The sequence below is a fragment of the Taurulus bubalis genome (assembly GCF_910589615.1).
Source record: "Taurulus bubalis genome assembly, chromosome: 2".
Taxonomy (NCBI): domain Eukaryota; kingdom Metazoa; phylum Chordata; class Actinopteri; order Perciformes; family Cottidae; genus Taurulus; species Taurulus bubalis.
The window spans coordinates 16931564-17075742 of NC_136590.1; the positions used below are offsets into that span (position 1 = coordinate 16931564).

The 144179-nt window shown below is 42.2% G+C and overlaps 5 protein-coding genes and 1 long non-coding RNA gene across 6 annotated transcripts; 1 reads left to right on the top strand and 5 right to left on the bottom strand.

Annotated features, from left to right (window-relative positions):
- Positions 1-21716: 21716 nt before the first annotated feature.
- Positions 21717-23005, bottom strand: LOC306733257. Its single transcript, XR_013770941.1, has 3 exons — positions 22900-23005; positions 22458-22543; positions 21717-21855 (listed from the first exon to the last, which is right to left on the bottom strand). It is a non-coding gene; the product is annotated as an uncharacterized lncRNA (long non-coding RNA).
- A 1-nt stretch (position 23006) lies between these two features.
- Positions 23007-36261, bottom strand: frmpd2 (FERM and PDZ domain containing 2; the record flags this gene model as incomplete). The annotated part of the gene is made up of 27 exons (XM_079237767.1): positions 23007-23108; positions 23571-23637; positions 24261-24475; positions 26009-26198; positions 26873-26958; positions 27633-27726; positions 28070-28168; positions 29107-29288; positions 30041-30157; positions 30552-30659; positions 30897-30977; positions 31097-31197; positions 31341-31533; positions 31670-31829; positions 31933-32118; positions 32228-32380; positions 32578-32716; positions 32836-32968; positions 33220-33394; positions 33558-33629; positions 33726-33882; positions 34188-34263; positions 34750-34825; positions 34982-35161; positions 35267-35332; positions 35823-35986; positions 36141-36261. 27 exons carry the CDS (start codon positions 36259-36261, stop codon positions 23071-23073), a joined length of 3429 nt encoding a protein of 1142 aa, XP_079093893.1. The 3' UTR covers positions 23007-23070.
- Positions 36262-46687: 10426 nt separating this feature from the next.
- mapk8b (mitogen-activated protein kinase 8b) lies at positions 46688-62583 on the top strand (the record flags this gene model as incomplete). The annotated part of the gene is made up of 11 exons (XM_079214003.1): positions 46688-46809; positions 48584-48713; positions 49103-49161; positions 51667-51805; positions 53855-54020; positions 55254-55325; positions 58359-58541; positions 60100-60224; positions 61121-61184; positions 62127-62204; positions 62411-62583. 11 exons carry the CDS (start codon positions 46688-46690, stop codon positions 62425-62427), a joined length of 1155 nt encoding a protein of 384 aa, XP_079070129.1. The 3' UTR covers positions 62428-62583.
- Positions 62584-71009: 8426 nt separating this feature from the next.
- Positions 71010-96793, bottom strand: arhgap22b (Rho GTPase activating protein 22b; the record flags this gene model as incomplete). The annotated part of the gene is made up of 10 exons (XM_079238034.1): positions 71010-71232; positions 71811-72825; positions 72912-73033; positions 73118-73191; positions 73328-73460; positions 73561-73768; positions 77919-78047; positions 85470-85557; positions 89004-89203; positions 96751-96793. 10 exons carry the CDS (start codon positions 96791-96793, stop codon positions 71010-71012), a joined length of 2235 nt encoding a protein of 744 aa, XP_079094160.1.
- A 10817-nt stretch (positions 96794-107610) lies between these two features.
- On the bottom strand, positions 107611-109087 carry lrrc18b (leucine rich repeat containing 18b; the record flags this gene model as incomplete). Its single annotated transcript, XM_079237768.1, has 2 exons — positions 107611-108042; positions 108830-109087. The coding sequence occupies 2 exons, from the start codon at positions 109085-109087 to the stop codon at positions 107611-107613; spliced, it is 690 nt and encodes a 229-aa protein (XP_079093894.1).
- Positions 109088-123951: 14864 nt separating this feature from the next.
- Positions 123952-137269, bottom strand: vstm4b (V-set and transmembrane domain containing 4b; the record flags this gene model as incomplete). The annotated part of the gene is made up of 8 exons (XM_079237982.1): positions 137162-137269; positions 135366-135773; positions 126962-127015; positions 126568-126675; positions 126320-126353; positions 126107-126231; positions 124800-124864; positions 123952-124077 (listed from the first exon to the last, which is right to left on the bottom strand). Exons 1-8 carry the CDS (start codon positions 137226-137228, stop codon positions 123952-123954), a joined length of 987 nt encoding a protein of 328 aa, XP_079094108.1. The 5' UTR covers positions 137229-137269.
- Positions 137270-144179: the final 6910 nt, after the last annotated feature.

The window sequence follows — 144179 nt, forward strand, 5'->3', positions numbered from 1 at the left end:
TATTCATGAACCAAAATAATTGGACAAATAAAAAATGTTAGCTGATAATGATGCCAGAGGAAAAGTCAACGGATCGCTAACGTTATTACGTAATCAACTTCTGATGCAATATAGTTTAAAACAGTTCAGTTTTCTAAAAAAACAAGAAAAGCATTAAAAGCTGCTCTTCCTTCTCGGGAGACCCAAAGAGCTGTTTTTGTCACAAAAATACATAAAAGGGGGGAAATGTGGAGGACGGCATCTGCTCATTTTTCTTTTTATTTGATTGCAACCTTTTAACACCCTTGCATGGTCTTGATTGGTGTTTGGCTGCTTTTTAAACACTGCAGTGACTTGTGACGTTTTCGTATTTCAACTATAATCAACTGTTAATTGGAATCTAAATACCGCAACAAGGTTGTTAAAGCTTGTCAGTGTCGAGAAACCTCAACTCTGCTGTTCCCCCGGAGCAAATGGTGGAACGTGCAGGGATCATAAAACAAGCGCTTGCGCAACAGAACATGTGCACACAAATTCATAAATATATACATATAATCTAATAATCCACTACCTGAATGACCATCACCCTCCACACAGTTGCAGCTCCGCAGAGTTTTGTGGTCAGCTCTTCACAACACATAATTCTACCCCTGTCACAGTTATTTTGATGCGTATCTCCCTCTCCCCCCGGGCCTGAGCTGTCTCTGCGGCACTCAGGACGTGTTTGTTGTTTCTTGCACTTGCACAGGCCAATTAAGGTTAATGTGATAGACGGGACTTGAGCACATGAAAGCATCTGAAGTTCGGTGGAGAGGTACTCCAAACAGGTATGTGTGCGCATGCATGCGTGTGTCATGAGATTTACAGGACCCGAAACTAGCCCCAAGGATCTGAGTTGTTGACGATGTCTGGAGAAAAGCCTCCCTTTGAAATAAAGACACAAGACTCAGTATTTGTGGAATGCACTGTAAAACTCACACATTTTAATCTCTTCACTTTCCATGTTTTTCTTGGTGCCTCACCACAAACCAATCAGGAGCCATAAAGTTCAGAACCTGAACTATAAAGCCAACTGGATATGAGTGTGTGTTTTTTTCTTATTATTTTGCTGCTGTTGAAAACAGCAGATCTTTGTTCAGCTGCATTGCCACAAACATGGCTTTCACTTTCAGCAGAAACATTTTCATCAAACCTTTTTCGCTGGGCAATTATGGGATGGTGGTACGTTACGGTATAATTAATAATGGTAAATCATAAAGCACAACAGGATCACAGAAATAGAAGAGTCATGTCAATTTCACAGTAATATCTATGTTTAGAAAATATAACAACGTAGCCCTGAAAGGCTACTGGTCATAGCAGACGAAGTAAGACTTGTTTATTGAATTGATTGTTGTAAAAGAAAATGTACTGCCTATAAATGTAACTTTTCATTTCTAGGAGGAAGGATATTCCTTCTGTTAAAACCAGCACTTTAGAGCGGTATTCATTGTTAGATTGCCTCTCGGGGTGCAACGTATCAAACGCTTTCGACTGTGAGTCCATGTTCAAGTTCTTTGTAGTGCCATTTTGGTCTGCACCAACTCCTGACTCTGATAAACTCTTTTCCATCAACAGGACAGTTGCATGTAACTCGTTGGTCACTGTGCTGTCTGCGTTCCCATTGTGATCTCATCTAGTAGGTTCTTCAAAAAGCACTCACTTAGATCCACCTCACATCCATGGAAATGGTGGTCTGCTGCATGATGACCTGCAAGGCCCTGTGGGAAGTGAGTCCTATAGTGTGTGGAGGAGATTCAGATCTAATCCAAGTTCTCACCTATTTAAACGAAACAGATCACAACCTCAAAGGGAGGGCAAAATCCCCACTAATAGCGGTTTAGGCCTATGGCAGACCTCCACACTCACACACACAGAGAAGACAGACAGAGATGAATTGTAGTGGGAAAATCCCTGCTGTACGGATCCTTCAAAGGCAAAAAAAACCTGCAAAGCTCTTCAAGGCATATCCTCAGAGCACTCAGAGAGGGCTTGCTTTCACCCAGTAAAGAGAATAAAAACGAATGAGAGCACTGGAAAGTCATTCAGACACTTTATTAAGATCTCAAGTCATAAAGCTGCTGGAAAGCCATCGGATCCACGGCCATTTGGGTGCTGTCCTATGGACAGCAATCAAAATGCGTGATACATAGCACACATCTGGGCGAGTGCTTCAGGGCTGAGTCGCTCGTATTGGTGTCCAGTTGAGAAAACACTCGCGGAGGCAAGTTGCACCCAGTGTTTTCTTCCAACTACCTGCAGAAACCTACAATTTTGCTCCATAGAGCTGAACTGAACACAAGGGAATATTGGACACAGTAGAATGTAGGTCAACAAAATATATATTGGCTCCTCAAAGTGTCACCATACAGTTACCAGATAGTAAAGCGTCAACATACTGTATGATGTGCTGGTTCAGAGACGCCAAGGTATATTGAAGGGGCTGGAGAGTTAGAGGTTCAGCAGTAAGACCAAAAATTCAGGAAGAGTATTTGTAATTATAAAATAATTTTGTCTCAAGGTGGGCAGATGCTGTATGTTTTTATTCATCTTGTACGTTGTGTCCACTCACACTACACATTTTGATTGCCAAGCCTGCGACTTTATGCTCAAATTGCACGACAAACAACAAACGATCTGACAGACTTCCCAAATCTAATTTTTCCGGGACGGCAAAGTTGGAGCCAGGGCTGGCCAATATGGAGAAAATCATATATCACAATTGTTTAAACAAATACCTAAATACCGATATTGCGATATTGGGGTTGACCCATGTGGCATTGTCTGGCTTCAAAAAGAAGTCAGATTATTTGGAGGTCTATGACTAAATTACTCAATTTCTCACTTTAGTTATTACCTCAGTAAACATTGTAAACATGAGTGTATGGTGGTTTCAAGTCTTCTCCAGCATGATGTTCATTTAGTAAATGATGGTCCATTTAGAGTAAAAGATACCATAAAGCGAATCTTTTGAAGAACAACAATTATACCATATTACCATTTACAACTTCTAAGACCGATATGGATATAATATCGGTATATTTTCAGCCCTCGTCGGGACCATTATTCACAAAATTGACATCATGCTGTATTGAAGAAGACTTGAAGCCAGCAATTAGATTTTTATATTATAATTAGAAATAAACTTGTGTTTACATTGTTTACATGTAAGAAGGCAAGAAGTTGCGTAGGTTTCTCATTGACTTATACAACAGTGGACAGGCCCCCTGCTGACCATTAGAAAGATTGGCGGTTTAAAGCACACACGTTGTCCCTTGGTATGTTAGCTATGTTTAGCTTACAAGCTAGCAGTCATCTTCTTCCTATCCTTGTTGGCACATTGCTACATTACTTGCATCATTACTGTAAATCAGTGGAATAGCAAGAAGCTGCAGTGTTTAGTAAGTTGCTTGTTTAGTAAGTTGTTTGTGTAGTAAGTTGTGTGTATGCCTTCACCCATGGATTTAGGTAACAATGAACCACTTGTATCTTATCATTGTCAAAGTTACATTTTGCTGTACATTCAAGCTATTTTAGTAAACTTTTCTGAAAAGTCTGGACTGCAGTTTCCCAATACATAATATCAAGTGGAAGCAACTTGATTTTCTCTGTGTACATGTAAATGTACATGTAAATGTACGTGTAAACGTTCTAAAATGCATAACACTACGGTATTCTTTGGCTCTACCAATAATGTAAAATACAGATTTAAAACGTGCAAAACAGGGCTATGGTCTTTTGAATACAACCCAAACACAAGTAAGAATGCTTCAGTTGAAGACAGATGTGTGAAATATGTTTTTATCTTTCAGAAGATGTGGGGCAGTTAAAACTTATTTTTTATGTTTTCACCTCATCAGAACGCTCATGCGTAATTACAGTAATTAGAAAACTTCAAATTAGTGAGTTTCCCTCCTCGAGGATGAGAAACCCTTTTTTTATGGTTTCAATTATGTCTGCTAGGCAAATAGGTATCCTGTTAATGTGTGGTATTTTGAGGTGAAGATTTCATGCAGGCAGGCAGCAACCCATGCTGGCTTCAACATAAGTACATTGACACACACACACGCACACACACACACACACACACACACACACACACACACACACACACACACACACACACACACACACACACACACACACACTGAGACAGACACACACAGCTTTTTACAGCCGTTAAACTCTACAGTCGCAAAGCAGCTGCGATATTTTTACAAGCTGCACACACAGGGAGAAATGCTTGCTTCAGATCATTTACTTATTGAGCAATGATGACAAATAGCCCAGCTATAGTAGCAGTTAGATTCAGAACGATCCCTTCGTCGGTTTGGATGTGTACTAAGGCAATCTGAGCATTGTTTTGCATGTGACACGGCTTTGTCAAAAGGGGGTGGGGGTCAAGATTGTTATTTAATTGGTTTCTTTTTTCTTTCTTTTTTAAAGCTGCCTTCTCCTTTTAGATCACCTGAAGACCCACAGCTGCACCTGAAGCACTCCAGCACATATTGCTTGTCAAACTAGAAGTCATTTCTGTTCCCTTAAGTCCCCTTTAGCAATCTATACCTGTAGCATGCCTGTTAAATTAACAATTAAATGGGCTATGAATAAATTCTGTGCGATATTTACAGCAGAGGTCCAACCAAGTCTTGATAATGAAATATCTGGTCGTACTATCTGTCTCAAAATGTCAACATCCATGTCAACAGGCCTCAGTAGCATCCTTTAACACTTCCTCCTGCTCTCTTGGGTAACACAGCTGTCCCATAAAGACATCCTCTTCCTATTGCTGTATAATGCGTCTTTTTCACTGTGCACCTCTCTCTGTGTGTCTGGGGCTTGTAAAGATTTACTTTTACCAGATGCTCTCTGCCTTGTCAACTGCAGCCCATTTGTCCCATTGTAGCTCAGCTCATTTAATACGACTCGCATGGCTGAACATGAAGTCAACAATTCAAGAAGCTACCCACAACTATGTGTGGAGGAAGTTCGATTCGTTGGAGAGTTTGACCCACCGCATCTCATTACACACGTGTCTTCCTCTTCTGTGTGGACCGTCAATTTTCCAGTCCGGTTTTAACAAAATTACTTTTCCACATTTCGTAATGAAGCATGGACAACTTGAGGTGATATACTGATATACAGTAGCTACTGGCTCTTGGTGGCTTTTAGAATTTGAATTAACTTGTATTTATGGTAAGGAAAAATGTCTCTCGTGATTGTTTTGAGTTGTGTCCTTTTTTGGCAAAACTCCCAACAACCACATATTTAGGTTTCACTAAGGACACAAACAGCTGTCTCCTGGTACTGACTTCCTGCTTTGCTCTTGTCATAATGACTATGGCCACTAGAGTTTGCCACCTAACATCAAAAATAAATATTGTTCGTAATAAGTCCTTGCAAACCTGTTTTTTTTGGGCTTGCTAATTGCAGTGACAGTTTTGATTGACAATGTTGGTGCTAACATTCGCACGCTAGACTAACTAGCTTCCTTTTTACGAATGGATGGTAGCCTAGCTGACTAGCTTCCATTACAGTGCATATTTCCATACATAAAAAGTGAGAATTCAAAGTTTGACTTGCAACACTGCCTGACATTCAACTCAAGGGGTTCAAATTGTTATACCTCAAGGAGAATACATGTGGTTCTTGCATGTTTTATGAAGCCATTTATTTTGTAGGTGTCATGTTACAGTATGTAGAAGGCCTTTAACACTACAAAGTGATCTTATTTCAAATTAATGCACAAAGCAGCAGACTGTCTCGGAATTTAGCCAGAAGTTCCCCTTTCTGTTTTCTTTCTTCACCCTCCGTCTCAGACATCGTTGAGAGGGAGCCGCCACACAACTGTAAAGGCCTCCTGCCTGCATCATCTGATAGACTAAATGTGTCACTCAGGGATATTAAACGTTTTAGTCAGACAGTGGAGTCTCCGCACAGTAATAGCTTTGTTGGACGTCTCTCAGAGCACACAATGCTGTAAATGTAAATCCAATTCACTCAGAATCTTTTCAGATCCCCCCCTCTTATCAGGTTTGTTGCCAATGTGTTGATCATCTTTTAGATGTTTCTACGCCTTGATCGGAGTCCACCTGTGGTGAATTTAACTGACTGGACAGGATGTGAGAAAGCACACACCTTTCTACGACTAGCACTGCGCAATATACCAAAAACAAATAAGCCATGCAGTTGCAGGAACTGGCAGAGCCCAGAGACAGGGTTGTGTCAAGACACAGATCAGGGGAAGGCAACGAGATAAGAGCACAAAGCCAGGTCTCCGTGGTTCTTACAGATGGAAGACGTTTGGAACTACCAGGTCTATTACTAGGGGTCTGCCCAGCCAAAACTGAGTAATTAGGGGGAGAAGTGCCTTGGTTAGAGGGGTAACCGCAAACCTCACTCTGGCTGACCTCCAGACAAACCTCAACACTGGAACATTGCAACATCATTTCTGCTTTTTGGGAGGTTGGCCACACGGAAGCCTCTCTTTAGTGAAAGGCACACGAAAGTCAGCTTGGAGATTGTAAAAAAAGCACCTTAGATTGAGACACAAGGTTCTGTTTGGCCTAAAGTCTAAGTGTCATGTCAGAAAATGTCACAGCTAAGAAAATGGAGGGACAACTTCAATTTACTTGAGTGGCAGGCACAGACAAGAGTACGGACTTGAACTTCTCCAGAGGGACCTGAAACTAGCTGGCCAACGACGGCCCCCATCCACCCAGACTGATCTTGAGAGGTTCTGCCAAAAACACGGGCAGAACAATCTCCAAATCCAGGAGTGCAGCATGAGGTTGCAACATAAAAAGTGATGAAAATAGAAGTTCTGAGCACTTTTTGAATGCACATATGAAATTATTCTACATTTTGTATATGACCATGTATGGCATTCCAATATACAGTATGCCATATGTGTTTCCAGCATTGGTACATGTATTACCTTTCCGTCTGTTCAGTTATTGGTGCGTTGTCTGTTGATTTTGTAAGTTTCGTATGGCTCCAGTCAAAGATAATTTAGAGATTAATGAGACAATAAAATATAATACCGTATTTTACAACACCACATTGCATACGTTTCCGTGTGCCGGGACACTTTTCCTTCATACAAACAACCATGAAACGATACGTAAAGGATCACATTTAACGTCGTTGTACTTTCTGGTCGGATCTCAAACGACTTTTACCTTCACTGTTCAGCTCTTCATGGCTTCACTGGCTTTGCTATTGGCTTACAGTAACTCATCCGCCGCTTTTCAGTCACGGAAGTTTAGTGTATGGGATTCAAATTTTATATTCAGTAATTTGCAGTACAGTCATTAATCCCACTACATTGCTTTGACGATATAAAGGTTGGCTCGTTCGCTATCGTGTCGGGAGTCTGATGGCGGGTCGTGTAGTTTGAGAGAGATTAATTACAGCCCCATCACTGTCTTTTTTTTGGGGGTTGAAAGCTATCTTGACCTCAAATATTTTGACTATTCCATCCAATACGCATAGCTGCAGCAACTAAGCATGCGAGAGCCAATCGTCATTCCAGTTTAACAATTTCCAGACAGATGGCTTTGGATCTAACTAAAAACCTTATCACAATTACAGGCCAATAACCTTTTTTGGGGTGGTGGGGGGAGGATCTTTGAACTCTCTAACATTCCTTCATGGCCCCTGTAGCTGTTGTCTCTGTCTTTCCTGACTCCCGGGGGCCGGCTGGCTGGTATGAAGGGTGGGAGGGTGCCGTCGCTCTCGTTAGCATTGGGGCCATTTAAAGCTGATTATATGGAGCTGGCTGTGCCATAAAGCTTCCCTTCATGAGAGATCGCCGGGACAAACGGCACGTCCGACCGTCAATATGACGGCTGTTGCCTGGCAAGCCGAACACAGTTCGCTGGAATGTGAGTGTTTAATCAGAAGACAGTTGCCATATTTTGAGCCGTTTGTTTTTACGGCCCGGCCACATTGTGTGTGTGTGTCCCTTTGAATTTGTGCTTATATGAACATGCATTGAGCATAAGCACATTTTTTTCTTATTTCTGTGAATTCACTGCATACATTTTGTGTTGTTGAGCAGTTTGTTCTTGCAGAGTAACATTGGTGTCTATATTCCAGTACTTAAAGAAACGTGAGAATGTTAGTGTGTGTGTGTGTGTGTGTGTGTGTGTGTGTGTGTGTGTGTGTGTGTGTGTGTGTGTATGAACATGCGATAGAGCGATTATAAGTACACTTTTTTCCTCCTGCGAGAGAGACAGAGAGAGATAGAGAGAGAGAGAGAGAGAGAGAGAGAGAGAGAGAGAGAGAGAGAGGTTGTGCTGTATACTACAGGGCAAGTTAGCATTTATGTGTGCTGTGTGGCCACCCATGACGGTTGTGGCGCCTCAGAGAAACACAGCTTGAATCAACAGCAAGACAAAACACATTTGAACCACGCTGAGTTTCTCTGCGAGGGGCCAGTTAATGGTCCTGTCCTGAAAATACAAACAGCACACAAACGCGCGGCTCAACACACAGTAGCAACCATTGTGTCTGCCTTGCAGCTCTACTGCTTTGATTCTGTCTTCAATTCAGAAGATTGTTATTGATAATGAGAACTTATGCATAAAGGACCTGAGAGTAAATGTTCACTGTGGGAAATGTGGCCCTGATTTGACTAACGTCTGACCTGGAGTCCTGACGTCTAATTGTGTCTTCATATATCTTCCCTCCAGCACTATGTTTACTGGAGGTAAACGGCTCTCATGCTGCAGGAATGTCATACTGTATATGCTCCCGTTCTTTTATTGCTCATGTTATTTGTTATTTGTGATGGGGGGCCTTAGATGCCTCTTATAGTTAAAGGCACAGAGAATATTTGTTGGTTGGTATATATATATATATATATATATATATATATATATATATATATATATATATATATATATATATATATATATATATATAAAAAGTTTGTATCTTTTAAAATGAAAACGCATCGTTGTGGAAAAGTTAATATAACTTAGATTGTATTGCATCCCATGAAATAATTTTGCACAGGATGATCAAATTGACCAAAATCACTCATTATAAAACGTGCAATGAAGCATTCTAAACCTGTCTCTGCATCTAGTTTTCAGACGAGAGAAATATAAACTCTTTGCTTCAAGAGAACTTAAAAAGGAAATCATGTTGTCTTTATTTATATGGGATTACTTTTAACAATCAAAATCAGAATCAGAAACCGTTTATTGCCAGGAATGTTTACACAAACGAGGAATTTAGTTAGGTGGAAGGTGCATACATTAGACATTAGACGAGACAAGACAAACAACAATCACAGACAACGACAGCAACAGGGACATCTGTCTCTAACAAAATGTGGAGGGCCATTTACGCTCAATTTTTTAACGCACATATAATAAATAAGGCAGATTTGCACCAGATTAAAATCATACTCGACCGCTGCAATTACGACATAAGAGCAGGGCTTTTAGCTGAGCCATTTGGAGGAGACTGTATCATTTGTTCCAGCGCTTATGGAAGATGTAGGATAAATAAATGTATGAAGGTTTTCATTGCAGTTTTTCCTTAAACAGATTTAAAGGTTTGAAGGGTGGTGGTGCCAGCCGGCCTGGGCTGGCTTCTCTAGATTAGAAGGCCTTGTTATGTCTAACATGTGTTTCTTTTTTGTTTTCAAGCAGTATAGCTGCATTTTGTTCTGTAATTGATTGTTGATTAGTTTGATTTGAGGCAGGCTTGTGATGACAGACCCTAGAAATAAATAAACTTGAATGTGAAGGAGGATTTAAACAACAGCTTCCATTATTGCAGCCAGGGGCTTAGAGAAAATATGCATCTGAATCAGTTCCACACAAAGCCTATAAACAGTATTTAGCTTGATTAGACACAACAAACCCAGGAATGGATGTGGATAATGATTGGCTTCGTCCACTGTGGTTGTTCTGTGTCATCAAGACCATAAACTGTGCAGTTCATGTATTGTTACATCCTGATAAGGCCCGATGCTGACCGAGAAATTACTTCTTCAAGAACATCCTCTTTGGAAGTGAACCGAGTCAGTCCGGCACTTTCACTAACCACCACTCTTTGTCTGGTACGGAAATCAGAAGTCAGTCAATAAGTCAATTTAAACCTCTTGCAAGAACGCTCTTCCCTTCCCACCAGACTTGAGTAATTTTCAAATGTGTATTTTCTCTACGTGTGTGTGTGTGTGTGTGTGCATACTTATGTGTGTTTGTGGTATTGGATGTGCCCAAACCTATGGCCCGAGGTCAAGCTCGCTCCAAGCCACAAAAACCATGAATCAAAAACCACGTGTCAGCCAGATGCACAACAATGCTGACTGTAAATATAAAGAGGACGACACACCCCAAAAACACTTGGAATGCCCTGTTTTTGTGGGCGTACCTATTTAAGAAGAATAATACATTGATATACATAATTCTAATGGTATTTCTGTATTTTCCCCGCCACATAGTTGGATATAGTTTGTTTTCCTCCTTCAGAATAAGCCATTTGTTGCAATTCAGTCTTGTCCTTCTTCAAAACGAACTGGACATAATCCATCACAATAACCATAAAGAGAGCTTGTTTATCCTCTCTTCACTTCGCTGAGTTGTGTTTTCATATCAGTTCTGCATGACGCTAAGCTCTGCTTCCTGCCAGTAACGCCGTACCCACAGGAAGAAACGGAAGCTCTGCAGGAAATTATCCCTCACATTTTTTGTATGTCTTTATGGTTGTTGGCAATCCAAATGTGTGATTATTTTTTTAATTTTTTCTTCTTAAAAAGCCAGCCTGCAAATGTTATCAAGTCATTACCAAATGGGTATTGGCCCGGATGCTGTGGAGATGCAATAGTCCATGGGAGAGGTTCTTCCCGGACAGAGAGACTAAAGCTGGTTTTATACTAGACACTCAGCAGCAGACCCGGCGTGATTTCACCCACTGATCGTGACAGTACCTCTGCATCCTGTTTCAACATGCTTATATTATAATCTAGATCTAATCTAATCTAATATTTAATCTAATATATGAATCTAACGGTGGTCCTGCTGCAGTAAAATAAGAGGTTTTCTCAGGGGACTCTGGTGCTCGGAAACACTGGATCGACCCGTATCAAGAGAAAAATTAATATCCTCGTAGTAGCTCTAACATAATTTTTTTTAGTAGTACTGAAAGGTAAAGCATTAATGAAGCATACACCGATTAAGCTATTATTATTATTATTTTTATTATTATTATTTACCCATTTAATCAGACATTGTGACGTTTTATTCACAGTTCTATTTTCTCATTCATGCATTCCTTTATTTCATTTTGCTTTTATGCATTTTTTCCTTCGCCAGGACAGCAATAAAACACAAGGTCTGTTTAGTTTAGTTTACAAAATGGTGCATGAACAAAAATCTGTGTGTATTGCAAAATAACTTAGAAAAGCAGAGGTTCAGTAAATGGACTGTATCCCTCCTTGACACTGATATCCTTCAGCAATGTAAAATAAATGGCTCCAGTAATGTCTATTCAACATTTCTCTTCCTCTCCCTTTCTGCATTTCTTTTTTTATTACCAAGCCAGGAAAACCACATGCACAGTCTATATACGATCTAGTCCATATCTAAAGACAATATAGGCTAGCCTTCCGACCGGAGCGCCAATAGGGCTTTTGAATGGCAGTCAAAGGGGATCATGTTTTGTATCCCACTTAGCGGTTTGGGAGAGGAAAGACGCTGGCGGAATTCAAAGAAGTGTCTTTGTGGAAACAAAGATCATCTGTCTCTCGTCTTTTCTCTTCTGACAGGAAAAAGAATGTCTGAGGCTTGTGATTAATGAAAGTATGGCGAGGGTATACTAAGTCAGGAAGCATGCATACACACACACACACACACACACACACACACACACACACACACACACACACACACACACACACACACACACACACACACACACACACACACACAAAGCCTGGGCACCTGGAGGAAGCGTGGATAAAATATCCATCACAGTGAGAAAAGATGACAATTTTTTTGCAGTGAAACGTTAGCCCCAACCAGCCGGTTCAGCTGTGTGTCCTGGGGCATTTGTCTTTGGCAGGGAAACACACACACACACACACACACACACACACACACACACACACACACACACACACACACACACACACACACACACTGAAGCTGGATGAGCTTCAACTGTCATCAAAAGTTGAGGATGGAATCTTAGTTAGTAAGAATAATGGTGTTATTATTACAGTGAGGTAATGGCTGGATGGAAGAGCCAATGTCACACACACACACAGACACACAAAGACACACACCATGCACACTCTAAGCCACTAGACACCTGTTCACGTAGACACACACATACACACACACACACACGAATACTTAAACTAAACAGGCGTACACAATCCCTGTTATACCTATATATGCACATGTCAACGCACAAATACATAGAAACATGCACAGAGGCCGTTTTTAATGTTTTTTGAAAGAGTGTAACAAGTGTAGCATGTGACAGACGCTGAGTTCCTCTCACCACTCTTTCATTACTCAAGTCTTTATTGGGTTTAAAAGCTCCGTTTAAAGAGCTGCTGCCTGCTCTGCAGCTGATGTGCAACACAGAGGTGAGTGTGTGGAAAACTCACGAAAGGTGGGTATGATTTATAGCAAACCTTTAGTCCCCTGACACGTGTTTGTATCAAACTCCAATCTAAAACACTTTTGTTTTAACTAGGTGAATTTGATGTAAAGACTTTGGAGAAAACGAATGCATGTCATCTTTTATTACAATAATGACTACGAAAAAAATCTACCAACAAAAGTTTGATTGGTTTGGATATAACTTTAGGCAGCGTTCTTACACAACATGCATATTTTCCTGTGAAGTGACGTTGTGTTGGCGCTCGCCAGTGAACTACATTCAACTGTCTGGTTCAGTCTGTGGACACAGTTGTGGCAGCGGACACAGTCCTAACAATGATGCACATGTGCAACTACAGTCCAACATCCATAAGACCGCACGCAGATTTACGCACAGAAACACACACACACACACACACACACACGCACAGGGTACATTTTAGCAATCTGATGGTCTGTCTGCTCCGGTAATAGCCAAGCAGACACAGACAGAAGCAGACTGATTCATCTTTAATGATGGACACACACACTTGCGCACACACACACACACACACACACACACACACGCACACACACACACACACACACACACACACACACACACACACACGATAAGATGAATCAAGCGTGCTGAACTCAGAGATAACACATTGAAGAAAGCTCTCACTGAGCAGGTAACAACAGATTCACTTAAAGACACTGTCAGGTGATCAAGTGCAGTGAGCACAGAGGCTACGATGAAATTAGTCTCACGTCCTGAAGGGGGAGTATCTTTTGACTTACAGTTGGCTCAGAGCCCTGTAGGCCGAGAAGTACTGTTCCACACTTGCAGCTGTGGCACATGTAGCACAAAGTCCTTTTGACACCAAATAACTGAAGCTCTGCACTGCCCTCTTCTGGCTCTGCACACACTGTGATTAGCCAACGAGCGGTCCAATAACACAGAGTAACATCGTAACATTCACATTTTTGCATCACGGAGAAGCTGGGACTCAAGCATGCAGATACGCTGTACATTGAGCTGCGTTCCAGCCTGTGTATTTAAAAGCTGTATTTAAAAGCATGATTCCTCCCATCATATACACACTCAACGCAGTCAAAGCAACTCATGTGCACAAAAGTACCAATTTGTCATTTCTGTTAAACGTAGGGAAAAACAGTCAAAGAGGTGGACAGAGAGGCTGCAACGCATGTGTGAAACTTTAGAGGCAAAAACTTTCCCCTCAATTGCTTGTACAAACATGTGCAGCTCATACTGTAGCAACCCTATCTCCCACAAATTACACTACTTGGCAAACATGTTTGATAGACGCTCACTTCAAATTACATTTAGTTTTTCAACCTAAAGAGGAAACAAGATTGAAAGTATTTGATGATTGTTCAGACAGAACATATCAGACCAAAAGCAAAAATCTACATCGACTTCCTATTTTTTTAAATGTTTTTCATTCCATCATTCGCTCTTGCATTACAACTAAAGTATTGTTTTTTTTGTTGTTTGTTTGGTTTAGGCTCGCACAGAACTTGATTAAGCTTAGGGAAAGATTGTTGTTCTGCATAATCAAAAAAAATCAAAAGTGACTTGAAACATGAGTACATTCATATATTTTTGGGCCACTTGGGGGAAGCGGGGAAAAGTTATAAACATTGATAGATTATCACCTCAGTTGATGTGACAAACTTAGCAAGCAGTTCCTTATTTGCACATACAAAGGGTGTATTTGTTCTGTGTTTCCAATATAAAAGTCCAATATATTCCTACTTCTTGTAGCTCTGTTTTTGGTCACTATCCACTACTGATGGAAATGTCAAACACTCACCATAGAGCTCAGTAAGATGATGGGAGATGATAATTTCCTGTGGGTTCATCATTGACTGTACTGGAGGAAGTGGATAACCTTTGCAAAACCAACAACTGGCTGTTCGGTATGTCCTTTGAGTGACTCAGCCAATATGCAGTACATACACAATGCTTTGCTGATCTTTCAGCTGGTTTTCATACAACAAATGTCCTCCAGGTTCCGTCCATGGTCCTATAAATAGGGTCCGAGGTCAAGATTCATAAATGGTTCGCAGCATGCTGGAAAGATTCGTTGTAGCCTCAAATTTGGAAGAGCAACAGGACTGAGAGACAAGTTGACCTCCAGGTCAACATGCATTATGCACATACAGTCTGCTTACATACGTGCATCCATCCTTGATTCAAGCGTCAGTCCACCTTGCAACAATCTGTCTGTGCATCAAATCATCCGCTCCAAGCGCTGATTGAAACAAGATGGACCAGGCACTCGCAGGATGGTTTGTAAAATACATGGCAACAAATTATTTACAGGGATCCTTGCCCACAGGGAATGGAACTTGAGTTTTTACTGGGACAAATAAGACTTTTATGAGAAGTGATGGACAGATACAGAGCTGAGATTTATGGCTCTGGAAGGATACATTAGAGGGTGAGGGGGGGGGGCAAGGGGACATATATGAGTCTGTATGTTTCTGAATGTGTATCTCACATGAGTATGCTTGCAAGTTGTACTGTTGTTTTTGTCCCGACCAAATAAACAAGTTTATCTAAAGAAGTGTTAGTATCGTCAACCCTCATTTGCAAAAAATCCAATGGAAAAATCCCTTTGGCTTTTTGTGGAGGGAACCAGTGTGATGCTGGCTTCCTGGGTTGGCCTACAAAAATACATCATCCCTGCAGTACTCTATTAATGTCTGAAACAACACCACTGTGTTTAGGGACTAAGGCAGCAGCATTAAATTACAGGAAAAAGTATAGTGGGAGGGTTAATAACCAATTAATTCTGTTTTCTGTGCACCTGAATGAGGCTAAGTGATAGGAGCAGCCGTCTTACAAGTGATAGGTTCCCCTCACTCCCACACCACAGCCCCATATATGTGTGTACATGCTTATTTTGCACTTTTTTCACAATTTGCATCGCTTCTTTTTTGTTGCAGTGCATGTCTATGTGTGTGTGTATACTTTCCCCTCCTCTTCCCTGCCTGTTATCTACTATATGTTTGACCAGTATAGGAAAAAGAGACACAAATGAAAAGTTTTTCAGTAGCTTCAACGGTTTAGAAGACATAAATCAGAGAACGAAGCCTCAAATTTTGATGCAACCTCTGTTGGTTAAGATTTCAAGCTCGCTAACTTCAAAATATGGCTGATCTTAAAGCTACCGCCCGTCGAAATGGTTTCTTGTCTCTGGAGCAGCTGTGCGTACAAGAACATTTTCTTTAAGTAAAACCTCAGCCAGAGAGTGCTAATGGGGCCTGGGGGAGTGGTCTGGGATGGGGGAACAGGGCCTTTGGGGGGAAAGAAGGGGCGGGCTGATGGAGGGCAGGACAGAGAGCGCAGGGCTTGTAAAACTTGTCTGGGGCTGATGCGGTCTCGCTGCGTTTCACGGAGGCCAACGTTAACTGCTGCAGCGAGGTGGAGGGTCCGAGGCCGGTCTGTTTATCCTGGACAGGAAGGTAGCTGGGTGCAGAGAGAGAGAGAGAGAGAGAGAGAGAGAGAGAGAGAGAGAGAGAGAGAGAGATGGCTCTGGATGATCCAGGCTCTGACTGCAGATGTGTGGGCTTTACAGTACGTGTGAGAGTTGTACTGACCGCATTCGTTCATGTGCCGGATGCTCGTGCCACCCAACTGACAGAACGATTATTGCCTTCACAATGTACTCGCACATCCATGAGGGACTTTCACATAGGATTTAACTCCACCCCATGCACTGTAAAATCCATCATTTACACTGCCGTTTGCATTGCACAGAAACACATTGTCTTCATCCAGATGATGAAGACAGCTGGATGAAGACAATGTGCACACCTGAAGGTCAATGCCGTTTTTCCAGATACAACGCTGGTAGAAGAGTCATAACTTTGTGTCATCTTTGTATGTTGTTTTTACTATTTTTATTTCTATATATTGCATTTGCCTCCTGTACTGTACAACAGCAATCACATCGTGATTTATTTCCCTCATTCATGTTTCTGTCACATATCAGAATACATCAGGATTTTTTTCGTAACTCTTTATGGAATTATGGAGGCTGCATTGAGTATAAATGAATTGATTTGTCAGCATTTTTGATGCAAATTCAGAAGGCTTTTCTCGTCACATGGTATGGAGGAATTTGCACCGGAGGAAGAAGTCTTTGGGAGTATTGTATAAACATGCGTAGGCCCATATAAAATAATAATGACATTTAAGATAAAGACGCAGTTGTTCTGTAAAAATGCACCTCATGAAACACAGACGTGGGGGGGGGATCATTTCTAAATCACATGAGGTCCCCTGGTAACACTAGTCCTGTACAAATAGGGTTTTTGGCAAAATAGCCTCATTAAGGCTTTTGGAAAAATTACTTAATTTAACGCATCGTACCTCATCCTTCTGGTCTTATCATCACAGTAAAGGGATTCAGGGAAATGGAAGTCCCATCTCTCCTTTGTCTGTTACAAGCAACATTCTCCCCTCACTGTAAGTTCATAACCAAAATTCTTGGCCTTGAACTATGCAGAACATCGGGCCCTGGCCTAACCGCCACTGCAGGGAGAATGAGCCTCTTTCCTTTTGGCCGTTTGATCCTTTGCACAGATGGTTTTTCTCAGAAAAAGGTGCAGAGTGAGAGCTGAAAAAACAGTTTTTTTGGCATCAAAAGAACATGAGAATACTGACCACTCTCTCTTTCTGTCCTGCCAAGAACGGCTCGGGCTAGCGGGGAATGAGCAAACCAAAGGGCTCTGACTGAAGGTAAGGATAATTGTGCAGCCATCATCACATATTGGATCATTTTTGTTCAATTCACAAGCATGACATTTTCAGAATGCAACAAGGACAAGTTGTAGTTTGGTTGTAGCAAACGGTAATGTGACAACATGTAACGTAATGCCCCTCAAAGCCATTGTAGTAAAGTCATGTAGTAATAGTTACAAATTTCAAGCTAGTACTTTAAATCTTATACAGTTTTACTTTTTCAATCATTTATATTTGGATATATTAACAGAATTAATGACCTCTTACTATGATTTAGATTAGTTATAGCTAAAGTTTAATTAAGTCTTTTAGCTATACTTTGCTTTGAAGCCGAAATAATCTCATTGGTTGAACAAAGATCAGTAAAGGGAGTCAAATCCCATCGTTTGTTGGACTGAAAATGTTAAAAATGTCATAATATTTCATCCCTGAAGTTGAGATTTGTGATACTGGCCAGTCCATAGGCAAGCTACCAGTTTAAGTACACAGGCTTACCAATTCGAAACCACACTTATGGCAGGACACTGACAGGATGGGTCTTTAAGCCGCGATGCACTTTTGTAGGAAGTGAAACATCTTGATGTCTTTGCTGTATTTGACATATTGAAGCATTGGGTCTGCTACCCACCCTGGATGAACATCCAGTTTTATGTGGGAATTGTTTCAATCCAAACCCTAAGCAGTAAGTAATGTGGAAAGAAGCCATAATACTCATATCCTGACGACACTCAACTATTCCTTCTTCTAAAACTCACATCTATGGTTTGGTGCTGACGGTACGTTTTTTTTATTTTTTTTTACATCCAATTAAATTAGTAATAATAATAATAAGTCTCCACTTAGTAAAGAAGTCATGACTATGCTAAATTTGAACATGCAAACACGCTAGCTGGTGTAACCGGCTCCAATGCCTTTTCAACAGTCCCACATACCGCTTTCCTTTGAACCGACACTCCTTTAACTTCACTGTGAAATTTAGCAAAGCTTGCTAGCTTAAAACATGAGCAAAAGAGGTCAACAAAAATAATAAATACCACAGGAATACATTATGATGAATAAATGACGAGTGAAAATTTATATTTGCAACAGAGATTCATAATTCATGAATGTGTCCCCTGCCAGAACTTGTACCAAGACAAAGATTTGTTGGCAGATTGGCAGAACAACGTGCCCAATCAGTCACGTTAGCTAAGATGCTAGGTGCTCGGTGCATTGCTATGAGACTGTTGTCGTGGTGTTTGACTCCCAGATGTAAAAGGGTGTAACCAAATGTGATGAAGGGTGTTTTCTGAGAAAACACACCAGCATGAGACATATTACTGTCATCTTTCCCAGGATAAGTTGATCTGACAATACCTTAAAGTTCCTCCGGGTCGAAATTAGTATTTATTTCAAAGAGAACGGGAAAGCTGTAAATCTCATCTAATGAAGTAATCACTGAACCTCTGGCATCAGTCAGTAGCCTTATCAGCCCCAGGCAGACGTATTATGGGGATGTAAAAACATGCCAAATTAACTTTAAACACTGTATCCCGTTCTGCTGAGTTTTGACACATGAAGTATCGGATTCAAAGTGAGTAAATCTTTCACGTTCCTTTTCACCTCACAAACTGAGACAACCGTGGGCTAGGCTTCACGGTCATCTCGTCAGGTTGTGTTTTGCTTTCTCCGAAGCGGCGGAGATGTATGATGAGGATTTCCGTTGAAAGAGCCCTTGTGTGTTAGGCAGCTTTCCCCTGGGGCGACCTCCCACACTGAACAGTGTTGACACATCAGGGGCTAGCTGTAGACCTCTGCCATTTTCTTTGATTTTTCTCCCTTCCCCTAAGAGTGTGAGCGTGCGCACACCCACTTACCCCTTCAGTCTATTTATCTATTCGATGCATTGAGCTCGCTTTTGACTCCTTTTCACTGACGTCCCCTCAATTACCTTTTCAGTCTACTTTGCTGTTTTGTCTCCCCCAGAAAAGTGGAATTCTTTGGCTGACTGCGCCATTAAAATGCGCAATTATCATTGTTTTCATTTTTAAATATTGATCCTTCTCGGTCAGGATATAATTATAACTAGGATATCCTTTCCCACTCGCCAGTAATAAGTCACATTTGACGATTTCCCCTTCACGTTTAAAACTTATTCCAAGCCCAGAGTATGTGCTGCTGGATGCTTGGCATCGCTGTCATGGTGATGGATTTGAGGCCCTTCTCAAAAACAACACTGCTTACCTTTAATCGTGGCAGTCCACTTTACACATTAGCACAATCAATTTAATTGGGGAAATTGCTGAGCGAGAGGTGACATCAAAAGACGTAGGCGAAACAGTCCGACGCATGCAATCACCCAGCAGCCACTGCTGACCCTGGACAGGGCCGCGCGTCACGGTGGCTGCAGTGGAAAATGTGAATCGTTCACTATGCCTTGTAATGCAGACAGAGGCCTTTGAGGCCTGCCAAACTGCATCACGGTGCCCATTTGTCTCGGTGGTGTTTTTACTTTGGGGGTGATGGAGCCATGTGACTCAAGAGCAGAGACGTGTATCTGTATCCGTGTGTTGGAGACGCAGTATGAAACAATGGGCAACGTTTGCGGTTTGAAGACCCAGATTCTCACATGCCACTTTCTCCTTGCTGACATCAAGGTAAGGACGAGGTCAGACCAGACCTCTCGTTCGAGTTCCAGTTACTGTATAATGCTGTTCTTTGTATCTGCATACAATGCACAGTACCATGTACCACAGCATGTGGGTGGGAAATTGTCACACCCAGAATGTGCGCTCAAAGTTCCGTACTGAATTCAAACAGTAAAGTTGCTGGCTGTAAAACCAAAACAATGAGCAGAAAGGTTCCCCGATGAGTTGAGTGGAACTGCTGAGTTTGGCTGTATGGCAGTACAGAACAGGCAATAAAAGGTGTTTTGAGAAACCGCGAGTCACCACAAATTGTTTCATATCACGACAGTTTGCAGCAGCACAATGCGAGATTAGCTGTGGACAGACACAGAGGTGCATGGACACTCACGCGGCTGATCGCCTGATCCTCCTGGCTGAGCTAACAACAAAAGTCAACCAGCAAATGGGTGGTGCTCTCTCTTTCAAAAAACAACAACATACTTTTCGTTACAATATAACACAACACTTGGCATAGTTAACGATGGCTCAGTTCCAGCATATTAATCTATGGTGAAGTACCAGAGAAAAAGTTAATAATACTGTGTTAGCACTTAGAGAAAGGTTCCCTGGTGTGTGCAGTCACGCACCGATGAGGTTATAATAACAAAATGCGAGAGCGAACAATCCCATTTGCACGGCTTGTATGCTAAATGCACGGTGAAAAGGTTCATCCACACCCCGAGACTCAAACAAGGAGCACGTATTAAACATGATGCAGGTCTTGCATACTGAATGCTTACAAGACGTCAGCTGCACGGATACAAACGTTAGGAAGGTATTTTTCACTGTGGATTACACCAATAACTTTCTCTCACTGTAGATACTCAACATATGGTTGCGTGATATCTTTTTTTTTTCTTCGAACAACTCATTCTCAGACACCCTTGAGCCAGCGATGTCAGCAGACGAGACCGGTGGAGAAAATCCATCTCCGCCCCATCTTTCACTCATCAGTCGTCACCACGTGCAGTGACCTCAGCAGAGGCTGCAGAGGTCAAGACTGCGCTGTCCGTCTCCGTTACCCTGTTCATGAATAAACAGAGGCCAGCGTATGGGTGTGCGTGTCCGTCAGGGCGATTATACACACACACACACACACACACACACACACACACACACACACACACACACACACACACACACACAGCGCTCACACAGCCTCGTGCCGACTCCACTGGCATAATTAGAAACATTTGGGATCATTTGCAAAGGGAACACGAGCTCTGATGGGATCCAGATGCACTACTGGGTTTCACCGAAATATAGGAACCCTTATTTACGAGGGGCCATTACTGGCTCCTCACCCAGGGAGACGAGTGTGTGTGTGTGTGTGTGTGTGTGTGTGTGTGTGTGTGTGTGTGTGTGTGTGTGTGTGTGTGTATGTGTGTGTAACTGTGTAGCTGTGTGTGTGTGTGCAGCCCGGTTCGTCCACATACTAAATTATTGTTTGTTGGTGGATCATCCATATTCAGGTCAGACTCAGTTTAATGGCTTTTGTTTTTGTGGGAAAACGAGGGTTTGTATTCATGGTGTATCTGAACATGTAGTCATGTGAGCCTAAAATAACTCTAAAGTAACTCTACTAAAAGCAGAAGAAGTTTGCCAACACACAGAAAAGTTCATTCATTTTAATGGTAGAGAAATGGCATTGTCAATTTTGTCATTTTAAAGATGCAACATACTTTTTGTGTCCTCAACAACATTTATACCCAAACATGTTTTACAGTTGGTTTTAGTTGTCTTCTTCTTCTTTAGTGTCAACAAAATTCCTCCTCTGGATTTCCTATGAAGGAGAAACAAAATCACACTATTACCTTTGTTTCCAAGGAATACTGTTAATTGCGCTTATTATTTTGGCGTTAGAGGCTTTTTTTTGTGTCTCTACTAACTTTTTTTATCTCAAGCATTAATGTTGAAGCATTCTAATAAAACATTGCAGACATGTACACAATGGTGTACGCTGTTCTTCTTTAAAGAGTAAATAAGTTTACAATTAATTCAATGTTATATAATGCACTGATGATTGCCGTTTGCCACACAAACAGGCCAAATGTTGTCCCTTTTAGCACTCTGCTGCTACCTTCTGGTTTAGAGATGAACTAGTAATAAAATATTATGGTTGCTTTATGGCAGCAGTTTAGATAAAAGTATGGATCTGAAATGTTCCATGCTATAAGAAAAAAAATGCTTATGTTTGAATATAACTCACAAGTCAAATTTAGCAGCTGGCAAAGTACTCAAAATCCCCTCTATGGTAGGTCCCACTACTGTAGGTTGGACACATTTTGCCATTATCACAAAATACCAACTTCGCTGGCAATAAACATGCACGTATTAAACATGTTTAATAATGCAATTAGGCTCCCTAATTATCCAGTTACTCACATTTTTATTTCACTATTGCCTCCACAAATCCATTCACACTTAGCGCCAATCTCTCCGCTCTCCTGCTCCACTGTTTCTTCGACGTGCTTGAAAAACAGAAAAAAAAACGAAATCTCACAGTTAGTTAGCAGCTCAAGACAAAGCAAACAGATCCAACATGTTGCGGTGAAGCACCATGTCATGTTCCGTCATGCCACATGGAGTGGCCTAATGTCATGTCACAGCATGTTGTGTCAGATGTCACGGTGTGCCCGCTGCTTCATGATTTCTTTAGTTGGTATTCGTGTCGGGCTCCAATTGAAAACTTCCTTTTCTCCATCGGGACTAATGAGTCTTTGTGACAATCACAATAAATAAAACTCCACTCTCTGGTCATCAAGAGGGTTACAACACGTTGCGTCAAATCACATCACATCGTGTCACACTGCAGATCGTCACTGACCTTTCAGCAGAGTCGGAGTCCATCGATAGGATCGGTTTGATGCACCGTTTCAAACACACATGGCATTCAGTCTCTCCTCCGTCTCCATCACCACTTCCTTTCTGGACAGGAAGCACAGTGTTGCTTCTGAACATCCCTTGATACTGGTGCTGTACGCCACTGTGACATCACTCATGTGCCAGTAAACTGATCAATGGAAGGAAGGATCCCTACAGAAAACAGACAAATGGGTTTGGAAATTATGTCGGTGTTAGCCAGTGGTTAAGTTACTGTACAGGCCTACCAGGCACAGTAGAATAAAGCGTAAAGAGAAACAAAAAAATCACAAAGAGACTAAAAGGAGACCAACAAATACAAGTAAAACAATCACACGACGAAAATAACAACCAAGAGACACAATGCAACTACAAAGAGACACAAAATGAGCACAAAGAGTAAAAAAACAACAACAAAGAGACACAAAATGAGCACAGAGAGACACAAAACCACTACGAAGGGACACAAAAAGACCACAAAGAGAGACAAAGCAACTAAAGAGATTCACAAGAATGAAGAAAATGAGCAAAAGCAACCACAAAGAGACACAAAGCAACTAAAAAGAGACACAAAACAACAACAAAAAAGAGGCTGAACAACTGTGTGTGTGTGTGTGTGTGTGTGTGTGTGTGTACCTGGAGCAGGTCGACTGAGAGTCAGCCGAACCTCAAGCGAGGAAGTCTTGAACAGCTTTAGCACCCTCTACAGACAGAAGAGAGACATTTTAACAGCAATACCACTCTTTGAAAATGCTCCATAACACGGGCATATATATATATATATATATATATATATATATATATATATATATATATATATATATATATATATATATATATATGTATAAAATACCTCTGAATGAATATAACTTCTGCATTAAAAGTTACATTTTATTGTTGTAGATGTTTAAGGTTGTGTTACTATTCACTACTTTAATACTGCTGGGTAGTTTAAGCTGCAGCAATGCATCATGGTCTATCAGATCATCATCACATTGCTGTCTTGTCAACCACATTTCAACTTTTTAACTGCCCTGTTTTCAGCTTTGTGACGATGCATTTTACAAATTATGGTTTTCACTGGAAAGGAGAGGAATCAAAACTGCCAATCTGAAAAGAAAAAAATATAGTAGTATTTGCCGTTGAGATGTAGAAGTATACAGTTGAATAAAATGGAAATACTCAATGTGTCAAACTGATAAACCATCGTGCAAATAAAACCAAGTAAATGAAAGAAAAGTCCATCTATTCGTAAAACCAAATCAAGGATTACTAATGAGATTAATAAAGACACATGAATAGACTTCATTTCAAATATGCACATACTGAATAGGACAGCTCCTTGAGCGGCTGGCCATCGATTGCCAACAGGACGTCTCCCTCCTGGATTCTGCCACTCTGCTGAGCTGGCTGGCCGGGGTAAAGCTGCTTTATCCGGACCATGCTGCCAAAGTCCCGAGTGGGCGGATCCAGCTCACACATTAGGAAGCTGAAGCCTAAGCTGTTGGCACTCTTAGTCAGCGTCACTTCTTGGGTGTTGTCTGGGGGTTCGGGAGGACACAGGCAGTAATAGGATAATGAGGAGGGCAAACACAGTACAGGCATATGGATCAGGTCAGGAATCAAAGGGAATAGGAAAGAGGAGGGGGAAGGGATGAAAAGGTAGGAAGCTGAGATGTTTAATTGAATCAATTCTGCTGCGATTTAAACTGAAATGCAAAAAAAACCCAGCAGAATTGATATTCAGTGTCAAGTCTCGGACCTCGTCACTCCCCACAAAGATGCACCGAAGCTTGGTTATGTTAACGATATTAACTTTACCACGTAGCCTCCAGGTGCCATGTAGTCATGGAGAAGTACATTTCAGCAGACCCCATGTTGTCTGCCTAAAAGCAGGACCTTATGCCATTTATTTATAAAAAATAAATAAATAGAAAAGGTATAAATATAAGGCATAGCCAGCAGCATAAAGATCGGAGACAGCGAAGCTCTGTCCTGAGTAAAGAATATCAGCCAACCGGTAAAACCCGCAAAAACTGCAACCTTTTGGTTTTTGTATGGATTAAACAAATGAGATGAAGCATGTTATTATGTGAGTTTTAGAGCTAAGCTAACTAGCTGCTGGTCGTGTAGCCGTATATTTACCAGAGAAATATACAAGTATTGATCGTTTCAGGTAACTCTCAACAAGAACACAAATAAACATATTTCCCAAAATGTCGTTTTATTCCTTTAAATATATATTTATTTATTTTTGCAGTAGCTGGCCTTGTTTAAAAAATATAGTCCAAAAAGTGGGTTAACTTAAGATAGAGCCAGAACAGATTCTCTTCATCACAGAATAATTATTTTGTCAAAACAGGAAAGGCATGGTATATCAAGAAATAAAAAAATGTAAACACATTCAAGATAAATATATCTTTACTTGCATGTGCTCTTTATCTTTCTGTAGATACGATGCAAGGCAACAGTACATTAAATTATCACATCATTTTTGATAAATAAAATGTTTTAATTCTGTAACAGATACATACTGTACATAAAAGAGCAGAATAACTGAAGGTTGGATTGATATTGTGACGGTTTAGGTGTCATCAGACATTGGCCTTTTTGGCCTCACTTGTATGTGTTGCGTGCCAAGATAATACAATGACTCTGCGTTACGTTAAAGCGCGCGACCTGTCTGCCTGTGTGAGAGGAGGCATGTAGAATGACGGATATAGGAGCACGGGCCGAAGGATAAGGGACCAGGGGGATAAGGAGGAGAAGGTCAAAGTCAGTAAGGAAGATCAGGATGAAGAGAAGGAAGTATGTGAAGGTTCACATTGAAGCCGCCATGGTCGGCTCTTAAAGCACAAAACAGCTTAGAGTCAACAGGCTCTCTGGCACAGGTTCGTCCTCAGTAACTGAGGCACATGCAGATTGATCTACAGGCAAAATTGTATTCATAATGGGAAGTTGGCATTTCTGTGCACCTCCCAGAAAGGGATCCTGGCCTTTCTTAGTTTGTTAGGGCACTTATTGTGCACATACATTAAGGGTCCATTGGTCTACATCTAAACTGAGTTCCCTACCTTCAGTGACGAAGCTGTAGGGCCGGTCAGAGATCACGTTTGGAGTAGTACTGACGGGCGAGCAGCTGTTGATCCTCAGCGGGCTGGTAGCTGGGCTGATGCTCTGATTGGATACACTGCTGAGGGTTTCTCCGCCAAGAGAACCCCTGGGTAGGTTTACCAACACCCTCTCCACAACCAATGTTACCAGCTAGAGAGGAGAAGAGAGAAAGCTAAGAATCACTAGCAACAGCTTTCTGCCCCGGTCTCAGGATCCGATTATAAAAATAAGTTGTAGCTTATGTTATGGCAGCGCAAACACATCTATAAAGTTTTGCAGTTTGTATCCATGTGGCAAAGTACACAATGGACTTAATGCCAATATGACGATTGTCAGGGGTGAGAGTCAGCTGAGCCAGAGGTCTTGTCAGGAGGGTTAAGCCCAGGCTCACAATGGCAATGCTATCATTATCAGGTGTAATGCTAGCACGTGAACGCTAGCACAACACACAGCTGAAATCAAAGTTTTGGACAATTTCCAATTTTGACCTGATGAAAAGACGAAACTTAAGGGGTCGCCAATTTGATTACAATTCATCTTGTTGGGACACAAATGCACGTACAAAGTTTTGTGGCAATGCATCCGGGAGTCGTTGAGTCATTTCACTCAAAACCATAAATATGGAGGCGCTAGAGGGAAAAGTCAGGTCGTCATCAAAGTCATAAGTGTTCATCCTCTCGGAGCCATAAATGTGCGTCTAAACTTCCGTGCCAATCCATCTTGTAGATAGTGATCATCATCATCAGCGTATACAGATAATCATTGGTCTCTAATAGGATTCTCACACTGACGTCATACAACATCAGTCACATGGCGTCCGTTACCTCCCCAGTTTGACTCAGACGCTCCACAGCCTGCCGGTAGGTGAAGCGCTGGAAGCTAATCCCATCCACCTCCAACAGTCTGTCACCTGTAACGGAGAAAGTTTGAGACAAATAAAGAAACAGATTCATTATTTTTCTCCTCTTTCTCCTAATTATTTATGATTTTTAATCATCACCTAAAGTCCAAAATGTACACATTTAATTTCCCAATCTTAATGACTGATGAATTTCCGTGACACAGTGTTGTTTGCACTCAGGGAGCTGTTATGGCTGCGGGGAAGACACTTAAAAATAAATCTAATGTGTTACATTGAATTATTTACTGCATGTAAAAAGTAATTAAAAATACATTAACATAATTTGTACCCTCCCTGGTTTTTCTCCCTGTTTTACTATTTACAATGTTATCTGAATGTGTTGTGTAATATGTTACGCATTATTGTTTGCTGGAAGAATAACGGATGCTTTATCCAAACAACACATGTTACCCTTCCAATAATCCTGTGTTCAAGATGCTCAGGGCTTTCAGATTTTGATGTCACGGTATAGAAATGCACTGGTCCACCGCTACGACCAGTAGGCAATTTGTTCATTACTAACAGGGGGACTGCCCCCTGTTAGTAAATTCATAAAGTGTCAAAGGAATCAATAAATGGCCTCGCTGGGTAAGCTTCACATGACTATAAACAGATTAAACATACCATTAATAAAGCAATTTGATAAGATTTCTCTCCATCGTGTTGATATTTAGCTGCTATACCTGAACGGACTCGCCCGTCTCTCTCTGCAGCCCCTCCCGGAACAAGGCTTCTTATGTAGATTCCTCCATTAGGAAGGATCGTGTCGACACCGCCCTGAAGGATTCACAATGAAACTTTGATTCAGAACATATCTGTGCCATACTGTTGTATAGCGCTGTGGTGATCAGTGTGAGTGAGGTAATCTAGACCAACCTGGGCCAACCTCTCTCCCTCCATAATCTTGTCAGATCTTAATGTGATTGAGTAGAGCAGATTTGTGTCCCACTGCTGGAGATGAGTTGCTGTACCTATTACACTGCCTGACTGCTCCTGTTTTCTGCTCATGTATTCTTTTACAGAGAACAGAAAGTTGTGTTTTTCTGCCTTCTGGCTAGCACTATTTTACATGTTGTCGATGTCAGTGATATAACATGTCAGAGATGTTTCATAAACTTACAGAGATGCTGATGCCCAGACTTCCTGATATCTTTCTGAGCTCCACAGTGATCTCCTCCGGTCTCATACAGTTCAGAGGGACGGACAAAGAGCAGCTGTCCTGAAACCAACACATATGGAAACGACACTCACTTCAGTCCTGTATCTCTGTATGTCCGAATGGATACACACCCACTGACCCATGCGACTATGTAGATTATTGCCATATATACAGTCACAAGTACACAATCTCCAGCACTAAATAAAGAAAAAGACGGAGTCGGAGGTACAGTAAGTTATATTGCTGACATTAATTATATATGGGGTCTAATAGGTTATAGACAATGGTGGGCCGTCAGGGCCTGCTAAGCCTTCTCTGCTGAAACATAAGAGAAGTTACAACATATTTAGTTTTTTACTTGGTGTAGTTGTTTTAACACTCAATGGCTGAAGGAGAAGGAGAAACGGACTTGGTGGCGGATTGACTGACGACGCCTTTCTCACGGAGGGTTATAGGCATGTTTGGCGGTGACGATCCTCCTTCTCGATGGCCATGGACGCCAGTGTCCATGGCCATCGAGAAGGACCTGTTACTAGAACTGAAGCGCACCGGTAAATTTCACAACTGCGTCATTGAACAGTTTGTTAACAAAGAGAGGCAGATGGACTCTTTAAGTGAACAGCTTTTTGTGTTTTTACATCTGCAGTAGCGTTGTGTTAATGTGTCTATGTTGTTGTTTATATTCTATAGTTAATATCGTTCCTTCTGATTGTGGCTCGTGCTCTTGAGTGTGCAGTGTTTTAGTGCCGAGGTTTTGTTAGATTGTTTTGTCATATTTTGTTATAACTAAATGTTCTTGTAAATTTGTTCTTGTTGATGTGGACTACATGCATTGTCCGTTAATGACGCAGCGTCCCGTCATGTACGTATTTATGTATACGATATCAGACGGCACAGAAGGCCCAGGTAGGAACTGCACGGCCCGCCACTGGTTATAGATTACTAAATGACCCTTTTAAGGATAAATAAATAAAGACACACTGCCACCATGATTCTACCTGTGCACCGAGGACTCGTGCTTCTCGGGGGACGTGAAGCCTGTTGCCAGTTTTCGGCGTCATCATGACCGAAACAATCTCATTTAAGCTGTCGTCCTGCGATCGGACGTCCGTCATTATTGTGGTTTGAGACTCACAATGCCGCAGCACAGGAGAGCGCACGTTGTTGGGGCTGAGGAGCACTGTGGATAGCAACAACAGAGCCAGTTAATGTTACCTCAAAATACTCACGTTTCTGAAATATGGTAAGAGATGCTATCTATTCTTCTCATTTATTTTGTCTGAAGGTGTAAATACGGATACAGGTAGTTTTTGTGCAGCTTTAATATATTAATATAACATATAATATACAGATTGTGTAATTACTCTCATCTAACTCTCGGCAAGAATGCAAATAAGCGTATTTGAAATTTATTTTAGCCACTATATTGTTTGTGTTATAAGCGAAAACATTGTGATATGTGTTGTTTTAGCATTTCAAATGCAAAGAGATGGAGAGAACACTTTCCTAACACTTGGAACATAATGTGTTTAACAACAGAAGGGTCTGAAGCTTTAACTGTCTAGTATGATGAAAGGTGGAGGATGGAATTAGTTTACACCCGTGCGAGCAAGATGAGTCAACAAAGACTGACATTTTGCACCAAGACAAACAAGTGTGATGATGACAAAAAAAAACTAAAATGTTGTCCATATTATCGCATATAACAATAGAGGGCAACACATTACACCCAGGGAGGCAGGCTAAAACCAATGAAAAAAGGCACTATGCTGCACAAAGAAGAGAAGAGACTTTCACATATTATTAATTCAGAACATGCATTAGTAGAACAGGCTAATTATTAAATCGCCAACATCACACGCAACAAAGTAGGGCAAGGGTCACAGCCACAGTATCATTACACACCAAACAATAACCACACACATGGAGCACCTTTTGGCTGTGAGATTATGAGCTGCACCTCCTCTGGGCTGCTCTGCATGACCTCTGCTGCCTTGCTGAATGTGACACCCTCCAGGCTGATGTGGTTCAGAGAGATCAGACGACCACCTGCGGGCAGAGGTCACAGTGAAATGGTGCCGGTGTCCAGTATCAGTGGAGTCTGAAGACCTCCCCACCACCTCTGAACCCACGTGTGACCCCCAAGGTGACCTTATCAAACAGTCACCTCCCAATCCCTCTCCGTCCTCCTTTGCACTTTCCCGCTACACATTCCTCTGCATCCATTTCCTTAAAAACAGAGGACGATGCTGGATGAATTCAAAAGAAAAAAAACTAATAATTGAACACACGTGAGGAGTACTGCATCAAAATGATACGGGCAAATCAGGAGGATAAGTTTCATTTCTAAATTGGAAAAAAAGAGCTCTGCCAAAATGGAATCTCCGTAATACATCGAAGACAGTGTTGCTGAGGAAGTAGAAATGTTCACATGATCCTTTACCTGATCGGATGCGTCCATCCTTATCAGCGGGTCCACCAGGCACAATGGAAGCGACAAAGATGCCCAAGTCATAGTGGCCCACGGTGTCCTCTCCCACTATCACTACACCTGTGTGAGCACAAACCACAGATGTGTTGAGAGAAGACCAACATGCATGCCTTGTAATGCGCCTCTCCATCCCCTCGTAGAAGAGAGAGTGCATGGGCACTCCCCCTATTAGTAATGAACATTTTGCCTACTGGTCGTAACGGTGGACCAGTGCATTTCTATACCGTGACATCAAAATCTGAACAAACTCCCCAAGGGGCTCACATCAATCTTCTCTGTTGTTTGCGATCAGCTTACCCAGGCCAAGCTTCGGGTCTTTCTTTAAGTTAACACATATGACTTCTCTCTCTGGCAATGACCCCAGTTTTGTTGGGCTTTCTGTAAGACACAAAAAAGAACGCCACGTAAAAAAGAAGAAGCTGCAGAGACGTTGTTGATTGTGCGGCTCGTTTGTGGGCCCGGTCAGGCAGAGACAACCAGCATGTGCTCGGCCGTACCTTTGGCAGCTGGGGAGTCAGAGGGGGCTTCGGATCCGCTTCTCTGAGAACAGGCTGGGGAACGCATACCGGTGCTGCTGCGCTGACTGCTGGAGCCGGTACTGCAGACGAAACGCGGAAAACCAATGTGATGATACAGATAATGAGTCATTACGCAATAATGCTGAGAACAAGTGCTTTTTTATGTTTGGAATAAGCAGAAGAAGAACTGAAATCAGCATGAGCTGCTCGACGACTAAGCTACCTCTGCTCATTAAGGAGCTGCTGTTTAATGCGCGCCTCGATCCTGGCTGTGACGTCATCACACAGCTTGTTCAGGGACCCATCCTGAGGCGTGGTTAGTCCGCTGTCATCCTGTGGCGTCTCCGAACAGGAGGAGGACTTGAGCCGGCTGCTCTGAGCGCGGCACGCTGCAGCGTACTGCACGATGTTCTCCTCTGGAGGTAACGAAAAAGAAACATGGAAGAGTTAGTCAGTCCTTCCAATGATGTCTCCTGAGGTCTGCAGAAAATGGCACTCGGCTGGATATACAACTCCAAAAGCTTTGGCAATGGCCATGGTGCAGCAACTGACCTGAGATCAGGTTGTGGCTAAGCTGGCGGGAGCTCATCTCATTGTTGAACTTGTGTTGGGCGGAACAGAGGTTACACAGATATTTGGCTATCTTCGATCTCTCTGCGATAAAGATGTGCTTCTTTTTGCTGACACGGCTCTCTATCACAAATTTACGCCTCTGCAGGAACACGGAGGAAAGGTTGTTAGGGAACCATATTTGGCAGCTATTCTATTCAGAATTCACATTGCGAGAAGAATTAAATCGCCATCCCTCCACTCACATTAGAGGAGATGGTTGCTGCCTCCCTCCAATAGAAAGTCTGACTGGTGGATCGGCAGCCATCTTTAACCTCGAAGACGATGACTCCTTTGGCACAAACGCCGAGCATGATCTCTCCTTCTAAAGGCTTTTTCTCACGAATCACGCGGTGGAACAAAACGCCGTATTCAGGCAACTGTTGACACACCTAAAAGGGCCAAACAGAGAGTGGTGACTGTGCTTCATGAGTTATTATTGGCCGTCATAGTTGTAACATAGATGTGAATTTCCATTATCAAATTGGACTATTTTGCCACCTTGAGGAACTCGAGTTCTGATTCGGCGGTGAGCATCTGAGCGTTGTTGGTGTGAAGTCGTAGCAGCTCCCCCTGGATGTAAGGCAAGGCGCGCTTCTCCATCACGCTCTTGGAGACATACTGATCAGGGCGGTAGTAGTTTTTGCCGTACACCTAAACACAACAAATCAAAACCTGTCATTTAGAGAAACTTGAACGTTGCCTTTCCAGTAATTATGCTATGCCATTGCGGCGACATTTACATTATATGGCAATGTTTAAAAATGTTGTTCAGTTCGGGGCACCTTTTAAAAATATTTATTTTTATTGGATTCATTTGATATGTTCTGTTCAAATTTGTGACACACAACCTCCGGCATGCAGTCTCCACACTCTGTCTGCAGGGCCAGGGCTCCCAGGTACAGGGCCGTCTCCTCATGGCAGGACAGCCGGTCCTCCAAGAGGTCTCTCCTGAGCTGGAGGTAATGCTGGTGGCGGGTCTGCTGGTGCCTGATAGAGAAGGCCGCACATGTTTAAAGGATTCGACTTTGCAAGACACATTTTGTCGGTTTCTCTCTCTCTCTACTAGAGAGAGAGAGAGAGAGAGAGAGAGAATGAGAAATACTCACAATAGAGAAATGTCATTGACAAAAAATTTGACCCTGAAAAAAAGGACAAAGGTGGTTGTAGGCACTTTCTTCCAGCTATCTGGGGCAACTTTGGAAATCTTGGTGTCATTGTCCACAAAAAAAAACTCATTATCTGACCAGAGAATAGAGAAAAGAACACACACACAAATGATGAGTTGGCAGAAATAATGTATGACTTCTAATCTACCCACACCACAGACAACAGGCTTTTTGGTATGTGCATGTCTTCCCACTAGGATGTAACGTATCAACAAATGACACCACTTACATAACCTCAAAATGCTCAGTGTGTTCAGATACATTTCTATTAAAAATGCAACAATCAGACAGAAATAGAGCCCTTCAGAAAGACTCCCTCTTTACCGTCAATAAACGCAAGGCCAAAGTAGAAATGTTCCACCAGGTTGAAGTGAGCCACAATCATGTCAAAGACGTCCCCTCCTCTGGACTTCACCTCACACTTGACCAGGATGCTCTGGCTGTTTGGCATCAACACACTCAGCTCTCTCTGAGTGGTTGGAGATTTTCCTTTCTTTGTCTACAAAAGGGAGAACATTATTTTTTTTAGGACAGAATTTGAAAAAATCAGATGGTTGCTGAATATGTTCAGGGTGAGAAATGATCCATGCATAACCACTGTCAATTGCTCCAACATCTCACAGCAACTCTTTATAATTTAATTTCTATTTTCCTGAACTCACCACGATGGAGCCGGGCAGCTCCAAGACGACCAGCGGCTCATCTAACATTCTAATAAACTCCGGACCCATGTCCTGTAACAGCGGACGGATCATAAAAGATAAGGTTTTGACAACAAATGTGATGAGCTATATACGTTATTAATATTACATAATAATAACCCGGCTTACCTTCACTTTCCTGTCACTGAGACTCATCGTGGATTCGAACTGTGCGAGAGATCTCGAGACGGCTTTGCGGCTACCGTCCATGTACGGACTGCAGGGGCCGCGGTTCAGCTGCTGCCAGCTGCCGTATCGCTCCCTGTGATGACATCCCGAGGGAATCCTGGGAAAAACGAGTTTTACATCCTCAGTCTGATGAGAGTCGAGATCTATCAATCAAACATTACACATTTCTTTTCATTCTCCTCTGGGGAGTTTTGCCTTCCCAGCACTGTCTTTTTACTTTCTGTTATAGCTTTTTGTCTTTTCAGCAACATGTAAAGCTCAACTTGAATTTGGTTGATTGCAATGTTGTTTATACTGTGTCTTCTTTTTGTGCCTTAAACCTGTAAATGGGTCAAGAACAATGTGCTAAAAATATATATATATTTATGATAATGATGTTAGAAGATGTGTAATGCTTCATACCCAGATGGCTCGCATGGATAAGATGCTCCGGAGAATGTTCTAGAAATCTTCCTGTTCAGCGCCCATGATGAGCCCCCTGAAAAACAAATTGGTATGCAATATTTATATAGTACTTATATTATGGCTTTCACAGTTGGGTTGGTAAATGTCTAAAAACTTTATGTTTTTTGAGTGAGATGAGAAGATTGTTACAACCTTCATGTCTGAGATGGTGCCCCTCTTCTCATCTAACTCTGCAATAAAAGTGAATAAGCATATTTCGTAAAATGCTGAACTATTGCTTCAAAGTGACATCACATTTAGTCGTCCCTTTTTGTCGTTCAACAAGCAAAGGTGCAGGACAAAAGTCGTGTTTATGTTTTCTAAGTTATATAAGAAGGAGACTTTAGTAGGAAAGTTAACGTGGGTTGTACTCCCCCCCCACCCTTTGGTTTCAGATTTCTTTTTTCCCTCAAGGAAGAACAAAGGACAAGTGGTTTTACAGAGCAGATATATGAACGCTCTCGCAGACAGTTTAATTCCAGTTGGACTTTACATCTGACAGATGGGATCAGTTTCTTACTGTGTAATCGGTCCCTGATCATTTGACTGCGGTCTATTAGCCGAGATCCATTTTCAGCCATGGACACATGATCAACCTGCAAAGACATCACTGTCCAGGTCAAGGAAATAAGCAGAGTGCAATCAGTAGACTCAAAAAGAAAAGAAAAAACCCAAACCTCAAAACCAAACATGACCTCCTCCCCTGAGCAGCTGAAACCAAGCCAACACCACCCACTCATCCACCCACTCACTGAGTTTCTGTAGACATCTTCTACCAGCTGCCGGATGAGCCGATCGGCCGGAGGCAGCATCAAGGCCCTGTGGTGGAGCTCGCAGGTCTCCAGCACCGTCAGCAGGTCGGTCCGCCGGATCACCATGTCCTCGCACATGCTCAGCAGCAAACCCTCCAGCGCTGCACTCAGCTGGACCGGCTGGGAGGAAAACAAGTGACGGTAAAATGTCTGATAACGCAAAAGTACTACGAATATGCAAGAATGAGGTGGAGCAAGAGGTAAAAGAAAAAGGGAGGATGGTACCTGGTTTTGAGGTAGATGATAATCAACACACCAATAAAGAGTCATCCCCAGTGAGTACACAACCATCTGAGGAGAGCATTAATAAGGAAGTGATTAAGACGTTAATACGCTCTACTATAAGGATGCTCCTTTATGTGCGGAGCTCATGCTATTAATTGACATTCGCTGGCTGATTAAAGTTAACTTCACACACAATCTTTGGACAGTTAAAATCAGGAGACATGGGATATTACTCCTCTCCAAGCAAAGCGCTATCCAAGGATACTGTGGACTATTTAAAAATAGCAAGTTACATGGACCTGATTTCTTCTTATGTCAAGATGTCTTGGTGGTCAAACCTTTTAACTTGTGTCCTCCTAAAAGAAAGTATTTTCTGTCTCATTTTCAGCAGTGACATTTACAAAATTGGATCCTTCCCTAATCCCATTAATCCCCTAATGACCCCTCAGATTTATTTTTTCCCGGGGTCCCAACCCCCCCAGGATTGGAACCCGCTTGCCCACGTCATGACATTTTGCAGCAGATGTCCTCACAACAAGTGCAAGTTTTTCCCAACCTTTTCGGCTGCAGTCCTGGTGGAAGCAGCCTGACCCTGCTGGATCTCAGGAGCTGTGAAGGAGGCCCCGTCTTCGTATCGGGCACAGCTCTTGAAGGCCAGGCTCCCATTGGCGGACAGCAGCACCGAGCCTGGGCTCAGCACACTGCACATGTTGCCCGAACCTGAGCGGAAAGCGCAACACAAACTGGTGACATTTACTCCAGTCTGTTTGCTGTGCTATTTCGCAGTGTTTCAACGTCTTTGGATGCTGCCTGAGAAAAGAGCCCTGTGCAGACAGGTGGAATCTGGAGGAAATGGGAACTGATGAGCGGTTACCTTTTTTGGAAATGGCCAGTAAGGCCTCAGTGGTGGCGAGCAGCAGACACCAGACCTCATCCTCATCCAGTTTCGAACCCCGGCCGTCCAACACTTCTGCCAGGGTCACAAAAGTACCCATCCTGCTGACACACACACACACAGACACACACACACGCGCGCGCGCGCGCACACACACACACACACACACACACACACACACACACACACACACACACACACACACACACACACACACACACACACACACACAAACTCAGGTTGAAAGACTGTCCTGCTGTATTACGTGTGGAGTTTCTGTACTGCAATTGAATTATTTATCTACATTAAAAAGCAATATCTTTTAAATATGTATGCGTTACCTGGATTACCACCGTTGCGTACGGTAACATACATACATTGCACGGTGTCATTTCTTAGCCTGAATGTCCTCACGGGCTGGAATCCCACCACTAAGTACGTCTGACACAATTAACATTCAGAGGTCAGAGGTCGGAGATTGAGATAGACAAGCTTAAGGTTGAGTGGATTTAGATTTTTAAAAATCTAACAGTTTTTGATTTGCTTTCATGTTTAGAATACAGCCATCTCTACTGACCACATCTAGTTTCTTTTTCTATTTTCTATATATAAAAAGAAAACTAGCAAACATGCAGAATGGACAGCAACAGCTACCTTTTTGTTTGACCAGATTAATGACGATAGGACAACCGAAAACACATTATATTTGTGCTTTATGTGCTTTTTTGTTTTTTAATTTTGCTTGTACCAGTTCTGTCTGTTCCGTCGAGCCTGCGAGGATCGCTTATGGCACAAAACAGGAAGAAGGGCGAACAGATGAACAAATCCCTCTGAAATATTAGCTTGTTTCTCGGTAACCACAGCAACCTGCAAGTGTTCATTAATTGTTTCACAATCAGATTAACATGGATGTCGCCTCCAGAAGGAGTCTCATTATAACATTCTCATTCCTTATATTAGAGGATACCAGAAAACGGAAGAATCTTTATTGTTTTCCTGTTTAACTCTGCTCTGATAACCAGGTGCACTTTTGATTCACCTAGACAACCTCGTTGGCAGCAATCAGTAAAGGCAATGCAGACATTTTGACTCGTCATAGGTGGAAAAGCACACGTGTTACGAGTAACCTTCACGCTGTGTCTGTTCTCTTCAAGCGTCCTAGTGGAACAGCAGAACATGCACGTTGTGACACTGTAACGTGAGGCAGCGATGCCGCACTGTACCTGGAAACCGAAGCAGCTAAATGGAAATTAAGCCACCATTCATTTTGTGATATTACCCAGTAACCCCAGTGCTTTTGCTCCTGTGATATGTCAAAATGTCCTGTGTGAACAATTACCACAATTTGAATTTAATCACACGTAATCAATAGGGATTATACCTGTGTGTGTGTGTGTGTGTGTGTGTGTGTGTGTGTGTGTGTGTGTGTGTGTGTGTGTGTGTGTGTGTGTGTGTGTGTGTGTGTGTGTGTGTGTGTGTGTGTGTGTTATTGACCAGGTTTGAGTGTGGCTTTGTGCTGTTTGTTGCCTTGATTTATCCTCTCCCTCTGTGCGAGTAGCGCCCTTAGTCTCATTCAGTTCCGTACTATACATCCCAGATGGAAAGTGTGTTGTGACAGCGGGATCTGTAAGGAATGCTGCTCCTCTCAGCACTGTGCAATCACACATTCTCAGGCCTACAGGTGGTTAGACGACTAAACGCTCAGACTAAAAAACATTACAGCTCGACACGTAACGCAGTGTACCTTATTTCATCCGGTATCTGGCAAGACTCGTCTTATTAAATTCCTTCAGACATCCGCCACTCTGGTCCTAATCCTTCTTCCTCTCATGCATCCCCTGCTGCCATTCCGCCCAGCGCTCCCTCGTCCCGGTGCTACTGTCCGTCATGGCAGCTTGTCACACACGGTCATTTCCTCATGGACAGATCAATGGTCTCCACGCAAAGGACACATCAGCTCCGTAACATCATTTGCTCACAACTAATGACGTGTTGTTTCTGCGTTTTGCTTAATTTGAACTATTTTTAGGCCGGGGGACGTAAGAACATAATTGGATTTGCAGGGCGAGGGAACGGCAGATGGGGCAGCAAAGGACCAATCCATTGTGTTAATCTGATGTTTCACCCACAAGTGACACAGTAATTGTCCGACTTTCTATTACCACCTTACATAGATTAACTAACAGTAGATATTTCATGCCTGATGTAACCTTTCTTCGGTGCTTAAAAACATTTGAAATGCTACTAAATAAAAGAGAAAAAAAAACAAATATATAAAGAATGTATGCAATATTAAAAAGTAACGTATTGAATATCACATATAATAAAGTAGTAATAGTAAAAGTACTATTCTGAAGGATATATCTGGACTTGATGAACAGGTGACATATTTGGATTCATATAGGTAGCTTAACTAGGTAGAGTGGTCTAAGAGTATAACGTCTTATGACTCGACATACAAAAGTCGCAGCACCGAGAGCCTCTAAGAGGTGCTGTTCCTGCTTTTCTGCGGTTTGGTGTGCAAACTATGCCTCAATTGTTCAATTGCAGTTTAACAGTATTTTCTTATCCACTTACCTGTAGGCTGCATAGGATATGCTGACCCACCACTTCATCCTTAGCCACATCATGAAGAAAGTAAATTAACTTTGAGCCCAAGGAACAATTAACACATTGACCTGTGGCAGAAGGTCAGAGTGACGCATGTGATGTTTCAGGCAGACACCATACGCCGTTACAAGTCTTTCTCTCGAAGATAATACAATTTAAATGTTCTGAAAAATAACTATAGCAACAGTCTATGGCCTAGATAGTGTAGTATGCAGTATAAAAAACTAGGCCTACATCTAAATTGTATTTAGGCTAAGTACAGTACTTAACATAATAATGTAATAAAGTTGTACATGTTAAACCTTCATAAATAATTACTCAATTTCCAGTTGTAGGCTACCTGATAAACTGGCATCTGAATCTACCAAATATAATTGGGCCCTCCAATTTGCAGGCTATATCAGCCAACCTATAACTTGTTCAAATGAATGCATTTAAAATGAGTGTACCCAACTTTATTTTTTTCGTGTATACAACGTTTGCTTACATGTATTTATGTATGTAGTTTATATACATATGTCTTTAAATCATCAGCAATACATATGTGTACAATAGCAAAAATCCTAACGCTGTGCGCCGTGCTATTACGAAACGTTGCGAAACCGTCGCTTCCGCTTTCCAGCGGCGGCTGCCGGGAACGCGCAGGCAGTCTTGAACGTGCCCCGGTGCTCATTGTGCAGCCGAGGAAACATCGCAGGCTTTCAGACGACGCTGGTATGAAATGGCAGAAACTGCTTGTGTAGCGGAAGCTAAGAGATTAGGTTACGCCGGAGCCACACGTGTGTTTTGCGATGACACTGATCTGCTAGTGTGAAGGGAAACGGGAGAGTATCCGGAGGAAAAGGGGATTAAATAGCTGTTTTTCTCCTGCACCACCACCACCCCCCACCCCAAAAAACGTCCGGGTTGTGTCTCCAGCAGGCAGCAAACGGCGACTGCGGGTCGACACTATTGGAATTAACCGGAGAGGGGTGAGCTCGACATATGTTTTTCTTCTTCCCATGAAACATGTTGTAGTGAACAGTTGGCGGGGGGGACGGACACATTTGTCTCACGCACGCTACTGCGACTAGGTGTTACTACAGTATACACGGTGACTGCCACGGCGGGCAGGACAGGTCTGGCCTAACTGGTAGAAGGCAGCCAGACCGAGTGGCTACACCGGGGCAGCGCTCCGCAGCACTGTTCCGCTAACCTACCCATGCCGGTGCTACACGCACGCACGCACACACACGCACGTTAGCACAACGTATGTTGTAAACTGTGATGTTTAGTGACGTTGCCAGTCGCGAAAATTAACCAAAAAGCCTCCAACTGCAACGCCGTGACCTCCAGTCTGTGGTCATCCTCGGAGAAGAGAACCGAAATCCCGCATCGACGCCTTTTGAATACCCCCCACCCCGTTTTCAGCTAACGTATCGGCTCGCGGATATTTCCTGCTAAAGACGTGTTCTCGCACATGTTCCCGTTCGTTCTCTCGGAAGGGAGGAAGGAAAGAAGGGAGGATAGGAGGAAGGAAGGTGGACAAACCCGACGCGCCGTAACGCGAGCATCGGCGGGTTCAGCCGGTTGTTGTGTACTGGCAGCGGGATCTCCGTTAATGCGTTGACTGCTGTGGGCAGATGGGGTGTCGATATTTGGCTATATACGTGATGCTGCGTTGTGTACGTGGTTTTGTGTGCGTGTGTGGTTTTTTGTGTGTGTGTGTGAGTGACGGGAATGGCCTCACATGCCTGCGAAAGGTGAATATGTCGAGCAGGTTGATTTAATGTAAAGGGGTTTTGCAATCCATCAGATTAACAGTGATATTTCAAGACGTGATCTGGGGCTCTTTATTGCAACTGTCCTATTTATTATTATTTTTTAAAAGAGAAGAAAATCAGGTTTGACGGAGATTGTCACAGGTTGCAGCTTGTGTGTGCGTGTCTGCATCTTGGTTTGTGCTCTCTGTCCAACATGTTTCCTCTAGTCAGTTGGTTGATGCAGCTCCAACACTGCACTGCACATTGCTAGCAAGGGTTTTTACCTGCCAAGAGAACAGCAGTGGTCAGCCAAAAGCACCAAGAAATCTGTTTCCTGCACCAAAAGTAAAAAGTAGCCTTCAGTGATGACATAACGAGTCTGACCGTTCATATCTGGAGGTCTTATGGGTTGATACTGAGATTTTGGAGCCTGGAACTTGTTGATATTAGGTCATTTTTAAGTTTCCCAATTGTTGAATGCATTGTGCCTCTGTGGTAAGTTGTTTTACTTAACTAAATGTGGTCAATATTTTAATAAACCTGGTGGCCGGGAGCGGCCCTGATGGCATGTCACGTTCATGGGTGAGTGAAAAGACGGTTTCCTTCAAGAAAGAATCGTCTGCTGTCGTGTGTCTTTCCTTTTGGGTCGCGCTCCAATCCTAATTCATTAGTCGTTTTTCTGTCCTTGTGCAAATATGTGTTTTGTGCTTGCACCTGACATGGCTGTTCAAACAATGCTCGCTGTGAAGATTTGCCAGCACAAATCGATTCATGTATATTATGCATGGTGACATTAATGATGATGACTTGGCGATGTGGAACAAACATTGTCTTCCTCTTCTACGTCGCTGTCCATATTGCTATCACTTGCAGTCGCAACTGTTCAATTCCTTTAAGCTTAATATTATTTCGTGGTTGAAAAAATGACCAAGACATTTGCTTGTCGGCAGCCGCCTTGTTTGAGACACGCGGAAGCTTCAGAATTCACGAGAGGGTGGTCTATTGACATGTTTCAAACCCATAACAAATAAAAACATTGACTTCGAGGCCCTCATAGAGCCTACACGTTCAGTTGTTGTTTACGAGTAGCACATTAGCTAAAATTGGGCTCCGATTGTTGGAAGCAAAAGCTTAAATACAGCCCCAGAGTCCTCCAAACTATCAGAATAGAAGTGTTGTTCACTGTCTTCATTGGCACCAATGTGCGGCACAGAATGTGCCCCTCATGTGCTCTTATCAGCAGCCATTACTTTGGCTGAATGTGAGCAATTCAAAGATAAAATACAACCCTCCCAAATTGCTAGTGGGCTGGATCTCGGTCAAACCTCGTTATATACGAGTCTGGACAGTGAAGCGGCTGTATTGGCAGTGAGCGAGAGCAGACCTGTGATATCTAGATGAGGGACAGATTGACTCCCAGCAGAGCCTGTGTGATGGACGGATGCCAGGGTGATATCGGTGTAAATCCGGACATGATTGCAGAGACAAATGTGTGTTCACCTCTATAAATGTTTTGTCGCGGTTCTTTTCTGTCTGGTTGTCCGAGACATTATTTACTCACGGACGGCGATGTCAGCTGTGGTTGGTGGGGAATCTTTGCCAAAGCTGCAACTTTTGATGCCAATACATCGAGGTACGATTATCAGTAGATCTAGTTGACCTTTGACCCCCTGAAGGAGGAGGGTTACGTGGTCGTACAGATAAAGTGTAGTTGTGGGCCCGTCTTTTGTCCAGTTATATCAAAACTTGACAAACCCCACTCGATCACTCGGCGAACAGATTTCACTCATTCCGTCTGCGTTTGCCCTGGTTGTGTAACGGGCCTTCTCACGGTCTACTCGGGTTGACAGTCTGACATGCAGTCGGCCCCACTTCCATACGCAGCAACAGATCCTCCAGACTCGCAGTCCCCCTGATTTGTGCTGTTCTGTCTCCAAATGGAGGGAAATCATGTCACACAAGCCTAACATCAGTTTAGACATATTCTGCAGTGCTTAAATACGCCTGGTAGAACACAACGGGAGTACTCTATCTCTCTCTGTCTCTGTCTCACTCACTAGGGCTTACTTTTGATTTACCGAATGACATTTTCCAAAAAAGAATTCTAGAAGTTCCTTTCATTTTATTTCTGCGTTCCATGGCCGCTGGCAAAGAAAGGTTGACATTTTTTCGCTGCTGGGTGGATAAGTCTAGAGATTTAATGATATCAGACTGAATCGCATGGAAATAAAGGAACGTGAGGACATAATGTATGAGGATTAATTTAGCCATCATAATCGTGCAAATTTTTTTTTCCAGATTTGCCACAGCGGGGATGTAAACGCACTCGGAACAGATTTAGCTTTGTTTGGTCCATACTGTGCTGATAAAGATCTATTGTTGCACTCATTCATTCACTCATTTATTGAGCCCTTTGAAAAAAATGTCCTTACTTTGTTGTCTCCCTAGTGCAGGGGTCAGCAACCTTTCTTATCCAAAGAGCCATTTTGCCCTTTTTTCCACACAAAAATGTGTCTGGAGCCGCAAAAGCTATTTGATATCGCAGCTTCTATATATATATATATATATATATATATATATATATATATATATATACGAAAAACTATAGTTTGTTGTATTTATGAAATTATAGAACAAGAATAAAGACAATGTTTGACATTGTATTGCTATTTTACCTGTTTATAACTATCAAACTCTTATGAAGAGGAGACAAAAAATAGTGCCGGCTACATTGAGATCAATTAAAACCACAACTATGCAAATCTTGAATACTGTCTATAAATGTGGCTCATGTGGTAGAGTGTTCGCCCTGTAATCACAAGGTAGCAGGTTCGATCCCTGTCTTCACGTGAGTTTTACATTTTAAACGCATATCTTTTGCTACGTGAGCTCCGCAAACAGAGGAGGACGGATCCGTCTTTACTAGCGGACGCCTCAGTGTCTCATGAGCTGCCACAGAACCAGCAGCAGTAGTTGAGTCTGGAGACTTGATCAGCTTCCTGAAAGTATATTTACTTTGCTCAGTTTACTGCAGCAGTTGAGGAATCGCTCTTCTGCAGCTTGACACCTTTCAGCAGATGCTTGTTCTGGAAGAGTCTTTCAACATTACATTTTTAGTTTTTTGCTAATTTCTCGCCACATATCAAGCAGACATGTCAGCAGCATTGTTGGCAGTGAAAGCAAATGAATACGTCAACGCAGAATTAAACGCTCCACTTTCCTTCCGTGACTTTTCTTTTTTATTTATTTATCCGTTGATAATTTATCGAGGGCGGGGCTCTGAATCACGAGTAGCCACTTGCAGGGAAAGAGGCTTGACAGCTACGTGACAGGATGTGACGCGCATTTTAGTTAAAGAAATATTGAAACATTTATTTTGATTTTTAGTGACCCAATATTACCTAAAACTCCAAGATAAGAGGAATTCCCTTTTGAAAGTTTTTCCAGGGAGCCGCAACAGACGGGCTAAAGAGCCGCATGCATCTCCGGAGCCGCGGGTTACCGACCCCTGCCCTAGTGGCAGTATCGCGAAACATACCGGGGCTGACTGACGTTCATTACTTTGGAGCTACAAAAACTGAACCTAGTGAAACTCTTTTTTTGTGGGTGCGTTTGTAATTGACCCTTGAACGTAGACTACCCATTCGTAGCATTGGCCTGGCTTAAAAACTATCCGGCTGTGTGCTCGATAGACCCTCATGTGATCAATGCAGAGCTCTTTCAGTTCACAGGCTGGTTATGAGGAGTCAGCGCTAGTCCTGGGTAAACGTTGTGTCAAAGTGATACATACTCCTGTGGAGCTAACATCAGCAGAGTACGTTAGCACATGCTAGTAGGTTTCAGTTTTCCGTACGGTATGAATTTTTCATATACCGTCATACCGATCGCCGCTGTTTGGCAGGCAACAACAGTTAATGTTCACAGCTTGAAGCTGAAGGAGCAGCGGACCGAGCTACTTATGTCTCAAGTTAACTCACTTGACTCATGGTGTGCAAGAAATGACATCGCCAAAATGCATGCTGGGTAAATGACACCGCCCACACAGGAAGACTTTTCTTGTGCAGGAAGAAGTCTTTTCCTGTGCAGCAAAGTGGGCGGACTTTACCCATCATGCATTTTGGCGATATCATTTCTTACACACCATGAGTCAACTTCTATCCGTAAGAAGTAAGTAGCTCAGACCTGTACATGTATCTGACTGTAAACATTACATGTTGCTGCCTGCCGAAGAATGACAATAGTCGTTACGGCCGCGCATGCGCCACTAGTATCAAGGGATTCACCTGGGTCCTAAATCCCTCCAAGTTTAATTCCCTATGTACAAATCAAAACAGCTGCTGGCCAGTTGCGAGCAAGTGGTGAATAACGATGGCGGTCCTTTTCGGCGTCAATAAATTAATGTGTTTATTTGGAAAAGAAATACCGTGATATACCGTGAAACCGCCAGAAACTTGATATGAATTTTTGGCCATACCGCCCAGCCCTACATGCTAGGTACTGAAGGTTTATTTACTGTACATGCAAATGCTGCTTTTGCTATACTGATTCACAGCGAATAAAGACCGACCCAGCTTTCCAGGGAGAGAGGTGTTTCCTAATTTAATTGTCTTCTGTCTCACTCCCCAGATGATTGTTCACTTTTACACTATTACCTGTAGACATTAGCCTCTATCTTTTTGGTTTCCCTCAGAAAATGTAATCATATTCATCAGGGAGTGCAGTTAGGGACAGCGTGGGCTCCATGGCGCTTAGCGAACGGTCGACTTCTCTCCAGTTCGTCCGCGTGCATGGCCACACGTGCCTTCCTCGGTTGGCGTTCGGACTCGGTAGGGTTCTGGTTTGGTGGAGTGTGTATATAACTGGTTGGTTTAGTGTCCAGTGAAGCATCTCAGAAGACGTCTTCTTGGTTCAGGGTGCGTTTGCTTGAGTGCATTTGTTTAGTAAGCTCTCGATTCTGTGGAAGTGCACCTGCAAGGGTATTCGTTCAAGTATGTCTTTTTTTCTTTTTTTTTTCTTCCTCCCCAAATCTGGCAGTATGTCTCTTTCTGTTAGATAACATAACTGAGTTATGGCTCCTCTGTGAACCTTTCATCCATCCCCTGTCAGCTGCAGACTGTTGTTGCGGTTCTCCGGCGGGTGACGGGAGTGATTGAAGGCGGGAGAGGAGACAAAGATTAGAAGGAGCAGAAAAAGATAAAGCGCCAGAGAGGAGGTGGCACAGGGTGGATGCGAGCATTATTTGAGTTTAATGTCGAGACCGCTTTTCTGGCGTACAGAGAGGAAAAATTAACGAGTTTAGCAGCGAGGAGAAGGAAACCCTAGTAAGCTAATGGATACTGAAAGGAAGGGGAGGGGGGGCAGCGGTAGTCAGTGAGATACAGAGGTCAGTTGGGGTCATGGTCCAAGGAACGTACAGCTATCAGCACAGACCCGACCGCTGACCTCTTCAGCGCAATGTTCCAAATCCCACTAATGATTCGTCATCTTCAGACGCGGCATGAAACCCAGCTTTCCTGCTTCCTCTGTGCGTCTCTCTCTCGGCCTGGATCATCACTGCGTCGGCCAGACCTTTGGGGGGGTAATACAGTAGTCATTATAACCGATGAGGCAGAAGTAAGATTACATTTATACTGTACCATTGCGCATGCATGCACACACACGCGCACATATCTGCACTTCAGCGGAGTTGATCGCTACTAGGGACCTGGCAGTTCTTCAAGAAATACATGCAAATTAGGGTGTTAAGCAATAATTACACGAGGTCCCCACATAATTCCAACCCTAGTAGTGCTTAATAGAATTAAGAGTGATTTAGTGAGGTACTAAGCTTTCCGAGCCTGTACTGTGGGACTGTTTGACGGATATACAGGACATCAGCAAGTCCTCGAAGTTTCATTGGCTGTTGTCCTGAACACTGGCTTTGATGCTGGTACCTGCAGGCAACTCAGCTTTTTATTTTGCCAATCTGGAAGCATACAGTAGAATGTCTTTAAAATAAAAGCTGTATTTCTCGTTCAGCGTGAATGTGTTAGCTGCTGGAAGGCGAGTGTGAAATCAAAGGTTGATTGGCGGTGGGGATGAAATGACAACGTCTACTTCTCTTTACGCACTGCAGGTCTTGAGAGGACAGCCCCACGTGAATGCCCAGTCATAGCGTTCGTCCAAGGCTTCACCATGAACCGGAACAAGCGCGAGAAGGAGTACTACAGCATAGATGTGGGTGATTCAACTTTTATGGTTTTGAAGCGCTACCAGAACCTCAGACCCATCGGATCCGGAGCACAGGGAATCGTCTGGTAAGTCGAAGGACAAAGAAATATAAATCCTCGTGATTTTTGTAATAATGCCTTGAACTTGGAAAGAATTGTTTAACAAAATAAATTGAGCTCGAAATCAACTTAGCATTTTCTGTTTTCAACTGCATTTCATGGTCTTTTCATGGTGTCTGTGTGTTTGCTTCGTTGATGGTGCCTTATTTAGGTTACATGATAACTAACTAACTTGCTAAGTAGGCATACTCTGAGATATGTGGTTTTAAGCCCCGTCTATTTTGTTAGTTAAAAAAAAAAATGTATACTTGAATTTAGGGACTTGGCCCAACCTGTACAAAAAGACCTTGTAAGACACGTCAAAGTCCCTAATATTTTTCAAAATATCACAAATACTTCTTAATGGGTTTAATCTAAAACCAATGTATTGCTCTTTTCACATCTTATTTCCTGACTCCCCTTTAACCTCCAGGGACCTTTTGATGAAAGTTAAAAAACATAATCAGAAATGAATCGACGAGTGAATAATTCTACCGTCTCCTGTATGGCTGTGTCTGGTCAGCCATGCAGAGAAGGTGTCTGCAGTTTCTAAAAATCCATTCATCTGTCAGAAATAAGGTGGGGTGGGGGGGGGAAACTAAAACACAACAACTGTCAGGTGAGCGAACATTTGATGGAAGTTATTGAGTTAGCGTCTCTGAAAGTTGATGGGAATCCAATTTCTTTTGCACAAATTCCATACAACAGAATGAAGTATTTGTTGACCGTGCAGCGTGGAGTTGTGTCCCCTGTGGATCTCTGTAGACTTGAGAAGATTAAAGGAAAGGCTGGGTGTTGAAAGACATTAGAATCTGAACTTGAGGATGATTGATAGATTGGACCAACATACATTTGTTTTAAATAAATGAGTTGTCAAAAGCGAAAAAGAAAATAATCCTGCTCCAGATCTTGTAACCTAATCTAAGCATGAACTCCTTTGGAGTTCTCTGCTGTCATTAAGCGTCTGGTCATTAAGCCTCTGGTCCTCATACCAGGTAAGAAAGTCTCTACATTTTCCGTCGCAAACTAAAAACACATCTTTTTCGACTACACCTTGAATAAGGAAGGTAGCGCCGTAGTAGCACTTAAATGGCACTTACTGATGGCACTTTGTGGCTTAACTTTGTTGAAGAAATTGTATTTTCGTGATTCCTGTTGTTCTGATTCTGTATTCATGGTTGAATTGCACTTATTGTAAGCGTCAGCTAAATGTAATGTAAAACCAAGAATCGGCCAAGACTTAATTTTGATACGTGAGAAATTGATGGCTATCAAAAATAGGTACATACGCAGAGTGACTATAAAAATAGAAACCCGTGTGCAGTTAAATGCAGTTCAATAAAGCGACGATAAAGTCATTTTTTAAATACTTTTGTTCCTCCTAAGACTTAATGAAGTGGATAACACTGTAGAAAAAGCTGCTTTCTCACGTTATTGATATTGCATTTTAGTTTGTTGTCTATATTCATTTTAAAAGCTCATCTCGTGAATTAAACAGTCGTGTGAAATGCCATAAATCAGTCCAGTTTCTATCTACTCGCGGTATTCATTGTCATACTGTCCAACTAGTTCCTCCATAATGCACATGAGGTGGACAAAATATTAAAACACTTTTCAGTATAATTCTGTCCCATACAGCGACACCTTAAAGTACAAGTCTAATAAAAAGCCTTTATAGACTACAGCTACCAAACAAATGAAGTATTGGTGTGTGTGAAGAGTACCTCCTGAGGTAGTTTTTGCTTTAATTTCTTCACCCCAGCTCAGCGTACGACCACAACTTTGAGAGGAACGTCGCCATCAAGAAGCTGAGCCGGCCGTTTCAGAATCAAACCCACGCCAAGCGGGCCTACAGGGAGCTGGTGCTCATGAAATGTGTCAACCACAAGAACGTAAGAGATCCACTTCTATGAACCGTTCTGTTCGTTTTTGCATGTTTTTGTTCTTTTTAAATGTTCCTGGATATCCGTTTCTCCATCAAGGATGAGCTGTGACACCTGAACTGTTTTGTGTTTTAGTCTGGTTCCTATGGATACAGGCTCACATCTGGGTTTAAATGCACAGGGTTTTTGCCTCGAGGAGAGCTCTCCTGCAGATCAATTTTGAACGTCATCCTTGTCCTCATGCGTCCATTAAAATTTGTGCTGCATCAGGCTGCGTTTCCAACTACCTCACTCACCTTGGCTGCTGCAGTCCCAGACTGTCAGTTGTTCCTCCTTGCCCTTCGTTACCCCGCCACACTTGCAGATTAATAACTGTTTGTTGTTGTTTTTTTCGGCAGATAATCGGCCTATTAAATGTATTTACGCCACAGAAGACACTGGAAGAATTCCAAGACGTGTGAGTACTACTGTGCCCGGGTAACATCTGCTCTCTGAGTGTTTTGTAAAATCAATACAGGATGTGGTGTGCTGGGGGCTTAGATTACCTTTTTTTTTATTTTTTACTTTTATTAGGGGCTTGTGCAGTTTATCAGGATCTCTGGTTTGTGGTTTATCCTGCGTTACTAGAAGCAGGGGGATGTATTTCACAAAAGACATACAAATTATAAGTGGACATGTTTTAATATTTAATCCTCTTCCCACAGACTGGATTAACAGGTGTTCTATCTTGAAATATAATGAAATAACTGTAACTTGCGTCACAAACAAAGGAATATGTTCATAATTGATATCACAGATTTAGTCAAATAAAAAAAATCTGCTATCACGATACACAATCTAACAAACAAAATACGAAATATGTGTGCATGACTACTTACTCTCGTCCTTGCACACTTTGACAGTGCATTATACCCATTTTCGGGTTTACGGAGGATGCAGAAGTCCTGCTTTGTTCCGTCACTAAGATGTTTTTTTGGCGAATAACAATCTGTCGGAAGGTCCTTATTCCGAGTAGGAGGACTGGAGGGACTGATGATGTAACAGCTGCCAGATAGCATAGCATCATCACAGTTTTTAGGAGTAGAGCCATTACTGTCACTTCCCAAATGTCATGGGAAACGAGTGCTTCGTGGGGAAGGAAATAAGAGTTAAAAATGTAGCTTTTGGCTTTGCATGTATTCTTTCTTCCACAGCTATCTGGAGACTGAATGAAACATGTCCAGAAAAGTCTTACGAAAATAATGAATTAATTTAGTAAAATGTCCCAAATTCTTTCTGAGGAAGAAGAGTTTTTTTTTGGGGCGGGGGGGTCAACTGTACGGCCAGCATTTCTGAGATTGGCGTGAGACACGGAAAAAAGCTGATGTTGTGATCTTCGCAACGTGACTTATCGAGTCTTGACCAATCAGCGTTAAGATGTCTACAGCGGCTTCATTTCCCTCCCACCAGTTTTTAAATCACGTTAGCTAACGTTGTTGGGAGAGACGGCAAGTGCGATTACTGGCAGTGGCGAGTCAGCGGCACTGGCAGTTCACACCTACCGACACCTGACTACATATAAGGAGAGGACAAGTGGAGATTTTATCCAACTTTTATTTTAATAAAAAAAAAAAAATGAGTTTCCTCCGTCGGGTGGCCGGGCTACTGTTTATATTTAAGGGTTTAAGAACTACGTGTAGAAAAAAGTGTATCCTCCAGTTAATTATAATCTATATAGTTATGTGGTTATAATCACTGTCACACTGGAGAGAGGTGCGTGTTCAGGTTTACCTGGTGGAAACATTATTCCAGTGTTCTAGACTAACAGTGTTGTCTCCTCAAAGTAAAGTGGTATAACAGTATGACATAATATGGTCAAATAAAAATAAAATAAAAAGGCTGGTACATTATACATATTATGGCATATAAGTGTAATATTATGAAGTGAAATGTAGTAGTAGCAAAACAATATTCAGAGACAGCCCACAATATGCAATACTGCTGTACTATAGTACAGCAGTATTGCATATTGTAAGTATTTTGTAGACTTAATACTTACAATATGCAATACTGTGTGTGTGTGTATATATATATATATATATATATATATATATATATATATATATATATATATATATATATATATATATATATATATATATATATATATAATTAGGGCTGCACACTAATGATTATTTTAATAATCAGTTGATTAAAAAAAAAAAAAAGTGCACAAACAGGTTGCTCCTTGAACATCCCTGAGCTGTTAATTAAAACAATAAAATGGACTAACACTAAAAACATACACATGTATACTTTACATCTGCCAAATGTGAGCCCTTTTTACTGTAATTGATCCCTCCAGAGGCTGCATTTACATACCCTGCTTTATCAATATGTATGAAATACTGGGACAGATGGAAGCTGTACTGCTCCATATAGAGCCTTCTTCTTGCTTAAACTCTTTCATTCTGGGTCTCTGATGACCACGACGTCACGTTGTTGGCTAAGCCCAACGACGTGATTTGCTTCATTCTACTTTGAGTTAAAAAAAAAAAAAAAACCTGCGGCCAGATTCACCGGTGTGCCGGTTTAACGTTAACGAGTGACAGCGTGAACTGAACCAGACCGGGGGGTGACGGCATGTTTCATCACGTTACGTTTTCTTACAAGCAAGACTGAACTGTAAGCACAGCTTAAAACAGTTATGCTGGTGAGAGAAGCTATAAAACTGGCCTTCCTTTGAGCTAGTTGAGTATCTGGAGCATCACATTTGTTGGTTCGATTATACTCTCAAAATGGCCAGAAAAAATGTGAAACTCGGCAGTCTGTACTTGTTCTTAGACATGAAGGCTATTCCAGGCAGGAAATTGTGAAGAAACTGAAAATGTATATAGTATCACATAAGTCATAGAAATGCATATGTAGGATTCTGCCTGTGTTTGTCTGCAGGGTTGCTTCACTCTCTGCGGTTCCCTTGCAGGTATCTAGTGATGGAGCTGATGGATGCCAACCTCTGCCAGGTGATTCAGATGGAGCTGGACCACGAGAGGCTCTCCTACCTGCTCTACCAGATGCTGTGCGGAATCAAACACCTGCACGCTGCCGGCATCATACACCGGGTGAGGCACACGGGCGCAAACCCCCGCTGGTTGTCTGGCAACCACCACGGTGGCGACAGGACTCCAAGAAGTGACTGTCGTCAGCCAAGAAATAGTCAGACGCGTATTTTGGTAAACGAAGGTTACAGCAGCGCAAAGTACATTGGATAGCGTGGCGATTTGAAATAAATACACTATTATCAGTCGGTCTCATCGCTCCGACACAGCTGATCCAACAAACGCAGGCGTCTGCTTCTCCGGGGAGTCGTACTGCTGTAACAACACCATATACGTGTTTCAGTGGTATTACAGTGTCACAGAAGTCCTAAAATAAATAAAAAAACTCACTTCCTTTCCATTTATTGGGAACATAACACAAGTTGTTAGGCAGCTGTGGAGAGATAATGTACAGGTTGCAGTGAAACAAGCACGCACACACTGATACATGCTGATGCTTGTTCACTTTGAAACAACAGAAAAGGTCGACATAGACAACACACACTCGCACACCCTGAAACCCCAGCGGCCACACACAGAGACCCACTCTTGCGGCGCTCTGTCAATCACCCTCAGTGAAAGACGCAGTAGAGTAGCAGAGCTCCTCCTGCTCTGCCAGCCAGAACTAATGGAGCCGCAGGCGGAGCTAACCAGAGCCGCTCGCATCAGCACGCAAAGCTCTCGTATGGTGAACGAAAGCAGTACGAGACATGTATCGCCAAAGATTCAGATCTCTGGTTCTCGTGGGCTTTGTCTCTGCAATGCTCAGCGCCCCCTCTTAGAATCCATTTTTCTACCTGTCAAGGCAGCTGAGCACAATCCACCGGCTTTCTCACTACAGCTACAATGATGTCTCATTGTCAAGAAGTTTTTTTTATTATTACTTGCGATGCTTTCCAGATTTCCTGCCATGAGGGTTGTATTGTTTGCCAGTGAGCTCCGAGTGATCACGATAAAGACAAGAGTAATTGTTCCAAAACTATAGATAAAGTATCCAGTCTGCCAACTAGTCAGCCTTAAACTGTCATGGCTGGAAAATGAATTGTTGTACTAAATCAACTGGCAGATGGCTATCATTGGGAAATTATAGCCGCAGGTGCCAAGTCTTATTTATGACGTGACAACCATGTCGTTTTAGTTTGTCAGGAAAACACTTGAAAGGAGGCTGCCAAAGACAATTAAGTCCCTTTTCACTTATGAAGTCCATCTCTAAAATGTTCAGAAACATTTCCCGTATGGGGTCATGTGCGACTGGGATCAGGGGATCCAATACTACACCTCAAGACCTCGTAGTGCCCCGGGGGGGGAAAACAACAACATATCTGTGTTGCAAATATAAGCGTCAACATTGCGTCTCACTGACAAAAGCTGCGCTCAGGTGGAGCAAACAAACCAATCCCAGGGCGCCGCTGACGACGGCGTTGAGACGGCAACTCTTATTTACGGTTTAACATTCACGCCATATATTACAAGAACATTGACACGAGGCAAAAACAGCTCCTCGTCCACCATGCTCCTGAACATGACAAGAGGTGTAGGCAGAAGAACAACATCTGGCTTTGCCTTCTCTGCGTCTTCTGCTGCTGAGTTTTATTTCGGTCGCCATCCATAAGTGTTGCATTATAAGTGTTTGCCGGACCATTCCTTGCCCCCTCTATTCCGGCGTTGGCACGGTACGTGTGAAAACGTAAGAGACGGAAATGTCCCTGAATGTAGAGCATGTGTGAGTGGCGACTTATCTGGCTTTTTGGCTCAATGCTTTTTGGTAGCGTTTCTTCCTGCATGTGTCAGGTGACTGACCTGGAGCAGTGCAGACCATGATGCTGATATGAAAGCACCCAGGGAACAGTTAGATGAGGATCAAATAATAATAATAAAAAATGATAAAGATAAATGAAAAGAACCGTTTACTATTCTTTGAACCGTTTTTCTGAAGGACAATTCTTGTTACGAGTTAATTCTTCCTTTCACCTTTCAGAGCGGAATGCCATCATATTGTACAACTGTGCCACCGCCAGTCTAAATCGGGCTTCTGACTGTCTGTCTCTCTCTTTCTCCGTGTTGTCTCTACAGGACCTGAAACCCAGCAACATCGTAGTGAAGTCTGACTGCACACTGAAGATCCTGGACTTTGGCCTGGCCCGGACAGCCGCCACTGGCCTCCTCATGACGCCCTACGTGGTCACCCGCTACTACCGCGCCCCCGAGGTCATCCTGGGCATGGGCTACCAGGCCAATGGTGAGTGAGTGGCGGAAAGCGGCTTCTTTGACAGCAACCAATGGCGGCAAATGAGGAGCTGCCTATACTGCTGCCTGGCCTGCTGCATGGCTTTTCACCCCATGAGATGTTTTTCAACACCTCCCAAAAACACACACACACACACACACTGTAAAGGTCACACTCAGTTGGGAGGGGGAGTTGGCATGTTGGGCATTGGTGCTTTGTGGGGAACTTCCTGTCTGGGGACTCCAGTTTCCAGCAGTGCTTTTAAGCATGCTTTTGATGTTTTATTAAGAGGTTGTCTGTCTTGAGCTCCATAAAGCCTGGCAACAACGCCAGTATGAATACAGGCTCCTGTGCATGCGTCAGCAATTTCACTGGGTGCTCCTGCTTGGGACGTATCACAGTTTCTACAGGACGGTCATTTAACATTTTGAGAAATAGGCTTATTGGCCACACGCTTGTTTGGAAGACTGGCACCACTCATGTATCTTTTTGTTAGATATGAAGCTGAAGCCAGGAGACCGTTATTTAAGACTGGGTGGGGAGGAGCAAGCCCAGTCCAAAGATAACACCCCCCCCTCTCTAAAGCTCATTGATTAACACGGTCTTGTTTCTTTAATCCATACAAAAAGCAGGGTTGTGGTCTTTCTGGGGGGTTATGTGCTGGACTGTGCCTTGGCAGATGACTCCAGGAAATTTGACGTGCATTTGTGAGCTCTTAGCCGAGCTGGTGGTCAGATTATTCCACCCTCGGCAAAGTCATGCTAGCCATTCCTCCCTGTTGCCAGACCTTGTGCTAAGCTAACTGCCTCCTGTATCTAGCTTCATATTTAGCGTACAGACATGAGTCGTATCAACCTTCTTGTCGTATTGGCGCCAAAAAACAAACGACGAATAAGTGTATTTCTTGAAAATGTTGAAACATTCTGTGAGAGACGTGACTGCAGTAGTCCAGTGAATAGTTTGACTTTTAGGTATCAAGTCAGATGCATAATAGTCAGTTCAGCAAATTGGGGAGGGGGGGATTTTAAAACAACTGAGTAAAATGTTATCCTTTTTTGTCCAGATATCATGAGGTGGGATACATAACAATAATGATCCTGTTATAACTCAAGAGACTCTTGTTCATGTTAATTCCCTCTCACCCTCTGTCCTCCTGACTAAAAACATTGACCCTAATTTCCTGCTGACCTGTTGCATTCTTTTGCTTAATCTCTTCTCCCTCCTTTTTACGCTGCGCATATGTAGTGGATATTTGGGCTGTGGGCTGCATTATGGCAGAAATGGTTCGCCACAAAATCCTTTTTCCAGGAAGGGATTGTATCCTTGAGCTGTTTGCAGCAGTGTCTGGCTTTTTCTGAAGGAACCAAAACGTGGCACGCAAGGCCGTTTGTTGCTCCGAACCATTTCCTTCTCATCCAGCGGATCACACAGAGATCACGTCCCGCGAGCAGCGACGGAGATTCTAGTTCTCAGATTTGCCCGACGCATTCGACTTGCACCCACCCACTTGTTCTTCTTGCAGATCAAAAACTCGCACGACTCCCTCCTCACTCACCGTCCTCAGCACCGGCAGCACCAAACAAAAAAAACTGAAATAGAATTGAGCAGTTTGCTCTCCCATAGCCGAGAACTAAACAAAGTAAATCTGCTTTCCATATGTCTTTGTTGATACCATATCAGCCGCACGCACAATGAGATTATTAGGTTTCGATCCACAACATAACCCTGAATAATAATAATAATAATAATAATAATAATAATAATAATCTAGAAACATTTGTGAGACTGGGAAAGGGGGATTATTTTGTCATGTGAGTGGCAATGATAATGTTGGCTTAACCGATAAGAATATGCTAGTTTAAGACATAAAACATTAATGGCGGTGAGGATGTTGAGGGTGGTAAAGCCTTCTCAGTGGACCTTGACAGTCAATGTCTCACTTAAAGAGCACAGGGCTCACGAAGCAGAGCTGAATTCTTTGATTAGTTCTTCAGACACTCGCAGTATGCACAGGTCATGCGAGCCAAAAAGAAGAATAATGATGATGATGATGATGAGTTTGCTTAGCTTTGTGGCACGCTGAGTGCACTCAACTGCATGAAACTTTTTTTTTTTTTTTTTTTTTTTGTCATGTATCACACATATCACCTGGCACCCACACCATGTTTTAATTTCCCAATTTGTTCTTTTGATTATTATTATTGTTTGTATGTTTTCCAGTCCTGCATGCTAAATAGTTGGTTGTCATTTCATTTTTTCAGTTGATGTCTGGTCTGTTGGCTGCATCATGGCTGAAATGGTCCGGGGTAGTGTGTTGTTTCCAGGCACTGACCGTATCCTTGAGTTGAACCTCCATCCAAACCCCAAAATGCCGTCTTGTCTCATCCTTTTTGTCTGACATCTTGTTTCATGTCTTATCACATTGGGCGAAAAGAAAGTGAGTGATTTAACGAGTCATCATGCTCAGTGTTGACGTTCATTTCTTTCAGTGGCTGAGTTGAAGAGGAATAGATACAACAGTTTGTCATGAAACGGTCGTTGCGTTGTAACCGTTGGCATAGAAACCTTGTGGTATTTACTATCTTAATATGTAGGGGGAAAACCTATTATTTTGCATTAAGAAGCTAATAGTCGCTTAACATTCTAATGTGCCTGTTGACTTTGGTTAGCTCAGGTTATTATGGCTAAACTATTATCGTACTATTCAATGTAAGTAGGGCTGCAACTAACGATTATTTTAATAATCGATTAATCGGTTGATTATTTTTTCGATTAATCGATGAATCGGATAAAAACATGTTTTTATCAAAAAAGCGTTCATTTCCAACCCTTTATTCAAAAACAAAAGTGACAGTGCAAAACATCTTCAGAAAGTGCACAAACAGGTTGCTACTTGAACATCCCTGAGCTGTTAATTAAAACAACAAAATGGACTAACACTAAAACATACACATCTTTGCTTTACATCTGCCAAATGTGAGCCCTTTTTACTGTAATTGATCCCTCCAGAGGCTGCATTTAGCATACCCTGCTTTATCAATATGTATGAAATACTGGGACAGAGGGAAGCTGTACTGCTCCATATAGAGCGTCCTCTTCCTTAAACTGTTTCATTCTGGGTCTCTTATGACCACGACGTCACGTTGTTGGCTAAGCCCAACTACGTGATTTGCTTCATTCTACTTTGAGTAAAAAAAAACAAAAAAACCTGCAGCCAGATCCTCCGGTGTGCCGGTTTAACGTTAACGAGTGACAGCGTGAACTGAACCAGACCGGGGGGTGACGGCATGTTTCACCAAGTTACGTTTTTTTACAAGCAAGACTGAACTGTAACGGAACATAACGGAACTTTAACGACAATACACAACAAAAACACGTTAGCTAACGCGATAGCAAGCTGACTAGCTTCCATTAAAAACAAGTTTGAGGAACATGAAGACGCTGATTGGCCAAGACTCGACTTGTCAAAGATCTTCTATTTTTGAGAACATAACAACCTCAGCTTTTCTCGTGTCTCACTCCAATCTCAGAAACGCTGGCCGGCCAGTTGCTCTGCTTCGCTCTTTTTTTTTTTCTTCTCCGCGATTTATTGCCCGGCGTAGTAATCGCGCGACACAACGAATCGATAATGAAATTCGTTGCCAACACTTTTGATAATCGATTTTTATTGATTCGTTGTTGCAGCCCTAAATGTAACCAACCAAAATGACAAAAACAGCTGACATACTAAACTTTCTTTTTAATTTTGGTTATATATAAATATATGAAAACATTTTGCGTTTTTTTGTTCTCACAAGATCTCCAGCAGTCAGTTCCTAAATTATTAACTAAAGACTTTAAATCAGCTAATGACACCAACACTGGGCGAGATCGTGTTGGCCATCTGTACACACAAGGACATCATCAGCAAATCAAGACAGTGTCTTTTGCTGCCATTTTTTTCAAGGCTTCACCTTTTCCCCCTCGTTTTTCATTCAGTTATGGGTGAGCAAGATGTGAACAAGGTGTCTGTCTGTATCTGTCGATGTTACATCTGCATGTAAATGTGTTTCTATCATCAAGAAGAGAAAAAGAAAAAAAAGAGTTGCATCCATATTGCCAGCATCTGGATCATCTGAGGTGAGCAGCACCTGCACTTCAACCAGCCCTCTGAGTACAAACAGTTGAAGTCACACAAGTATTTTAGAGCACATCCAAGATAGAACCCTGCAGTATGAGACGTAGTAACTACATATGGCTCTTTTAATTATTCATCAGTTCAAAAAGGACCCAGCCCGTTTCTGGAATGGCCGCTCCTGTTGTCCAAACCCAGCCCAGTGCTTTTTTTTTCTTAACACTGAAACCTAAAAGATATCGATCAGTGGAACAAGGTGATCGAGCAGCTGGGGACGCCGTCCCAGGAGTTCCTGATGAAGCTCAACCAGTCGGTGAGGACCTACGTGGAGAACAGGCCCCGGTATGCTGGCTACACCTTTGAGAAGCTCTTCCCTGACGTCCTGTTCCCCGCAGACTCTGAACACAACAAGCTGAAAGGTAACGGAGTCGGTTGTCTCTCTCAATGCCCGTTGAATCCTCTCGTAAAAGGCTCACTCGGGGCACGAGAAATGTTAAGTGTGGGGTTGCAAATTCAGTGCCTGCTAAGAGTTAGAAACCAATTTGGGGCATAGTTCCTCTACCACAGGTGCAGCAGTCGTCCAGCCTGAAGGGGAACGGTTTGTAAAATGTAAATTGCGCTTTTTTATCACATCCCAGAAGGTGCGATGAATAATGAGGCAATTAATGTTTTGAGAGGGTTTTATGCCTCCATAGGCGTCACTTTTAATCCTTAAAATTCGAACAAAGACTTTTTTTTTTTTTTTTTTTTTTTTTAAAGGGCCTTTTTTTTCTGATGTAGAATTTATCATGGGTGACTTTTTAAAATGGCTTTTTTATTTTTATTGAAGGATTAATATAATAATTCCCTGGTGACCGAGTGAGTTTGCTAAACCGAAATATGAATTTTTCCGTGTAGAATCAGTTTGTGTTTGCAGCCTCTCAAACATCCTGCTGCAAAGCCCAGGTGACGAATCCATTTTCAGAGGCTGTCTTTTAAATTAAGCACTTATTACAGGAGCTGACAGAATTCACCTCTAGTGTGTCTTCATGTGTAAATAGAGAGGAGATGATGGGAACAATCACTGCAAGCGCGAGGGAGCTGTTGCAAGAAAGAAAAGAAAGCTTTTTTCTGTCCTCCTTAATTTAAAGAGGCAGGATTATGTGACAACAGTGTATTCCCCTGAAGTACTTCTGTTAAAGCGCATCTATCGGATGTTCTATTTTCTGTTCTTAAAGGGCAATGTTTAAAGATACCCTGTGTCGTGTTTGACCACTAGTAGCGCTGTGTTGTAGAAAACACTGAATGTTACAAAGAGTCCCACGGGGCACCTTGTTAAAGTCTGGAACCCACATCCTTCTGAGTGACATCCTCCTGTACCAGCCTCTCCACCCTCGCTCCATCTAATCCAACTGTTTTCTTCACTCACTGATACTCCATTCATTGAATATGCCTTCCACATACGTTTTATGAACAAATATTTGTATCTAATAAATTTCCCCTCACAAAAACAGTTAGTTAACACATTATTCTTAAAATGTAATGTACTCCTCCCTCAATTAAAATAAATAGATAAAGTGCAAAGAACACAGTGAAGTTACAATAATTGCAACACTGTTTTTTTTTTTGTTTTTTTTACACCGTTTTGAAAGGTCCCGCTCTACATTACATTTCATTTAGCTGACGCTTTTCTCCAAAGCTACTTACATTTTTGCTCTATACACCACAGACACAGCAATGGGGAGCAATTAGGGGTTAATTGTCTTGCTCAAGGACACAACGACATGGACTAGCAGAGCCAACCCTCTGATTGAAAGACAGGCATGCTAACCACTTAGTCACAGTCGCCCGTTCTACACTGTGTCCAGCTCCAATATCCTGTTCAAGCAGAATATATAGACGCACTCAAATGGAAGACACTCCAGGATGGAAACTCGAGTGGGTCGAAGCCTTAAAGTTCACACTTTTCTCTCTGTTGCCGCCCCTATTTCTTTTCAGCGAGCCAAGCCCGAGACCTGCTCTGCAAGATGCTGGTAATAGACGCGTCAAAGCGGATCTCTGTGGACGAGGCTCTAAAGCACCCGTACATCAACGTGTGGTACGACCCGACTGAAGTGGAGGCGGTAAGTACTCACTAATCCCTAAAAAATACTCAGTTTCACAGTATTTTCTTATCGAACTAAACAATTGTGATTTAAAAAAAACGCCACTAAAGTTCTATTAAACAAAATATATTTTTATATATATAATTTCTAACCACGTGCACACAAGTAAATATGTGGAGACTTCGCATAGCTTCCAAAGCCATGAATCCTGTCTACGGACTACAAACTGTTAAACTCCACTATCTCTTGAGTGAAAACATTTGTGCTCAACATTGTGTGTTTGGTGACAATCCACCACACTCGTCTTGGAAACACAATGACTCAGCAGTCGGTGTTAATTGATTTATGCCTGTGATCGGGGCTGATTGGGAGAGGAGGCGAGTCATTGCTTTCTACCTTCCCCAGCACGAAAGAGTCAGAACTGACGGCGCAGCCTCGGAGATTTCAAAGGCGTTTTTTGAGATAACTCCGTCCCCCAGCTGGCTTTTGAGGTAGTTTTATTCCAACAACAAAGTTTGTGTCGTACTTTTTTTTTTCTTGAAGGGTCGCGCCCTCCAAAGTAGAAAACGTAATGTGAGCAGTTTTCTATCTCATGCCACCAGTTTGCTGAGTCTGTAGGTTTTAGAGTTGTTTTTTTTGAGCTGGGAGCTTCTGCAGTTGAGCTTTCCCCTCGCCTCCTGTTATGCGAGGCGTTCACCTGCTGAAGCATTTAGGTGGAATGAAAACACACATTAATCCCACAGCAGCAAACAGCCTGGTATCGAAGACATACATGCAAGGTTCGGGCGAATTTTTTTTAAAGGACAAAACCAAAATGACTGTGCTCTATTGTGTGGAGCTCTCGCTCTATGTTTAGAATATGGTAAGAAAACTGAAATACAGCAAACACGTGTCTGTCTTTTATGTTCTTTCAGCCGCCACCCGCGATCACAGACAAGCAACTGGATGAGAGAGAGCACACGGTGGATGAATGGAAGGGTAGGAGAGATCCTCTCTGAAGAGCCGACACAAGCGCTTAGCTTTGTTGCGTAATGTCATCCTGTGCTCGTGCTTTGCTGCCTTTGAGGCATTTCCTCTTTATTCTCCAATGGATATGCATGTTTTCCTCTGTGTAGTCTGTGCAACAGAAGTTTATGAATTCAATCGTAATTATTAACCGGGAAAAAAATTATCTCGTGCACACTATAAAGTCTCAACTAGTGCCATTTAGCTGTGATGAAGTCAATCAAAGAAAAGGTCAAAGTTGTATATCATGCCCAGCTAGCATGCATGGGTAGGGGGCCGGGACAATTTTTGGGCCAATTAATATGATTTTAAATTATTTATTTATTTTTTTTTTTTTTTCATGCTCTGTAAGATACTTAACATCTTTATGAAGAGCCACAATATGAGACCAGTTGCAATTGTTACCTGATTTAAGTGGAACATATAACCGAGTATCATCAGCATAACATACATCTATGTTTTAAGGACAAATTAATGTCACAAAAAATGCAATATTTAAACAGGAAATAACAGCGTAGCCATGACTGGTCCCTGGGAAACACCACAGGAAAGTGAGGCAAAGAATGTAAACGTTCTCCTCAGTGCAGACAGTGATGATGACGGCAGGAGATTCACACCTGGAGCGTGACATGTTGGTGTCTCCTCTCAAACACATGTTTGAGAGGAGGATGTTTAATTTCAGCTTAATTTCTTTCCTTAGAAATAGATTATCCTGTAAAATTGACCATTTTGTGTGATAGCGTGAGGGAGAGAGGGAGGGAGAGAGCCAGCCAGCCAGCCAGATCAAACTGTATGAAAATCATAATAAAGAACAAAATGGTGACAAGTAGCACAGAGTCTTACTTATAACCGCCCTTTTTATTTCCTTCTTTCCCCTCCGTATTGTCGTTAATAAATGTGTCTTGTTTGTTGCAGAACTCATATACAAAGAAGTGTTTGATTGTGAAGAAAGGACAAAGAATGGCGTCGTCAGGGGACCGGCAGCATCCATAGGTGAGTGGAGTTTCTCATGAGAGATTGCGTTGCACTGGTATGCGGTAGTAAGTTTTCTGTCGGTAAAGTTTACTTTCCACTCTTGAGCTCGTTCTTGGCATTTCGAGTCGCTCCTGATGAGCCGATGTCTTCAGTGCATCCCGTTCTCGGCCCGTGCTGCGTGTTCTCCTTCAATCGGCTGACGGGCCTTCTCCTGTGTCTCACAGCACAGGTGCAACAGTGAGCGGCGCCACACCTCCACATCCTCCTTTGCCGCCTTGTCAACGACTCGACCCCGACCGGCCCTGACAGCAGCCTGGAGACGGCTAGCACCCCCGCTGGGCTGCTGCAGATGACTATCACCACCACCACCACCTCTCGGTCCTGGGCCGGGCCTTGCCCATCCTGGTCTCATCTGAGACCAATCCACTTGCCCGACACTGGCTCCTGGCCCCGCCCCCCTGCATTTGCCCCCCACCCCTTGTCTCTGTGCTTGTCTTCAGTAGTGTAGCGATTAGCCAGCTAGCTAAAGATTTTGATTTCTGAAAGGACAGATGATCTTTTTTCTTTTCTTTTTTTTACAGTCAGTCTTTTTCTTTTTTTATTAGGATTATTTTCTTTTTTTTCTTCTTTTGAGTCTTAGCTGTAATTTATTGTGGCATTTCTTAATTTTTCAGAAACCTAAAATGATGATGATAAGAGAATTTTTATGATTTCACTACGTTACGGTTTTTATTAACCGGCAGTGTGAATTGAAAGAAATATCTGTAAAATGTTTTAATGTGATCTATTTTTCTGTTGAACGCCATTTGTTTCACTTGTATGCTACTGCTTTTACAATTTGCCATATACATGTAGATTGAGTTTGTACAGATTTTACGGTAGATGTAGATTTACCTTCGATACAAGTTTGCAGTGAGCCATTGAAACATAATTGAATTGACAAATGTATGGTCTTAGTACCCCCGTATCTGTTTTATCTCATATGGATATTGTTTTAAGTGCATATGACATAGCCATTGATATGAACTGAGATCATTTAGATTTACTTGTAAAAAAATGTATTTCTAGATTCACGACTACTTCCTACGTTGTAACATATAATGAAAGCTTTATACTTTTACTCCTTCTTCACTTCCTTTCCAGACATGATAGGATTTCAAAAAAATTACTTTCACTCACCATATGATTACTTTTTACTTTTCTGCATTTAAACGAGGGGATTGATAATAGCACATTTGGTTCCCGCATGATAACCCAGAGCTTTTTGAATCTTTAAAGAACCTCTCGTCTACAACAGGCTGTGTGACCTTTAGGAACCGGAGTGGTGGCGCTGCTTTTGGCGGTCTGGATGCGTGCCACTCTTTCACATTCTCCTCTGGCTCGCTTTGACAGTGAGGTACCGCTAACTGTTTTTTTTTGTCGTGCTTTGGGAGGTTTTTCGAGACGTAGAGTTGTGCGAGGTTGTGAAGTTGGTGACTGTGTAAGTAGAATGCGCTTCAGTCAAGTAGGGAATCGTGATTATTAAGAAGGCAAGTGAACGTGTCGGTGTTGGGTGTCGTGGAGGGTTCGGATTCTGCAGCCTCACAGAACAGTGTGAAAACATGTCGGCTTCCTGCTTCCAGATCCCGCTATTAGTAATGTACTTTCTTTCTATTTATTTTGGACATTTGAGAGGGATTTTTCTCAAAGTTGGCCAAACACTACAAGTCAACCAGACTTGCCTGCAATTGTGGAGAAGAAAAAAGAAGACGCTCAGACTCGGCAGCACAAACGACCAGTCAAAAGAAATGGATTATTCTCACGTTATGCAATAATAGTGCCCATTTTGAGTGTTTTTTGTTTTAGCGTCAAAAGGAAAAGTGCCTGTTGTTCGTCAGTCATTCCTGAGTATGTGGGAGGAAGTGTTTTCATTTGATGTAGGCGTTCACGGCATCTGGTTAACAGTAGTAGTCTCTGTATCAAATGGATAACGTATGATGGGGGTTGTAGTTCTCACAAATGTATTGTATATTTTTCTACTTGTTTGTAGTTTTGGCCCTCGAGCGGGAGACATGGGTGTCTTGCAGGGTAAGGCGATGACGTGTGTGTTGAGATGCTCGAGCCCGTGTTTGAGTTATCTCAGAAGAAAAGGCAGTTGTATCAAGGTCTTTCATCAAAGTGATAACGAGTGTTTCTTTGCAGCAACCGAAATATTTTTATTTTTTGGGGAGGGGGGCGGGCTTTTCTTTGAGTACTTCAATGTGATGATTGTAAGAGATCAGAATGAACAGGGTGTTTTTGTTTTTTACTCAACTACCGGATCAAGCTAAGCACGGGAACTCTGCGACAGCATCCTCGTCAGTATTTGGATGCTGTTTGCTGTTGGAACTGCAGATTGATGCTTACGGTCTGAATACATATCTGAGGGGAAGACCCAAACAGCCACAGTGGGGAAAAAATGCTCTCACCGTGGTTGCTCAAGTTAGAACAAGCCATACCATCTAGGCAGCGTCTCATGTATTATTATTATTATTTAAGATCGTGAATATCACGGTCATAAATTAATAAAACCAAGGAGTCCTTGCTATTTTAAACTTCCCATGCAGCAATTCTGTTTGCTTTAAATGTTCACATAACCAAGCCTGTGATCGGCAGGAAGCCGAGTTGGGACGGACGTGAAGACTTTAACGGCACGGTCTCTCAATCACTGACTCACTGTGGCGCCTTCTCTTTTTCAAGCGCTGGACTCAGAGTGTGTGTGTGTGTGTGTGTGTGTGTGTGTGTGTGTGTGTGTGTGTGTGTGTGTGTGTGTGTGTGTGTGTGTGTGTGTGTGTGTGTGTGTGTGTGTGTCCAAACTAATCATGTTTATGGGGTTGCACCATTCAAACTTGGGGAACATCTTATCCAGTTAAAAACCAGAGCAGCGCGTACATCTGTTGCTACAAACATAACTTCCAGAAAGTTTTAGTAGATATATTAAATGTATCTGCCTTTTTTTAAAATCTAAGTATGACTATTTGATGTATTTTTTGGTTAATTCTGTAGAATTTGTTTTACGCTATACAAACTTCCCAGTTTACATCATTATCAAACAGCATTTTGTCAACTATATAACCTTTTTTTTAACTCAGCAATTTGAATGGATAATAAATCACCGAACATTAAACGGTTGACATTTGATGTGTCAGCAAGCAAATGAGCGATGCAACAGCTTCAACACAGAGCTATGCAATATTCAACATAAAAATAAATTAGCAGGCAATTGTTAATCATAGCTTTGTCAGTAAGCTACACAACAGGTAGCAATTAATATATTTGCCCTACGGTCAGTTCTTTTCAATAACTAGTTATGTGGTGCAACCCATTTTAATTTTGTGATGTGCTTCACTTTGTCAACGCCGGTGTTAAAACTAGTTTGAGCTTTCGAACAGCTCGTGCCTCTAGCTCTCCTTCCAGCTGCCAGAACTTGAAAAGGGAAGGTTTTGGCTCAAAGTGCAGCAGCTGCAGAGCCAAGTACAGTACAAAACTAACTTCAACGCGTCAGTTATTGTTGGATTCCAACTGCAACGCCATGCATTGCCCAGTAGTAAATGTGCAGCCATATTTTGACAAACAAAATGTTCACAAAAAATGACCCCTTAACGTATCACATCTGTAAGACGCAGTGGTATGCATGTATCCATCTGTCATATTTGCTAAAATAATCAATTTGAAAAGATCTTTTGTTGACTAAAGTGCTCTTAATTTCCTCAACCCAACCTTAGGGAGCTTCAATCGGACTATTTTGTTTTCTTCTTCTTAGGTTGTTGTTTTTTTCTTCTTTGTCTTCTTTAAATATAATTACCGCATCTCTCCAAACAATGTAATTCTGATTTGAGTCGGCTTTGATGAACTACCTCACGCTGAATTTCTGCCAGTTCTTGCATTTACTTAGTCGCCTGCAGAATTAGCTATCGAAGACGTGTGAATAACAGATTCCATTATTTATTTATTTGAAAGTGTACTATTTGTCGGTTTCAACAGACTTCTAGTTTTGTACATTATGTATACTTCACCTAGAAGTAAGAGAATTGTTATATGTATTTTTTGTTCCCTTTTTTTGTTTTGTTTTTTAGAGGGGTTGGAGGGTTTTATTTCAATTTTTTGTTTTGAAACTAAATGTGCAATACCTTCAGCAAACTGTGCTAGTAGTGTTTGATGGGCCTAGCCTGTGTTAGCTGTCTCCTGAAGGTAAAGAAAATGTTTGGTACTGTCAATCCATGTTTTTTTCCTGTTTTTTTTTTTTTCATGAATAAGATCAATTTTAGTTCTGTGACTGATTTATAGTCATGATGTTGCGTAATCAGTCTTACCCGCCAGCGGATCCGTCGGCCGACGTTCTGACGCGGAGACCCGGAGTTCCTCGAATCGCAACGCGGCCGACAGGTTTCCGATTTTGGGGATGTGGTAGGGACAATAATGTTAATAACTGCATTAAAGATGAGTGAATACCTACAATAAATCATTATATGTATGGTGCTGGTCTGTTATGTTTGCTAGTGAATCCAGCCATGCAAGTAGTTTTAAGAATTCCTGGATCTGCGCGTCCCAAAAACCGCAACCAATGAAGAAGTGCACGATTAGAATACATGCACTGGGATCTAATGATGCCACCCCTAAAAGAAACACACAAAAAATCATGTACTGCAAATAAAAAGAAAAAAAATACACTTTAATCTATGGTTGTATGTTGTTGTTTTTTGTGCCCAAACATTGCATACAGCACAATCCAGTACAGTGAAGTAGCATTTTGATGGCGCCGCCCACAGCAGGTGAGGACATTAGCAATATAGTTTGGAATACAATGTGCATCTGTGAAATATACATGAAATGTACTTCTTTTTGCTTAGTGGGTTTCATCAAATTTAGTACAAACTCATTCCATTTTGGGGGTCAAGAGGGCAAACTCACTGGCGTCCGTGCAAATGTCTGGCAGGCTAAAAATAATGAAATGATGACATTTTGGACAGACATGGATGTCGACTGCAAATTGTCTGAACAAACATTGTGTGGTGAACAACCACGGACAGTAATTGTCAAGAAGTGACTTGTTCTTTTTTCGAAAATTGTATATTTGTTACCCATTTGTCTTCAGTATGAATAAACAGACTTGGGGCGGATCTGCATTTTTTACCTATTAGATAAGGTTTTTGTTTCACTGTCATGTCATAATTACTGATATTTATTTAAAACAACTACCTTTTTCTTCTTCTTTGTCACCTTTATTTCCGTACATGTCCATTCATTGCAATAGTGGAAACTCATAATAAATACGCACCATAGATAATCAGTAGAGCAGTAAGGAACATTCAGCCTTTATCAAGAGACGTACATAATGGAAAATAAATGTCCCGTTGGAATCAAACGTCTTGGATTAGATTTCGACCATCATATTGTGAGCTGGAGGATAATTACCTTGTAAACCTGTGCAATCAAAGAAGGTAATGTATCAACATTGCCTTTGTGTTTCTTTATAAAGAGAAAATACAGTCACATTGTCTAACCAAAAGCACACTTTCACTTGTAATCATAGTGTTTGTCAGGCCCTTTTAAGAAATACACGTCACACTTGTGGACATTCTTCCGATTGGTGAACAGGCATTTTCAACCACATGCAATTCCCACAAGAGATATCTGCAACTCTTCATTTTGCAAACGTATAATTAAGTGTGTAATACATCACATTGGAAAGTAAGACCGCTGGAGTCGGGTTGAAGAGCTGAAAGCCATCGGTGATTAAAATGTCTTTCCCCGCTCTGGGTAGTCGTTTACATTTCCTTTTTTTTTTTTTCAGAGCTGGTTTCATCAACAACAACATTACATTCACTACAGAGATACATTCTGAGTTCAAAACTTCCATTCAATTCACAATTCACTTTCACAAGAATTGGCACCTTCTAAGGGGGATTAAGTTATTCAACTTCAGCAGTCTGTTGCCATATAAAACAAATAAATAAATTAAAAGGAGGGGGAAACAATGCAGCTACTGTGTGTACTATGGGTGAATATATTCACTACATCTCTGAAGCAAGCAACACTACATTTTTTTCCCCTTTTTAAAAAAAAAACACTTCCCTGAAGGCACAACCAGGAAACTCCATTGTTTCTTTGAGGGCAGTGTTTCAGCTTCATGTGCCAAAACAAACATGGCGTCAAGGCTGGCCATTCTGATCTTTACTGAGCGAACAGCTGACGCGGTCCAGCTTTGGTATGTACTTGTGTACTGTAAATGGCCTTTGCCTGCCGAGCCAAGTGTCCTGTAGGCAGCATGCGCTGAGTTGTTTTCTTTGTCCCTGTCGTATTATCTGTACAATTAAAAAGGTACGTTGACATCTGTGAGGATCGGGCCCTAACGGGCCGGAGACTGATGCGCTGGAAACCGAGCAGACGGTGGCGAGGCGTAGAGGCACTGGACGGGCCTGAGGAGAGAAGGTACAGAAGCAGCTGTTGCAGAGGTTCCACCTGTTACACTCCAAGAGGGATCGTTTGGAAACTCTAGCGTTCTAAACCTGTGTTTGTGTTACGATATACAAGTTAGATTCTACAGGAAATACATCCAGGGGTGGGGGAAACAATTATTCTGCACAAAATACAGGACGGGAGGATAAATGCAAGTGGAGGAACTTCTGCCCTAAACTACCACTGTACAGTTTACCGGTCAGTTCACTCAGATTACATAACATAATATCTTCTCAATTACTCAGAGTGGTGTCTATCCGGACAAATAATTAAGGATTTATATACACAGGTTTCGAGATTCCATTTAGCTGAACTAACCCTACAATTGAAGGAATAGTTTGACATTTTGGGAAATACACTTAATCCCTTCCTTGCTTTCATGAGATGTACTATTACAATGATATTAATATATCCAAAGTAAAACAAAAATCTGCGAAATATAAAGCTGTGGAATTAGGAATTAAAGAGACAAGATATAACATGTTAATTAGATAGCTTTACAAGTATTAACTTAGCGTTCCTGTAAAATTTGACAAAAAACGCCTATCCAGGTATCCCCAAAGTAAATTGGAAGCTGTACTTGAACTATTTGGAGTAAATGCATGGTCTTGGTCTCTTTTGAAAGGTAACAATCTGAAGTTTGTTTCCCTCAATAGTCAGAATCACTTTAAGTGCTGCTGACACTGAGTTATATAAGTTTGAACACACTAAAGTACAAGGTTTTTATTTCCGCCTGAACATTTCTTTGTAAATAGATGCCTGTAGATGACTATAAATGGGATTTATGGACTGGAAAACACAATGGGATTATAGCCTAAAGCCTTATCTAGTCTAAGTAAAAAGCAGATAACAATATCACAGAAAATGAGTATTTTACACATGTTTTTCTAATGAAATGTCTAGGCGTTTTTCCATTTTGAGACTGAAAATATTCATGATATATATACTATAAACCTATTTAAAAGGCTTACAGTCTTGCAAACCTATAGAGGTACTATTCATATTTACTACTAGTATTGCTGACACAGAGAAAATTAAGTATAAATGCATTTTCATGCTGATTCACGGCCAAACCGAGGCTCTATCAGCAGCTGTCTGTTCTTATCAAATTGAAGGCTGTTGGGATTACCTGCCTGCTATTCGTTTTTTAGGCAATTTCATTGGAGATATGAAACGCCTGTCATCTGAGCCGTACGACGTGACAGGCTTGATCCACGTAAGGAGACAGGGGTTGACTCTGTTCTTCAACGTAGCTTCTGGTTGGGTAATGTAGCCTGTCAGTCAAGACATGAAGCTCCATTTGGTTAAAGTGACGTTTCATTGTAAAGGTTGGATTTCGGTAGTCATTTTGATACCGGGTTTGTAGCTGTGCTCTCATGCAAACTTGCTTTTCTGCTAAAAACAAAACTACTTTCTTTCATATCTTCCAGCTGATATGAAATGATGAAACGCCAGTTGGTGGATATTTATGGATGTAATCCCGTGTTTTGGACTAAATCTTTTATGGGATTTTGTTTTATTGGACCTTTACGACGTAACAACGCCGTTTTTGTTGGCATGTTATGGATTTATGGATCAATATGCGGCGTCATCGGTGAGTTGCCTGGATTTTGCTATCATTTGTTTGTCGTTGTCTGACAAAAGTCTTGTTTGTAGCTGCTGTGGTGGTCTGATCTTGAAACGGATTACACAGCTGGAATCACAAGAATCGTAGGTTTCCAGAAACATATGGCACTTGTACCGAACTCGTACCGAACTATAAATAGGGGGTACAGTGTACACTAGAATGTCCAGTAAAGGACGCCCGCGGGACGGCAGAACGTTAACAGGTTTTAATAAGCAGATTTTTAAAATGTATTTTTCTAGCTCATTGGCTGCTGGCTGTATAGCTTCATGGTACCAATAAAGCAAGCGTGTTTCCCAAAATGTAGCACTGGTCCTTGTAAGGTAAACTTCAGTCTCTCGTGATGGATACAGTTTAAGTAACGAAACCCATTCCTGTCGTCTCCTGGTCGGGTAGTGGTCGAAGAAGCCAGCGCTCTCCGGTCTAGAGAACATCAGAGAGATACCGGTATGTCCCACCGGTCACACGCAGTCATCTGAACACAGCATCCGCGAGACAAACCCCGGACTCATCGAGGAGACCCCGTCTCCTTATCTCCACACCGGGCTCGGAACCGCCCGGTGCTCAAATGGAGATGACCCTGCCTTCGTCATCTTCACAGGAGAGTTCCTCCTTCGAGTTCCCCCTGATTGTTACATAAATATTGTGGCTTCCTTGATACAATGAGTGGGGGGAAGTGAGCCCCCCCCACCTGACAGTTTTGTCCACAAAAAGATGGCGTATTAAATATCGCTAGTCCTCGCACCCAGGGCCAGATCCCCCAGTGTGGAAAAGAAATCCTCCATCTCCTTCTCCAGGAGCCGGTTGCGGTTCTCCGCGTCCTCCCGCGCCCGCTCCGAGTTCCGCAGTTTGATCTCTAGCATGCGCTGCTTCTTCCTCTCCTGCTCCATCTCCTGCTCCAGGCGCTCCATCTGCGCGCACAGAGCGGCGCTGGATTCCACCAGCCTGAGGAGCACATCACACGACAGAGGGCAGAGGTCATTGGCGTTCGGCTTTACCACTTGGCTACGTGACAACATCAAAATGTCAAATGAAATAATCTCTATTTGTGTCTAAGTTTTGATTATGTTCATGCTTGTTGGGAGATACTGACTGAAATAATGTCTCTGGATAGTTTTCATTAGAACTACTTTCTAGCTTCAAGAGAATCGCTACAAAAACGCTTTGACTTATAGGCGAGAAAGATGAGATGCAGCAAAGATTCCCCTGGCAGAAAATGTGAAATTGAGGTCATATGATACCGCTCTTAGAGTACCACCTGTTGTTGCTGCAAGTTTTGTCTGGAAATTTGAAAACATTTGGCATGGGCGACTCCCAAGTGGTATTTTAGGAAGACGCTAATGGTCAGTTTACTGGCCGTGAAAACAGTTGTTGAATGTCTTCTATGGGTCGAGGGGACCTTTGTGAAGTCTGACCAAAATAACCCTGATGATGCAATCAGGGGTTCCAAACAAATAGGCGCCATAAGAGAATGCACACAAGAGAATGCACACACATATAAGAGAGTTTAGGAACAGTCTTACTTTTGGATCCTGGTCTCGTACGTCGTCTTTTGCACCTTCAACTCGTCCTTCATTCCCTGCACCAGACTGCTCAGTGTCAGTGTCTCGTCTCCGTCCTCCGACGTGATGATGGACGGCATTCCGGCCGCCATGGCCACGTTTCCGTTCTCGCTGCAGGCCGCGCTGCTGCTGCACAGCTCCATGGCCTCGCAGCTGTCCTGCTCGGAGCTCGGGTCCGGCGTTCCCCCTCCCTCCATCTCCCTCTGGCTCTCCATCCACTCCTCTTTCCCCCCGCCCTCAATCCCTGCTCCGCAGTTGTGGTTGGCTGAGGGCTCACTCCCCGAGTCGGGCACGGAGATCTCACAGGAGGAGGTGGACCACGGCGTGCTGGCGACACTCGGAACGCTCCCCATGCTGGAGGAAGAGGTGACGTTGTCGTAGGTGGACAGTCTCTGGGAGGAGCCCGTGGAGTCCCGATCGCGGGCGGACCGCTCGCCTGACGATGTGCGCCGGTGCCCCCTCAAGGAGGACAGGCCGTTCATGAGCCAGTTGCCTCCACCAGAAGATACACTAGCGGCGTCGGCCACAGAGCCGCCGCCACAGCCACCGCTGCTGGTGCTGCTTGGCTTGCCTTGCGGCTGGGAACGAGGCGCCGAGGAGCTTTTGAAAGAGTATTTCCAGGAGGGTATGGTCTTGGATTGTTTACTCGGGCTGACCACAATCTCTCCTTTCCCCGATGGAGACCCCAGTTTTGGTCCGGGGTTCAGGTTCGGGCTCTGGATGGGAGTGACGGCGGCGCACAGTTTGGCGTCCAGAGATGAGGCACTGCTGTGCAGTTCTTGGTCGGGGTTGGACACCGGGCAGCTCTGGAGGTCTTCCTCTGAGATCCAGGCTCCCAGGCTGCGATGCTGGAGCTGATGCCCCGGGACGGGGAGCTCCGTTTGGGGCGTGTGGGATGCCTCCTGGTCCCTCCCTGAGTAAAAACGGTTGTGTTCCCTGATGAGGATCGTCATCAGGTGCTGGACCAGGGAGGTGCCTGTGGATCACGGTCAGACAGGATATCACACATGTTTAGTTTGCAGTGGCCTTAACCATGAACCCATTCATTACATCGGCCCTGACCTTCCATGATAGTGACCGGGTCCTCCATCTTCGGCCGAAGGATATTTGGTCCAAATACGGTGGCGAGGTTCTGGACGCTCATTTTGTTCTCACTGGAGTGCGACTGGACCTCATCGAGGAATCTGAGCAGATAGCAAAGTTAAAAGTACAAAAAACCGAAATCATTCTTGAAACTTCATAACAGCGATGAGATAAAAATGACTTACTTGCATATGTACGTGAGGAGATTGTAGTTAGGGAGAGGGAGAGTGTTCACTTGCCTCCCGAGCTCCTGGACCCCCTGATGAAAGATTAAACGGCTGTTAGACACACACACACACACACACACACACACACACACACACACACACACACACACACACACACACACACACACACACACACACACACACACACACAGAGTCTATTGCACATACCTCCTCCTCATCTTTGGCCAAAAGCTGTGCACAGTTTAAAAAGTCTTCATATTTGGAGAAGGGAATGACTGGCTCAGGCAGCTCTCGTAGGTACAACTTCAGCAAGGATGCTACCGTGTGGATGTCTGTATTACTGCAAGCAAATACATAAAGAAAGGTGTCAACCGCATGTTCTGTGACCATCTTCTCGAGAAAGAGGGCGTCCTCCTGCATCCGCTCTCCGCTCCATCTACCTGTCAAACAGGGGCTTGTCGCCGCAGTCGAAGGCCTCCTGCAGCTCCTTCACCAGGTTGGCCTGCCCCGGCATCCGAAAGAGACCCTCCTCGTCCAAGCCCCTCTCCCTGATGAAGTCCACACACTGCTCCACCAGCAGCGGGGCCAGTCGGGGGCCAAACTTCTTCTCATACTGCACAGTGTCCTCCAAGCGCTGACCAAATATCCCTGGGGACAGATGGGAGGGTCCATTAGATCAGTGATTGTCAACCACTGTGCCGCGGCACACCACTGTGCCGTGAGAGCTCGTCAAGTGTGCCGTGAGAAAATTTCCAATTTCACTTATTTGGTCCCAAAAAATATTATTTTGCTGCCGCAAATGATTTTCCATTGTTGAGAGTCTGAGCCTGCAATATAGTGGCTGGCCTTGTAATTTCCTATAGAACAGGTCTGCACCTTGTTCTGTTATTAAACAAACTAAATGGCCGAATGTTATTGATCGTACACGACAGCATGTCATGTCTGGGTCGCGTCTACAACTCTTCTCTGCTCTGTGTCGCGCACGGAGGAGTTCCACCCTGATGCGCTGCACACAGGTGAGACACAGTGGACAGAGAGCGGCGAAAAATATGTTGCATGCTTTTCACAATGGGATTTTGCTTTAAGCTATCACTATTTTAAGCTATGAGCTCTCACTGTTAAAGCCCAACAGTTAATGTATTTGCAGGTCAAGACAAACAACAGCCTGCAGCCTGGAGCTCCATCAATGATGTTTCTAACTTTGCACATCGAGAGGCTCTGGAAATATTCTTCCAAAAGCCCGAAAAACCCACTGCAGTGACAAAGCCTGCACACTTTGTGGTCGTCATTAAAATAAATGAACACCATGTTTCCTTTAAGTCAGTATTTATCAAATTGGGGCGTATTACAGGTGGGGCGCAAGAGGAAATGCAGATTTTACCGTACGGCGTTAATAGGTCACGTTTGCGCATGCGTGACTCGCCGATTCTTGTCATTTCGCCAAAAGCCGATCTTTATGAGATCTCCCTCAACATGGAGCATGAATTGAGAGCGGCCGTATCAAATCTACAACCTCGTTTTAAAAAGAGTTGTAGAGGAAAGCAGCTCACTGCAGCCACTAATACTGATACAACATGATGCTCACATATCTGCACTCATTCTGTATTGCAAAAAAATAGCTTGTTGTTTTCCACAATAAGCTATTTAGTAGTAACTAAATATTAGTTATTTTTTGCACAGATATAACTTTATTTATATTTTTCTAATAAAGTGATAACACATTTTTTTTTGTCTGATGGAGCAATTGAAAGTGATTGCAATGTTCTTTATTGTATTATTTATAATACCGTGGGATGCCGCGGGATTTTTCTATTGTAAATTGCACATGTGAGCCAATTTGTCCTTGTAAAATGATATTGTTGAGACATGGAAGACTGACGCCCCTTGAACCAACGCATTATAGATTAGTGCAACCTTTAGAGGTCACATTTTAACACTTTAATGTAACTTAAATCTGGAATGAAACGGTGTGTGTGAAAGCTGGAACAAGGCCTACTGAACTATGCACCATTTTACATACACCAACATCATGTTGCTGTCGTTGTCTGTGATTATTGTTTGTCTTGTCTCGTCTAATGTCTAATGTATGCACCTTCCACCTAACTAAATTCCTCGTTTGTGTAAACATTCCTGGCAATAAACGGTTTCTGATTCTGATTCTGAACACTAGATGCAGTGCTTTAGACTGGAGGTCTTAGCTGATGCATGTCTCCATGCATGTCTGTCTAACCGGAAAAAACCTGTGACTGAATCAGCATACTTTTATTTCTCATGTTAAGCATGTTGTCCCCCTCCCAAACACTCCCTCTATTTAGTAATCTTTCAATAATGCAAACTTAAACACAATAAATAATAATAATAACAACAACAAAACAAAAACAGTAATAAAAGTACTGGAAACTGCTTAGCCAAAACGGTGGCCCCGCCTAATAGCTGCACGTGTCTGATTATGTGGCTGATTAACGGCCGTTAATTGATTACCTGCTGATTGGCTGCAGCTGTCGCAACTGTCGCACAGCTCGCAGTCATCGTAGTAATTCACCGAACAGGAGCTGCACAGCAGCAGAGCGCGTCTCTCATACGTCCCGAACCCGCATTTTACGAGGTTCAGCCATTCCGGTTCAGGCATTTGACTCCGCGGGTGGATTATTAATCCCGCATTTATGAAACTTCTGCGCAAAACGGACGAGGATCCCACAGTTTAGAATACAAAATAACGGGTGGGTCAAAGTGTGCTGCAAGTGTCCGCGGGGCCGCTGTTAACGACGGTGGCGACACATCTATTCTGGACCGAGACCGAGACACACCTACCCTGTAAATATGAGAGGCAGGCTGTAAATATTACCCAGCAGGCATGAGGTGGGCCTCCACCGAGCCAACAGGGGGTCGCTCTGGGGTTCAGACCCCCCCTATTTATGACAGCTGGATCAGAAAGGATTACTATCTCGCTACGATTTATTTGCTGTTTTTTCTTCTTCTTAAATGTAGCGTGTTTGTCAACATTAAAGCTTCATTGACCAACTTTTGCCCACCAGGCAGTTGAAGAAGCTAACAGACACACAGCTTACATACAGTTTACAATCAGAATCAGAAACCGTTTATTGCCAGGAATGTTTGCACAGACGAGGAATTTAGTTGGGCGGAAGGTGCATACATTAGACATTAGACGAGACAAACAACAATCAACGACAGCAACAGTGCAAAAAGTCTAAATAAGATAAGGATAAAGTGCTCAGACAACAGATAACATTAATGTAAGTGTATATTAAAGTGACGTGTGTGTTTAAGTTAAGTTAATGTCTAATACATTGGAGTAGCTACTAATACTATCACCCATTATTGAGATATATATATATATACTTCGGAATATATATCATTCCCAACTTTGGAAACAGGTTTCAAATTGTGTTATTGTGCAGTAAAGGAAACGCCTTCAGAACGGTGGGATAAAGGTATCGTTAAACGGCCTTCTAGGTTTTTTGAAAGACTGCTGCTCTTTAGTTTTCGAACAGGAGAGCTTTGCTCTGTGAATGTAATGAAATACGCGAGAGGCACAAGTAACAACACTGATAGTAGAGGCGAAAAAAGCTAAACACGGCTCCACAATGGTATGCTAGCTCTTGGGTTCAGCAGAATAATAGTCATTTGATTCAGTGTTGATACAGATATTAACACAACTGCGAATTTAAAATAAAAGTACCACTTTTTTTGTCTACCCCTTCTCAAATATATGAATATACAGCCCTTTTCTGTATTCTGTAATTGGCAGACATTACTTACATAATACAACTTGAAATTGGCCAGATTCTTTCCATTTATTGGTCAAAACTAACGACGAAATACAAAATCATCATTGGTTGTAGCTCTAGCAGTTGGCGCCGTGTTCCCCCTCTGCCTACGAGGCTCAAACCTTAAAAATGGAAGTTTCAAATGTGACCAGTGATGTAAAAAACACTACTGTACATGACCGATGAGTTATTCCACATTTATCCCCCTATTAATATACCACTTCTTTGTAACGTTACACCATGCTGTTCAGCTGCTCCTTAGCTCCCAGTTCACACCCAGACAGGTCTGGTTATATTTCTGGCCTCCCGTCAAGTACACTAGTTAGACAGCTAGACCAGAGCAGACAGGGTGAGAATTAACCACAGGCTCCCTGTTGCATGGAGGGAGGCGGGGATATACTTTGTATGGGTCCGAGGAACTCAGTGTGACTGCATTCAAACACCCTGTCCTCTATTTAATTTTCTTCTTTTTTTCTGGAATAGATTGACAGCAAAGTCCGATCACATTTCTCCAGTCAGGTACAGTATAGCTGGACACCAGAAATAGAGACATTTGGGTGAGAATTAACTGCAGGGTAGGAAAAAAAACGAGACACAGTAGGTGTAGGTGACACTTTGCATGACTGGGCTCAAGTTTGTAACTCATACAGTTTGATGGGGACGCACCAGAGAGGCAAACTGCAGTCTTTGCAGTCTTGTGTTGCGAGATCGCTGGAGCCTATACACGATTTAAGGGAAATGAAAACTTCCTGTCTTAGGATGGCGTTTCTTCCAATGATTATTGGCTATATAAAAGATCTGAATAGGTAATATTCAGTTCTTTCCGTCGCTGGACTTAATCTTTCGCATGTTTAGGTATGTCGTCCATTTAGGCTCTCCGCATTCCACACGTTGCATCAGAAAAAGCCTTGAGTTTTAATTGTTGCCCCTTCCTCTGAGGTCAAGCAGGCTCAGGGATGAACATATGTCTGCGTGTTGAGTGCGTTTCAGTTCAGAGGCTTTGGCTTTACCTCCTCCAAACGGCGCCCATATGACCCGCCGTATGGCTTTGACCCAGTCATCCATGTCCGTCTGGGAGTTTGCCATCAGCAGGAAGGACTCATGGCTGATCGGTGCCCGGTCCTTCTCCCCCGTTCCACCTGGAAGGAGACCAATGAGGGAGGGAGGAGACAAAAAGTAGAGGTGAGCGCACAAGAGAAAAGAACATATTTATTTCCCATAACACTGGCATTAATCATAGAGCTAACCCAATATGTTGAATAGTAGACGTGTGTATATAGAGTAGTTTTCTTTTAAATGCATCATGTTGCAACCGCTTGAGCCATTTACAAAATTCCTTAGATCTTTTGTTTTTCCTCCAACACTTCAATGTTGTCATATTGGTTCCCTTTCTTCCAGTACACTTTATCGGAGGCCGGTGTATTTGTTCGAGATCATTTGCCGCAACCAGCACCTTGAACCAGTAAGTATTTTTCACCACTAGATGGCACAATTGTCCTGTTGTGCATTCTTTGTATTTGTACTCTGGCCCTTCTTTCGTATCATTTCATTCAAGGCATTTAGCTGGTGATCCAGAGCAAATTTTAAGTGGAATGAGCCTCATTTTTCTTCATGATTTTGACCTCATGAACATTATTAGTGAGGCATGCGGAGCCTCAACACGTGAAACTAAATTGCGTGAAAGCTGCGACAGAAAAACAACACAGCCACACGTGTATAGATCCTATCTTGACCCCAGCGCCTTTGTCTTCTGCTCCACATTTAAATAACCCGGAGAATGTGTCATCTGTCTCCCGTTTGTCTGAGCCATTATTGTTGCATGGTGTTGTTGTCTGCGAGGAGGGAATCCAAATATAAACAGTGGCGCCATAAAGCTAAGTGCCATTGTCACCCAGCTCTGAAACTCACACCGTCTTGATGGACAACACCGTGGTCCGTCTTCAGATGGACTCCAGCGTCGTGGAAATAGCCAATTTAGGATTTAGCATTATTTTATATTATTTTGCCCATTATTGTGCACAATATGATCTCAATGAATTTGCCACTTAAAGGAATCAGGTCCCTGATAAGACACACACACACACACACACACACACACACACACACACACACACACACACACACACACACACACACACACAACGAACGTATTTGATCATCCAAGTCTGTGTGAATGAGGACTACAAAGATTCCATTTGGAGCCAGTTGAGATAACCCTGACTTGTGGGTCCCCCTCACACTGAGTGGCCCTCTCAAAGTCTCAGGATCAGACGGGACGTTGACATTTGTGCCACTGAGAAGGTCGACTGTCTACAGCGTGTGTGCATTTTCAGCTTGGGCCTTTTCGAGTGTCTGACATTTAAAAACTGAAGCCATCATGGCTTCTGCTCTTAAATGTCAGACGCTGCTGAATGGGAGACGAGGGCGGGAGAGACGACGGGGAAATACGAACAGGTAACTCTTATTGTGATGAAAGAGAGAGAGAGAGAGAGAGAGAGAGAGAGGCCTTTGAATATGTTAGATTGTCCTCAGTGGTCCTCAGTTCTTAAGCATCAAGCGTCTCACGAGGTCAGTAATTTTCCTCTTATGCACTGTGCGATTCCAAGAAGTAGCCCAGCACATAAAAAAGCATTACTTTTTAAAACGTTGTATACTACCTTTTGAACGGAGTACCAGTGAGATCTAGTTCTAGTGGACCTATTTTTTTATTTACCACTGGAGGAGCCTGGCTGGCTATACTATATGCTCTTCTGGCCTCGCAAAACTAATGCAGTGTAACAGTGATAGTAAGATGAGCCCTTTTAGCACTGAAGTACTCAAGTTTTAAAATCACTTTGACATGTATCTTAACAAAATGCAACTATATATTGTCTAGATGGGACTAGTTTTGCAGGACAGTTAAAGGGATTGCAGTGCTGAAAGTTGCGCAAGAAACAATATGAAATCACACACAAAAAAGACAGACACCTTTTCATATATCCAAGCTTGTGTTTTTCATCCAGTATACACAACCAGCTCCACCTCAATATATTGTATCTACTGCAAATGTGACACAGAGTACAGCTCACCCGTCAATCAGTGACTAATAAGAGTAATTATAAGATGCTTGGAACGACGGTAAATCAGATAATAATTTTCATATAAGGGTAATAAAAAAAGAAGAAAAAAAATTACTCCACCTTCTCATTCAAACATTTTGCACAAGTTGGTGGGTTACTGCAAAGCTTTGCACAAAAAGATTTTGTCGAGAGGTGCAATAATCTCGACAGATGACATAAAAAAAAGCATTAACTAGGAACCAGTACCTTCTACTACTATGCACATAAAAAAGAAAGAAAAAAAAGCCGTAAAAGAAGAGGTTGTATATCAGATGCTCGCATCAATCTCAAAGCTACTCACGCGCTCCAGACTTCAGCCTCTACGACGCTTGTAAAAAAAATCTCCAGCATCTGTTTCCTGTTACCTTGGAGATGTTGTTTCTTCAGTCTGTCCGGCTTGCAGCACACCGGCCCCATGTCTGAGGGAGCGGCGCGGGCTGGAGCTGGAGCTGGGACTGGGATTGGGACTGGGACTGGCCTAAAGCTGCAGCATGGAGCGGCTTCTCCGTCCCCACTATGCCCGCTTGGAAGCAGATAAGTACGCAGGTAGCACTGACGGCCAGAACCTGCCAGTGAGGCATGCTCGATGCCAGCGGAGACAAAAAACCCCGTCAAACACGTCCCACTTCTTGTCCTTCACTCATTTATTCTGTCCATTCATCCACTCTTTTCTTCCCATTTTCTCTCATTCAGCAGTGTGGGCATGCAGGTCCGTTCCTTCAGCCCCCCTGGGGAGAAGCAAATCCCTGAGGAGGAATGTAACAAGGATCGTCTCTCTCTCTCTCTCTCTCTCTCTCTCTCTCTCTCTCTCTCTCTCTTTCTCTCTTCCCGAGTGTGTGCAGTGACAGGAAGATGGGCTGTCCTCCAATGTTTGCCAAACAAACTTGGTGACACACACACACACACACACACACACACACACACACACACACACACACACACACACACACACACACACAGGGCAGAAACAATGCCAATCAATCTCGGTGCAGACTTTTTTCGACTCCGTCTACTTCTTGAAAATGCCACGAAAGCCAACAGAGTACACGAATGTCGTTGATGCAATACAACTTAATTTCAACGGTTTTCTTTGAAAATACAAAATGTTCAAAATACTCTCCCGGCTAAACAAGCACAGGCATAACTTTCTAAATATTAACCAAACGGAGGCAGGAGCTGCCAGAGGTTGTAATAGGTTATTCTATATATACTGGAGATCTAGTAATTCTTAGCAAATATTTTTAACACCATACTGAACAGACAAAAAAATTATAAGTTGTGTTCCATCTCTAAATGTTATTTATAAATTTCAAGTTCAAGAGAAAAAACTAAAAAACATGATAGTCCTGCATCCTCATGTTGGAGGCTGAATACAGAACAGCAATCTCACCTAATATGACCTATTTCATGCATTTTGAGAAATATTAAGCATTCTTTTATTAGTTATCGGCATTCCTCTTCGTACTGTAAGTGCCAAGAATAGTATTGTGTCCAAGATATGGGATTATTTGGTTTGGCAAATGCAAAAGAAATCTTAAGACATGTGGCTTAATATCAGCCAGCAGGAGAAGCTAGTTTATTATTTATTATTAGAAAATAGTGCAGGGAGTCCCACCCGCCCTCCTCTCATAACTCATATAATAGATGACTTTTCTTTTATGAAATAAAAATGAATTGTACACAATTAAGGGACTTTTTTGACAGCACAAAGCTAACTTGGATAAAAATGGAAAAATTAGAACCATAATTGGAGTTTACAATTCAAAGAAATGTACATAACTTGTGTGAATATTACTAAGGGATGAGTGTTTGTATATTTGGCTGCGATCCCCTCCACTGCACCAACATCCTGCACCTGTTGGCCTAGTCTTGTGTTTCCACATGCTCTGGTATGTTGTCTCCAAAATGTTGTTTTAGATGTATCTTTATGTTCTGTTTTTGTGTTCATATTTTTTCTTGAGGTTGTATGGTAGACAACACGGTCTTAAATTAAAAACCTTTTCACTGCGTGACTATTAGAATGGAACACTGAGCCAAGAAGACTTTTTGACGAACAATTATTCATCATCTCAGTTGTTTGTTTCTGCTCTGCTCAGAACATCAACACTTGCAAACATGTCTGCTCTGAGCACACCCAGACATCTTTTCCTCACCGAAGCTACTGTCTGACCTACTTTTTTTTTTTTTGTCGGCTCTTTTACAGAGGGAGGATAAGTAAAGTGCCCGGCCCGGACAGTGTGTCACCCTCCTGACCCATCTTTACGCTGAGCTTCAATACATCACTGAAGCACTATATTGAACAACATTGTGTCTGTTGTGGAAAGTTTCTTTGATTTATCATCTCCCAAGACCTGAAGTGAACTTCCAACATTGACACCATCATAAAAAAAGGCTGCGCAGAAGATGGACTTCCTGCACCAGTTCAATCTGACTTGGAGGCTGCTATACACCCTAATTATCCAGTGTGTTCCCTGCACATCCACTGTGTGGTTTGGATCAGCCCCCAAACAGGACAGGAAGAGCATACAACGGCCTGCCAGGAACGGTGCCCACCTGCCCTCCATTCAGGACTTATACACCTCCAGAATGTGTGTAGAAACACTGTAAGAACCTTCACAACCTAAACACATCTTATCCCCTCAGGTAGGTGGGGCCAAAAAAAAAGACAGAAATTTGATCTAAAATTATGCTCGAAATAGCTTTATGTTGAAGAAAACAAAGTGTCTTGCCCAAGGACAAATGGAGCCGGAGATCACATTGCAAACCCTGTGAGATCTGGTCTTTATTAAACCCTAACGAGCTAAGGACTAAAGGACTCATTGAGAACCCCTTTAAGAATCACTCATCCCTGAGTGTCAGCCTTTTTTGTTTGTAAAGACTCACGGTAGCACTTTATAATAAGTACACACTATTTAGCATTAGTAAAGCATGAATAAACACTTAATTCATCATTTATAAAGCATTATTCCAACATGAATACGCATTAGTAACCTATTAGTATGATATTTCATAAACACAGTTATAAATGTTTCATTCTTGATTAATAAGCTTGACTATTATTGCGTTTCATGATTTGGTTTTCATATTTTATAAATGATGGATTCCCCATTTGTAAATGAATTATCAAGAACTTATAGATGATTAATAAGATAATTTCTAAAGTGTTAGTAAATGATAAAAATGTAATGTATTCATGCATTTATTTATACATACAATGATTTAGATATGCACTTTATGAACGTGTATTAATACTACAATTAATGATTAATTCAGGTAGTTACTACTCGTTTGTTAAGTATTAGTTAAGTATGTTCTGTGACATCTAAAGTGAGGACTATTTATACCTTACAAAGCATTAATAAACGTCATGATTAATTCAGTAGTTACTACTCGTTAGTTAAGTATGTTCTGTGTGATATTTATTATAACGTGCTACCAGACTCACTATGGGCTTTCCCTCTGCTTTGCCTCTTGGGGCTGAATAGAAGCACATGAAAGGTGTAAAAGAGCATCGGTGCTTGCTGAGCTTGTTGCCGATTAGCGTTGGCTGAGAGTTTCCAATAAGCTGCTTTCTCCTCTGTTTGAAGCTGCGCTGTTCAGGAAAAAAATTGGCTACGGATGTGAGGGGGAAAAAAACTGCAAGACATGACTGGACACCATAATGACTGTTTTCAAAAAATGTGAGGAAGCGCCATCCTCCGTGAAGCGTTACCTTTTATTTAACACAATGTGAAGCCCGGAGTCTCAAAGTCTATTCATTTCATACAACAAGGCCGGGTGAAGCCTGCATCACGCTAAGCCGATTACATAGTGGAGAAAGAGCAGAGTAACTCATGTGGTTCTCCCCGAGGAGCCGACAAATCTAATATGGTGTGAACAGAAGACGTAGTCAGCATCAGGTTGCCGTGCGAGAGAGAGAGAGTCTTCACCAGGTTAAAATTAAATGCACTAAATACAAGGTTCATACACATTTTGACCAATGGATATCCATGACTTTTCCATGACTTTAAACCAAATTTCCATGACCAAACAATTTATGAAATCTCGGTGTATACAAGAAAAAGTGAGAAAATGTAGTATTTAAACTAACAATGAGAATTCCAAAGCATACAGTATACCTTCAATGACAGAAATGAATGAGAGACAATAGTTTGATTAAAAGAAACAACATTTATATAGATGCTTGTATGTATGTCTGCTTATATTTTGAGCGTCTTTCTTTTAAAAGCATATTAATTATTTCCCCCTCCCCAACCTAACTACTTTCTTCTCCGGTTGACTGCCTTTGCCTTAGCATCTCCCCTCCCCTCCCACCTTGTCTCTGAGCGCCTGTTGGCCTCTCCGTAGAAACTCTCTGGGGTTCTCACCCCTCTGCTATGTTGACTGGCCATAAACAGAACACACAGAGACTCACAACCCTGTCGGCCACTCTAAACACAAGCAGAGACCTCCGAGCAAACACTCTCAATGACACAGGGTGATACACCGAGAGCCAGACGATTGCGTTTCACAACCGCTGAGCTCAGCTGCTGTCCTGATGCAGTTTCAACTGCCAGACTTACATTCTGAGATTAAACGTTTAGTTATTTGCTGGTTGAGAGTAAAAAAAAAAAAAGGCCCTTTAAGGCTTACACCGAGCTTTTTGCTGGATGTAATGTGCTTGAACACTTGAAAACATCACATTGGCGCATACACAATATCACACTTCAAGACACGAGAAAAGGTGGTGTATCGATTGAGTAAAAAGTACGAGGTCAATCTAATCAGACATTGCAGCCGCAGTGAGTGCCTCATGTGACATGTGAAGCTCGACGGATCCCCGACAGCCCCGAGATCTACAGGCGCAGGGCGGCTTGAGATGATGGAGTGGCTACTTTATTTCCTATTTATTTGATGGTACTTCTCACAGGAGTTGTCCATCACAGCTAGAAGTGTGATACTTGACCCGTCAGCAGCTCTGAGGTCGCGCACCGTGTGAGAAGGAGATTGACCATGACGCAGTCGGATCTTTGGCTAACAGTGCTCTCTGCTGTCTGAATACAGAATAGCAACTGTCTGTTTAAAATGGATCTTTTTTTTTTTAAGAAAACAAAAACATCAAAGAACATACAATACATGATTTTGTTTCTCAATGTTTGCTTCAATTTTATCTTAGCTTTTATGTGTTTTTGGAGACTTTCAATAAGTCACTATCTGTATAGTGTTGTTAACTTAAAAGGCACATTTTTTCCCCACATTCTATACCAGCTAGAGCACCTCCACGTAGCTGCATTTCTACTGTTTTTGGACCAAATGTGATGCCATAACGTACATTTTTACCTACATTCATGACCACCACTTCCATATTGATGACTCAAAACAAAGATTATCCATACTATAGCAACTACAGTAGCATAAAAGCCAGGCATAGTGAATGATTAACTAGGACAAGAAGTGAAGCTGGGAGGAGCTCGGGGGTCTCACCTGGGACAATCTCAAAAAGATGTCTTCCTGGTTCGTCCGGATTAGCTGTGAGTTCGTTGACCTGGCATCCCTGCAGAGGTATACAGCCCTGAGAGAGAGAGAGACATTCAAATACTGAGTGAAAAAGTAAAATGTCCTGACTTTAAGCCAAAACACTTTTTTTTTATATTGAAATGGCAATTTTAAAGGGCTTGTATAAGTGACTTTAACAGAGGGGACTTTTCTCTGTCGGAATAAGTCCGCGTTGGTGTTATTTTTCCCCAGTTTATTGGTCACTAAGAAGATTTCTTAGCGTCCGTTGAGTTTGTACGTTCATTGCATCTGTAACCAATTTGATGAACAATTGGTTGAAGCTGCATGCGGGACTGTAACACACACACACGTTTGTAGGACTGTCCCACATGCCTTCTGGCCTCTTCTTCTTCTCCTATACCTCTCCACTCTTAACCCCTCTCAAATTGCAGCTCTGCTCATGTGATGAACAGGGACCCACACAGATTATCAGAATACATTATCCAGATCAATACCCATTTAGCCCTGAGAACCGAGAGGCCAAGTGAGCTGTGAAGAGGTGCCAGCGTCTGTGGGTCTGCCCCGTTAATCTGCACGCTGGCATCCTCCATCAAATGGGGAGGGGAGTCTTCCTGAAGCGCCTCAACCAGAGGGCCGGGTCTGTCGCCAACATTAGTTGCCATGGCAACAAATGGAAAGGGTGGGAGTTGTGGATGGATGGAGCACAGGGGCAGGGCAGGAACCGGAGGGAGGGGGGGTGGGCTCCCAAGGGTGCTATGTGCTCGGAATAACACAAGTAGCTGGCCAGGGATGAATGAATAAGGAGGCAACTCGTCAGCTGAGATACACAAATCACACAGTCAAGCAGTGGAGGGTAGATGGCACAGTTTGTCCTTTTTTTTTTGTCTGTTTTTTGTTGCAATCAAAATGATGCTGTGCCTGCACGGCGTTTAGCGAGCCCCGAACAGATGTGGGCGCACATAGTTTAACCCGGTTTGCACATAAACGGCAATCAACATCCAGGACCAGAACCCCCGAAGTCTGGTTCTCACTTTAGCATCCCCTTGTTTAACACGCGCCATGACACTTTCTCTCAGACTTTCAACAGCTGTCTCCTCCTTACAAACTCCTGACAAAACCTGACCACGCCAGACCCAGCGCTCAGACACACCATCCCGAGAGACGGCTTAATGCAGTGCTCATAAGTTTTCCAGAAAATATACTGGATTCTGATGGAATTTGCCTTAAAAAGTCTAAATCCAAGAGACAGAGTTGGAAATGTTGTCCCTTTGATGTATGGTGCTTTGAAGGGCCGTTAATAAAACCTCCTTTGGTATACAAGAAGTGATATGCTTTTTCTTTTGGGCCTCTGCATATGACATGCACAGTCACAGTCGAAACTAAATCTCCATCAATGGATGAACTGAGGGGAAGAGACATCATAGTCCTGCCCCTGTTTGATTGACAGGTGGCCTTTACATCAATCATCACAACAGCAGCATTTAGCGCGATGGAAGCTAAACAGAACACGTCTCACCCCTTTGAAACATGCTTTTCATCTCTTGATGAATTGCAGCTGGAAGCTCATTTTGTATTCAGAGTACCGATAATGCGCCGCCACCCATGTGTTTGTCTGCTGTCCAAAATAGAAATCGATTGCCCGATAAGTGAAGTCCATTTGGTCAGCAGTGGATTTATCCCCACATGATGAAAAGGAAAAGAAAACTTGTATAGATGCTACGTCAGTATTGCTCCACCTTCGACCAACTATCCCATCTTTTAATCTCGAAGGGGACAAGGGGGGGAATGGTTGTGTTCTGTTGCAGCAATTTGCCCCCCCCGCACCCTCCCACACACACATACACACACACACACACACACACACACACACACACACACACACACACACACACACACACACACACACACACACCACTCCTGGTCTCGTATTTTCTATCGATTAGAAGATGAGAGGGAGACAAAAGGCCAGAGTGACACTTCCTCACACATCCTGCTCTCTGAGGGCGTGTCCTTCTGAGTGTATATGTGTGAGTGTGTGCGTGAATGCCGTCCATTTAACCATGTGTGTGACTTGAATCCACTGAGAGTTGCAAATCAATATAGGCTGGATGGGTAATGGCAAGCTCTGATTAAAGACAGTCTGTCACAGCCTTCACTCAGTTGCTCCCCACAGAATGGAGACTGCGAGGAGGAGAACAAGTCATTCTGTGTGTAGAGTGTGTGTGTGTGTGTGTGTGTGTGTGTGTGTGTGTGTGTGTGTGTGCGTGTGCATGTGCGTGATTGACTAAAAGACAGTGATGGCAGTGCAGCGAGAAGACTGAAGGAATCAATAAAGTATTGGGAATTCAGCCAGAAATGTAAAGAGATGATTATTAGGCTCTAAAGTGTCTGTGTGTGTGTGTGTGTGTGTGTGTGTGTGTATGTGTGTGTGTGTGTGTGTGTGTGCGTCTGTGTGTGTGTGTGTGTGTGTGTATGTGTGTGTGTGTGTGTGTCAGAGACCTGCCCCTACCCTCTTTTGTTGTTGGATTACTATCATCGCCTCATGTTACGACTATGTAAGGCTGTCAACTATCGGGTGACTGTCCATCCCAACATGGCTTTTATGAGTGGGAGGTCAGTCCAGGCCAGCTACCTTTCTGCTTGCGAACTTCAATCAGAATCAGAAAGGAGAAAGTGTGAGTCAGCACCTGGCCACAAGAGACATCCCTCATCAAAGGAGCAATGGGATCGATTAGGGGTTTTATTCTGGGAAATATTTGTGTGGCGGCGTACTAATGGAGGAGGAAACCAGGCGCTGCTGTGCTGTTTGTTCTGATGCGCTAAGACCAATGATATTTCCACATAATAACGCGGCAAAACAGTGTATATCTTCTACGGCAGAACACTTGTATTCATACATCAAAACGAATGAGAAATAAAATAAAATTACTAATACATATCGGCATGGGGTGCATGCCATAAAATAGCAAAAAGCAGAAATCTAGTAAATGTAATCTTTTATTCTGGAGACGGTGTATACAAAACAATATTTAAATATTAGGTGAGATTCATATAAAGCCAAGGTCAGTAAAAAACAGAGACGTCTGTTACATCTCTTGAGAGCAATGGAGTGTAAAGAAAAATGTTACATTCTCTGCTGGAGCATTTCTTAAAGGAAATCCACCGATTCAGCATTGTTCTTCTTGTTGGACTCGACGAGCATTTTTTGAGTATTTTGTAATTTTTTTCCTACATTACCATCAATGCAATTCAACTGCTGATAGAGAGTTGTGTGAGTTGTGATGGTAACAGCTAATGTAGCCTCGAGCCGCTAACTCCAGTGACATCACTTGAGTCAATTTATCAGACTTTGTGCAATAGTAGCCTACCACCTAAGACCTGTAAATGAACTTGGGTGTGTAAAACCGGTGGGATTCAACTTGAATTATACATTTTAGACTGCTCATATTCCTTGCTGCCTTGCATTATACAGTCTGACGCACACATGGCTTAATGTCGTACCTGCGGTTTGGTTTCTTCCTCGTCTTTGTAGAAGAAGAGCTGATCCGAGCGCAGCACGAACCAGCGGAGCTGCCAGTTCTTCATGATGCTGCGCTGCTTCTTCAGCCAGCCGGCTTTCAGCGCCCCTTCCTGGAGACTGGGGGAGGCCGGCCGGCATGGGCCACGGGACACCTCGCCCATCACCATGCTCTTGGACCTGGCTGCAAAAACACACACACACACACACGCACACACACACACACACACACACACACACACACACACACACACACACACACACACACACACACACACACACACATGAAACAGGTTTACTCTGTGTATACACAATCAGGCATAACGTGAGGGACTGGATGGGTTAAAGGTGATTGATTTGGTGGTTCTGCTAGATTTCTTTCATTTCTTTGCCGTGTCTTTTCATTTGTCTCCCTCATAGAAGCTTGTGTTATCCCTCATTGTGCATGCTGTATGCACACACATGCTCTGCCAGGCACTTCGGTCATAGACACGCACAAAAAACCTTGTGCCCCGGGCGGAGACGTCTCTAGATGAAAGGGGAGTGGGACTGCAGAGAGGGAGCAGGCGCAAATAATAACAGAGAGCAGATTTAAAAAAAAGAGATTGCGCTGGGGGAACACACGCACACACACAGACACACAGACACACAGACACACAGACACACACACACACACACACACACACACACACACACACACACACACACACACACACACACACACACACACACACACACATAGCCTCAGGTGACAGGGATCCCCTCCCTCCATTTCAGAGGTCCTTGGGAGAGACTCATTGTGTGTTGCCACAGCCCGATGGAAGAGCGGGGGCGTTTGAGCAGGGATAATAGGACCACATGGGACCGGCTGGCTGGCTGAGTGACTGGCTGGCTGCCTGAATCATTCTCAACAAACGTGTGTAACCTGAGCTCAGTCAAGGACAGGTTTAAAAGGGAGGGGATGGCAGCTTTATAGCCTCAATGTGAACAGTTTTGTCTCCTGTCCATGTATGACATCAGCTGTGGAAAAAGTGCGGCGTGTATCATCTTTGACAATATTTGATCATGATATTTTATCAGTTGACACATCAGGAGTCGAAGATGAAACATCTGGTAGAAATATCCAGCATAGAAGATGACAGAGTAATTTCCCTGGCTATCATACTTTCTAAAAGAGAACACATTCTCTTGGATAGGCTTCGAGAGTACATAACAATACTGACAGTAAAAAATAATGCCACCATTTTATATATATACAATATATTTTTTCATTTGATTTATTTATGTATTTGTAGTATATATTTATATACTGCTCAAACTGTGCATTAAATTCAACACTAAAAAAAGGTACATTTTCCTTTATCATATTTGGACAATGTCATCAGCTATGATCTTTGTGATGACGACAATGTGCAGCGCCAGGGTTGCAGGCTGTATGCACAAGACAGTATGTGGTGTGTACATTTCATAAACCAATATACCAGTAACACATATATGAATTATTATCTATGTTCCCATGGTTTTTCTGTATATTTTCCCTTTTTAAATTATTCACACAAGACAATCCTCTTGTTTTTAATCATTGTGGATTTGTGAACCACAATGATTTGACCTTTGTGCTGTTGTCCACATATTGTATTGTATGTCTTATCTTGTACTTGTTATAGACCTGTGCGTCTTGTATACCTGAAGATATTTAGGGTTCATACAAATGATAAAAAGGCCATGGAGCCGAGACGAGAGCTATATTCTGGTCAGTCAAAAAAGGAGATGTTATTTGATGATGATGTATAATTTATAGAAATCAATTGTGCAGACATCCTCCCTGCTGCTGTGCAGTATACACACACACACACACACACACACACACACACACACACACACACACACACACACACACACACACACACACACACACACACACACACACACACACACACACACACACACACACAAATGATCAATGTTTAGATGGACCAGAGAGAAGTAGGGGGTGTTTGAATGGGAAGGAAGAAAAATCAATGTTTATTTTTTATTGTCTCATCTCTTTCTCCAGCCTACATATAGCCTGAAGGAAAGGGCTGGGGTAATTTTCATTTCACATCACAGCCTTTTCCTGGCAGTTTGGTAAAGCCTGTTGATCCTCGGTGATGTGTTGAATGAAAGATGGGTTTTCTAAAGAAAAAGCTATAGATTTTCTCATTTCAGGTCACCACAGTCCCAAGCTTTTGGTGTAATGCTTTTCACGTGTGAAACATTTATATTTACAGTGAGTTGGCTTTTGATGTGTGAACATAAAAATCATCACACAAATTGCAATATGCCAAGTGGAAACGGTCACCGGGTTTTTCATAAAACAAATGACACTGAGAAAAATAAAACATACTATAGGTTTTCGAGTTCTGTTAACTACTCACCCCAGATATCCTGGGTTATTTAATAAACGTACAACTACAGCGGCAGCTTTAATTAAAACGCTGTTTGCCAATGGCTAATTATTTTGTTAGCCTAATATGTCATTTAAAGTACTAAACGTTTTTGGGGTGATTTATTTTGGGTCCAATATTTGCTCTTCTTTTAGCTCTGTTTTGGTCTCCACCAACCCCTGAGGAAAACATCGGCTATACCTTCCACATACACAGTCATTTTATAAAAATATTGATTAGTGCAGTAGAAACCTAAAACAATCAGATTTACAAGTTATAATGTGACTTTATAACATCTGGTCTATTTTCACTTTAATGATGATCACCGTGGTTTGATGAGAACATGGCTTGTTAAATGTAATTTAAATACCATGTGCAAGGTGACTTATCCAGGTCTTCATTGTTTTTAATCCTCCTTTCCCTCGACCTTTCCTTCCTTCCTATATCCATAATGGTTATGTTTTAATAGACATTCTTTCCCATTATTATTTTCCTCCCCTCTCTTGCTCTCTTTCTCTGTTTAGCGTGTCTCCTCTTGGCTTTCCTCATTTATACATCTTGTGTTAATTCCAGTGTTTTCCAGTGCTGTTATTTTCTCTTTCCCCATTTGTCTGACTCTGACTCGCTCTGATTCTTCTCTCCCTCCTTACGTTCAGCCCCGCTGGTCCTGTTGAATCAAAGCTCTGTTATTACTGAGAGCACGTAGGGCACACGCGCACACACAAAAGAGGATCCTTGTTCTCATCTCTGGCACCTGATCTGAGCCCTTTTTGTAGCATAAATTAGTTCTTGAATTAGAGCCACGTTTCCACTACAGCTATTTTTTTAATATAATTATTTCCATACATTTTTTGAGATAATGTTAATACTTCTTGCATTGTAAAGCGTTCTTAATTGCTTTTTGCAAATGGGGTAATGCGTTACAGTGGTTTTATTTCTGCCTGTAAGACTGTAAGCACTCAATATTTGTATTAAAAACCGCATCAGAGCTCTCTGCATATTACATTTTCAGGCAACAACAACATTAGCTTGTTGTTGACTGAAAATTTGAGGTCAAAATGTGTCTCTTAATCCGCAGCTCTCTTACCTGCAACCGAGCTATACTGACCTAATGAACTATAATCCAGAGTACTGCCGATATCTACATTACAAGCATACATACATCACTGTAATACACTGGATCATGCCTTGGCTAATGCCTGACATCTTTCACGATACTGTTCTTGGGTTTTCCAATGACTTCCCAACCTCTGTATCTATGGATTATCTCTTTAATACATTTAGAATTTAAATATTGTACTTGTGTGATCCCCATCTAGATCTTACTCCCACTGCCACCCTCTCCCTTTTCTCTATCTGGCAGTGTCTCACAGCAGTGTGGACTGAACCTTAAAACCTGTAACGGTGTCTTACTCTGTCCTTCATACCTACCGCCAGCTAAAAGTGGCACTCACCTTCCCCATGACCCCCCATGACTCCTCTTTCTTTCTTTCTTTCTTTCTTTCAATTCATCCCCACTCTGCCAGTGATAGTATAAAAGAGCCCCACTGTTTAACACTTCAGCTGTCTGGATCACGGACTGAATGGAACATACACTGGCCGATGAGTCATGCCTGAGTCACAACAGATTTTTGAGTGTGTGTGTGTGTGTTAGTGACTACCCACAGCGGCATGTTGGACCTTTTGCTCGGAGTGATTCAGACCTTCCTTGGCTTGGGTGGAGCTGCTCTGTGGTCACTACTATCAACTACAGCGCTGAAAAGAGGCTGTTTTGCTGTAAAAGATTCATGCATAATCACTGCAATTCACCAAAACAGAGAACGCATTTGTGGCCCATTCATTTAGCGAGTCCAATAATAGGTGCTCAACATCAGGCCCGAGTCTGTGTGCAGATGTACAGTGTTCATCGTGACGCACCCCCCAATGACAATTAATGTCAATTGGTCACGGAAGAATAATTTCGGGTACAGAGCTGAATTATTCAACAACACCAGATGGATTGGTGATCATTCTGTCATGATATCATGAACGTGTTTTGGTGTGTGTGTGTGTGGGGGGGGGGGTGGTGGGGGGTAGTGCTTTTTGTTTGCGGGATGTTGTGCACCAACTAGCCCAGTAGACACTATATCCCCATCATCATGGACAAATAAAGCCTAAACAGTTAGCATGCCTAGATTCTACGACAAACCATGCCTGATTTGTAATTTGGGTGACTGACCCCAAGGTCGCATTAAGCAAGGCTTCTAGAAATCCACACTACCTGAGTATCTGTAGATTCCGTCAATTTGCCCAAATGCAATATGTTTATTCTTGATCTGCCACAGGAAGTGACCAATCAAATGATAAATGCAAATATTGAAATTAAGAGTCTCCTATTACTATATGAGACTCTTAATTTCAATAATTCCATACATTAAAAGTAATTTTACAATGCCAACAAATGGTTGTCTTCAGACCACAAGCCCCCTGTGATGTCAATTAATGCATTTTGGAGTTGTACATTTATCATCAGCGGGAAATTAATGTATGGCTCTCATGCACATCGTGGAGGAGCCCATCCATTAGTATGGCGAGGCAGGTACTCCACAATAGCTCGACAATACTACACCGATGGCTAAATCACACATACATAAGCACGCACTGCACGCAGGCATGTTGGAGGAATTCAATTTCATTAATCTGGTTGTGTGGTGATTTATGGCTCCCTGGAAAATGGCAAAGAGAGTTACAGGTGCATCAGTGCATGGCTTCCAGTTAGCCCATCACTGTTGATTAATGTGTTATCCATTATGTGTGTGTGTGTGTGTGTGTGTGTGTGTGTGTGTGTGTGTGTGTGTGTGTGTGTGTGTGTGTGTGTGTGTGTGTGAGAGTGTGTGGCAGCCCTCCCTGACGAGCTGGAGGTGTGGCCAATAATATACAGCCTGTATACACGGGAAGACTGCAGTGGAGCGGGTCTGATCTGCAGCAGCGTGTGTGCATATCTGTGCATTTCCGTGCATGTTATCATCTCCACATGCTCATTACCCGAGTGTGTCAGTGTGTGAACGTTTCATCCATGCGGCACGCTCTTCTTGCTCCCCAGTATCTCGTCGTGAGGGCGTTCATTTATATGCCTCGGAAAGGCAGGATGTCAGGGTGTTGCTACATGTGCAGGACTTTGATCACAAAACCATGGTAACGCAGATAAAAAAAAATAAAAAAGACACAGCAAGAGAATGAAGTAGCTCATATTTGGGCAATTAAAGCTGCTATTCATGGTGCCGGCCAAAGACAAGTGCAACCAAAACCATATTACAGCTTTAATATGCCGTCGGTTGTAGCATGTTTCTGAAGCAGATATTCACGATTAATTAATTTCTAGTTATTAAATGGCTTCTACTGGCATCCTAGATTCGTGGCCAATTGGGTTTTTACTGACACAAGCATTTCCAATTATGAGTTGCTCTAAAAGGACGACATAATCTCATTATAATATAATTACCTCCTCAGGGGCAGATCCAAATAATGAGTTGGAAATGATGTTTAAGCAATAGTTCAACATTTTGGGAAACCCACTTATTTGCTTTCTTGGATAGATGAGAAAATTGATACCCACTCTCCTCCTTATTTTTTTTACAGCTACATCTCTGTACAGAATCAGCAGACAAGATATGATGTGTTCATTAGGGAGTTTAAGAGGTGCCCCCGGCTTCCAGTCTTTATGCAAAGCTAAGCTAACCGTCTTCGTCTCCAGAATACAGACACGACGGCGTCGAATCTTCTCACCCAACTCTCGCTAAAGGAAACGAACGAGACGCATTTCTCAAAATGTCAAACACTTTCTTTAAGTGGAATTTAGTGAAAAAAAGAATGCAGCTATGTAGGCATTTTAGCTAACCTCAGAGAGAAGACAAGCTAAGCTCCAGAAGTCGAAAAAGACTTACATGCTACATTTCTAAGCCAGTTAGCTCATCACCGGCCTTCCAAAGTCAAACATGAGCTCATAAAAAGTACACATAAGCTAGTTAGCTTTTCAGCTGACCTCCTAGCATCACGGATTCCATGCTTGATCAATAAAGAAAATAAAGGAAAAAAATTCAATGACATTTATATTATTGATTCATTCTGAGTGTCCTCTGAGTATCCGACGGGGTTCAGTCATCTAAAATGTCACAAGCTCACTGGTCAGAGGCGCCGTCCCTTTCTTGACCCGCTTTGACCTCGGCCGAGTATCTACTGCACTTCTACATCTGCCACATACCTGTTTATGCATGGTTTTGTTGCTTCGTGCAACAAATGTGACGCCGTTAGTAGTGGAGTGCCAATTTGCAGGAGGTTATGCTGGGAATGCTTCTCACGCAGATTCACAGAGCTGCTTTAATCGCTTCAATTTTCACCGCTTTAACAGAAACGCGCCGAGGCTGAGCAACGCATTTCAGATTTTTTTTTTACCGTTTTGTGTACATAGTCTAATGCATAGTCTGTAAATGCACTTTACAACACTTTACTCACCGAATGAACAAAAAAAATTAAAAGTATAATGCAACTAGTATTTGACGCTGAGTTACCCGATGTGGTAATCAATCGAGTGCTAATTTACAAGGTGTACACAGCGAAGCACACATCCACATCGAGGCAGTTGAGCCTCCTCTTAATACATGCATATACAGATTTAATCCACTTTGCTACCAATTTCATGCCCCTCCGGCGAGGGGGGATCTACACATCACTCGCCCATTCTTGGGAACTATTCATTTCATCCAAATCAGATCCAGCTGCATAATTGCGGTCATGGAGATTTGTGCCGAGGAAGGAAACACAGTCATACACATGGACTTATTAATACATCCATCCAATGCAGACACACACACACACACACACACACACACACACACACACACACACACACACACACACACACACACGCAGCTGACAGCAGCCTGATACTGCTAAACGTTACAGTGATGAAGCTACAGATGCTGCACACTCCTCTTAGTAGGATTCACACTGGCAGCATTGGCCAGCTGTAGTAGAATGCTACACTGGTGCTTTCCTGCGTGGGCAGACCTCATTCAGAAATATGTGGGAAGAATAGATGGAGTGGGGCTGGGAGTGTTTCTGCAGACATGTTCTTGTGTAAATTCAGAATTTCTAAGAGAAAGATAAAAGCACTTTATGACAAGGCATTTGTAAAAGTGCAGGTAAAGCATCACTAACGCTTCCTCTGAACCAGATAAAGCACATGCAGTGTCACGACAGAGTTGTGGATAAATAAGCAGCGAATGCAGGCGCTGTAGATGTGAAGGCAAAACGAACAGAGTCCTACCTCTCCTGGTTTGTCTGATCTTTGGGCTCAGCATGGCTGTCATCGCTCGTCCACACTCTCTCCTCTCGGCATGTTCGTGTACATCCAAGCGCACCCCACCCCTGTCTCTCCCTCTGCCTCTCTGTGCCTTTCGCCTCGGTCCTCCTCTTCCTTCTCTGACCTTCTGCGGTGCGTCCGGGCAGCTATCGGGGGGGTTGGGTGAGCAGGGGAGGGGAGGAGAATGGAGAGAGATGGGGGTGGTGAGGGAGAGGCAGGAGGAGGGGGAGGTCCCCACTTTTATTTTTTCTGTGCACACACGCCCAGTGGCCTCCTCCACCCCTCCCTGTTACATTATTCATAGCGCTATATCCGCTTGGGGTTGGTGGAGGAGGAGGTTTTTTTTGGGGGGCGGGGGGCTCCCACCGGCAGAGTGTGGACCTCACCGGCTAACAGATGCCGGGGGTTTTAAGTGTTGTTATTTTCTTCTTTTTTCTCTCTCTGCATGTTTGTAAAGGGGAGAGAAATGGAAGGGGAGGGGTGTTCATCTGGCAGGTGTCTCCTCCTTCTGCACCTAATTAAGCTGTAGCGTTCTTCAGCTTGTCTCCACCTCCTTCCCTTAATCACTCATTTCAGCCCCCATCCTTCCTCAGCGTACTCTCATTTTCTTCCTGCTCTCTCTTACATCACCTTTTTTGATTTTTTTTTTCTTTACCCACCTCAATTCCTGTTCTAATTCCATATACGTCAGCCTCTACTCTCTTTTATTTTCCTCTTAATTCTATCCCTGAACCGTTTTTGTCCCTTTCACTCTTGGCTGTCCAAGAAAGATGCTGCCTTCAATTGAAAGACGGATGTGGGAAATTCCCAGCTCGTACAGTAGGTCGTAATTACATCCTCCAGGCATTCTGTGGCACAACTCAGAAAAAGCAGGGGAGAAAAGAAAATACTGTTCCTTTTCTCTAACAGACAATGTCATGTCGCCTTGAGCTACAGTGGCCTATAATTGGCCCGAGAAAGTGTGTAGGAGTGTGGCAGCGTGGTAGCAAGTGAAATTGTAGCCAAGATGAAAAATGTCACCACAGTGTTCATCTAGGCACCTTTTTGAGTTGGGTGCAGTTCAACTCTTTTATCAAAAATGTACATCAGTTTGTTTAGTCTTTTTTTACATTCTCCAAAGCTCCAGTTGTCCCCATTTTGTTATGCATGGTGTAGGCCTACTTATCGCCAGGTTCTGGGACAGGGATGTCTTATGTGTACAGATTGTAAAGCCATCCGAGGCAAATTTGTAATTTATGATTCTGGGCTATACAAAATAAACTGAATTGAATATTCTGTGAGAAAACATTGACCTTTTACTGCTTTAATGTTATTACTGTTACTCAAATTTCCCCTTGGGGATAAATAAAGAATCCATCAATCCATCTATCCATCTATCTATCTATGTATCATTTAATTTTATAAATGTATTTATTTCATTGGCACCATTTTCTTTTTTTCTCATTAAATTGATTGTTTTTAATGTTTCATATATGGTACCATTTTTTTTTATCAGAGTTTACATTTTCACCTTAGTTTTGTTGAGCTTTCTTTTGTTAAATTACTTTGTAAACTCTGTTTTGAAACATGCATGCATATAAATACAGTTTTTGTTATTATTATTATGGCCGACAGCCTAAATTAGACCTAATCCTGAATTTAAGGTAGAAACATGGACAAGTGTTTAGTGTTAACTGCAACCTTTGACAATGTTTATTAGCATTAGCTTACCATTTTTTTGGTCTACTGGTTGTCCCAACTGTTTTGCTGCTACTTCTTGTCTCATTTTCAGTAGGTCTGCAGATTCATTTAATTCATTCTGCAATCAAAAATGTTCAAGTATCAAAAAAAAAAATCACAGCAGTGTACTGCAGCTAGTTGAGGCTAGCTAGCTAGGCTAATTTACCGACCTGTTTCCTATCGTTTAAAATCTATTTTGATGCTCCAACAACTTAGTAATCAAGTTTGTTATAACACATGAATAAGGTAGTGCCTAAATCCAATATAACAATATTGGAGAAAAATAAATAAAGCTATAGCCGCATATCTTGGGTGTTCTTGTAATATTTTATAATTTTATGAATGTTAGTTGTTCTACACTTTGGCTTAACACTTCTAATTTCTTTTTTATCAACTCAACTGACTCTGTAGTTAGTCTGCCTCTGTAAAACTGTTTTGTTCCCGGTCAAGAAGCAGTAAAGTTAGCTAATGTTAGTCAAGATTCATAATATAATGTCTGACTCCACATATCTATACAGTCTGTAGAATAACACTTCATATTAGTTCCCCTCTCCATTTGTCCATCTTTCATTTTATCATTTAGTTTGAATTGGAAAGAAATAATTAGTCATAGTCTCATTTTCAAACGTTGCATTGTATTTGAGTTTTAGACCACCTTTAATGTTAAAAAAGATCATCAACAAAAATGTTATGCCATTGACAAATACCACCATGCAAATCCAGGAATATCACAACTTGTAGAATAGCAACTTTTATGGAGGAAAAGAGAACGAACCAGAAAGTGTTATTTTAGAAAACTAGCTGCCAAAATAGCGTTTAAACAAGATTTTCTCCAAGCGGGGATACACAACAAAGGCATTTTTTTCTTCTTTAAGTTTCGTGCAAGAAATTCTGCTTTTGAGGGTTGTTTCTGTATCTGATGTAGAAATGCCCTGTTCTCAATCTTCCCTGAAAGGCAGCATCAGACCTGTCATTGCTGTTTGCAGCTGTGCGACAGCAGCCGGGCTTCCCTCCTCCTCCAGTGTGCAGGGGATAATAGCCTTAAGTCCTGCACTGCAATTGAATCAGAGCTGGCCTCACAACAACCACAGCTGCTCTTATTACAGAGCTAAGAGGCAGACAGAGACGCAGAGGAGTTGAAGGAGTGTGTGTGTGTGTGTGTGTGTGTGTGTGTGTGTGTGTGTGTGTGTGTGTGTGTATGGCCTCACATAACATACATGCACAAGTTGACAAGCTGTTAAAATGATTCAGCAAATATGTAGATAGATCTACCGCGCGCACACATACACACACAGAAAATAGAGCCAAAATGAGGCTGACGGAAACAGAGATGGGGTCAAACAAGCTGAAATGAAAGGCACACACAAAACACACACAGACACACACACTGACAAGAAGCCCTAGAGTGCCAGTGTTTGGTTTTAAGACTGAGGTTGGGTGAAAGCAATGTGTCCACACCATGATGGGTGTGGCTCTAGGATTTGTTTGCCTCCAAATGTATCACCCAAATCATCCTCAGAATGTTCTGCGATGACAAAATGGGATGTTGGACAAAAGAAGAAGAGACAGGGAGGTGAGAAGAGAACAAAACATGGACATTTGAAACCACACTCGAGAGACGAGTAACAGAGTTGCAAACCAACCAGTGCTCAACCACAGCTTTTCATTGGCACCTTACCTCTGGTATACACACACAAGCATCAACGGCTATTTCAGAGTGCCACATTTACAGCTTGCAGGCGCGGCCATGTGAGCAAAAACTTTCAGAGGATTCAGTGAGAATGAAGAAATTATAGAAGGTAACAACGGTTAATTCTACAAACACAGGAAAAGTCAGCAGGTCTGGAGACTCAAGGTGCCATCACATGTATCCATCCAGCCACTCTTCCTGTATTTTGACTAAACTAGTGCAGTGCCTGTTCAGTGCGGGCCAAATTCACAACAACTTAGACACTGCACCTCCAAGCAATGCACTTGCAATTTACTGCACAAGAGAGACCACACACTTCCTCCTCCATAACCTTCTCATCTCCCTTGTAGTAGACTACACCTTAGCTGCTTGGCACTGACCGACAGCTAACACTAGTAATAGTCAGAATCCTTCAATTATATTTTGGGAAAACATCCCATCAGTATCTTCATTAAACTGGATCTTTGAACGTTCAGGGCCTAGCAGCAGCTTGTCCTGTCAGTCTGTGAAATCACATTAGCCCCGCAGCCAAAGTGAGAGCTTTTAATAGGATCACTTTAAATGACATCCGATATCTTCGGCCGTAATTGTCAGACCCGATGGGCAGTTAGTCATTATCACTATAATTAGACAAGTACATAGTAATTCCAACGAAATACGATTCCTCTTTTTAAGGTAATAAGAAGAATAATGAAAAGGTTTCAAAGCTGTTATCACTAAACGCAAGATACATTTAGTTATATATTAAACATGTTTTCAGATTCTCTGAAGTTGATTTAGTTAAATACTGATAGTATTTGCCCTATATTTTCTAAAATTATTTCCTTTTTTTTCATTAAACTCCTGTGTTGCCCTGTAATTTGATTCCATCCAGGAGTTATGGAAGAAGATTCATCTGCGGGAAGATCGGAGGAAATCGAAAAGGTTTTTGCTCATCTGACAGAAAGAAATATGCTAGCGCCAATATATATATATATATACCTTTTTGAGAACCAATACTAATATATAATAAAAAAATGAAAGTCATCAAAAGAGCAAGAGCTCATCAAAAATAAAAATAAAATACTATGACATTTTAATTGCCCAAATGAGGCAAATATGACAAATAAACTCAATAAATGTATTATCCTGTTAGCAGTCTGATTCACTGGATGTAGACTGTGGCTGTAAGCCTGCCATCGGCTGCCAATTTCAACCTGCATTCTCCTCCACTTTTCGAGGGCCCTGTAGCTGCAACCTGGGGTTAGTGCCGCCTCAGATAATTGTAATTGATTTAAATAAATACACACAAGCCAGAACAGACGGTTATACCAGAATGAAGCGTGGAGCCATACCTTTCTATAGCGACGACAGAGCGCTTTGGAGGTCTGGCTATGCGAGACTATCCGGTTAGTACCCAAGCTAGCTATAACTTTTGACTGTTAGCAAGCCAACTAGTTTAGAAACCACATTCCCAACTGCAATTGCACTCAACATGCCGCTCGACATGGTGAATTACAGAAATACACAACTCTTCACATGGAATTGGAACTTGTGTACTGTATATCATGCCATGTTGAAAACACAACCGTTGATGTATCTCTTATATCTATAACTATATATCCTCCAACGAGTCCTCTGAATCCACAATGTGGAGAACACCTTTTAAATAATGAATACTGAGGATTAAAATGTAATATTTGCAGGGATGGGCTCCGACCAGTGGCTACTGAAGGTGTCACTGTTCATTTAGCATCACTTATGGATCGCCATGGATTGGATGTGATGGGCCTCATCAGTCAATCACCGGGAGCTGTATTGACATTAACTCTGAATAAAATCATTGAAATCAGGTTTTATTTCTATAGACCTTCTTTATTAATGTGACCCGGTGATACTCAATAAAACAAGACCCAGAATAAACTGGAGTCAGAGACTACTATACCGAAAATCTATATTTTATTGACAATACATGGAATAAAAAAGACTTGTGTCCACTCAACAAGCGAGTTCCAAGAGAAGGCCTCAATGCAGGTCAGACTAAAAGAGGGATGGAGCAAATCATACAATTAATACATAAATCATATCAATAAATGAACAAGTAAAGAACATAAGCAATGGGGGTCTAAACTGCTCCATCAGGGAGGTCAGTGTAGAATTATGCGTAAAAATAAGAAATCGTCACAAAATATATTAAATAAACCACCACTGCACACGGGCCAAATCAAATCAATTTGACCTCCTCACAGCAAGCTAAGGTGACTCAAACAACTCAATAAAATACACATGCAAGATGGCTGCTCTACCCCTTCAGCACAGCACAAAGCCCCACAAGAAAAATAAAGCAGAACCTGGCCCGGTCAATTGATGAGTTAAAGAGACATTATAACCCAATAAGTCTGAGAAGAACAGTGGTTGTGCTCCTCTAGTGTCTTTGTTTAAAAACTAAAAGAAACAAGAACACTCTAAATAATAAAGTAAACTTTCCAAAAACATTGTACACAACATACAATATAAAAGTCCATAATAAAAGTAAATAATCTACATTGCTAGAATGAAGCACAGTCCCCTCCCCCAGTTGAAGACATGCAGGTGACTGGATGTTCAGAAAGAAAGGCCCAGGTGATCGTTCCTCCCCTTTTTTTAGACTCTGCCCCTTAGCCTGGGTCCTAATGCAAGACTATCTATTAATTGCCTTCCCACAGTGACATCAGGCTCAGACCATGTAACTACATACCCTGAGATGACAATTGTGTCTGTTAGAGACAAATACAATTCAAACTCTTATACAGCTTATACAATGATGATTATATATTTTAAATTACTGTGATGACGTATGTGGATGTATCAGTTACCTTCATTTTGTAAACATTCTCTCAATTAATGTTCCAGAAAATGTAATACATTCAGTTTCAATAGAAGGCCCTGTGCAGCCTGTACAGATTATGAATTAGATATATAAACAACCGCCTTCTTCAGTTAGCGTTTTGCACTCCCGCACACAACACAGACAAGGTGACGTTGTCCTCTGGAGTTGAACCATGACAGGTTGTTGTTGCACTCACCTGTCTGAGCGGCTTACTGGGAGCGCTGTCCACCAAACAATCCTGCTCTATAAATCTGTTCTATTATTCATTTAATTCCCATTGCAAGAGTCCACTAGATCCGACTGTTCCGCTGCGCTCCTCAAAGGTTCGAGCAGAATGTAAAGCTGTAGTCAGAAGTGCAACAGACATCATTGTCACAAACAGGGGTTAACCCTAACCCTTTCTTCTTCTTTTTTTACAGAAACAAGAGTAAACGTAATTTGTTATTTCAACACTTGTATCCAATATCTTGATTATCATTCCGTTTATATTTAATTTGGTAACCTATTCCATTTGAAGTTACAAAAGGCTGCATCAGAAGAAATGTTTTTTTTGTACAAACTTACATTGCACTATTATAGCCTCTGACACATTTTAATTGCACTTTGGCTAATATGCAATGTGCCATTGGACAAAATGATTCCCACCTTTTGTTCATTAAAACCCTCTCTCTGTCTCACAAGTATTAGTCTCTCATCTCATGTCCTTAGTTAGAAGAAATAATATTTAATTGGTGCTCATTAGAAGAGAAGTGTGAGTGAGTGAAGAGACATAAATACAGCAGACAGGTGTTTTCCCATGAGATCTGTCTGTCTTTAAGTCTGTCTGTCTGCCTCTGTCTCTCTCTCTCTAAACCCCTCTCTGCTCCCATTATCCTCCCTCAGTACTCTGTCATTGACAATTAGCACATGGCCATGACTTCATCCACTAATGGTTATGAGAGGAGCGGCCAGGACAGCAGACTGTGGCGTATGCAATATGGATGGAAGACTTCTGCCTGTCTGACCGTGTTTCTGTCTCTGTGTCCGACTTGTCTTACTCAGTCCTTTTGTTTAACGTTGCACATATGCATTTTTCAGAAGACAAAGCAGGCAATATAAAATGAGTTTGGAAGCCAATAGTGTAGGTCCACAGAGAGGCAATGTCCTGATGCCAAGTCAAGGTCAGCTGCTGTTCCAGTAGCTTCTACCCATGGCTTGTAACGTATTGCAATCTTTCATTGGTTGTAGTTTTTTAAGGAAGTGAAATGTTTTCTCAGGGCTGTCTTTCCATATTCTAGGATGATTAATGTTACTTATCCATGATATCCATGCATATTCTATTGGTATCTTTAAAACAATTTCACTGCAATTTTTTCTTTTTGTCTAAAGAGCATCAGCATTTGTCTCTTACTCTCCAGGGAAAAGACAACACAAATTATTTGAATAAGCAAGAATATTAAATTAAAGGTTCTCTATATAATATTCAGCATTAATAGTAGCAAATATTTGCTACAGAAGGTTTTAGTATAGTAATGTCTCCTTGAGCAGAGAAAGAAGTCGCTCTCCGAAGATACCGCTATGGCGGCCTCTCTGCATTGCGCTCACATGGCAGTCACTGCCGATAACGTCTCGTCTCGACCGACAGCATCACTGCAGAAGCGGAGTCTCACCCTCCAGTTCGCCCTCAGGTAAACACTGTTAGCTCTGTCAGCACTGCTGATGTTGCTTGCACCGTTAGCACCAGTTTGCTGCTGGCCATGTTGATACCCATGTAGAGGCAATATATATACTCGGAGTACCTGGAGTGGAGTACACTCCATGGCATACACTGTTGTTGAGCAAAGTTATGTTCCAAGGCTGCAATGGTAAAGCTCCTCTATATTTTGGATAAGATCGACATACACATATGCCAGATCAATTGCATTTCATTGGATATTTTTCTAAAGGTGCTAAATTTGAAATTCAGATCATATCTATTGCCTTCACTCACTCGGGTCTCAACATGGCCACTGCTGAGCCACTGCAGCTAAGGACGCGAACAACGGCAACAGTGCCGACTGCCACTGTTATATCTACGGGGGAAAACCGGAGGGTTGGCTTCCGAGATTGCTGCCGTATGAGCAAAGTGCAGGGCGGCGGCCATTAGCTAGCCAGTGGGGCATGCTCACGGGAGGCCGTCCAGGCTATGTAAACAAAGCACACAGAAGCTCGGATTATAACACACACAGTAGGAGAGCGACTACTCCACTTGTTATTGCTGCTATATCAATGTTCTAAATGTTGCAAAGGAGCCTTTAAAGCAACAACCTTTAATACATATACATGTAAAAGGTAGAAGGAACACACTGCATGTTTGAGCTCCTCGTTTCATTTAATATATTGTAACACACTCCAATTGCCCTATATCTCAGCCGATAAAGGAGCCAGTGCCATGCCATCCAAATTAATTACATTATATTCATGGCCACATGGCTTTGCATCCACAGCAATTCTGTTCCATTCATTCTTCCCGCCTGTTTGTGTTTGGGTGATTGACCTACAGACAGCGAGTGGGAGGATGGAGAGATTGATGGACCAGCTGAGGAGAAAAAAGCAGGGAGAAACCAAAAGACGTCACATCTATATGTGTGTGAATTGATTTTCAATAGCACTGACAGTGTCCATGTGTCCGGGAGCGTTGCCCGAAGAGCATCAGACTGTTCAGTCGTAACCGGCCTCGAGCTTTAGCCACAGGGAAATGCATGAATAAACATATTTCAATACAACCATGGCTTTTGCTCCAAGATCGTTGAAGAGAGATCGATACAACAGTTGAAACCCATATTCTTACAGTTATCCATACCAGACAGCTTTGATTAAGCAACATTGTGGTCTTTTTTCTTATTTTAAATAGTTGAGTGGTCAAGCCATTATAAGGGATCATGTGTTTTTATCTGTATAGGCTTTTGCTGTCTCTCACATTTGACCATAATATTGATCAGTCTCACCATATGGCTGGGTCAATACACTGCTTGCTTTTTAATGACGGCATCTGCTGAGATCTTAATCCAGTCTACTCAGCACTCTTCAGCTCAGCCATGTGGCAAAAAATGGATGACACAACGGCCTCTGAGGTTATTCGCTGTTTTCACATTGTATCGACTGTTTGTGCGGACATAGTGAAGACAAGCGGGGTGAGAACCCGAATTTATCTTGATCTGGTAATAAGATAAAGAGGAATAAATAGAGGACAGGGGCCATACGGCCTTCCTCGAAGCAATGATTTCCGAGATGTTTTGTGGGGATTATAACGACATCTCAGCTGGGAGAGCCAGGCGCCTGTCATGGTGACACTTGAGTGAAAAGTGACTCATTTGTATAAAGCAGAGGACTGCTGTGGGAGTGTGTCCAACTGAGCAGAGAGGTCCTGCTCAGCATAAACCACGAGACCTGTATCCTAAAAAAAGTCGTTGAAAGTATTGGCAGCGGAGCAGCTAATATAAGCTGCTTACATTTTGTGTGAAATTTTATGTTGGAAGTCTGCGCTGAAGTGATTGAAAAAATGGCAATGAATGAAATAATGAACGGACCTCCTCTCTCCCATTTGTCATCTCAGCAGGAGCAACAGCCTTGTTTTCAGTTTGACTTGAGTTTACTTTTATAAATAATTCAAGGGTTTCAAGAGCCCATAGTGGTACAACACATTTAGATTTACAAATGAAATAAAGAATGAAATATAATTTGGATTTGTGGTTATTTATAGGATAGTGATATTAAAAGCCATGTTTATTATTTATGACCATATAAATACTACTCTTTAAACTTTGTATTCATTTACTAACTCTTAACATTGCCTACAATGAAGAATACACAAGCAGACATTTTTATTTTTTTGTTAAAGATGTTTTGAATAAACACATATGCATCCATATTGGGGCCTACAGTGCAGTGTATTGACAGACTACTACTGAAATTAAAGATACATACTTTCTTGTTAAAGCATTCAGAATCAATGACAATGACGTCAATGACAGGGTGGTGCTGTGTGGCGAGGGTGTTGGTCTGTGTTGCTTCTGGTATTCTTTGCTGCCCTCTAGGCCAAAGAGATTGTCAATGCATGCAGTATAGTATACAAAAACAGCACATATTCATATACATATAATACACATCAAGTGTGTGTCTGCTGAAAATGTGAAAATGTGAAAGAAAATTGTTGCTTGAAAGTTAATTTTTTTAAGAAAATCCCAAAAGTGACCACAGATTAGGTTTGTGTCATTAAAGAGGCCCATTTTTATATGAAGCTAATTTATTTTGAAAAACTTTAGAAGGTTGAGATAGCTTGATGAGTCTTGTCTCCTTGTCAAAACACTCAAGGGACACCAGCTCCACATAAGTAAGTTCGTAAGGATCCTCGTCCATCATGCACATGCAGGGGGTGTTTATTAGGCTCCTTAGTGTATGTTTCAAAACAGCAGATGGTGCTGCAGTGCAATTTATCACAGCTTTCCAATTGAGGGTCCAATACCACTTTTTTTTCTTCACTTTCTTCTACTTGCACCAATCTCTCCATCTCCTTGTCTTCCCGGGTCATCAAGTTGGGTATCCCCACTCATTCTGGCTCCTGCCCATTCACCGCCTCCTCCAACTTCTTCCTCTCAATTCGGCTCTTCCTCAGGCAGCCCTCACACAGGATGCTCTCCTTGACCAGATATAGCCCCTCTGTCACCGTGAGGGACTCGTGACTGGCAGGCTCCGCGGTGAAGATGGGGTTCCTGTTCATGTCTATCCTCTCCAGCTTTGTCAGTTTCGAGAGGCAGCCGGGGACGCGGGTGAATCGGTTGTCGGCGAGGCCGATGAGGCGGAGCTCCTTCAAGGCACCGATGGAGAAGGGAAGGGCCACCAGGCGGTTGATGGATAGGTTGAGCGTGTGGAGTTTCTTCAGCAGGCCGAGCTCGCCGGGGAGGCTCGTCAGGCGGTTGTTACACAGGTTCAAAATCAGCAGGTTTTGGAGGCGGCCAATAGTCTTTGGCAGCTGCTCCAGCTGCAATAAAAACCACAAACACAATTTTAAGACACCAAATGGGGCAATATACCAATTCATACTTTTTTATGTATTATTTACTTTGTATTTCATGTGTTTGAATGTATCGTTGTTGTATCTGTGAATGCAGACAATGCTCTGCCGAGAAAAAGACAAAGAGGGACGGGGGAGTGTTTATCAGACACTGTGGCAACCAATCAGACACTCCATTACAAATAAAATTAGCAAACTGGTCAACTACCCCGTGACACCAGACCCTACGAGGGCCCGGAAGGCTCAACGTGTATGTGTCAATAAAAATAAAAAACACAATATAAACAGAAAGTACAGATTATTCAATAATTTTTTAGGACCCCATCTCTTTCAGGGGTTTTGAGTTAGACTCTAGTTTTAAAGCCTTTATTATTTCAGTTTAACTTGTGCTTGGATGGCACATATTTTAAAATAGAGATGTCCAGGAACTAATCGCTGCCTGATACATGCAGAGTACATGGAGCACATTACATACAGTGGCACACAAACACTAAACATACAACATATACCAGGAAAATCAAAGGACCCAATATGGCTAACTAATGGAGCCAACAACTCAATACTGTCCCTGCATGGTAAACACTCCTTTATGTAAACACTCCTTTGTGCAGCCTTTTGGTTACACATGTCGAAATAACCCTTGCGACATCATTGAGGATATTTCTTTCAGATCCGCATGAGATATGAAATAGTTGCTTGAGGTCATATATCACTCACTGAAGCTTAATTTCCCTCAAGCATCTGTCCTACTCACATAGTTGCTGTGCAGATCCAAAACAGAGATTCTGATGAAACGCTCAATGAAGTCGGGGACCACTCTGATCAGGTTCCGGCTCAGGTCCAGTTTGTCCATCTCACACAGCTTCTGGATGCACTTTGGCACCACGGTGACCTCCTTTAAGCTGAGATCCAAACAACTTTTGCCGTCCAGCGTCAACTCCACGCAGTTCTGAGCCACTTTCAAGGTGATTGACTTCCCTTGAGCCTTTTTGGTTTTCTTCCCCTTGGCCATTTTCTTCCCCTTGGCCATCCTGCTGTAGGGAGATACAGGACAGTGACTAAGGAGTCGAGAGGGGCTCCGGTCTGAAAGGTCACGTTACCCACCACAGTCCAGCCAGCTGAAACAGTGGAGTTTAGTTCCTAAATATCCACAACATCATCACCCATTATCCCATGACAACGCAAATTAACTAACACTTTGCAGGGTGCTTTACAGTTTGTAATCAGCGTACAGCAAAACACTGTTTAAGAATAATACTGTTCAGGAGATTTACTTCTCTCTTTGATTCCTTACCAGCACTAAGAGTCTGCTTCCTTAGATCCAGCACACTGAATCGCAGGGGAAAAAAGACAAAAGAGACTCCGGACACGTTCTGCAACTTGACCTCTTGATCTCTTTGTCCAGCCTAAGAATTACACTCTGTATCAAGATGTTAAAGAAAAAGATTTGTAAAAATAAACACAAGTCAGATTGTTGTTAGATAAGGAAAGAGCTGACACGCTGTGCAGCGGCTATCCGTCAGACAGACTCACTTGCCGGACAAGGGATTTGTTTTATTTTGTTCCTAGGCAACTGCTGCTAGCTCTCACTAGACTTTATTGCTGTGAGCAGCGACAGCAGGTCCCTATTGTTTTCCTGGTGTGCCGGCAGAAATTAAATCAAAACGCCACACACGAAGCTGTCGATGTTTGTCACTGACTGCATAATAGTGGAGGCTTTATGGTTTCCAGGTCTCTGAAAAAGAGCAGCGAGACTGATCTGCTGATCACATGAAATATTTTGCTTCATGGGAAAAAAAAGACTGATTTGAGCAGAATTGTGCAGTGGATTTTGTATTCTGGTTATTTATTAACTATCTTACCATTTGAAATCCTCATCGCGAAACATTAACTATTATACAGTTCCAGGATGTTACCTTCATGGTACTTTAACTTGGCTTATTCCAGTCACAATCTGACACACTGAACATTGCTTGTTCTGTCTGAAAACAAACACACACAATCATTTAGGGAAATTTCAATCTGGCTTTTGAATGCTTGTTTATGGAGATCAAAACATGCTAACGTAATGATTTAGAAACATATCAATCCTTTTTAAGAAGATACACATCTTTTTTTTGTCGTGCCAAAATGTGTTTTACATACCAAGGAAATACACATTAAAATGCATTTTAATGTATGATCAAAGCATAATAAAACAAACTCTGTGTTTGTAAATCATTTTCACCAAGCTTTGATATTATTGCAGTGACTTGGCTGTAATGACTCTCTCTCTCTCTCTCTCTCTCTCTCTCTCTCACACACACACACACACACACACAAACACACGCACCAGGAAGTTGTATCAGGTGTATGACGTCAAGATAAACAGATACAGGCAGGCACACCGACAAAGAACTCAATTAAATCAATGTGAATATTTGAGGAATAAGACCATTGTCACCACCAACTTTGAAGCAAATGTTGTACATCCAAAATACTGTCAATAGCCAATCAGAGACCTGTAAATGAGAGGCAGACTTACTTCTCAACTTGTATGATGTGGTTCAAAGATGTACAGCCGGCCTTGTTTCATAGGACCATTGATTGACACTAGTGTAAATACTCAAATAATGTACACCAGTCGGGTTCTCGTGTATGTAGCTTGTCAGAGGCCTTTCTTTTCAGCCTACTGCATTAAACTACGCCAGCCCACTTCGTTTTTGTTATAGAATAGCATCGCTAAAACTCTGCATGACTCTGAGGTTTCTTCTGAAAGTAAAAGCAAAGCTTGAATGTGGGAATCCTAACCCTTTTTTCACATAATCAGAGTTTTGTGTCTGAGACATTATTCAAACCTGGTTATTACAGTAAATGCAATTTTGCATGAACCAAACTAAAATCAGGTCACTTATGATACCACATAAAGAAGGGTATATCGTTTGCATGTAAACACACACGTGAATCATGGCAATAAATATAATCATCCCACAGAAAAGAGAAAAGTCTGCTTGGGTTAGGGTTTAGATTCCACTGTGTCGGTCAAAGCAAACGCAGCCGTGTAGACTGTGGAAAATCTACCCACAAAATGCCAAATGATCTGTAATGTTAAGTATTGAATCCCTTTAGACCAGACCTGCTCTTTTATTGGTGTGGATTTGTATTTATTTTTTTGTTTCATATATCAGTTTTCCTGAAACAGCAGACGAAAGTAGTATATGGTCCATAAGCCTGACTCATTTCCCTCAACAGTGTGAAATACAGGTCAGGAGACACAGGACACACTGGAGGAAATGGTGCTGACCTAATTGAGTAAGGCGCTGCACGCGACAGTTCAGATTACATCTGGTGATTAGAAATGTGCGCCCTGTGTGTTTGCGTGTGCGTGTACATCTAAGCATTTGTGAACAGGACAGAGAGAGAGAGAGAGAGAGAGCAAAGAAAAAAAGAAAGAAAAAGGAAGACAATTCCTTTAAACACTACTAAACACTACTCATACAGAGTTAGCTATTGTAGCTACACAGCAAATGATAGTTAGTGAGTGTTAGCAAGATGATCCCGGAAGTTGAAAATACATGGTTTGACCAGATGTCCAATTTGCTTCAAAGCCCAGCACTCTTGCAATCAAGAGTGGACAGCTGACATGGTGTCATACCTATTGTCTTATATCTACAGAGCTGCCAACTTTTCAAAAAACCTTGGAGTGAGATTTTGAGACACACGTTGGTGGCTCAAATATCAGGAAATTGGAATTAATTTGGCGTTGTCCCCATGTTGTACCCTGCATTCTGGTGGTTTGTGGGGCCCAAAGTCGTTGATAGGGGCGGCCTACTGGAGATGGACAACATTGGTTCCATTCTGTGAAGCAAAGACATAGCTGATGGTCCACCCCCAGGACATTTTGGTTTAAGTAGATGTTATTTGATGCATTCTAGTGGATTTTTGGGTGGTATGCTAAAGATGTAGACTGGTACCAGCCAAACTTAGCCCCGCCCACAACATTTGAGGTCTGGAAGTTCGGTCTGGCACTGCTCCGTTGGGGAGAAATTATCCAAAATTGAAAATTGTTCGGACCAATCAAATTGTCAGGGCGGGCTTTATACGATGATGCACAGATGACAGTAATGTAATCAACCACGTCACCAAAGAGTGCTTGGGAACCACATGTCATTAACATACCTTAGTCCAGGGGTGGGCAATTCATTGTCCCAAGGGGCCGCATGAGAAATTTGGACCGTTGTGGAGGGCCGAACCAATAGTCTGAACTTAATTCAATTAACTCAATATGAATGTTTTTACTTTATTAAAAAACTGTAAATTCTATTGTTTTGAGCTGCTCCTGGTAAGAATACATGTTACAATAAGGCTATGAAAATAAGTTTAAAAAAATGTAAACCGTACCTTAAATATGTATGTTAAAGACCAGCAATTTATTAACTTTAAACAAAAGCAATAAGTGCTTTTGATGTTTTCCAGTTCAGTTGTTCTTACTTGGTGAGAAAAGTCCAGTCTGTGTTGCTTGAACAAGAGCATGAAGTCTGGTTGAATGAGGTGGAGATGTGACAGCTGACAGGTATCAGTAAGAAAGGATCTGATCTGTTGAACTTCATCACTAGAATGTTTGTTCTCATGTAGGTAGATCCAAAGAGAACCAACATCTTCTGAGCATCTTTCCTCATGTGAGGAACGTTCTCTTCTTTGAGAGAAGAGTGAAGATCCTGACTTAAAGTGCTCTGCTATAGTGGATCAGACCGCAGGTCAGATCCGCGGCGGCTTTGCGTGATTAATTTTCAATCTGGAGGCGGAGACTGCAGCGCGAGGCTCCTTGGGAGGCGGGGGTCTCACGACAGAAACTGCAGAACAATACGCTTTCACTTCAGTCTCTGAACAAGTCGGCAACACTGCAACACCATCTATCGTCGGGGAGTTTGAAAAGGAACGAACGCGCCTCGGCCCAAAATCTGAATTTTTTTTTGCCGTGAGAAATTGGTTGTGTGGCGTGAGTGCGTGTGAAAACATGCAAAAGCGTGTGTCACACGGCGAAACCGTGAGAGTTGGTAGCTCTGGATTATCTATGAGGCAATATCCACACCGGAAACTTTCGTATATGTTTTTTCGCCACAGCCATTAAATTTGGTTGCTCTCTCAATCAATAGATTTTCGGGGACGTCAGTGTTAATTCTGTTAATATGTCACATAATAATAAGGATATTGATCTTCTAAATTGAAAGGCTAAACACCATCAAATATGGGCTTAAGCAGAATAGGTTGTTGGATAAAAATATGTAGTCAGATTGGGAAATGGTTACATCATTTTTGTACGATGACTTTTGGACTTTTGGACCGAAACTATTAAAGAGCCAACAATTATAAACCTTGTAATGGCCATATATCACATAATAATAAACACATAGGCTAGATATGATTCAGTCCAGTCATAAATTATGTAACCCAGCGCAATGAAGCTCAGCATTTACACTCATTAAAAATGCTTCATGGGAAATGCGACCACATTGTAACCCATCATGTGTGTAGAGTTGAGTTTGGGTTTATCGTAATACAAACAACTTGAACGCGTGACAGTACAAACCTTTTCATTTTCAGTGGAATGCTCGGAATGCAAATATTGGTGTCTGCCTTCATGTGAATGGTTTGAACACGAAAAATCGGTAGAAAATATTTTGCATATTCAATTAGTTATTTCGGTTTATGTCCCTGAAAACACTGTTGCATGAAGATTCTAGCACATTTTAATTTCATTGAATTGAATTATATGGAGGTTAAACCATAAACAGTATCATGATTATCACATATAACCTACCTCACATTATAAAGACAGAGTGTGAGCAGTATTGCATTGGTCTGTTAACAATTTACACACACGTGAGGTGCAGTTCATCTTGCAAGGAGCCTGTTGTTGGTTGGGCTAATGATGAAAATGAAATCTGACATGTAGCCACCAGGAATAGCAAAAAATTATAAAAAAAGACATAACAAAAAAAACTGACCCAGCACTGACGTCATATACAACATCATCTTTGCTCTTCATTTACTAACTTGCCAGCACGGATTTCCTGTCTTTCACTCACTAATTTCCTTCCTTCCTGTATTCTTTTACAGCGGCTTGAAAACATTTTGAAGAAGCACTTTCCTGCTGGTCAGCGCCATAGTTTTGCACACAAACATGTCAGTTAAGTGTCTTCTTGTTGCTAATTTATACAGCAATGTTAATAATCAATGTCCTAAAATGTCCTCAATTTCCAAAGGCTTTGGTAAAAACATGAAATAAGTTTATTATTTTCTTAGTGTTGTGGTGAAAAACTAAACATGGCATTCCTTGGTAATGGATGCCGTACAGTTTTGGCATAAAACGCCACACACAGCAAAAAAAAATGAAAAGCAACACATGGCCTACATGGTGGTGAATTGTCACTGACCACTTCTCAGTTTTTTGCCATGGTATCGTGCTCTCACTTCCTTTTAAAACTGCTTGGACAGGATAGTTTGTGATTAGCAGAGGAGGCTAAATTTGGAAAAAGACTGACAACATTGGGCAGCTCACATGTGAGCATATCAAACTACTGTCTATGAATTGTGTGAATTGCGAAAGAAGATCGTGGGGTCAGACACATGGCTCCGGAATTTGTCACACAAAAACTTTGTGATTCGTCCTCTCCAGCATGCTATACTGCAGACTTAGTCGTCTTCATGATCTATTGTTTAGTCCTTCTTTTTTTTTCCCCTTTTTTTTATTATTTGGAAATGTCGGTAGACACATAACATGGCAAACATGCATTTCAACTGACACTTCCATCTTTTTCTTGACATATACAAACATACAACATACCCACCCCACCCACCCCTCCCACTGGTACACCCACCTAGAGTATAGGAAAATAAATACATAAAAATAAATAAAAAGAGGTCACCTCATTTCGCCGACCCAGACGTCTGCACACATACACGCACCTAAACACACATATCTCTGGTACATCTGAACGTAAACACACCTGCTTCACTCTGCACATCAAACATCATCATATCACACAATCATATCCACAAACTGATTGGCAGCAGTTCTGGCCAGTAGGCAGAAACCAGAGCGCCCAAATTATCGCCTATCCAACAATCAGATTAAAACATGAATAAAAGAAAAAGGAAAAGAAAAAGAAAAAAAAGAAGAGAAAATAAGAAAGAAAAAGGGTTATGTCTATTGTGTGCCTAATGATTTAGGGACTATACCAAAAGATACTGCTAGGGGGCATCAGGCATAGTTTTGAGTTTACCCAAGTATGTCAGAACCGGGTCCCAGGTGGAAAAGAATTTGTTCCTTGACCCCCTCAGCGAGTATTTAATTTTTCTTTAGATGAATGAATTGCATCAGGTCATCAAACCACATAGATGTCTTGGGTGGGTTTTGTTGATTTCCATTGCAACAATATTCTTCTACGTGCAGGAAGTGTCATAAACGCCATGATGTTTTTATGTTTTTTTGTTATTGTGCAGTGTTGTCTGTCTGTGACACCAAATATAGCTGAAGTTGCGTTGGGTTGGAGATCAATAATAAGAGCCTTAGAAAGTGTTTTAAAGATCGTACACCAGTAAGATGTCAGAGCAGGGCATGACCAGAACATAGTTAAGTTGGCTGGGGTGTGATGGCATCTGCTACAACTAGCATCCGAGTTAGGGTATATTTTAGCTAATCTTGCTTTTGAAAAATGAGCTCGATGCAGAACTTTGAATTGGATTATGCCGAGTTTTGCACAAGACGAGCTGTCATTGTCATTGTTTAGTCCTTCTAATCCAAAACAAGATAAAGCTGCTTTTTTATGCAGAGATGAGTGATGGCTTGTTGGACGTGTTTAGGAAAGCTGGCACCGCGGGGGCAGAGACATTCAAGTGTTTATCTAAGCTTCGAATGGAAGTGGCTTTCCTCCCCTCTAACTATGTGACCGATGTGTTGTCTTTGTCTCTTTTCCCTTTTCCTAAATGTTTGTCCACGTTTCATTTAGGAAAGCTGAATGTGGACTTGACCGAATATTCACTGGGTATTTGAGAAAGTGTTTTGGGGGCGCGTGAGTCAATCAGTCATGTGGTCGAATATGACGAATGTAATGACTGAGCCATGCTTAGGTTTTGTCCCTTTGCATGGAGAAGTATCTTTGACTGTTTTAGAGCCTACATTATACGACATAAAGTGACCAGTCATTACTTATAACTGCTCCTAATCGATTTCCCAAACTCGCCAGAGGGGGAAGAAAGTGTGCATATAACAAAAAATGCATTTCTATAAACTTAAACTTAAGCGATCATTTGCATCTACTGTACGCTCACACAGCAGACACATTGAGATTATCAAGTACAATCTGTAAAATTGAAGAGGAATCTGAGACATGAAATAGAGCAGTTGATAAAATGTAGTGGTCAAATATAATACAATTTCAAATAAAATATAGTACTGAGGTAGGACTTGCATTTATGGACTCATTATATTTTTGCATATAGTGCCTTTCTTGTCTTCCGACTTCTCAAAGCCCTTTACACTACATTTCTACATTCACCCATTCACACACACATTCACACACTGATGGCAGAGGCTTCCAAGGTGCCAAACTGCTCATCAGGATCTAATCTAAATGCTCATTTACTAAAGCCTAGTTTATAGTTCTCCGTCAGGTCGACGGCGTACCTACGCCGTAGCTATGCCGTTGACGCAGACCCCTACGCCGTAGCCTGACGCGCACCTCCAAAAAATCCTAACTACGCGTCTCATTGACGCGGACCGTAAGCGCTGTGATTGGTCCGCTCAGAACGTAATTTCCGGCAGTTGCTTTTTCCCAGCCTCGACCGGTTTAGTGGTCGTACAGACCACCTGCGCAAACGTCCGCAAACGTCTTCTCTGTCGCCTGCGCTTCAACATTTGCAATATAAGCATTTGCTATTCAATATTGATGAGCTCCAACTTTAATGCAGCCGCTCCAACTTGGTCGCCATTGTTTACTGTGACCGGAATTCGGCTATAACCCCTGAAACTACACAGCCACACAGACACACCCCCCTGGCGGCATGGCGGTAATTGCAAGCAACGCGTTCCCTCGACGCAGAACTTCGAATGCTCAACGACGTGACGGAGAACCATACACTAGGCTTAATACAACAATGGTTCAGCCTCGGGAGCCATTTGGGTTTTAGTATCTTGCCCAAGGACACTTTGAAATGTGATTGAATATTTACATACAGTCCCAGTGAGGATCGTATAGGTATGGCAGTAGTATAAAAGAACATAACTAATTCCATCACCAGTAGTAACTCAGGCCTCAGGTCTGAGTTGACTATCTTACTTCTAACTCGTCAAATACAGCAGCTTGATCAGTTGCCCTACGCTTCAAGCAATGACTGTCTTTTCAAAATAAACGTCCTAACTCGGTCCTAACTTGATTAGGTTCAGGCAACAACACTACTTGTCTAGGTTTAGGAAAAGATCGTGGTTTGTGTTCAAATAAATTTGTTTGTTATGTGTTAAGTAGGTTGTTAAGTATGTGATGTGGTAATGTTACGTGACCTACATAACATAGTTCAGTCAGCAACGTTACGTAATTTAAGACGAGTCAACGTTGTCATATGGGACACAAACACCTGTCTCCTAGGGGAAAACCCTGTGCTTTAGGACCCATTCGTCCACCCCGACCTGCTCCGTAAACAACCTTTATTGCTCTTTACGCTCTGTAACCTGACTTCCTGCATTTCACCAGCCATAATTAAAGCCACATAGAGCGTCACAGTTTAAAAGGAGGATGGGCTTTGATGGTCCAGAATCTCAGCGAACAGATACCTTAAATCACTGCATACCAACAGTATGAAAACACAGGGAAACACAATCCTGACTTCATCTGCTTCATCATTTACAACTTTGCACACATTAACATGTATGATGTCATCATTTTGGGGAACCCAAAGGGCTGAGAGGCAGCCTGTCGGTGAGCCTGAGACAAGCTGTTTCTCATTAGATCTTCTCGGCCGGCAGTCCCACACAACAGCAGAGTGAATCCTACTGAGAGGTGATGTTCACCTTTACTATAGACTAATACATATTGTAATGCCACATCAGTCACTTTGTGTCTGTCAAACAAAGCCACGTGTGAGACAATTATGAAAGAGAGGTTGGAGAAGAGCAAACAACGTTGTCCACCACTACTTTTTATGAAAGAAATGAACAGTTTAGTATAAGGCAAAGGGCCTTATTCAGAGCTTGTTTGTATGCTCCTCATCATTGTTTGTGTTTTTTTCATCCCTGGTGTTCCTCTTCAAAATTGATGACTGGACTAACAGTGTGTATTTCTAAACACACTGGATTTGTTCGCAGACTCATGGGCACCGCACCAGTGGGTCTGGTGGAAGACTGTTTTGTGTGGACATGACCTTGGAGTAGCGGCGTATACTTACGGAGGTTGCAAGAGAGGAAGAGGTCACTCCTTTTACTGACTGTCCAACACTGGGCATTGGATCCAAGGTATGCAGAACATAACGTTCCAAGCTTTAATCTAATCCCTACTTCCTGTGATTTCCACTCGTCAAAGTCTTTCATTGGGCTCCCTTTGCCTCGGGTCCCGTGTAGCTATGCATTACTAGAACCACACCGGATATGTTGGGCTGTAGACTGTGTGTTTACTATGCGTTGTTTTTCTATGGACTGAGATGATGGCATGCAACGAGCACAGACTCATGAAAGCTTTAACAATAGGTTTTGTTCAACTGTTTTACTGGTGACATCAGCTGTTTCTTTTTAAGGGAGCGTCTGCAACGCCTGCTGTGCTCTGATCAGACAGGAAACGAGCATCAGTGTGTCCTACCCTTCCAAGCCTTTACACAAATATGGAGTTTCCTCTACTGGTTTTGCCCGTTTTAATCCCTCCTCTCCTCCTTGTACTTTCTTTCCTTTCTTTTCCAACAGTCCTGCTTGAACATTTAGACTTATTTACCTTACTGATCATATGTATTTTGTTCTTGAACAACTTCCTTCCAAACTAAGTCTTCTACTGACCTGTCCTTTTGTCAACGCCATGTGTTTTCTTTGCGGGTGGGACATTTTCATAAGACCTCTGGAGTCCCTTTTGTCCCACGCACACAGTGAGTTTCCTCTCTCTTTTCCTTTCGAAAAATAATTTGGAGGTTGCAAGTAAACTAAACCCAACATTTAAATCTCCCCCTCTCATTACAGCGCCTCCACCACCACAAGAGGAGCTGACACCCATCCAGGCGGCTAACGGCTGCACCCCTCTAATGTCTCCTCATTATGTCAACGTGGAGGTGAAAAATAAAAAATAAGAGGAGCATCTGAGTTTTGATCACGTATTGTTTTAACTGAATTCATATTAACAGCATGTGGAAGCTTTAAGATCATACTTGTTTTTAACCTTACTGTAGAGTTTAGGAGTTTAGGGCCAAAAGTGCCAATACGCTTTAATTCCAATCCATTAGATCCGTCCAAATATCTTCTATGGAGGTAATGGGCCATAGTGCAAGCAATGTAACTTTAAAAAACAACCATAGTATATGAGACTGAGAGAAGAGCCCGGCTGCTGCTTTTTCAGTGGGCTGGAAATTAAGAGAAAAAAAACCTGATTCAATCAAATAAAAAATGTAAAAAGCCAGATAGCATGTGTCTGACAGAGAATATCAACATTTAACATTTATTTTTGTCATGCTGAATCATTTCCACATACGAAAACGCTTGTGTAACCGACAGGTTTGATACACATCACGCACAATGCTGCCAATTCCATTAATTGGCGCGTTACTAAAGGTAATACATTCTTCAGGGAAGCTCTGAATTTCCTCTTCTGTGCCTGGTGTCCCTGCTTGTTCACTGGTCGAGGTACCGTACGTTGCGCAAGTTCCAAACCGAAATGAACAGAAAACACTTTTGATCAGGCGTAAATCTTTTCCGGCTGTATGATATCTGCGCGTGACGTGAGCCAACCTGATAAGCCCATAAGCTAAGTTCTACAGCTCATATGACCTTGATATGAATACCAGACCCTATTGTGCTTGATCTCTAATGAATCCGCAACTCCTTGCCTTTAAAAAAAAAACGTATTTTCTGCATAAATATGATCAAAAAGTACTAAAGCCTCTAGATCTGCAATAATAATCACAATAAACACAAGCATTTACATGTTAGAAAGCACGTTTAGTCAAAAAAACATGTTTTTCGGTTCAGAAATTTAAAAATTACCTACTTTGACCTGAATCTTGCTCCCACCATAACATACTTAACATATTTCCGCATGTGTCATCTGACGCGCTTTCAGACGAGTCTGAGGGACCAATGAGATCGCAGGACCTTGCAACCCCCCACCCAAAAAAGAAAAAACTCCGGTCCTGCTTCACTGTGCGGATACGCCAATACTGGTCAGACAATGCTCTAGTGTTACTTTTAGAATCCCACAACCCGTACGGTTACAGGGAAGTTACTTTGACTGAAATATGCCGTTGTTAGGGGTACATATGAGTGTTTTAGTGAAACGTTATAACCGCTTAGTCATGTTGAGGAGCTTACGGAATTATTAAAATGTAACAATCTTTTTTCTTTTCATGTAAAACCACATGTATCTTCTCACAAGGGATACAGTACTTTAGCAATTTAAATGAATTAGATCGGAACTGTGGATGAGGAGATAGCTCCGTTTTAATTTTTAAAAAACACAATTCTTATTTCCGGGAGAGAAAAAATGAGACTGTCGGGCTTATAAGTTAAAATGGCCCCCTCTTTCAGCCAATCAAATGCTAGCATGCTTGGTCGTATTGAAGACGCAGACTCTGTGAGGGCACATCGGAGTGATCTAATACATGCACACCTTCACCCTTGGGCCGAAGAGTATTGCCATCCAAAGATCAAAACGCCTCTCTGGCTGCAAACTGCTCACGTCCACATTATACATGTATTTTATTACACACTGTACAGATGAAATACACAAAACAAAACAAGAGCAGAAATGCTGGAATGTTGATGAATGTAGAGGTCAATGGTGGGCAAGGAGAGGGAAAGGAGAGAGAGGGAGAGGCACAATTCACACACATGGTTCTAGTTAGTGGACTCCCATTACGGACAATGTGGTTTGGAAGAAACTTTACATTTCACAGTCAAAGGGCATTTTTAAGACACTTCTGCCTGCCACTGAATGGTCATTTTCAACCATTTCATATGTGAATAATACACATGGTGCAACTGAATTACATATATCAGAGACCAACAATGGAGAATTGGAATGGAAACAAATGGAGGTCAATCGTGGTTTGAATTGAAATGTAACATATAGGCAGGGGAACAGCAACCACTAGCTTGCTGTAAAAATAGGTTACACATTTGCGGTTCTCTACTGTATTTATTGGGAGTTTTCAAGTGTTACCTGGCTGGCAGCCATATTGGAAGTCAGCGCAACTTCCGATTGACATGGACAACTGCTGTCTTTTTGTGACCGGAGACTCTTTTATCACACAAATCCAATAAATGCCAGCTAGCTAGCTAACCATAGTAGTTTACTACACAACTTCAAATACCACATGTACGTACCTAAATGTTTTACAGAAAAGTAAATATTTTTATTCATGAACTAAATACTCTCTAACTGCCAGATAATTAGCCAGGTTAGTTGGTTAATCTTTTGGTTGTTTGAGGTTTGACAAAAAAGTGGCAAAACGTCAACTTCATTAGGCATGCAGCGGAAAGTGAGTCTTGTATTTGTCAAGGGCTCCATCTTTATGGATAACTCCACATTAGATAGTGGAAGTCTTGGGCGAAGGGAGGGATCCAGTGCCTTTGTGTCTGGGTTTCAAGTTCACCGTTTAAAAAAAGACAACCTCTCCTTTGCTTTTCCATGCCTGCATCCAGAAGGATCGTTAAATGGAGAAAAAAAGAGAGGCTTATGCAATTTTACGCTCATATTCATGGAAAGTGAGAACGCAAGGAGACCTTATGAAGGTATGCACAGCCGATGTGGCTTCTAACAACAACATCACCGTCAGATTTCCAGTACAGCCAGACTGCAGGCATTAATGTGAAATTGTCCAGACACCGGTCTTAAGTATGTCCCTGTCTGTAAATCAGGTGTCACAATTGTTTGCAGCCTTTTGGATTTAAAGTATGTGCCTTTGTGCAGGGCCTACAAGGAACAAGAACTCCACCTTTGCATCTATATGTTTGTGTGTCGCTAACAAACTGTTAAGTTGATGTTGGCACCAGATGAAAAGGCTTGCATGGTCTCAGTACTTCCTGTGGGGAGGGGCTAATTGCCACTTTAATATCAACTCTGTGGAGTTGAGGTCATTATAAACTGCAGAAACACACTGAACTTGAGATGCAGATAACGCTGGGAACACACCCTGCATAAATCACATTTGAAAATGCATTGGTTCACATCATAACAATTTGCTTCCCACAGTTGAGCTTAATTGGCGGACTTCAGAGATGTCAAAGACTGAAGGATATCATAGAAATCAGTATATAGGTTGACTTTTTTGGTTCCTCTATATATATTTAAATTAATCAAAGTGTCAGCATTAGCTTAGCTTGTGAACAAGGGATAAACAGCATGTATCATTTTTTTCCAAATACATCTCGAAAGCTCACTAATAACCACATTGAATCATTTGTTTTATCCATATTCAGAATTGAATGTAAAATACAATAATTTGTGGTTGAGGTACTTTCTGTACATAATTTTATTAGGAAACAACAACCGCAGGCATTCATTTGTCAAGGAACAGTGATAGCACCTAGGGCTGTGCAGTATACCGGTTTCAGTTTTTCGTACGGTATGAATTTTTCATACACCGTCATACCTGTTGCTGCTGTTTGGCAGGCAACAACAGTTAATGTTCACAGCTTGAAGCTGAATTAGCAGCGGACCGAGCTACTTATGTCTCATGTTAACTCACTTGACTCATGGTGTGCAAGAAATGACATCGCCAAAAGGCATGCTGGGTAAATGACACCGCCCACACAGGAAGACTTTTCTTGTGCAGGAAGAAGTCTTTTCCTGTGCAGCAAAGTGGGCGGGCTTTACCCATCATGCATTTTGGCATTTCTTACACACCATGAGTCAACTTCTATCCGTGAGACGTAAGTAGCTCAGACCGCTGTACACATATCTGTGACTGTAAACATTAAATGTTGCTGCCTTCGAAGAATGATTGTTACGGCCGTGCATGCACCACTAGTATCAAGGGATTCCCCTGGGTCCTAAATCCCTCCAGTTTAGCTCCCTACGTACCAATCAAAACAGCTGCTGGACAGTTGCGAGCGAGTGGTGAATAACGGTGGCGGTCCTTTTCGACATCAATAAATTAATGTGTTTATTTGGAAAAAAAATACTGTGATATACCGTGCCAGAATCTTACAAAATACCGTGATATGAATTTTTGGCCATACCGCCCAGCCCTAATAGCACCTATATTTCCCTAGTCATGTTAGCTGGCTAGCTAGCTAGAGACATGGCAGCTGTTTTCCCAAGCTTCCATTATTTATGCAAAGCTAAGCTAATCACCTCCTGGTTCTCCAATCTTCCCTCCGATTGTCACGATGGACAAATCTGGTCTGAATCAGCACAGTCTTCTATTGTGTTCCCAGTTTAAAGCTACACGTGATTCAAACGTGGGTGCAAAAGAAATGTTATACATGAAATACGCCAGCATGCAAAACCTCTTTGCATCCTGGTCTCATAAAAGAAAGTCATACCAATGAACATATACAAATCATATGTACAATTGTGCAATAATTGTGAGACGTGACACATTTTGCTCTTCACAAAGCGTTTGAATACAAAATAATACAGACTATAAATAGACAATACTTTTTACATAAGGCACAGGTATTAGTGGTGTTTGTGTGAGTTTATCTCATAGCTTCTGCTCCCCAAACAGTATCTGGGCATACACAGTGCCGCTGCACGACGCCTTGGCTTCCGGAATCGGCTTCACCAGATCCAGCTCTGCGTAGGTCAGATTCTCCTCCACTATTTTCGGCTGGAGATGGAGGAGGAAGACAGCAGAGGGGGAGAGGGAGGTGGAAAGGGAGGGAAGTGGTATCAGTGGTTAGAAAATGAGCAGGGAGGTTGAGTGAGATGTTTTAACTCCATCATTAATCTTAAACTTAAAAGATTTGTCAGAATATGAATACAGACAATAACTCTTTTAAACCGAGTTATATTTAATGTTCAACAGCAATGAGCAGGCAAATGATGGTAGACTCCAAAGATGTTGATGTTTTTACTCTCGTCTCTCCTTGGTTTCTGCTTTACAGCGTTGGTTTGGTCCATGAGGGCAGGTTGTGTGCAGACGTACCCTTGCGTGATTCTTGGGTTGAGGTTGCCAAAATTCAATTACCTCAAGCCGACATTCTGTGCCATTAAAATGCCAAGTTGCCACAGAGACACTTCATTCCAGTGGCAATTTGAACCAAATTAAATGTGGTTTATGTGACACAGTTTATTACATTTTCTGGTACATTTGATTACATGCATTCCTGTCACATGTTGGTTGCGCTTCATTATATATGGCACGGAAACAATGGTAGCCTTGTCACTATGAATGCCTTGCTTGGTATGCTAGGTTTTATCCAAAAGCTACCAATGCATGTGTGCCGTTACCAAACTTTTCTCCAAAGTGATATATGCAAAACATACAGGCAACAATAAAGAATGAGAATGAAGTAACCAATGTATAAAAAGGTCATGCATGGAACTCACCAACACTACTTTCCTTGGTTGGGGTTTTAAAAGTTTAGGTTTCCGTGTTTTGTCTCCAATGGGAGCTGCAGGGACAAAACAGAAGTCAATGGTTTTGCATAGATCTGTTTAGAAAATAGAACATGTATATATTTATGTTCACATAGTGTTGATATAGGATAAGTTTCAAGACTCAGTCAAAGGTTTTCTGTGTAGAGCTCTGAATGATGCACAATAATCAGTCAACACTTTGGCTCAAAGCTGCACTAGTCTGTATTTTCATACACCAAATAACGGTGTGTAATGTCAGAAGGGTCGCCTCTAGTGATGAACCCACAAATAATTGCCCCTCGCACTTTGGGGAATACATCATGCATGTTAGAAATGAAGATTAAACACTGTTGTGTATATAGAAGAAACAGTAGTAGCCTAGAGCTGTGCCGCATTAACGCAATCTAACTACCAGCACCTTCAAAGCTCATTGATTAATGTTTTATCTTGCTTGTTTCATCAAACAAAAAAAGCGTAAAAACCACAGTGGCCTGTTTAGAATGTGCCAGACTATTTCTCCAGTTCTTGAGGTCGCTGCAACAGAGGAAATAATCGGGCATATTACCCTCTGTAAAATATCAAATCGGCTAAAGTTTTTTGACCTGATCAAACAAGCAATTTATTCCAGGCTGATTGGTGAGCATTGCATGCTAATACATGTTGCTTGTCGACAACCCAAACCGACACCTTCAAAAAGGGTTCTTGAGACTTGGCCACTTGACTTATGCTGGATATGGAATCATATTGCTAGCACAGTCCCCATAATGACTTTGCACTGTGATATTATGTCAAAGTTGTGTACTGGTTGTTCGGAAAAGTGTACAAAACTAAAACAACTAATATTGTTTAAAAAAGTAACATCAGTTACACAAAACAAGGTCAGCCCTAAAACGCTTCAAACTTTATGGATTTGAGAGCTCTACCACATTATGATGGACATTAAGATGGTACTTAACTCAAAATAACATTTTTTTTGCTTAGATTCCACATGCTACCCCAAAACTCAAGAGTTTTTATGTGGAGGAGGCGGACGTTGACCTCATATGGCAACACATCTTCATGTTTGGAAAGCAAAGCGGAACAAAAGGAACCAAGAGTAAACCTCAGAGGGGATTGATGCTCATGCTCAGCTATTTCTGCTGGTGTTCCTCACTGACAACAATGATTTACAAGGATTATTTACTCCTGCAAAAATAATCTTATTGAGAAGGATGTACAATAAGTGAGCTACTTTGAGCTACCCATGACACAACTGTAGTGTGAAGACTCCTTTTTACCTTTTGCTGGGATCTCTGGTGGTATCTCATCTTGGTAGTCTCTGCTCCTTTTCTTCCTGTACCTCCTCTCCTTCTTCGGCAGAGTGGGAGACCCATTGACCAAACTGGTGACTGTCTCTCCCGAGCTGGATTGAGACCAGAAAATCAGAGGTTCAGTGCAGTTAAAAAGTTTTTGTTCGTTTTTATGGCTATGTGTGACCCATACAATCTTACCTGTTCTGTGGACTTTTGACCAAAAGGTAATTATCTGCAGAGATATAACACATTTAGACACATAATAACAGGTATGGAGACAAAGCTTGATGGACTCAAGCAAACTTATAAATGCAAAATGTAGTTTGTTTTGGGTCCTAATTTCAGGAAGAAACAAGAGGAGTCGTAGAGAAAAAAGATGGAGGAAATAATAGAAACAGGATGAAGGTCAAAGGCCAGTAGAGAGGTAGATTGATGTTGCTGCTTACCTTTTAACCTCTGCTTCCTCTGTATGTACTGGCAGGTTACCGTCACCGTGAACATGCACATACACAGCAAGCCCACTGAGCAGATCAGCACTGCACACAGATACACATCTGAAAAACAAAAATGTACACACACACACACACACACACTCACATCAGCCGCATGCCTACTGCTCCACAATACACAAAAATATGGAGAGAAAAAAAAGAAGTACATGTTTTGCTGAGCTATTTAAGTCACTGTGCTATATCCTTTGGTTTGGGCTATTTTTTGCCTGCCAAGGACAAAGCGAGTCCACCACAAACTCTCACACACACACACACACACACACACACGCACACACACACACACACGCACACACACACGAACACACGCGTTACAAATATGACGTCTTACCTTCAAACAAACTCCACAAGCTTTCTTTGGCCTTGGTGGCCGGTAGGACATGCACTACATGGAGAAAGAAAGAGTGAGAGAGAGAAAGAGAGAGAGCGAGGAGAAAAGCATGTTAAGTCCACTGCCATCACTGTGGCATCCCTGCCGCCTGATTACACACTGGCTAGAGTTTAAATAAAGCTAATTGTAGGAAGACAACGGGCCGAGGATGGACTCCTCCCTGCTCGATTGTGTCTCTGAATCACTGTCCAGAGGCTTTAACCTTATGCTGGATGAATTAATGCAAACAGTTGGTTTGGAGTGATCATTGTAAATGTTCACCTCACATTCTCTACTTTTTCTTTTTTGTGACCTCAACAACATTTATATAAAAATATTGACAGGAACATTCTGACCCCGGTACATTTTATAGAGGCATACATCCCAATTTAGAAAACTGACTTTCCCTGTTTACCAGACCTGCCATGCCTAATTAGGATTGCTAAGCATTGACTGGATAATCTGCGTTTGAGGGAGGGATCAGTTAACAGTCAGTTACGCCAACAACTTTAAAGGACGCACCATACCGGGAATGAAGATAGGCTCATTAAAATGGATTTCACTTAAATAGTGTTTTTAGCGTCACAATATCATTTTTGGGAGTGGCTTACTGGACATTTCCGAGTAGATGACCAATGCACCCCAAATAAAAACAGATATGAGCATTGGTGGAGAATCAATGTGATTGCTGCCTTGTCAGGAGAATCCCAGCTATGTGCAAAAACACTGAGCAAATATGTTTCCAAAACTCAACCAGAAATCTCGCTCCCGCACACTCACTCGTTTCTCCGGCCCATGTGACCACAGCACAGTGAAGTGACACTCACCTGGCCATATAGGTGAATGGAAGTAGGAGAGGGTATTTTCTGCTAGTTATAGAGAAATATAAATATAAAGAAGTAGATCGCACACTAAAAGAAAAAAAACGAATCGGACATTTTGGACTGAAGCTGTGTGGAACATCCAAACCATGAATTAAAAACCGTCAAATATCACATGATGCTGTTTACTTAAAACCACCTGCAGTTCAGTTTCTTCAAAAAGGCTGCACCGTGCTAATACCTCCCCAGTCAAACTACTCATTTTCCTATACGATAGGATTTTAACTAAATTTCTCAACCAGCAATAACAGGGTACTCTGATACCAAACTGCTGGCAGCACACCGCTTCTTTCACCAGTTCACAGAGCAGTCTGTCAAGCAAAAATAAAATGCACTGAAAGGTACATTTCTAATATGATCCTTCTTTGACACCTTGGTTTTAATACTTCCTTTAATCCTTTTCTCTAGACTTTTGGTTGAAAGGATTTTATGGACCAAAAAGTCCTCTAGGGAAGATACCTTTCGGTCCCCATCTGTGAAACTAACCCCACTAACCCTACACTACCCGTGTGACCTACATTCTGTCGTTTGAAAGCACTGGCCTCAATCACATTTAAAAGGCAAGAAAGAACTAGTTCTGGATCATTACGTCTTTTGCTGAATATGTACTTTATAAAATATGAGAGGGTTTGCCGTTTTAGGACTGAATAGAGCTAAATCAAAGTCTGTGCTTACAGGAGAATGTGAGGGGGAAACACATACTATCAGATTGACTCGCCAAGCCGTCTTTATACTTGAGCTTTTCAGACTTTCAAAGATTGTCACCAATCACAAGGATGAATCAGACTGAGAAGATGAAATGCCGGAATAATCCCGAAGAAGTCATTCGTAATTCAAGTCAGCACTGGAGGAAAAACACATTGTGTTACCGCATTGCCTTTTTCTCCCCTTTTCAGAAACATATTTCAATGTAAAATGAAGTTCAGAAGAGGTGGCCGGTGCTTGGTTTTGGCTCCAATGTTCCATTAAACTTTCTAATGTTACAGCTTGACAGTGACCTAAAATGTTTCTGGAAAGATGAGAGACGAGATATGGGCAACACAGTCCCATAATCTTGATTCATATTTGATCAGCACTGCCTAGTTTGACGATTTGATCGTGCATGAGCTTCACAAGCAGTGATTGACAGCTGTGTTGGAGACTCCTCAGCTCTGATTGGTTGTTTTTCCGAACTTAAATGAGGCAGAGGAACCATATTTGTGCCACTGCCAGTGACAGCAAACACGACAAATAGTTATATTTATTAAAGCTACCAACTGTAGCTCAAACTGCAAAAGCTATTTACTGTAAAGCTATTTTATCTTGCTGCGCTGTTTCTGAGTGAAATAGTACATTAAGGAGCTTATAGTGCCATATTTCCCCACTAGAGCATTACGCTCACTGAATGCAGGGTTACTTGTGGTTCCCAGAGTCTTAAAAAGTAGGTTGGGGGCTAGAGCTTTCAGTTATCGGGCTCCTCTTCTGTGGAATCAGCTTCCACTTTCAGTCCGGGGGTCAGGCACGGTCACCTCATTTAAGAGTAGACTTAAGACTTTCCTCTTTGATAGCGCTCATAGTTAGGGCTGTTTCAGGCTTATAGTTAGGGCTGGCTCAGGTTTGCCCTGGTCCAGGCCCTAGATAGGCCTAGACTGCTGGGGGACATCTTAGGATACACTGAGCTCCTCCTCGCTTCTTCTCTTCCTCTTTCGCGCCTCCTCTCCTCTTCTCCTCTTCTTTCTCTCCTCCTGGATAAATTATTGTCTCTTCAATGCACATTACTAACTCTACTTTCTTTTTCCATGGATTCGTGGCTGCCTGGAACCGGCCCTGCCTGCTGCCATGGCCCTGCTGATGCAACCGGCCTGGAACCGGTCCTGCCAGCTGCCATGGCCCTGCTGATGCCCCCCCTTTCTACCTCCCTCTGCTTCATGGATCGTGGCTCTGGATCATGGACCATGCCTACTATATATATGTCATATTCATTGAATGTGCTGCAACTCCGTTACGTTATTCATTCTGGCCATATGACATCTATTGCTTCTGTCTATCCGGGGAGAGGGATCCTCCTCTTTTGCTCTCCCTCAGGTTTCTTCCCCTTTTTTTCCCCTGTGAAAGTGTTTTTACTATCTTTATTGGGGGAGTTTTTCCTGATCCGATGTGAGGTCCCGGGACAGGGATGTTATGTGTACAGATTGTAAAGCCCTCCGAGGCAAACTTGTATTTGTGATGTTGGGCTATATACAATAAACTGAATTGAATTGAATTAAACAGACTTTCTCCCACTTGTTTGAAATGGCAGCTGATGTAATTCAAAGGCCTGCCCTTCTTTCACAGCAGATTTTTCACAGCGTAAATCTCGATAACATCTCTGACGTTTATGTGGTGTTTTTTCGCCTTGCGATGTGTGCAGCTCTGTCAGTGCGGCAGCTGTGCCTGTTGAATTAATCAGAAAAGGGAGAAATCTGGTGTACTGTATGCCATTTAACTGGCCTTTATCCCCATCTAGAAAATGGCTTCCTTTTTAAAGCAACTTTTGAATGTTCGAAGACTACATCGGACTACAGTGGAAGCATTCAAATAGACTACTTTTTGTTCGCTCAAGCAACAGAGTTGCATTCATTTGCTGACCATTTGAGATTGGTCGCTCTTTTTTTGCGCCCCAACAAACTCAATACTGCAAACATCAATACACAGGCCAGAGTGAATAAACCTCTGTGTCTTCACCATGTACTGAGCCACTCACTGCTCTGATTCACTGTATTACAAATGACTAGAGATGAATGTAAGTACACAGCGACCTTGTGTCTTAACAAAGCTTTGCATAATTCACCCTTTAACTTCCTGCTGTCTCTTTGCCTCTTTTCTTCTTAGAATTAGCATCTTTCAGTACATTATCCTCACTGTATCCCTACTATAGCAATACCCACAGGCCTATTTAGTTGGCTTCTAAAAAAATACCCTCTACAGCGATGTTTGTGACCCAAGAACTGCGATATTTCAAATTTTGTCTTGTAAAGCTGCCAATACAAAACCCAGAATTCTATGTTCTTGCTATGCTTAATTAAGCCCATGCCGTGTGCCGTGCACCTCTTGGAAGCACCTTTGTTAACTGGCAGTCGCCCACATGTGTTATAGAAACACTTACAAGTTCAGTTTGTTTATGCCAAGAGGAGGCTCTGTCCACACTGTCAGCCTTCAGGTTTTTTTTTACCAAAACCCTCTGACCTCTCTGGATGTGTTTATTATAGCAGTAGTAAGTAGAGTAATGGGATTTTTGTGTGATTGTGGAAACACCTGGTCATCTAATGTTATCCGACCGGCAAGAATTCCAACACTTCGACGTCGCAAAGGTACACATTTGTGCACATAAAGGCTCAGGCATCTGCTGTTTCTAATGTGAAGTGGGGACCAGGAGCAATGGTCCCAGAGGGTCTTTAACCTCTCACCTATGTAGCTGATGTTTATCATAGCTGTCAACCGTTGGTGTGGATACTGGGAAAGAATACCACCGCCTGCTGGGCTGCTGGGAAAAATAGTGCAGTTTTCCTGTGTTGATGGAGCTCTGGCCCGTCCATGATTACTCAATCTAGATCCTGGGCATTGTTTTGAGTTATGAATTCATATGGGGAAAAAATCTAATAGTTTACCTTGGAGTTTAGTGTTCACAATTTAAAATGGGCTTAAAATGTATATTTTGTTTTAAATATCTAAAAACAAATGAATAGAATATTCAAGTTGCTAAAGGGTGAAATGCTGTTTTGAAGTACTCTCAACAGCTTGCTAAATAAGAGAGATATTTTGGTCTTCATTTCAACCAAATTGTGTAATTAAAAAACTATTATGTGGCTTTATTTTCTACATGTCTTGCCATTCGTGTCGTAATTGCAGTATTCATTCAGAAATGTCGCAGTAGGCTTCTTTATTAATATCTCTGACACCACAATGGACTGCACTTCCTTGGATTAAAATAGCTCTCCACATCCTTGACCACGAGAGGTTAAGAGGTAAGACAGCTGCCCACGCGACCGTCACTGGAAACAAACACTAGAACTTCACCTTCCTCAGCACAACTACTTATTGTTCCAATTCTGCTGAGTCTCTCTGGGACTCTGTCTGTTCTACATTTGAGAGAGAAACTCCCTGTCCAGCCCAATGTCAACAGCTCTCGGTAGGGACTACGTGTCTGCCCCGGCCCAGACTTGGCCGTGGACACCCCGAAAGTCACAGCCTGTAGGAGCGCTTCCATGGAAAATGTAGTGGAATAACGGCTAGTGTTGTTCAAGATTAAGATTGTTGCAAGAATGAAACTTTGTCATGGACTTATAAACCACCAGTGGTGTATAAAGTACCCATAAGCCGTACTTGAGTAAAAGTAAAGATGCCTTTCTGGAAAATTACTTCAGTAAAAATAAAAGTCACCTATTAAAATATTACTTGAGTAAAAGTCTTAAAGTATCTGATATTTTCTGTACTTAAGTATCAAAAGTATTTTCTGATATAAAATGTACTTAAGTATTGAAAGTAAAAGTACAAGTACATGCTTTTAATAAAAAAGCAAAGGGTCAGAATTTTGAGAATTATGAAATGTATTCTTTTAAGTGCTGTGGCCACCATGACCAAGGACAAGGAGTTGTGTTGATAAAATAACTGGGTTGGCTGTGATCCATCCATATATATTATGTTCAAAATAATATATTGCATCTACTATGAACTTATCATAATAATGATAAAAAAGCAATATGACACTATGAAGGAGTTGTAACAGTGTGGTTATAAGTATGCTCATTCCACCCGGTACCGGTCCGTGGGTCCCTTGGTACCGGGCCGCACAGAAAGAATGAATGTACAATTTAAATTAAAGTTAAAAAATCAAGGCAGGAAAGATGTTTTATTGTAAATGACCGGATACATCCGTCTGTGGTAACCTCAGACGGAACCTCTTGACACATGTTAAGATGTTATGTTACTCTAAAAATGAAACTTAATTCTGTTTCAACTTTGTCGGTGTTCTGGATTAAAACCAAGGCAGAGTATCCTGAGATCGCAAAAAAAGCATGAAAACCTGCCTCCATTCCCAACATCCTGTCTTTGTGCAGCGGGTTATAAGTAAACAGAAATATAAATAGTTAAGTAGAGTACAGATATCCCAAAAAACGACTTAAGTACAGTAACAAAGTATTTCTACTTCCACTGTAAACCACTACCAAACAATCAACCAATTTCGCATGAATGCCTCGCCAACTGCTCTGTGCTGATCTTTGACGTGACACAGCACTCACCAAACCTACAACCAAGCCATGAGGGTTTCTGCATTTGCTGCTCTATATGCTTGGTGTCAGTTATCTCTGGGATAAATGTGACACATTTCCAGTCTGTTACAAATAGTTAAAAGGAAATCTGGATTAGCGTTAGCATCACCACTCACCCAACCTTCATTTATCCAAGCAAACACAGAAGAGGACATCCCACTTCAGTTGACTGACAAATGTAGACACCTGCCCTCACTTCCTTTGTCTTTTTTGCTAGCCTTGCCAAAACCCACAAACACAAGAGAACACAAACAACTTAATCATATATATGCATATTTAGACACCTTTTACAAGCTTCTCATTTTAAACGAGACAGCAGGAAACACGAAAATTTCAGTTTGGGGTAATGTTCTCGCAGATCTACTAGCGACAGTCATCATTTCAGCCTCCCAATTGATGCTTGCCGGCTATAAATAAGAAACCAGCTCTTGTGTAGCCTACCTCATCTCTCTCTTAAATTGAGGACCCTTTGTTGAACAAAATCAGAGAAATATTGTGTGTGGTAAATCTGCCCTTATTATCATTGCAAATGTCACATTACGTAAAGGGGAAAATTCTCATAGCTTTTAAAAGCGTGTCTGGTTACATGAAAGTGATGGGATTTCTGGGCAGTATCTGGTACCAGTGGATTTGTCATCCATTCCGTTGTGTGAACGTCTCCAGTGCCAGCGGTGGCATTGAAACCTCACATTCTCTTTGCTCACTCTCCAAGATCATCTACTCAGTTGAAGCCGCAACTCATTGAGATGAAGGATCCTTTTATCTTCTGACTTGCTCCTAACCAATGACATTTCCCCTCCCAAATCAAAAACAGGGCAGCACTTTTGCTCCTCGAATGAATCCACTTCACTGCCTCATCACCCAGATGGATCACATCATCTAATTGTGGTAAGAGAAAGTGCTACTGGAGATGCAGAACTGCTCCCCTAAGACAAATATTTTTTCTGCTATCTTGTGTATTGTCATCACAATCTTGGCTTACTTGGGGCTCCTCTTTAGATCAGCAAACCTATAAACATCGCCCAATTTGCCTTAAACTGATATTTTGAGAGAGTTAGCACAAAGAGTTGTTACGCCCCTTGCCTCTCCTCCAGATTCAGTCATATTTTGAGGTCTAAATTACCAAATAAGAAAATGAAAAGGCCATCCAAGCTTTTTCAGAAACTGCTCAATAGCTTTCTGTTGAAATCTCTGCAGACGAACCTGGCATTTGCGTTAAACTTTTTGCGGCTTCACTATTATCAAAACAGCATTTCTCATTGCTTCTGTTGTGGTTTCAAAAATAGCTGTTAAGTCACCGCCCTGTACCATCAAAAGCAGTGATGTCATTCTGTGAGAAACTGGGCTTCAGCTACTGGTTTCGTCTCCCAAGAGTGAATTGGAGCAGCCCAATTCCACTTGTTCAAAACAATAAAATGTTTTTGCTATTGATGCTTTTTAGATAAAAGACAGGAATATGAATGTACTTCAATCCCATCTATGCTACTCAAGGGTCATAAGCAGTGGACACTTGGACTTGTTTGAACTCACCCTGTCTAAAATTCTAATGTCTAACTTCTATATCGGGAAACCCTACGTTAGGTTTCGACTCCAAGTTGGGAAACAGCATCCTAATTAGGAGGCGATTCGGTAAGACAGGGATTCCCACTCGAATAGGTCTTCATTATGTTCATACAAATAATGTAATATTTACTATTTTTGTGTTTCCTAAAGTAAAGACACATCATACAACTTGTGTTACATTTAGCATAGTATTGAAAGAGAGTTTTAGTCAAAACTGGTGAGAGGCAGTGGCTGGTTTGCCTGAATCAGAGCACTCTGTCCTGTTCTTCCATTGGTCTGAAACACTCTGCCCTGGCATTTGGGAAAATGGGTTTCTTTAAAAGATTTGACATTTTTGTCTGATGTTGGAATCAATTCTAACTAATAATAATCATAATAAAACAACTATACAAGAATATAACTGACATGAAGCTGAACATCCCATTTGCTCTCACTGAGGGAGCAAAATACAAACTAATACCTTTCATTCCCTGTTTCTAACAAAGCACCCGTTGAGGAAACTCTCTAAGCACTACTTTTCCCATTTACAAATGTGTACACTCTTGCAACTCGACAAATGCAATGCTTGCTTGGTAAATCTTCCAGTGATAAGAAAAGGCCAGGAAAAACAAAAACGGTAAGCTCCGCCCTCACCTCTGAGCTGAGTAGCGGCAGTGCAGTTGGATGAGGCCTTCCAGCGGTCCTGGTGTTTCCTGAACTCTTGTACCCGGCACGCGTAGAGCCCCCGGTCCCTCTCGGACACATTCAGGACCACCAGGTCAAATATCTTCCCCTGCTTCACCACTGCCAGCTTCAGTTTGGGCCACGGGAAACTCTTGGTGTAGTTGCCATAGAAGCGGGCTTTCCTCATGTTGACCCGGGCGATGAGGAGTTCGTCCTCCGGCCGCTCCGTGCCCTCTGGCAGGAAGGTCCATTTCACCACTGGCAAAGCAGCGTTGCGCCGCCGCTGGGACACAATGCAAGTGAGTGTGACATTTTGACCCTCCTGGGCCACCATGAAGGGGGAAGGGGTGATGGTGACGTTGATGGCCAAAGACAAATCTGGAGAAGATATATTAAGTCATTTTAGAACCATTTGAAGCATGTAGTATCAAGATGTCTGGATTTGTTTGGATGAGTGGTGATCTCTTGATCTATATCATACATCCCATACTTCATGCCCCTTATGAACTGAAAAAGATGTCTGAGAAGTGGATGCAGGTTAAGTTTTAACCAAACACACGTGAGGCCACGCTCCTCTCTTGTGTTGACTGCCTGTTGGTTAAAGCAACCCTTTGAGTTTGACTTTAAACACATTCAGCAGTTTTCTGTCTCTCAACTGTTTTGTCTATGCAAACACACATACCATATCAAACCAAGTGCTAGAACTCAAACTGAATACTTGATTGACTTTGTTGGATTGTTATTTCGTTGTTCGAGTTTAAAACCCAATGACTTAACTGAGAAGTTAACTTTCATATTAAAACTGATTAACCTAATATAATAAATGGCCAAAGAAAAGCGAGGAACGCTATATTTGGACCGGGAACATAAAGTTGGGAGCCAATGGCCCCTACGCCCCTCTTGCTCAGGCCGCGCCCATCTTCAAAAATCGAACCTTGATGTTGAGCTCAACTGCACACCTATAAGGTTTTGCGACTAATAACAACCAGCCCAACATTTGTCGTATAAATCTAAGCTTTAAGTCATATCGTAAATCCATACAGTCCACATCTCTAATGAGGTCGTTGTTGCTCAACAGTCTGCTTCTCGTCACACTGACAGATGTTTTTTTTTATATATGTCCGATGAATATTGAGGAGCAAACCTTACCGCTTCATCTGCTGCATCACCTTAAATCACTATATGTTTTTTCAAACCATGCGCAATTTGTAATGATGATAATAATTATAACCTGTGTCCACAACCCACAAACAATTTATTGTCTCACAACTCAGATGCTTTCAGGTCAAAACACACAAAAAAATCAGTTTAGTCTTTTCTTTAGTTTTGAGTGACAGAACCAAACAAGGAAAGCACAGCTGAGGGGCTGAAAAGTGTCTCTCAAACTGTTCAATGTAAATCATCTGTTTTGAAAGAAGATCACTGAAATCCCCAAATATTTGTGTAACTTCAAAAAGCCTAAATTTTCCCTTTTGGAACTTCCTCTCTTGCAATCACACACTTTTTTTATTTTTATAAACGTGTAATTTTTTTGCCAACAGTACCCTGCAATCTCTCTCTCTTGTGGACTATGTTTACTTTAGCACAAAAGAAGCTTCAGATGTTCCTCTCTAACAGTTGGTGCTCACCATCTCCTCACCCATCACCCCAACGTCCTCTCTGATTCTCACATGTTTTCTGCAAAGGCTTCTCCGGGAAGAAAAGGTGGAAACCCTTTTGTCTGCACCACATCCACTTTGGTATGTAGCAAAATAAGCTTTTCCTACCTCCAAGCAGTGCTCGAGTCAGGAGAGCGAAGACCACAGAGGAAATCTTCATTTTCCACGACTGCATCCTCCATAAACTCCTAGTTAAATGCCTCTGAAGAAAAGAAGCGCCAGGTTTCCTCCTCCGCCTCCGCCTTTTCTTCTTCTTCTTCTTCTTCTTCTTCTTCTTCCCTTTTTTTTCCAAGCTGGGGAGTGTAACATGAAACATTGGACGCTCTGTTTCTACTCAGAACCTCCCACCCGCCCCCTCCTCATGTCACACACAGGGAAAGCCCATTTGGCAGGCTCACGCGCACACACACGCACACACACACACACACGCGCGCGCGCACACATGCATATACACAGACAGGTGAGCATGTGCGAGGACACATACTCACACGCACACAACTCTGTATCCGTTGAGTAAGTGGGAAATGTAATTTCCTGTGCAGGATGGGGGTGGGGGGCGGTGTGTTGTTGAGATTGACGCCGGGCAAATCACACTTCCAGCTGTGGAGGACAGCGGGTGCAGACCAACGTCAGGGCTTTTATTTTGGAACACACACATACACACACACACACACACACACATGCACACACACACACGCACACACACACACACACACACACACACACACACACACACACACACACACACACACACACATGCTGACACAGGAGGAGGAGGTGGGTTGCAGTCTGATTGTGGGTGGGCAACTTTATGGCCAGTGAAATGATGGTGAAGAACATTAAATGGAAAAATATTCTGCATTCAAAGGTTCTAAATCAACCTCAAGTGTTAAACTTGCTCATCCTGCTTTCGAAAATTCGTCCAAAAACCTTGTATTTGTTAAATTGTCGTTCCTGTACGTGTGCGTGTGCACGCATGTGTGTGTGTGTGTGTGTGTGTGTGTGTGCGTGTGTGTGCATGTGTATTTGTGCACATCTATCTCCCCTTATCTCTTGTCTCGTTCAACAGGCAGTGAATCTTTGTACAGCAGGGTTTTGAGAAACTTTGCTGGCTTTCATCAAACCTCAGATAGCATGCGCTGTGAGGATCTGGGACACTTTTGATTTACGGATAACAAAAGAGACAGCCCGTGGGGGCCTCATAAGTGCTTCCAGTCTGGCGACGTTTGACAAACGTGGCTGTTCCCTCGACAAAGAAGTCCCCACTTTACCAAAGCTCTGTGTTGGCCATTCAGCGCAAAATATGGTGTGGGATTCACAAAATTGGGACTCCTTGTCTCACGCATTTGTTCTGCTTGTTATCAGCTCGGCTGGCAGATCTGACTTGATGTTGTACATGTGAAAAAAATGCAACCGTCCAGTGCAATACATCCTGTTTTCAAGTCCACGACACCGTCTGGAAAGTGAGTAAAGGGAATAGTACATTAGTATTATAACTATCTTAACCCTAGAACATAAACGTTAAAAATATTCACACTATCACTAACGTCGGGTATATTTCACGCGATATAATGTACCTGATAAAATGTATTAAAATATGTTAAATTACAACAATACAAGGCAAACTGAAATACTCTTCTTTTATTTTACCCTAGAACTAGAAAAATTAGGGAATCGTCAATGAAACATGATAAACATTTACTTTTAGTTTGACACGGGGCCCGAACAGCGGAAGAAAGTCCTGTGTTGTTTGAGCCATCCGGCTCACTTCCCACCCACACACACACTTTGTGTGGATTATCACACTTACGTCAGTTGCGCTGACCGTCCAATAGTAACGCTGTTACCGTGTCGGTAACAGACGCCCGAGGGCCCCTGACCGACCAACCGTCTGTATTTCAAAGAGTCAGGAGTGATAATAACTTCCTGCTGTGGCTGGAAATGAGCTCAATGTGAGCAGTTAGGCTAAACCATGACAGTAAAGTTGGAGTGCTGTAAAACCAGAAACACGAGCCCAAAAGAAACAGCAGAATTGGGTGATACTATCAGCTTATCAAGCAGGCAGTTAACAGTACGCCTACAGCTGCAGTACCGGTATCGGTGGGAATTGAACAGTGCAGTACAGTGATGAGCAAATGTGGAAGAAATAACTACATCTGTTAGTTATTAAGCTTGTTGGCAATATAGGGTTACCAGGATATTAGTAAAGACGTTTTTTTTATTGGTTCTTCTTAATCCATCTGTGGGCTGCAGGAGGCAGTCTCATCAACTTGGCAGTAAACAGTGCCAAAACAAGTCATGGATAGCCTGAGCGGCAAAGGTGCAACAGTACAATGAGTTATACAGATATATTAATATTAAACTTACATTTATCAAATTTGATAGGGTTTCCAAAAGTTCAACCTCGGCTTTAAAGCTATGGGCAAGAAGTCCTTTCAGGGATATAGATATGTTTTGCTTGGAAAGCAAACGTGGAAGACAGGTGAAATGCTATTGGAGTGAGAAAATCCTTCCCCTGTATACATACATATATGCTACTTTTTAAAGTGCGTTACGAGCAAGCCTATAGCTGATTTTGATAAAACAATGCAACGGTATATGGTGTTGTGTTCGGGTGCTGTATGTACAACACTCCGACACCCATAGTGCCATGCTAACAGAGGCAACAAGCTATTTATTTTAATACAAATACCCCATTCAAGTGGGGAAAAATCTTCTAAAGAGCTAAGATTAAGGTACGGTAGAAAGGAATTTTTGATGTCCAATATATGCTTCATGAGGGGAAACTGGGACCACGTTGTCATCATCCAGATGTGATTAAATGTCCAATCAAATTATATACAAGTCATCAAAGTATAGCGTTTTGTTTACGAGGCTCTGCTGGTGTTCAGATGTGAAACTGGACTGAAGTTTGGTCTCAGGTTGTTTTTTCTGTTTTCTTTCTTGGAGGTAAATATTGCCCCCTTGTGGGAAATATATGAAGTGTTTATTAGTCCAGAGGTTTTCTGATGAGTGGATAATCTCTGTGCAGTATGTGTGTCAGTGGAGCAGTTGGATTTTCCCAAGGAAGAGTGAAACAAAACACAAATACACATCTTTAGGCTCTTAAATGGCTGAAACCTTCTTTATGTTTCCAACAGCAACAACAACAACTCTACAGCCAAATACAAATGCTATGTTACAAATCGTATTATGAAAACCATGAGGATACATGTTATTGCATCTCAAATACAAGGGTGATGCAGATTTAGGTTTCCGTGAGACGGAACTTGAGGGGACAACGGGCCGCCTGGTTGACCTTTCACCCACATGCCACTTCTGCAGGGTCCACAATCATCCTGCAAATCACTCCGCCTGACCTTTAACATTGCATGTCTTTGGAAATCGCCTCCTCGGGATACTCTGATTGGCTGAGGTGGCTTAAAGCGAGCATGTCAGGCTGTGGCTGAGAGTAAATAAAGGTCATGGGAACCTGTACCTTTTGATGTTGACGAGATGCAAGAAAGTCAGGAAGGGTATTCCTCTTTGTGCCATTGGAAAATAATAAAGTTCATGGATGACGTCATTAAATTTAATTAGTTTTGATTGTGTCTCATTATTATGTCAGTATTATAATTCTCAACCAATCTTTACCTCTGAAGGTTTCTTCACGTTACCATCTGTAGGGAAGAAAAGCAGTTTGACATTTAAGTACACCATACAAAGCACAGAAGATTTTTGTCCAAGATTCCAACACAATTTACATGGATCTAATAGAAAGAACCGACCGTGCCCTCACCTGTGCTGTTGACGTTGACTCACCTAACACAGACCTTGAAAATAATATATCCGGCAGCTAAGAACAGGCCGATCCCTCCTCCAATCAAAACATACTTGATATCTGGAAGTAAAACAAGCAGCAGGCGTCACACGGCCATTTGACAAACAAGATGCAACGTAAGACCTGCGACAGAACGGAACATCTGTTTGGGCAATGCCAGCTCATCGTCAGCCCTCCTGACACATGGGGGATACTTGATTTCACAACTTGTTTACTCCGTGGAAGATAAAAGTCTCAGTCATGGTATCAGGCTCCTTTCTGAAAATTGTATCGTGCCTTCCAGTGTTTGCAATTTCTAGTAATCATTGAGGGGGGTTATAACTGTTGCCACTATGTTGGTTTAATATTTTGTAACGGTTTTCCATTTTTGTTTATTTTGTATTTGTATATAGCATCACTGGGTGACTGCAGAAAATACTTTTATTTTGAAGCATCAGCTGAGCTGCGAGGTAGAGCTCACGGGGTTTTCTAGGGGTACCTGAACACACCATACCTGTGTGCTCACTGTGCTGTGAAGTCTCGGTAGCGTCACGCACTTTTCACACCGGCAAACACAGACATCTCAGCAAGGTGAAGATAACTAATATGAAAGACGATAAAGGAGGTTCAGAGGAATCCCTTGTTTGAGCATGCAGCCAACGAGGTATTGTGTCCGTTTGTTGTGTACTTGCACAATGTTTGTTGTCGATGCTGTGTTTGCTGACTAGCTAGCGTCGTGGGTTGTGTGTGTTTGGATGCCTTGTATTTCATAGTTTTCACGGTTCGATGTGGAGAAGAAGATTTCATTAAAAACCCGTAACGGAAACCATTTGCTATCTGACTGTGCTTGGGAGGGAGTCACAGGGGTATTCTGAACGCACTTTTTTGGTGCAGCATATGTTGTCTATCATCCAGTGGGCCCCTACTTTTGAGCTTGTTGCCACTTAAAGAGTTGAAGAAGAAGAAGAAGAAGAAGAAGAAGAAGAAGAAGAAGAAGAAGGCATACTATATTGATCCTTAAAGGGAAAATTACATGTGTGTGCCTCCACGCCGGTGACAGCCGTGGCCGGAGGCATTATGTGTTTGGATTGATGAGGTTTTGAAGGTCAAAGGTCAAGGTCACTCAGATCCTTCTCCTGAAAGCTATATCAAGGTTTATTTTATTATATTTAGATCACTGTGACATCACTATACACATCATTTGGCCCTAAATCACGCATTCATATGGTAATTTTTAAAGTTTAACACAAATGTCTAAGAGGATGAAATGATAAAGTGATGAAACAGGAGCCATTGATCTACTAAAATGTTATATTCCTTGGATTTGTCAGATACCAAGAGCCAGCAAAACTCTGGCACATACAACTTGATCTGTCTGAATGGATAACAAAGCCAAATGTACTTTTTCAGGTCTTGCTCTGAACACTTTTCACAAAATGTAATAATGAACTCAAAGGAATTATTATCTCATTATTTAAATATTATAGCTGAACAAATATTTTCAGGGGTCATGTTGTATGTGCAGCCTATATTGATTGGCTCACTGTAAATAGCCTCTAAATTGTTGTGTGTTCAGTTTTACGTGTTGACCCACCTGGTTGCTCGGCAGAGTCTGCTCCGTCTCCTCTCACACTCGTCAGCAGACCCTCTGAAAGCAAATTGTTTACGGCGAATTATTTTCAGGTCACAAAAACAGGCTGTTCACACAGACAGGAAGGAGGTACCGCCACAGGGTTGTCGACATCAGATAAGCCCGGTGTCAGTGTTCTGCACGGTACAGATAGTTGCTCAATGCTCGGTGGTGAAGTGAAGCTGCTTTCATGCACCTGTAGTATTCTGCAGCTCTCTTTGAACATCGCTGCTGCGACCCGCTTCGATTCGGCCCGATTTGAATGGGCGTTATCAGCGGCCATCAGCCTCAGAGATACAGGAACAAGGGGCCTGCTACACATGCAACGAGTTTTTTCCCCTCAACCTGACCAAGTCGTTTTGTTGGTTAAACGTTACGATTCACTTTCACTTTCCACAACTCGGGAGGTGCAATTTTGGACCGTCTGAAGCCTCAGAATGGTTTAGTGAAGGCCACTGGTGGCTGGGGGCAGTAGCAAAGTGCCTTGCTCAAGGACACTTTGGCAGGGGTCACTATTGTCAGGTTTTCACCACTCAAGATATGAGCCAACCTGTACGGAGCATAGAGTGATGAGAGAGGTTAACCTCTTGCGGGCCACAAACACATGCGGGCCACAAGCTTGTTTTAGACCTGGCTCAACTTGAGCCTGGTGCTTGTCATGCTGATGGCACTTCAGAGCCAGACGCTGAACAATTATGTGGCGACTGTGAAGCCTTTATGGTTTCCCCTTTTTAATACAAAACACAAACATTTTGAGAATCAAGTTGACAAGCAAACTCAAGGTAAACATCATTCTGACATCCAAAGTGTCTGCTTCTAGCCACCACCAATGTGGAAATGTAAATAGTAGAAAGAGAAATCCGAGATACCCTTGAGCCAGACACTCAGCTGCTCCGGTTTCGGACGCTACCAGACAAGAGAAACGGTCCTGCGGGCGGCTCGGCACGACTGTAACAGCGAGTGCAGCTGAAACAGAGCAAACACGCTCAGCAAGCAGGCTATCTTACATTTTACAACTCCCCCACCCCCCGGTCGCATTCCTCTGCCAGCTCTGGGAGCTGGCCTGTTGTTATATGTGAGACCTTAAATAAGAACAAAAGTGAACGCAGGTTAAACGGGAACAAATGATTCTCAGTGGTCTTTTTTTCTGTAGGCTTTTATTGGATTTTCTTGTTTTCTGCTCGGTGATCCGCACAAGAACCAGAACCTTGCTGAAGGTCGTACACTGGAGTTCAAAGAGTTGGCTGTTTCAGGGATTGAACCTGTGACTAGTCATGGGACAGTCTATGTGTTATGTATCCGTCTATGTTCATTTCAGCTTAACGCGCCCTGAGTGTTGGGAAAGATAAAGTTTCCAGTGACCACAGCGCGACCTCTTACATAATGTGTCACGTCCAGCAAGCAGAGAGCATGGGCACTCAAATCACACCCAAAGTCAAAATACTAACGCAGGTTTACCAGAAAGACAATAAAACAACTTTTTAATACAATGTGCTTTGGAACTGGCATGTACACGCAAATGTTGAATTTATTGGCTGGCATTATATCACCTCTTAAAAAGGTTTTAGAAATATAATCTGTGCTAGTGTGAGCAGGGTCGTCATTCTATCAGAGGATCAGCTCTAGTCCACGTCGATGTGTCCTTGGGCTAGACACTTGACCCCAAGTTGCCCCCGTAGCCTCCGGTGTGTGAATGT